Source organism: Python bivittatus, unplaced genomic scaffold (genome assembly GCF_059951505.1).
Source record: "Python bivittatus isolate LINGU-HERP-01145 unplaced genomic scaffold, Pbiv_v1 ctg000080_np1212, whole genome shotgun sequence".
In the NCBI taxonomy this organism is placed as follows: Eukaryota; Metazoa; Chordata; class Lepidosauria; order Squamata; family Pythonidae; genus Python; species Python bivittatus.
In genome coordinates, this window is record NW_028277035.1 from 21,770,793 (window position 1) to 21,897,176 (window position 126,384).

Below are 126,384 nucleotides of genomic sequence, written 5' to 3' on the forward strand. Positions count from 1 at the left end.
AAAGAAACAAAAATGACTGTGGATTACAGAGGAACCTAGACCAATTATGAATGGACCTATAATAATAAGGGAAGTTTCTGAAGCCATAAAAAAGATTAAACTAGGAAAGGTGCCTGGACCAGATGGATTATCAGGTTCTTATTATAAAAGTTTTGAGGATGAACTTTTACAACTTTTAAAAAACACAATGAACTCTATCCTACAGTGAGGAAAGATGCCAGAGACTTAGAAAGAGGCCAATATAGCATTAATACCCAAAGAGGGACAAGATTTGACTTTAACAAGAAACTATAGGCTGACATCATTATTGAATAATGACTACAAGTTGTTCACAACGATTCTAGCTGATAGACTGAAAATAATTTTGCAAAAATTTATTCATGAGGATCAATGTGGGATTTTACCTAAAAGACAGTTGAAGGACAATGTTAGAAATGTGTTGGACATTTTGGAATATTTGGAGCAGCATAGAGCCAGTTTGGAGTAGTGACTAAGGCACCAGGCTGGAAACCAAGAGACCGTGAGTTCTAGTCCTGCCTAGGCGCAAAGCCAGCTGGGTGATCTTGGGCCAGTCACTCTCTCTCAGCCCTTGGAAGGAGGCAATGGCAAACCACTTCTGAAAAACGTTGCCAAGAAAACTGCAGGGACTTGCCCAGGGCAGTCTCTGAGAATTGGACACGATTGAACAGATTAAAAAGAAAAAAGAAAAACAAGCTGCATTGATCTTAGGTGCAGAGAAGGCCTTTGACAACTTGAACTGGGCTTTCTTGTTCAAGGTTTTGGAAGAGATGAATTTTGGAGAGAACTTTATAAAATGGTTAAGACTGATCTACACTTCACAGAAAGTACAAATAACTGTTAAGGGAGATCTAACAAAACCCTGTGAGAGACAAAAAGGAACAAGACAGGGATGCCCACTGTCTCCTCTCTTGTTTATTTTGGTTCTTGACATGCTGAATATAAGATGAGATGATTGTGGGAGTAAAGATTAAAAAAGAAACTTTTGCAGATGACTTGGTGTTGGTTCTGGAAAATCCATTAAAGGAAATTGAAATATTAATTGGCAAATTAAAAGAATTTGGTGCATTACCAAGCTTCAAGATTAATAAATAAAAGATGGTGGGGTTTTTTTTCTTCCTAGTGTTTTCCCGCAGATAAGTAAGAATAGGGGGGAAAAGGGTCCACTTTTTTTTTCCAGATCAAATTGATGTTGATCCATTGGAATTTACTGACCAGCTTGTCACCCAATGGATCAACATCAATTTGATGTCATGGGCTGAGAGAGAGTGACTAGCCCAAAGTCACCCAGCTGGCTTTCATGCCTAAGGCAGAACTAGAACTCATGGTCTCCCAGTTTCTAGTCTGGTGCCTTGATCAGTAGACCAAACTGGCTCTCTAGCAGAAGACAAAGATGTTAATAAAAAATGTGAAAATAGAAGATCAAACAGAACTGATGAATAAAACAGTTTTAAGATTAAGAAGAAGGTAAAATATCTGGGTATCACAATGACAAATATGAATTGCATGTTATTTCAAAATAACTATGTCAAGACATGGGATGAAGTTAAAAAAGATATGTTAAGGTAGGAGAAGTTACAATTGTCATTGCTGGGAAGATTTCTGTGATAAAAATGAATGTCTTGCCTAGAATGATGTTTTTGTTTTAGACAATACCTGTTCTGACAACTGATGCACCATTTACACAGTGGCAGAAGGATATATCTAAATTTGTGTGGCAGGGGGGGAAAACCACATTAAATATAAGGTGTTACAAGATGCATAGAAAAGAGAAGGACTTGGTTTACCTGATTTGAAATTGTCTTTTCCAGCTTCCTGTTTGGTTTGGATGAAAGACTGGGTATTGCTTAGAAATAGAAGGCTTTTGGAGTTAGAAGGACATGACCTGAGATTTGGGTGGCATGGATATTTGTGGTATGATAAAGTCAAGGTTAATGTGGATTTTAAAAATCATTATGTTAGACATGTCATATTGAGAATATGGAATAGATACAAACCCAGGTTGTGCCCAAAAACACCTTTGTGGATTTCAACACAAGAAGCATTTTATAGATGAGAATTTTTTTTTTTTTTATCTGCGCTCAGTCGTTACCGACTCTGCAGTGACTGCTTGGACGAGTCCTTGCAGTTTTCAAGGCAATTGTTTCGGAAGTGGTTTGCCAGAGCCCCCTTCCTAGAGCAGAGCCCAGCTGGCGAGCGCAGGAGGCGGGGTTTCCGTTGCTTCGCGCCCTTTTCGGGCGCGCGCGGTTTTTCGTGCTTACCAGCAACTGCTCCCAACTCCTTTTTTTGCAAGGCGCCGCCAGCATTTTTCCTCCCACCGGAGTGAGAGTCCCCATTTATCTACTCACGTAAGTTTTCGAACTGTTGGGTTGACAGGAACTGGGGAGGAAACAGGAGCTCACTCTGCTACGCGAAGACTGGACTCGAACCGCTGAAGCGTCGACCATTTCTGGCCAGCAACTTCCAGCGTCATTAAGCCGCTGCGCCACCGCGTCCCCTTAGAGAAATAATAGGCAAACACAAATGGTTAACTTGTCACAAGATACTAGAATTTTGTCAAGGGGAATGTAAAATAAAATCAAGGGAAGAACTGGTGGCAGAGGGATATAGTTGTCAGTGGTTCTCTTATTTACAATTATTAGAAAGATTTAAAATAGATAAAAGAATTTATGGTTTTGAATATTGTAAGACTGAGTTTGAAATAGAATTGTGTACAAATGATGGACATGTAATTGCTAAAATGTATAAACTTTTATTGACATTGCAACTGAAGAACAAGTGAAAGAATATATGATAAAGTGGGCTAAAAATTTTGGTTATAGTATACAGATGGAACAAGGGGAAAATATGTGGTTGAAAGGACTGAAATCTACACTATGTTATAATCTTAAAGAGATTTTTTTAATAAATTGATGTACTGTTGGTATATGTCACCAGATAAATTGTCTAGAATATATAAAGGCACTTCAAATTTATGTTGGAAATGTGAACAACAAGAAGGGACATTTTACTATGTTTGGTGGACGTGTAAGAAAGCTAGAAAATTCTGGATTCAAATACATACACCAATTCAGAAGATTTTAAAGATTAATATGCAACTGAGACCAGAGGTTTTTCTTTTGGGATTGATGGACAAACAGTTGGAAAAAAGTTATGGAACTTTGTTTTTGTACATGATAATTGCAGCGAGATTATAGTATGCACAAAGGTGGAAAGATTTGGCATTACCTACAATGGAGGAGTGGTTGGTGAAGATGATGGAACTTGCTGAGAAGTTCAATGGTAGTTTGAAGATAAAGCAAAGCAGATAATCTCTTCAGTGCAACTACAAGTGGGCCAGAAGGGTTTTCTGCTTGCACAGCAAGATCTTTGAGCTGAAGTCTCCATTTTAATGTTACTCAAAGAAAAAAAAGTTACACAATGGGGTATATCCCTCAAAAATACAAAATGTTCTCCTGGCATGGGAACCCAAATAAAACAACACTGGATTGGTATCAGATTACCAGAATATGAAGGCAAAGGAAAATGTGAAAAAAAACCATCCATTTTCACCTTCCCAAATCAAATAATGTAAAAGGCCATGAAGATACAGAATCATCAATGTATGATGAGCAGAGCTCCTGGCGTGCTTCAGCCATTACCCATTTTCTATGTGGAATGTGACCTGTTCATCTACGATGACTCCTGGGTGATTTGTGGAATTATCACCTCTCAGTTTAACCAACTTCACTGGACTGTTAGGAGGTGAGTGAGTGTGCTAAAACTGGGGGAGACCTAAGTTCAAACCTCCAATTATTCAGGAAGTTTAGAATGTGGGGGCTATTACAAAGAAAGCCGAACCCTTAGCCCACATGTCCTGCGCAGCAGGGGGGACGGAATTCTCAGCAGCCTTTCTGTGAATGGGTTATATCCATTGGATGAGCAGGACCATACTTGGCAAAGTGGTTAATTAATGACAATGGAAATAGTAATAGAAAAAGGGATGAAAAGGAGTGGATGCACAACAGGGGACCATGTTTGGTTCCATTTTCACATCCTGGTTGCAGCTTCTAAATCCTTTTGATGAAATAGATGTATGCTTAGCTGTCTTGTCTGGCTGTCTACAAGCATTGGGCTCTTTCCTTTTCATATGTGGAAATGCTTTCTGTAATGAACAAGTTAGCATATCTGAAAATATCCAGAGAGAAAAGGTGCATTATTTTCTTTAATTACACAGAGATTTGTATTATGTTCAGCTGTTACTAAAAAAAAAAAAAGCTCATGTTCATGTTACTGATCATTTGAATAAATCCATATCAAATGAGCAATAAATAAATTATAAAGCAGAATTAGCTTTTCAAACATTTTTAGTGTAAATAAAGGAAGATGGTTTAATCAAACAATGATCTAAGATTTTAATACTCTATCTTTCCTTCACCAGCAGATGTAAGAACAGCAACAGAAATCCCAGAACTTAATTCAGTGGACAGTCCAGCTATTCATGCAGCTGCTTCAGGAGCATAAACAGTACCATTGTTAAAATTAGCAACTTAGTGTGCAGATAGTAAAATTGTGTAAACAGCAAGTTAATTAGGCAACAAGGAAGAAGGAAAAGAGTGTCTCTTATTTTCCACGCTTTAACTTCAAGTGGTATTTTCACATGTGACACTAAGCATGTATTCCATTCTTCTATATGTCAGTTGTAAATGTGATTGATGTAATATAGATGGTGGATTTTAAACAGATGCACATTCTAGCCAGAATGGGATTTTTATCCAGTTTAAGTCTTTGTCAATAAATAATAAGGAAATGAAGGAAATATTCTTCAAGCATATCCTCTGATGTTTCCATTGGATTTTAGTGCAATGCAACATCAGACAGAAAGGATGTGAGTCTGTGTGAGTCTGAGCATTCTGCTGGTTTGCGCATAGATGGGTCTATATATACAGTCGGTGAGCTGCCATTTCTGAATATATGGCTGTAGAGTTATGATCACAGGGAAGTTATTGACTTAAGAGGTGTAAACCCATTTCATAAATCATGTGATTGTGGTACATGACATGTGGCTACATGTGCTGACACTCAAACAGAGATAAGACAAGATAGCAAGTGATGTTCTCCTTTCCAGTGTTGTTTTATGGCTTTAAAACCTTTTCTCTATTGCAAAAGGCCCAAGTAAAATGTGGCTAATACAAAGAATACCATAGATTGTGTTAAATCTGCCACAAGGATGCACTGTCCTAAGTATATGTGTGCCACTGCAAATTTTGTTTGCAATTATGGCCCTCTCTGCATTTGATACAGATGGATGATTGGCACTCTCACTTATGCTTTTACTTGCTCTGTTTTATTAATTTAAACAATTTGTAACTTATTCAGTCTTAACGTTCTTCCATACAAGGGTTCCTTGCTTTCATTTATCTTTTACTACAGCCCAATACTGCCTCATTGATTCTGCATAAACTTGAACTCTGTTTTGCTCCAACCCTAACTGTGGGCTTATACTCACATCCTCCTCTTAACTGTGACATGAATACACCCCAGTAATTGGTTTTATACAACTTCGCTTCATCTCATCCTCAGTCCACAGTGGAGACAGCTTAAAGTTATCTTTAGCTGTTCTAATGTTAAAGTACAAGTATTTTCTCTCTTCTTCTCACACAGTTTTGACTGTGGACCTGATCCAGCATGCTTCCATTGACAATGTGATTGATAACACAGTAGGGGTTGGAATCTGCTCAGTCCCTTTGGCTGCTTGAGGCTATTGCAGGCAGGTTCCTTCTACTCCAGTAGTAGGTCACTGTCTTCTCTGGCCATTTTGGCTTCAGGTGCAGAAAAAACTCAACAACTAGCCTCCATTGAAGCCCCTGTCTGAGTAGTACCTGACCAGCACTTTCCAAAATACTAGTCAGGTCTTACTCAGTCCCCTTATATACATAAGTTTACTATCTTTTAGAAAGAGCACTAGGTCTGTTTTTTAAAGAAACTAGACCTGGGTTTAAACAACATATTTTGGCCATTTCTCCCTTTCTAGCTTCTCCTGAGATCTGGGCACACCACTTCAGGAGACAGAACAAACCTGGGAAAATCATGATGCAGCTCTGTGGGAGCTCTTTTGGGGACCATTTTTGTAGGGGAGGAGAAACCTTGTCCAGGTTAGTTGGAGAGAGGGGGATTAGAAGCAGTGCCCTGCTTGCCCTATTGTGTGTTGAACCCCGGTGTGGAAATCCAAGCAATCACCAACATACTGAGTCACTGAGAAGGAGGGAGGCATTGTCATGGGACTTTGTTTTTATATATACAACTGCAGTGAGACTATTATATGCTGAAAAGTGGAAAGGTTCAACACCACCTACAGCGGAGGATTGGTTGGTGAAGATGATGGAACTTGCGGAGATGGCTAGATGAACCTATTTGATCAGAGAAAAAACAATATTTACATTCATGGTTGACTGGAAACCTCTTATAGACTTTTAGCATGAAATGGGAAAAATGCATTTATGATTTGTGGTTTTGATGATTTGAAAAAAAATGCATATTAGAAAAAAGGGAGCTTTTCTTGTAATCACAGTGTAAGATAATTTTGCAAGTGTACTTATATTTGCTGCAAAGGCAATCAGAAGCTTCTTTCTATTTTATCTTTTTTACACTTTTTTTTCTGCACTTTTGCATTTTCTCTCTCTTTTTTCCTTTCTTCTTTACTGTTTCTACTTTTTATTAGTTTGTGTTAGTTTTTACGTGCTTTGTAAAACTTTTAGGAAAAAAAATATTTAAAAAAAGAGGCAGGGAAGCATTGCTTAGGATGTGCCGGCTTCTTTTTCTTGCAAGCCACTCCTCCACCTTGCCTTCCTCCTGTTTGAATTTTTGCAGAGTGCCTGATGCACAAAATCCCCTTGAAGCCCTTTCTGGAAGTGGCCCTTTGTTTGATGGGCTCATGCCAGAATGCCTCTCTGTTCCTGTGACTTTTTCTCATCATACCTGCTCTTTAGTTTTTGTGTTCTCCTCGTGAGTTTCTTGCACGCACAATCTTTCCAGCTAGCCTTCCCTGCTTCCACTGCTTGCAGTCCTTTCCTGAGCAGCATGCCCACCACAGTTTCCATAGATGACACCCCAATAAATGTTTCCATCTCTTCTTTCAAAACAGCACTAGACTTTTGTTCAGAAATAGCCTAACAGGTTGCCTGTGTGGGGCACCTCCGTGTCTGTAACTTCTTATGCAGGTAGCTTGCTAGGTGGGTAAGCACATGGTTCAAAGAGCCCACCCACACTCCCCCAGCCTATTAACCAGATATTGCTCTTTTTCTTGCCTTCTTTTAAAACAAAGAGGGAAATGTGTAACCCAAGCCTCTTTCATGTTGTCCTCCTCAAATTCTCCTGTTAAGATCGGGTGGGATATCCCTCAATTCTGGAGATGTGATTTTCCATCAGCGTTAGGCAGGGCAGGAAAGGATATGTATGTTAACAGTTAACTAACTTATCAATATTAAGAATAATTCCCCAAACTTTCCAAAACAAAGCTCCAACCCCACCCACTCCTAGAATGCAAACACGTCACTGCGCCACTGCTGTGCCCGTGCTTCGCTCCCTAAAATCGATTAATTGATTAAAACTTTCAGTTGCCAGCCACAAAAAGATAAACTGTCCCTGATTTAAAGTAGGGTGGTTTATTTATTTGTTTGTTGTTTTTACTGGTTTTAAAATAACAACAGAAAAAGAAAAGAAACAAAACACAAAGTTAATTATAATGCAAACACATTCTAAAAGAAAAGTAGGATGGTTTTAAAAAACTTCGGCTCTCAGCTGCTTCCACTAGACAATCAGCAGCTCTCCAGACTATTCTCTCTTCTTTCTTCAGGTGGAGGTGATCATACAGGAATACTTGCCCTTCTTAGGATAAATGGAATCTTAGGCCTGTAGGAAGAAATGCAAAAAAAGTGATTAAAGGCTCAGCTTGCACAAGGAAGGATGATCCCCTTTTCATTCCCATGAGGTTCATCTCTCCCTGGTGTCAATACAATCTCTGGCACCCTGAGGCAAAAGGTGCCTTATTGAATCAAGCCACCAAAAGTCTTTTTCTAATAGTGCATCAAGCTGTTTTTAAATCTTTTTTTATATATATATATATATCGCACTTCCCACATCAAGCTTTCAAGACTCCACAATAAGTCTATATCTGGGCAACAGCTAAAGGGAAGGGAACTAATGAATTGGCATCAATCAGAGCTTCCAGCTGCAGTATCTAAGTTGCCACAGAAATTATTCACTTCTTGTCAGAGGCTGAGAAATAATTTCCCATTAATAGCCAAACTTAGCTACCAAATCCAAATGACTTCTGTGAAATAAGGCCACGCAGCAGCTGATCAATTTTGGACTTAGGGCACAAAGAAATTACATATTCAAACCAAGCCCGCATAACCATTTGGTAGGTTTTTTCCCTCAGGGTAGCCTGGAAGCCACAATTCAAAACCAGTGGTGCAGCTGCCAGCCTTACGTGATGGTTGCAAGTAAGATTATGGCAGAGGACCTACTGTGCTGCTTCTCCGTCCCATGCATGCACCCAAGCATGTGCGCAGACAGAAAGTGAGACAAGCACTGACTGTCCTTCCAATGTGTAGAAGGGACAGGAGCTGGCTAGCGGAAGCCTCTGAATCCTAAGCCAAAGTCTCCCTGCAAGCAGGAAGTCCTGACTCGCTTTTAGGAAGCTTTTGCCGGACTACACATAAGGGAAAAAAATAATAAACTTCTATAATTAAACCTGACAAGGAGCTTGCTATAAGCTTGCTTAAATGAGCTCCTATGCCAGTCTCGGCCTTTAAACTGAGACTAGGATCTGAGGAGTGTTGTTATTCGGTATGGTGACATCGTGTATGCTCTTCACCCTGGCTCTTATGTCTGATCAAAGAAACTTAAACAACCAATACATTAGTTGTGGCAAGACAGTATCTCACATCTGCCTTCAGCAAATGAGTTGCATAGTTCACCATCCTCTGTTAGAGTCTGGCCTATTTTCATGCCTGCCATCCTGGCCCAACACTGAACTGTCAGCAGAGAAGCACAAGCCAGTTGGGCCACTGGCTTTCTGAGAAACTGGTCCAGGCCAAGTGCTCAAGGTCAGATCCTGATCTGCATTATGCCAATACAAATTTGCAGTCAGCAAATTTCCACTGCAGGGGTTGGGGCAAAAGAGGAGGGAATGCATGGAGAAACAAGCCTTTGGTCCTGTTTTGTCTGATGGAGGCAGATAAACAAGAAAAGTGAACACATAGGTCATTATCTGTTTGTACTTTTCTGTAAGGACTCTGGAAACACAAAAACGCTTTCAAGTTGGCAGGCAAAAGCATGCAGGAGAAGCGGAGGCAGCAGCAGCAGCGAGAGAACGGTCAGCATTTTCCAAGCAGGAACAGACAGCTGCTGCGAAGAGCCGAAGGATGAGCACTCTGTGAAGCCTTGTGACAGCAGAAATTGAGGTAAAAAATGAGCTTGCTAGCCTCAGTTTGATTCCCGTTTGCTACTAGAAGGAAGGAAGGAAGGAAGGAAGGAAGGAAGGAAGGAAGGAAGGAAGGAAGGAAGGAAGGAAGGAAGGAAGGAAGGTAGAAAGAAAGAACGAAAGAAAGAAAGAAAGAAAGAAAGAAAAAGAAAGAAAGAAAGAAAGAAAGAAAGAAAGAAAGAAAGAAAGAAAGAAAGAAAGAAAGAAAGAAAGAAAGAAAGAAACCACAGCACAGATTGTTACCATTTAGTCACAGGAAGCCAGGACAGTTGGGAGCAGATGATTAGGACATACATATGAGGAAATGTATTCACTGAGTGTCTTGGAGGGAAAAACACTGTAATTCATGGTGCAAACTGGGGGGACGTTTTATCGGAAGGTGAGCAAAGGGAATGTCCGTTTTAGTTTTTTTACTTTCTGACTTTAGTATGATGGGCTAGATTGTTTTTTTAATTGTCTTTTTTTTTAAGTTTCATCACAGGATCTGAATGTCAAAGGGTTAATTAATTGCTTACACAAATACTTATTAAAGATGAAAGATAAAGCCTCATCTGAAGCCATGGGCCTGATGTGGCCACTTTCATCAGATACACCTAAGTACGTCTACCAGATCTGGGTAGCAAAAATCTGGACGACCGCTAGATGGCAGCAAAGAGTTTCAGATCTGGTAGCCTTGCATCTAAGAAGAATTAAGACGGAGTGACCAACAACCCAGGTTCTCTCTAGAGATTTTGGATTGTTCACAGCCCATCACAAGTGAACCTCTTCTGTGTGACTTGATACTCTCCTCTCTGATTACTCAGGCATGGCAGAAGAGGGCAAAAAAGAACTAGAAAGCCTGCTTGTGGGAGGGAATGACATTCCAAGCTTCTCTCAGCTGTCAGCAACCAGATTTCAGAGCTGGTCTTAGATGGAAGAGCAGAAATGTTGATTGCCTGCTAAATATGTTTAGATTCTGTGTGGTATTGCTACTGCCAGGAGATATTCCTTGCATTTGCAGAAAGCCCCAACATCTTTTCTAGCTTCTGTCCACCCCATGTAACCATGTCAGCTATTTTTTCTGACCCCAGCTCCCATGTCTCTTGAAGGATCTTTTTGCCCAGAAGAGTTGATGCAACAGATACTTACTTTTGTTTTCTAGGTGCCATAGGAAAGCATCTGTATGTTGATATATGTACAACATATTTGTTTGCATCAGATGATGTAACCCCTTGACTTATCAGCATCAGATGTTGGAATGCAAAGATGGAAAGATGAAGCTTGCTTTGTGATGTCACCACACATACATCATTAAATTGATGGAATCGCAGTTTGCTGCAGATGCATGTGTGCCTAGGTAGTTCAAGTCTGGACTGACCTCACATACTCAAGTTGCCCGTTGGATCTGTCTGTCCCTGAAATGGATTCCCATTCCAATTACTTTTTTGGGATCAATAAGGTCTTCCTGGTTTCTAATGTATCCCTGCAATTTTTAGTGGTTCTTTGCACTTGTCTCCTGTTTGTCCTCTATTCTTTTTGCTTTTTGGTTCTGTAGTGGTAGAACACCTACTTTGCATGAAGTTGCAGAATGGCTGTAATTCTGATAAACAGAATAAATTGCCCTAGATGGCTTGATCTGGTTCCTTCATATCTTCACAGATAAGTGGAATGTAAGAAGAGAAACTTGATCCCACCCCACCTCCCATTCCAGGAATGCATGTAGCTTCTTTCAGTGATTTAGGGAGGTGGGTTTTGGACAATTCTTTCAGTAGACTGAAGCCATTTGGCTCCCATGCTGATACTGGCTAGAAATGAAGTTGGCTTAAGAAATTGCTATCCAGATTTCAAGCTTTAGCAATGACGCTGCTCAGGTGCTCTCACCTCAGCCTTTGCTGTCAATCCATAGAAATGTCTTTGGGAGCCTTGTTAGGAGAGCTACCACAAGCCAAGCTGATACTGGATTCTACTGGAAGGCACATTCATGCTGGGAGAAAAAAAGTGGAACTATTTTGTTCTGTCTCTTCTTTGTGATTGTGAGGAAGAGGTTGAGTTTTGCTTGCCTTCTTGCTGTACTCAACTGCATAAACACATTCTCACCCTCACACAAGCACACACCCCCACCCTTATGTACAGAGAGAATCCTTTCCACCCCTACCCTTTTTTCTTGCAGGCTTTCCTGCCCCTCCCCCCCCAAACTAGCCACCCATCCTCCTGTCTCTTTATTGTTTCCATGCTTTTAGGTTACTTCCAGGCAATCAATTTTAAAAGTAAAGAGAGGGGAGGAGAGGATAGGAAAGGAAAGGAAAGGAAAGGAAAGGAAAGGAAAGGAAAGGAAAGGAAAGGAAAGGAAAGGAAAGGAAAGGAAAGGAAAGATAAGATCTACTGTTTCACTGGCTCATCAGTTGGCTGGTTAAAAACAACAACAAAAATAAAAGTCCATTATTTCCTTGGTTGACCAGTTGCTTGGGGCAAGGTAGAGGATGACATTGTACAGTATGTTCCTGTCTTCAGAATTGCTAAGTAGAATGTCCTTATACTGGGGCAAGCATTTTGCCTCACCTTTAAAACCAACCAATGCATCCATGAAATGTTATGTACAGAAGTTATTTACTATTTTCTGTACTTGATTGCATGAAAACATCTGATTAAAAAAAGAAAAACAAATATCTGAGACAACCTAAGAAGTAAATGGTCAAGAGGAACTTGGAAGCTGATGAGAGCATGGGTACTCCTGCTGTTTTCTTATTTGGGGGAACCAATAAGAAGACTCCACAGACCCTCAGATTGGAAATAGCAGTTTGTGGGGGAAATAACAGGACACCAGAATCACTTTATTAGGGCCAGCTACCCTGTTACAAAGAAGTGAGTAAGCCTACAAGCTTGTCAATATTAAGCAAAGGAGGAAGTGGGAGGGATATGGAAAGAGAGAAATGGATGTTGCTAGACATGCCAGAAAACCCCACGTCTGCAATTAAAAATAGCTCTACAATGAAATGGAAGACTTCTGACACAGACTTACTTAGGATGATCATTCTTGATACCCAAAGACCTTAAGTTGTGAGTGGTTCTGCTAGGAACATAGACTTCCACATCCAAATACAGATTTGGGTGCCAAAAGCTTTTCCCCAGCATTCTTTCTATTCCAGTTGTCCCCCTTCCACCAACCCCACTTTATTTATTTATGTTGATTTATACAGCCACCCATCTCACATATGTGATTCTAGGTGGCTTACAATAAAATGGATAAAACAGATAGAATGCACAATATAAAAATAAAAACACACAGCAGCCGAGCATCATAAAAACAGCCATCAACGAAGCCGAGAGATGGGCTCCATCATGCACCTGGGGGCCCAGGCACAAAACCAAATTTTGAGAGCCTTACAAAAGGCCAACAGGATTAACCTAATCTCAGGTGGAATAATATTCCACAGGGCAGGCGCTATGGCAGAAAAGGCTCTCCTTAGCCAATGGGACCCAAAGCATGCCCCTCCTGCCAGATAGGATGGGTAGAAACAACTGGGGAGAGACTTTACCAGGCAGCAGCAAAAAACAAAGAGGAGTACACTCTTGCTATCAAATTTGTCCAATTTAGGAAAGAACGTAGGTATATTGAGGCGAGAAGCTATAGCTGCACCCAGCACCTTGATTGCTCAGTCAAGGAATCTTTCGGGTCCCATGTGAGGGTAGTGTGGAGAGTATCTTGCCCACAGGTGCCACCTACCATGGCAGCAGGACTGCAGCAAAGCTTCACATCCTAGCCCTACATCCAAGACAGGCTTGGATTTGTAAAATAATCTGCCCCCTCCTGTGTATGTATTTGCCTCTCTCTTCCCATGCACATGCACTTTGGAGCTTCTCCTTCGTTTCTGGCTTCTTGGTTCAGTCCCACCTCAGTTTTTGCATCCGTGCATAGGCAAACCTAGCAATGGTGTGCAGGAGAGAAGCAGCATGTGCAGAAACAGGGCAGCTCGTGGAGCAGCAGCCAGAAATGGGAGCTGGCAGGGGAGAAATATTTTTCTTCTCTAGAAGGAAGCTGGTCTAGTTGTGTGATTCAGAGCAGGGGTGATCAGTTAAAGCGAGTAGTGATTCATCAGAGGGAATACCAAAAGTCTGAGTTAATCAATCACAGAACTGTTCAATTCTTGATCTTACATACTGCCATCACAAAGAGCAAAATGATACTGTCAATGTGAATCATATGGATTGCAGAGAGGGCTTTTTTAAAAAAAAAAAAAATCTGAATGCCATGAGAAAAAGAAAGCTAGCTCTGACTTTTTCTTTCTAATCATCCCTTCATTCACACTCCTCCCAGATTGGCTTTGGATCTACCAGTCCCCTGACATCAACTCGTTTTGAGGGCTGAGTCAGTATTTTTCCGGCTTTGTGCCAGTTTATCTGAAACCAAAGCAAAGCTGGACTTTTTATTCCAGCAGGCTTGTTCTGTGGGATATATTCTTGCATCATCATGCCTCCTAACTTGGCACAAGGAAACTTTGCTCAGCTTCCATTATAACACAAGGCATTGCAGCCATCTGATCTTAATCCTTCTAATCAGTTGTTAGTCAGTTTCACAATACAGCTCAAGGAAAAGAAAAAAGAAAAAAGGACAGTCTGCCTTGATTTCCTCCACTTACACAAACAGCATGTATCCAGGTCTTACCTCGCCCTACCACCCAGCTTCTGGACTCAGGTAGCCATTACAGCTCCCTCCACCCCACGGCTCTATGCTGCAACCCAGAACCATGGTCAGAGCTGTTGTAAAAAGCATTTGTCTGCAAAAACACCACCATTCCTCCAGTATCACAGCTACAAAGATTTTTCAATTGAAATATGTAGGAACGACACCTTCAGAATCAAGAGACATAAGCTTGCTTGCTTGCCTGCCTGCCTGCCTGCCTTCCTTCTTTATCAGATTTATCTAGCTGCCCATCTCCATACAAGATTCTGGGCAGCTCACATACAATTAAAAAACAGTATAAAAACAGCAAACCAATACAATACATAAAAACGGTTAAAAAGGCAATATTAAATCCATATAAAATCATAAAACAATGATTAAAGATCAGCTTCAAATTGGTTTGTGAAGGATTGGGAGAAAAAAACAGAGTAAAAGCTATGCCATATGGAAGTGCCTTTATTCCACCTACAGAAGAATTCAGTGCACCTCAAAATATTACCGTTGAAGGACCATAAAAGGACTATTACCAGTGAGCAGCCAAATAATGACAAATAAACCTGGTTCTAAATACTGGGTGATTAAGTATAGCCGGATATTAATAGAGGCTTCCTGATTTTTCTGCCACTCAACCCTTCCATCAAATCTGGAACTTCTTGTGGTAAAGCACTGACTCAGAGGCACAAGGCCCCCAACAGCTGCAGAATGGTAGGCTCATGGTTAGAAGCAAATGACTTTGTATAAAGATTAGACACTTTTAGAGAAAGACACCAAAGTAACTTTTAAAATTTGAACTGTAGATTCATATATCTAGTTTTAGGTTCCTAGGAAAACACATTGATGCTTGAAGGGTTGCTGGGTATTTGCTGCTGCAATAGAACACATCTTTTGCTAAAAAGATCATGAAGTGGAACCACTCAAGGAACTTCCATGACTGATCCATCAATGTCTTCAAAGATATAGTCAAACACCCCTGCAATATCTGGATTTGAAGTCTATCACCATTCAATGATAGCAAAAGTGAAAAGGGACATTGAATTAATTCTGTAATAGCAATATCTCAAACAGCTTTCCCAACTTGACACCCTCCAACTGGGTTGGCTGCTGTAGTCCCTATACATAGAGACGGCACCAAGTTAATCCAGAAGTAGCTAACGCTAATCCAGAAGTTGCCAGGAATCCATTCTCTTAGGCTTCCAGGTGAGTTTATTTCTCCTGTAATAACATTTCTCCTGTAATAACACTAGGTACCTTTTTCAGTCCCAGGGGTCATATTTTATCTACATGGCTCCAACGCCTTAAACTTTTAAACAATGCTATCTTCTTGTATTTCTCCCCGCAGTGTACAGAAGAGAGGTGAAAGAAAGGTGAATAGAAGACCTCCTATGCTTTTAGTAGTTGCTTAGTTAGATACAATTAATCTGCTTGCTTCGAGATGTAGTTTGCTGGCACTAACTTGGAGTGAGGCAGGAACAGTGTCCTGGAGGGAGGGCGTAGAGGCCACAACTGAAAAATACCCTCAGGCTGACATGCCAGCAGGTTCAAACTGGATGGAAAGCTGGCTTATTCTACTTCTTCCCAATTACTGGGAATACCTTTCAGTTCACCTTCACCATTCCTCCTCTTGCTTTCATTTCAGGGGCGTTTGAAGATGGGCAGAGGCTGGGTGACCTGCAGATATGCAGCACATACAGATGTCCAAATGTCTAGTCAAGAAGTACTGTAATACCAACATTCTAGCCATTTAAAGAACATCTGCTTCTGTTGATAGTCTCCTCAAAAGGTTTATGGCAGAGAGAACTTGCAGCTGTCCAAATCTTGTGAATAACAGTCCTTGAAGTTTAGGTTGGGGGATGGCAACAGATTCAGAAAAAGGCATGACCATTTCTGTAACCAAGCTTTTTATTACAAACTTTTCACAAAATAAAAGTTTTAACCTAAACTTGAGGTTCCAGACTTATTTGTTCTTAGACATGTTTTCATACATATGTAATTTCCAGGACTCAGGTTGATTTTCCTTCTTTTTGCTTAACTTCTTAATGACATGTCTTATTTTCTATAGTTCTCTAGTTTCTATCTTAAGGCTCTATCTTATCACTTAAATTGTCTTATCCTAAATCTTATACTTTCAGCGATAGTCTTCCTTTACTCTACTGTTTATCCATCTACTGTTTTATTCTGCTTCATCCTTGCCCACCGAAGCCCCAATTCACTTGTGTGCACTGTCCACTGCAGGGGTCTACTGCTGGGTGGAGCCTTGAGAGAGTTGTGACAGTCCCCCTCCCCCTCTGCCTTGGGTTGCTACTCTCAGCTGTCTTGGAATGACTGCTTGTTAGCCCTTCAAGGCAGTTCAGAAAAGAAGCACAAACTATGAGTACTAACACCATCTTTATTATAAAGTTACATTAACAAAATCTTGCAAGTCTGAAAATATTTCTCCCCTCCTTTCCTTTGACTCTCCAGAAAACTAGGGAGAGTCCCTTCTGAAATGCTTCCCACACCCCTTCTGTTTTGGTGGACTAAGATAGCTTCTGTATGATGGTTGTCTAGTTTGCAGCTCTTCCTCCTGTCTCCCAAGGTCATTCCCATATTCCATTACACTGTCAGAACTCTTAGGCCTTTTGAGCATTGCCACCACTTAGTGTTTCACTGAAGCCTTCCTGGTCTGAGTAGGCTTCAAAGTAATTGCTAGTACTGTAGGCTTATGTCCCTGCCTGCTCTCTGGGTTTCACAGATTTGCCAGCACTCCAGGCCTTTCTAAGGTCTTGGCCTCCTTGACTGAATGGCAACACTCTGGGCCACAATTCTTGAGCATTAGCATTTTGGGCCATTCAGAAAATCTGGGCCAATGTCTTCCAAGGTATTTTGCTTCTGCAATAGTCCTCACCACTCACACTGACTCATTCTGGGCACTACAGTCTTCTACTGCATCCTTCTTCAGATCCCATACACCCATCTGCCTGCTATCTTCCTAGTGCCACTGCAGATTGTGCTGCAGTGAAGACCTCTTTTTAAAGGGAATCACTCATGTGATCTTGAAGGGTGGGGCCCTCAAAGGTAAAGGGGGAAGGAGGGATATGGCTATTTCTACTGCTCTTTCCTTCCACATATCCCTCTTGACATCCCTCACTATTGGCCACATTGGCTGGATCCATTTCTAACCTCTTTATACATTCAATGGCATCATCTGCATCAGAAACTCATGGGGAACAGCCAAACATTTAGATATTTAGATAATAGTGATAGATTTGATCCAGCTAATAGAATCCTGATCTTACCAACAAGATGCAGGAATAAGAGACAATTTGATCCTTGACTGCTGAATTTCATATTGGTAAAATTCCATGGGAGTTGAGCAAGCACGCTGTTTGCAGTCAAAGTGATACTGTTTTAGTCATTAAAAATAAATACGTCACTGCCCAATTTTTCTTATTCTCCTCCAATCCTAAGTACCAAAGAAGAGATACAGTAAGTAGAATCAACAAACAGATTTGGGTTATAAAATCTGTGCATCTGTTCCTCTATACACCACAGTGAGCTACAACATACCCGTCTTGTTGCCTTTTCTAGAGGAAGCAAAAAACACAGATTCCATCCACATTGTTAAAATTAACTCTCAAGGACCTTATTACAATGCTTCTCCTTTTACACAGTTTAAACAAGAGGTCGGTTTGCTTACAATGTAAACAAGCAGAAGAATCATGCTTTTCAGCCCTGTGAGCCTTATTCATAAGCTTTCGTTTACACCCTACTTTGTACACAGACTAGGAGCCAATTCTTCATGTGAATATGGGAAAGCTACAAAAATCACTTCAAAGGTAAACTGCCTTTTAAGAATCATTTCTTAGAATAGACATTAGGGCTGTGCACATTTTGAAAAGGCTTTGGAAGAAGTGCTTTATACCTCCAGTGAGCCCAATTTCTCTCTGCTATTCATTACAGCACACCTGTCTGTTTTCAGGCTTTCTCCTGAAAAGATGTTGCTGCTTTAATGAACCAAAACATTAAAGCAGCAAGTCTTTAATAAAACTTCTAAAGCAGAGATGCTTTTTTCCCAGGTTTCTGTGGAAGCTGGAAAAAAACTTTCAGTGAATAGCAGAGAGATGCTGTACTTGTGCATGATCCAAAACTTCTCCTCCAAATTATTTTTGAAATGGCCACAGCCCTAGTAGATCTTTCCAGAGAGCTAGAATCATGTGGGTATTTGTGTATGCGGTTTTGTGTCTACAGTCACAACAGCGCTAACCAAAATCCAGGGTCAGAATGATAGCTTGACCATAGCCTAGGAAGATCTAAGTTCAAATCCCAACTTGATCATTAAATGGGTATGGGCTACTCACTATTCTCAACTAAATCTACCCCAGAGGGTTGATTTTTTTCCTCTCTGAAGATAAAATGGTAGAAAACAGTGCATCCTATCTTTAACTCCTTAGAAGCAAAGTGAGATATAAAGAAAATTCAAATAGATTGAAGTATAACTCTACTTCAGAGTTTCTCAAGTTTTGGGGGGAGGGATGCTAGTAAACTGTTTAACTTAATGAGGGCTTGTGGCTGCTGGGGACAGTGGCTTTCTTGGCATTGATCCATTTTTGTTATTAATGCTGGTTTACTAAATGCAATGCTGCAGCCAAGGTGGGATCTCATGGCCAAAATCCAGACTCTCCTAGCACAGCCTCCCTACCACCACCACCATCACCAAGAATCACCTAGAAAATGGCTAGTAGGGCACCTCTGTCAACGTTTTACCCAGCATGGGCTTCTTTGGATCCAATGGCAATGGCTTGCTTTCCATATCTTCCTTATCATCATCTTTGGGTATTTTACAGTCAGGTCACTTGGTTGGCCATATGCCTGATCACAGGGACTTATTTGTTATAGGTACTTTTAAAATGATACAGATTTCAAAACAAATGTGCAACTTGATTCCTGTAATGATGATGGTGCCATAATTTCAGTAATTAAAATGCAACACCAAAAAAGACTCAACATATTTTTTTGGTCAGGGATTGGAAAATAGGTCTATGCAGGTGTGGGGGTATAAACATTGCTCTAACATATAAAAAAAAATATAAAGTGACACCATGGGAAAGGACATAAATAATGTTAGTTGCTTTACAATGGAAATAAAAGAGACCACCATAAGACCATGAAGTCTGGGACTTAAATTACCTGATTGTACCAATGCCAACATTATTATTGGTGGTGGTGGTGGTCTCACAGTCAGCCAGACTGGATTTGGCATTTTTATCCACCTATCGAGTCCTTCCCAAGACCTGGGATAGGCAGATGTTGTTTGATGATGTTAAAGGTATCATCGCAGGATGTAAGCTGTTCCAAGTAAAGCTGCCTTTTGCAGTTGACTGATGGTGATTTTGTCAATGCTGATGGTGTTCAAGTGGTGCTCCAGATGTTTTGGGATGGCACTCAAGATGCCTATTGGTTCTATCTTTGCTTTTTTTTTTTTTTTGCCACAGGCATTCTATTTTTATTTGCAGATCTTTGTATTTTGTGATTTTCTCCAGTTCTTTCTCTTCTATTCTGCTGTCCCCAGATATTGCAATGTCCACTATCCAGACTTTTTTGTCTTTCTTATCAACAATTGTTACATCTGGGATGTTGTGTGGCAGGTGCTTCTCTGTTTGAATTGTAAAGTTCCAGAGCACTTTAGCTTCTTCATTTTCTATTACTTTGTCTGTTTTGTGGTCCCACCAGTTCTTGTTTGCAGGCAAATAGTATTTCTTGCAGATATTCCAATGCACCAGTGTTGCTACTTTGTCATGCTGTTGTTTGTAGTCAATCTAAGTGATCTTCTTGCAGCAGCTGACTAGGTGGTCCACTGTTTCTTCAGCTTCTTTGCAGAGGCGGCATTTGCTATTTGTTGCTGTCTTCTCAATTCTGGCTTTGCGTGCATTTGTTCTTAAGACTTGATCTCATGCAGGCAGAAGTAGCCCCTCTGTCTCTTTCTTCAGCTTTCCTGCTCTTAGCCATTGCCAGCTCTTGTTATTATCTGCTTTGCCTGCTAGTTTGTGTGTGTGTGTGTACTGGCCATGTAATATTTTGCCTTGCCATGTCTCTTTTCTGTTCTTCATTTGGTCTTTCTTATAGGCCAGTTTGGTCTCTTCAGTATTCAGTAAGCCTTCATAGTGTACTAGCTTCAGTGGATCTTCTTCACTGTCCTTCAGATATTCTTCCAATGCCCCTTTTTCTTCTTCAACTGTCTGGTGTACTTGCAACATTCCATGCCCACCTACGCTCCTTGGTAAGTAGAGTCTGTCAATGTCACTGTGTGGATGAAGGGCATGATTCATTGTCATTATTTTTCTGGTCTTCCTATCCAGGATTTCTAGTTCAGCTTGAGTTAATATTAACTCAATTAATAATTAATAACTCAATTAAGATGATGATGATGATGATGATGATGATGATGATGATGATGATGATGATTTAAATTTATATGCTGCCCAGCTCCCAGTGACTCTTGGTGATTTACAAGTGACTTAAAACATGAAAGCAAGATATTAAGAATGACAAGAAACAAAATGGTAGGGGTGGCAGAATAACCAACCAAGTGGAAACAAAAGAAAGCAACCTGGGTTAAAAGGAGGCTTCACTCATTCCCACCAAAGGCTTGGGTGAAGAGCCAGGTCTTCAAGGCCCTTCGAAACACCAGCAGGGTTGGGGCTGTTTGGATCTCATAAAAAAATCACTAATCAGCTACCAAAATACATTGGTTCAGAAAGACAAGGGTATTTCTAAACCATTATAAGATCTTCCTCATTTCTCTATTACAAATTGTGGAATTCCCACTCCTCATTCACATATTCTCAAGTTCCCAATTTGCAGGTTTTACTTTAAAAGTTTATTTCCTCCCTAGATCAACTTCAAGTTACTTCCTGGAGCCCTTTGTTGCCAAATTTCAGCCTAGCTGCCCAAAGCATGTTTTTTCTCTATCCATCTGCCTCTTCAAGAAGAGAGAAAAGGGATGAATAATGTGACAGCTAAGAACAAAGTTTCCCAGGAAAAGAGAGAAACATGCAGATGTTTCAATGCCTGAAGGTGCAAAACAGAATTTAGTTAGCATCGATAGCCTTGAAATGGTTCTGAGGGTCCAGATGTAACCAATGCAAATCAGGAAGGAAAAAAAAAAGCCAAGAATTGTGGCAATGTAGTATATGCAAAAGGAAAGTTACAGATGCAGATCACTTTTGTTGTTTTTCAAATCTGGTTTGTTTGGTTTGTATAAAACCAGTGGCCTAGGTACATAATAAGATGGGAATGCAGTCATATATGCAAATCTATGAGACTCTCAAGATAAGAGGAAAGACTTCCTGAATTAAGCTTGGTTCTTGGTAACTACAAGCTGTCCTTGTCATTCTCTTGGCAACAATAGGAGAGTACTTTACCACTGTCTCTTTCCAGGATTTTTTTTTTTATTATTTAACTTCCTGGTGTAACCTACAGCTCTTGGTTTTCCTAGTGATCTCCTCTTCAAGTAATTATCAGCTCTGACCCTGCCTGATAGGAATGTGCAAACCTTTTTATGCATAACACTCTGCCCAGGACATGTGTTGGAGGGTGGGGTCTCCGAATAGAAACACACGTGTTTGGGATGTTTGGGTAGACTGAATAGAGTGGTGTTGTGTTCTGGACCCAAAGGTAGTGGTTCCAAACAGAGGTGTTTTAGGAAAAAGCTAAGGACATCAGTAGCGGTGTTTGAGTGGCTGTTACTCCTTGAAGTCATTCTGGAATGCCCTAGCAATCCCTCCAGATTTAGTTTCATCCAAAACCAAAATGTTCTGTTTTTGTTGTTTTTTTCCTGCCTACCTGCAGCCCATCTACCACAGTTCAGCGGAACATCCACATGTAATGGCTTGTTCTGGGTTCAAAAGTGAGCACGGTTTCCACTGTATGCACACCCCTTCTGCTTAGCTTCTAGGGACCAACCGAGCCACTTATGTGCTGCCCCCTGCTGTAGGCTGCAATTATACATTTGGAAGCAGCACAAAATAATGTGCAACCATATGGCATTCTTGGCATGTGGGCCATGTCTGTGTATGTGGGCTTTGGAGCCATTATGTTCTTTTGTGGTGGTATTTTTTCTTACATGAAGATGAAGCATGTACAAAAGAAAATGGCATGCATGTTCAGGAAGCAACTTCAACAGAAGGATTTGGGAGTTTTGAGTGGGCTATAACCAGCGAATTCACAATAAAATGCTGTTTTAGAGTATCTCATCTCCTGTGCAAAGCTCTAGCCAAGGCAACCATGCCCTCCTCCAGGATATTTCAATAGTACCATCCCAGGTTCCTGTTTTCTTTTCTAACATTAAATATTCCACTGCTAGCATAGAGTAATTCCTACTTTCCTTCTTGCATATCATGGAGTTTCTCCAACTAAAGGCGGTTCCTCATGTTAGTTGGGGAGTGACCTGCTTTAGTTCCATGTCTATTTGCATTCACTGATTGAATGTGCTGTTAAAGGAAGGATTGAAGCTAGAGCTTAGTATCTAACATAGTAGTCTAGCAAGATAATCAAAATGGTTTAACAGGACACACACACACACACACACACACACACTATATATATATATATATATATATATATATATATATATATATATATAATATCCATAAATGTATGACACTCACTTATACCAGATGTGGATTTGGATACTAGCACAAGCAGCTTTTTAAAGGTTTCAGCAAAAGTTTTTTATTTGTAAACCACCTAGAGTCATTTATATAAGGAGATGGGTGGCATATAAATTTGATTGATAGATAGATAGATAGATAGATAGATAGATAAAGTTGTTCCCTTTGCACAGGAAAGTGATATTGGTGTTCTCAAATCCATCTGAAAATAATTGAGCCAATCAAAAAGCCCCTGTGATATGTGTACACTCTCTGTAGTTGTTCATATTTGATCAAATTGAGTGACAGATAAATCGGTATATCTCTGAATGCCAGATGCGAGTGATAACCAAAGTCACTGGGGCTACCTCAAGGTCACAATGGAATGGAGTCAACGGTGGTCTTTGTGGCCATTTCAGCAACTACAGCAAAGGATGAGATGTAGCAATTCAATCCCATCTCTGCCCCTCCCCGATGGATAGGAGGCACCTTAACACAAGAGAAAGGTTATTGTTGCTTTCATACCAAGCATCTAACCATTGTTAAAATAATGCTGGATGAGATGGATCTTTGCCTAGATTCAGCAAGAATTTTCTTATGCTGTAATGCAACCAAAAAGAAAAGTAGCTCAGATTATTTCAAGTCTCCCATGTAGCCCATAAGAGATATGAGGTCAGCACAAAGCAAGAGCCCATCATACTTTTTTGCTGCAAGGGCTCAACTTGCTTCGCTGGAGCTTTTTGTAAGCACATAACTTGTCATCATAAAGCAAAATGTAAGTCCAGAACTCACCATTTTGTTAGGAAATGGCTTAGGAAGATAACTGTTAATAGAGCCGAGACGCTGTAATGTTCTTATGGAACCATCAGTGAAAGCAACAGCATTTCTATCGATTCTTTCAAGCATTAAATGGTTTTGAGTAAAATGCTGGCACTTTTCAAAAGCACATGTGAAATATAAGGAAAAGCTTTCTTGTAAATCAATGGATCAGCCTTCCCTGACATAGATATGTTGGCTTATGATTCCGTAATTCCTAAGCACTATTGGCCAGGTTGTACTCCAATATATTTGGAGGGCACCCCACTGAAGAAAGTGGATCAATAGTGTCTACTGCCCTTGTCAACTATATCCTTCTGCTGTTAGTTGCTCTCTTGATTTAATTTTATATTCCCCTTGGTAATTTTCCTATAATTCCTGATGAGAAGCTCTTCCTTATTTTTAAGGTTTTTAGGTTTTATTCTTCCAACAGTTTGCAGGTATATCAACCGTGGTGTGTTCTGGCCTTTGTCTAGTAATTCTAGCTGTGCTTTTTGTCTATTCATGGGATCTGAGTGGACCGTATCTGCATATGTAATTGTACTTTTCTTAGTATAGTTATCTCTGGCATAAAAAGCATTTAAAACAGAGGCTAGCGGTGAAATTGTTGGATTAATTATTTTTCTTGTAAGGTTCCATACTTTTATTAAGCTTTGTCTTATAAGACGTCCTTTTACATTGTTGTCCTCTGTCATGTCCCTGTACCATAAATATCTATGAAGCCCATTAGTTAGGCCAGCTCCTTCCAATGTTGACATTCTACTACTTAGGGATTTTATCCATTCTGTTAGCCATGACAGACAACTTCTTCTATAATATAGTTTGAAGTTTGGAAGAGCAAGACCATCTCTACTTTGTAAAATTCTTGTGAAATTTTGAATATGACTAGGTTTTTTTCCCACTCCATATAAATTTATCAACAGTTTTTTGGCATTCTTGTAGTTTTTTGGTGCCATTTGAAAGAAGTAGCTTATCCTGGGTAATATATTCATCATAGCCACAAATGTTCCTAACCAAGAAAGCTTTAAGTTTTTCTACCTTTCAAGATCTCTTTTAATTTCTTTTCATAGTTGGACATAATTGTTTTGATATGTTTCTTGATTGTTGCCTGTCAAGCGCAAACCAAGATATTTCACTGAGTGTGTTATCTGGCCGCTAAATTACTTCCACGGGAAATCTTCTTGCATTAAATGTCCTGTAATTATTTTTGTTTTTTGAACATTGATTTTGTATCCAGAGGATTCTCCAAAACCTTGGATTTCAATGATGGTCTTATTGCACATGATGGTTCTGTGATGGTTAATACTGTATCATCTCCATAACATTTAAGCTTGTAGTCCTCTCCATGGACTTTGAGGCCAGTTATTGTTGGTCACCTTGAACCTTTTCTGCCATTATTTCTGGTGATTATAATAGGGGTGAGAGTGGGCATCCTTGCCTAGTGCCTTTACTTATTTGAAAATCTGCAAAAAGTGCTCCATTGGCCATAATACTAGCCAGTTCATAACAGAAGCTTGACCAAATGTAAGCTTATTTGCAGAATTTTAAGTGAAGGGATATCCAAACAATTCTCTTCCTCCAGAAATCTTTTTTCTTCTGTCCCTTTTCTTTCCACAGAAACAAATCTTATGCAGAAGGCAAGAACAGAGTAGCTGCATAATGCTGTTTGTCTCAGTGTCTCCTCTGCTTGGAAGGCCCCTAGGAGAGAAGCAAGAAATGGGAGCAGAGCAGCCCAGAAACTTCAGGCTGGGTTACATGGTTGGATGTCGAGGAATTGGATTTCATTTTAGTGTAGACCGCAGGCTTTCTAGAGATCCAGCTGACAACTCCTAGTCCCATCTGCAGACTCCTAGGAAACATGTGGTACAACATTCCTCATGGATCTGTACTATTTCAGAATACAGATGGGGGAATTGTGTTCCCCAATACTTTTTAAAATTCCTTTAAAGAACTTTTCAACAGAAAGTTCAAGATGATTCTACCTAATCTTCTCACTGTGATGTACCTCAAACGACAAGCCACATGAATGGAGAAGTGGAAATCTGCACATATTGGGCATATTTAAGTGGAGTCACTGATGCTTGTACAAAGAACAGTAACACATGCAAGATCTTGAGCCCAGGAATTACCAGTGCTGAACACGTAGCTTTTCTAGATAACACAAAAATGCCTGGAACACTGCACAAGTAGTTTTTAAATATTTATTTAGAGCCAACATCTTCTTTAAACCAAACTCTGAGATGCTATTTTTTAATATGGGGGAGGGTATATTTTTAAAAAGGAGGAAATGTATAAATATTCAGACACACTCGGTCATTGGCATTAGGGACTGATATCGTTATAGGCAGACTCCGCTGGAAAAGACAACCAGATTATTAGCAAAAAGGCAAATGTTCCTTTAGAACAGTGTTTCTCAACCTTGGCCACTTTAAGATGTGTGGACTTCAACTCCCAGAATTCCCCAGCCATCTTTGCAATATTGCATTTATGAAGTCATTCTAGGCTCATGTATGAGAATCATAGAATTGGAAAGGATCTTTGCAATCACCTAGGCCAACCCCTGTTCAGTGCAGGATCTACTATAGGTTTTCTAACAAATTACCATTTAGCCTCTGTCTGAAGACCTCCAACAATGGAAAACTTGATATTTCATGTGGCAGGTTATTTTCTCAGTAGGAGTGGAAGGGGATGAAATAAGGACATGTTTTTGCAAAAACATGTTGTAATGAAAAGGAAGTGCTTAGATTTATCTCTGGTGAGCCAGCCCATCGAGATATTTTCCTATATAGTCCCCAAAGCAAAGGCAGTCCATGGCCAATGTGTTGCCATTTTTTATAGTGCAAGGATGTCCAGATAATTTCAAATAAAATATATAAAATAAAACAAGGTTTTTTTGTTTATGTATTAAACTTATTTTATTACTGAAAATTGTAAAGTTTTGACTTATAGTCAGAAGTACTATAGGCATCTATAATACTCTCCCTCTCTCTTCCCCTCTCTTATTTATATCTTTCTTTGCTTATCTGAAGCAAGGAAGTATACAGCTGCGATTTCCTTCTAACAGGGACACTGTGTTCTTCTCAAGAGTGACACTCTGAAGGACTTCTTGCAGAGAAATGTTTAAGTGGGGAACTTTGCCTCTGCAGAACGAGCCCTGAGCTGGAGTTCATGGTATCCTCATAGATCCTTCCTTAAGAAACCACATTATTTTTTCATTCAGGTGGAGGTACCCGCCCACCAAAAAAAGGCTTGGAGAACCACAAGTGGACTGTCTACCCATTCTATAGCGGGTAGTGGTGGTGGATTTCAAGACAGAGAGCACCAGCATTCAGGAAGAAAAGGAAAAGGGATGAGAAAAGAAGCTTGCACAGATGAGTTTTGAAAATGTGAACTGCTCCATTGCAGATAGATAGACAGACAGCTGCAATAGGTTGAAATAGTGCATGCCCCGCTTTCCCCAACGCTTTGGACAAAAGCCGTTAAGATCCTGGAAGATATCCATTCTTCTTTGTACAAAAAATTCACAACTGCTCTAGAAGAAACAAGAATTTCTCTTCTCCACCTACTTGCCACCTCTTCACTGATAAATAGAGCACTGACAGAGGCCAGATCAGGCAAGATTGCTGATGGCCAGATAGCTGAATGGCTGATGGTGCTGGAGTCTATAGTGTGCTGGAGAAAGAGCTGGCATATCTGAGCCTAGACCTTAATTAGTTTTCTAAAGAACACAAAAGACATAAATCTGGGAATAGAACAATGTGAGACAGCTAGGAGGAGAGCTGAATTGTGGAACTGACAGAAAGAAGCAGAGTTAGCTGAGAGATAAGAGGTGAAGTTTACTTTCAGTGACTCACCATCAAGAGACAACACAAGGGATCTTCAACAGGGTGATCAAGACCACTAAGGAAAGACTGTATCAAGAGACCATGAAAGTGAAAGCAGTTTAGAGAGAAGGGAAAAAAAATCTAGAGCATTAATGGAGCAGAAGCAGAAAAGACTGCATGTTATTTGGACTCTTTCCACCAAGCTAAGAGAAGACCTGAAAACTCTATAAATAAATACAGGCGTATAGGAAACTGTCTGGCGGGTAGTTTGTTAAGTATAAGGGTAGGATTAAGACTTAAACACTACTTATGTATCTGTGAAGCAACCATTATAACTCTTCAAGAGTGAAACCTATTCCTACTTGTCTGCCTAGTCCCTGGCTGAACCCAGAAGAATCCTGCCCTCTGTACTGCATAGAGGAAGCGAATACACCCAGAAGGAAAATGGGTTCTAACCCAGCCTTCTCCCTAATATAATAGCTTCTGTGTGTGGTGAATCCCCCACTACTTCAGTGCTGCTACTACCAGGCATGATCCATGCCAGCATCTGTCATGGGAAATGTCACAATCAAGAAACAGGCTTATAAGACTTTGTCTCTTGGTTGTGGGAACTAACAGAAGGAATACGTTTTATCACAAAAATCAGCTGTGGGTGTCTTCAGGATGAAAGGTGGGGGGAAGTTTGTGAAATTATTTAACTCATTATTGCCCAGTTTTTTGTCTACTGATCATCAGCTTCTCCCACTACAGTGAAAAGAAACTGGTCTGCTTTTATCTCTCTCACAGAAAAGCAGTTGTGTCTGATTGGAAGCACAATATAATAGCTGAGAAGACAGCAATGAACAGGTTCTCACCCACCATTCAGTTTTTTCTTTAATGTGAAGCAATTTGCTTTGTTGTGGAAAAAATGGTTTAAGGGAAAAGATTCACAGAACAATCTGAAAAATATTGTTTTATCCTAAGCCAAGGATGGGCAATCTTTTGTAGGCTGGGCTGAGAGGATGGCCAAGGCAATAACATCACCAAAGTGGGCAAGGCCTGGAAAGTAACTTATGATTTTAGGGTTTGGGGGATTGCCTGATTCAATCTGAAATACACATTTTCAGTCACTATCCCTTGATCAACTGCAGGAAATCCCACCTGTTTCTCAGCACTTTGGCACCACAATTCCACAGTGTGATTTGTGCAGACTCTGCAGTCCACAACAAGGGAGAGGAGGCCTGCAAGTTGCTCAGCCCTGGCCTGAGCTTTGAGTCTTCATGCTCCAGAAAGTTGGTGGAGATGAGAAAGAAAAGTTGCTTGTGTTCCCTGAAGTGCAGAGAAGTTGCTCAGTCACCAGAATGCTAACTAGGGCCAGGCCTCCCATTAGGCTGAGTGCTGGGGGAGAGTCCAAATGGGATAGATGCTCAGGGTAGCAGGGAGGGTTGTGGCAAGAGCTCTGTCTTTCCATAGCCAATCTCTCACATTGCGTGAGCAGATGCTTTATGCTTATTTCCAACCTTGTCATTCTGATACTGCTTGCCTTTTCATCCAGCCTCAGATCTGTCCCTGGAGAAGAACTGGCAATTCCCACAAGGAATTTCTGTGTGGAGCCTATTGGATCTGATGCAAATGGAGGCTTCCCATCCTCTGTGTCTTCCTGGAGACAGCCTGATCAAGAGGTAGTATTAGCCAGCAGCTTCTGCCTACGCAAATGTGCTCAATTATGCAGCACTAACAGCTTTGTCATTCTAGCCCCTCCAAAAGCTTGGTGGACTTTTTTCTTTTAATATTAGCTGTGTATTGGTGTACAGCATGACACACAATCTCTGTAGCCTCTCAGAGCATAATGAGAATAAGGAAAGGGGAGCTCTTCCTTCCTAAGCATTTGTACAAATGGGAGCGGATTTAATGGTCGATTTTTAGCCTTTAACCAGATCAAAGGTTTAATGTTCTGAAGAGCTGGAAAAACACAAAGCCACTCCCTGAGAGCAAAGGGTATTTAATAAGCCATTTCAGTTCTTCCAATGCCTGTCTTTATATAGCCAAATTCAGCACCAGCCTTGCAACAGAGGGGGCCACCAAGTTGCAAAAGCACAACAATCCTTTCCGGAAAAAAAAAATATGGGGAAGGAATGGAGTGCATTAAATAGGAATTCAGTATTTTGTTGCATGCCAATTTGTATATTCGATATGCCATCTTCCAAGGTTCCCTGTCTAACTTCCCCCATCCATCCCATGAATATCTGAAATAGCATATTTTTGGCAAAGGTGTTTTCCCCTTTAAGGACTTCCAAGCTCAACATTTAATACTAAGTCATCCCAAGGAAGAAGCCTCTTAAAACTCTCTGGGATAAGATAGTCAAGAATATATGTTTCAATATATATCTGTTGGAGTGGCAAGGCCCTCTGGGAGGGTTCAGGATCAATAAAATAAGCACTGCAGATGGATTGCTGGGACCAACCTGGTTGAAGCTTGACTGTCCTATGGTTCAAAATCCAGGATGCCCAGCCAGCGTTCTGCTACCCAAAATACCTGCCATCAGACCTACAGTATATTCCAAAAGATCACGGAACTGAATCCATGAAAGCAATTGGAAAACACTCACTTTCCCCAGTCTGGTACCCTTGAGAAATATTGGGCCACCAGGTCAGTTCATACATGAGCTGAGGATTATGGAGTGGTAGATCAGCATTTCATTGTGCAGAGCCAGCCCATACTCTTTGTAGGAAAGAGCCCATTCCAGAAGCTTTATACGAATGAGCCTGAGTCAGTAGGAAAATTGGGTCAATTACTGGACAGCTGCATCAGCCTTACAGGAGATGCTTAGCAGCTAGCTTGCCTGTATCACTGCATGCTTCAGTTTTAACTTCTCATCACCTGCCATAGCTGTAGATCTCAGAGCCAGCTAATCGCCTTCCCTTTTTTCCTGGGTATTACTGAAGTTGCTTTGGAATGATCCCGTTGCCTGATCTTTGCCCAAGATGGAGCAGCAAAGCCAGGAGAGGGACAGAAGATCTTCAGATGGCCTGACTGCCTGAAGTTACTTTTGGCTACCTGTCAACACTGTGCTTTGGCTTCAGAGAAATGTTGTTATCATGCAGTCCATTGCACTATGCTATATGCTGAAAATCAACACAACCAAATTGATTCAGGAGCATTTGTTTCAGATCCAAAGTTCAAGTGCATGATTTGAACTAAAATAAAAACAACCAGCCAATGGTGGATTCTAGTAGAATTCAAATTGCTGATTGATGCCAATCTGCCTCTGACTATTAAGTCTGCATATGACGGCATAAAATTGGTCACCTAAGGAGTTCAAGTAGTTTAAAGGATAAAGTGGCAGGCTAAGAGCCAAGCTAAGAGGGTGATACTTCCTGCTTTGTTGCTGTCTCTGTGTAAGGCTTGGGATGAGTTGTGTCCTCTTACTATGGTCCCTGATTTCCTGGCATGATTTAAGACTTTTTCCAAACATAGGGCTTGGGGATGGGGGTTTTCAGAGCACTGATTCTGTGTAATGGTGCTCCAGAAGCCAGGAACTGGAAGAAGTATTATTTCTATATGCCCTGAGGTCATCCGTGCCAGCTCTAAGTATTGTGGGGTCCTGGGACAAGATAAGTATTGTGGAGTCATAGGCCTCCTTCTCTGAGCCTGTCTTCCCCCTGTCTTCTCCCTTTGGATCCAATCTGCCTCACGATCTAGAAGGAAAGGACAAGCAAATGCAGGATCCCCTCTTTTTTCCTCTACAATATTCCTCTACAGGTGCTTAGAGAGGACAGATGAACAAAAAAGGGAGGGAGGAAGAGGGTTGGCCATGAGCTTCCCAATGGGATATGGATCTCAGCAAGTACTCTGTTCTGACAAATTCTGATCCTGTTCCTTGAGATTATCTTTGGAAGATCATTTGCAGGGCCTGCTGTGATAGGCTGAGGACTGAACTTCCTTCCCTCCTGACAAGACTCCTACCTTTTTAGTAGCAGGTGAAATGGTTTTACTCGCTCAGGCTGTTGTATCATTGTTTTAACATAATGATTTTTATATTGTATCTTGAGTTTTGTATTTTACCTTTGCTCATCCCTGAAACATTCTAACAAACAAAATGAAGGTATGCAACATCAATTGAGCTGTCACAAACTAAAAACCACCTGACTGGTGCCTCTTCCCTTGAGAACTTCACCTCCAGTCTCTGGTTTTGTAGTCTAATACTAAGCCAACTATGGAAGAAGTTGCCACATGAATATGATCTAGAGGACCGCTGCTAACCACCCTCTTCTGGGGAACTGTTGAAGTCCTTTGAAAGCCAAAGATCATTGAACTGTACTATTGCTGCTAATCACTATTGTGTTAACTATCATGTTAAAATAGCCACCACATTTTTTAGGATTTTTTTCTGATTTAGTTGTTACCACTTGGAATTTTTTAAAATTGATTTTTATTTATTTATATATCAAATGTGTCACCACCCTTCTCATTAAAAAATGACTCTGGGCGGTTTACAAAGAATCCTACACATGGAGCCTAATCTCTTGATGTTCAAGAAGGCTCTTAAAATGCTCCTTTTTGCAGGATTGTTATGAAGCCAGAAGCTCTATCTTTGTCATTATTTGATATAGATATACATTATGGTTCACTGATATTAGGAAATGTCTTATAATGGTTGTTATATGGTTTTATTGCCAGTATTAGTTTACAATGTGTTCTTTTTTTATTGCTTTGCCTGTACTCCACTTAGCTATCAGCGGACACTAAATAAAAATTACTATTATTACTATAGCTACCAATAAATAGCTTAGGAGCATGGGGAGCCTCTCAGACCAACCTCTGATTAAATTGGGTTCTCCTAAGATTGAAGAAGGAAGTGATAAGAATAAAAAATAATTTTGATCATGAATTCTATTAGAAGGCCATGATAATTTCCTGGCCAAAGTGCTGCTGCGGCCCACCCACAGCTCCATGCAGCCTGATAACTGGCTAATCTCTCTTTTTTTTCCTTCCTAGCGTTTTTCCCTGCAGGTGCAGGGTCTGTTTTTTTCGGATCAACCAAATGTTGCTATGAAGGAGTCTGCATGTGATATATGCTAGTATATACCCATCACAGACATGTGCAGAGCTCCCATCTACCTCCTCAAAAGAAATGGAGCCTCTGGGGCTGAAAATCCATCTCCTGTACAAGGTCTTTTTCCACCTGTCCATGCTTGTAAATAGAAGCTCTGAGGTTCAAGGCATTGCCCTCCTGCATACCATAACCTCTACATGGAATTCTAAGCCAAACAGGGGTGTTAGATGTGCAGGAAATTGGTAGTGCATTCTAGATGGTTGAATGGCTGGGTGTGTCTGCCTGTCTTCTTCTCTCACACACGTGCAGACAAACACCTGTATTCTGCCATTGCCAATATGATTTTCTGGACCACTGGAACGAGGGATGAGCAGGACCTATAGACACAATACATGGACAGTGCTGCTAAATGTAGCGAACATGTAGTTTTTCTCTCAAAACCCTTTTCCACTCTGAAGTCTGATATGCATTTCTCTTTGGCAATGCAACCAGGTAGTTTTAGACCATTTATTTATTTATTTATTTATTTATTTATTTATTTAATTCATTCATTCATTCATTCATTCATTCATTCATTCATTCGATGTGTATAGCCACCCATAATATAGGAAACTGTTCTGAGCATGTGCAGTGTTGCCTTTTAAACTCCTAAATCACGGAATCATCTAGATTGTAGGAATAAAAAGAGTTTGCTTCCACTGCCTTGAGGCTAAACATGCTTACTTTTGTTGTAGAAAAAGATCTCCTATTTTGAAAGTAAAACTAATAACGTGATCAAGCTGGGACTGTGGGAACTGAAGCCAATCCATCTGAAAGGCACCAATTGGGGAAGGCTGATTTGTCAAATATGCCTGGGAACTCCAGCCTGCATCAGACAAGGAACAGTAATGATGTGTAATTTTGTTGGGGAAGCTGTTTAGAAGATGAAGCTATAAATCCCTTTTAAAAAAAAAAGACAAAACACTAAATATGCATATGTCGGATCATGGCCAGACAAAAAGGTACACGTAAAAATGCAACAATATGAGGAAAAAATAAACCCATGAACTTGAAACAGAACTGTAATCCTAAATAGCAACTTCCCTTGCACTTTGTGGACTGGATATGCTGCCTGCATCCAGCATAATGAGTGTAAGTCATACTTCCTTTAAGAAGCAGGGTACTGGGTCTTTCCAAAGGGGAGTTCTAGGCATTCTGCTGGCCCTTTTAACCTAATTACAAGAAACTTCTAATTTTGAGTTAAATTGCTGGAAGAAGAACTCACTTTGCCAGCTCACATGTTTCCTGATCCTTCTTGAAAAGTTCAGGAGGATTCTGAGTCCAAGAGACAAATTGTACCACGGGGAATTAGCCTCTATTAAAAGCAAAGGACTTAAGAAAGACTCACATGCAGCTTGTATGTCTAAAAAATCAGTCTAAAAATTGAACGTTTCTTGCTTCAACCATATTTTAAGAATATCAGTGTTGTTGTTTTAATTAGCTTCGCAGTATAATTCTGACATTATCCCCACTTGTATTTCATCCATTCGCCCAGGAAATCAATGTTCTTCGCAGATGCAATATAGGGAAATACACTGTTTAAAGAAAGACTCTGTCACACAGTTGTATCATGATGCATTACTTGACTCCTTGAGCTCACAAATAGAGGTTTTGCTAGGCATTGCAAGGGAGGAATGCCAGCTGTTGACCTACCTATCCCTATGTATCTCTCTGCCAACATCTGCTGAAAGAACGCTGCTACGTGACATCACTAGGTCAAGATTTCTCCTCTTGCTCCAGCAGCAACTAGTGAAGTTGGGGTGGCAAGATTCAATGCAGTGATGTCAGATGAAGGGTTTATTTTATTCATTATTATGTAGTGTTATGGGGAGACATAGGCTTATAGGACCAGACACTTATATAAAACAGACAACTAGACTGGCCTCCCCTGCGTCATTGATCTTAGGCATCTGTTCTAACTGTGATGATGGCAAAATGATGGAATGTGCAACATGACACAACCTCCCCTCTTTCATGCTTATGCTGCAACATTGCACCCAAACACATAAGGGGCAGAGTTTGCATAGCAACCCTGCAACACACATATGGTCACTTGCCCTCCACCCCCCTGGTGATATCTTAGATAGCAATGATATCTGATAGTTTCACACAACCTACTAACCCATAAGATAATGTGGTTCATTTGGATTTGGCCTAGCAAAATATATGAACCAAGACATGATGGTTTCTACAGCATGGTTTAGGATTTGACATAATCTATGAGCTCAGCTATTTGCTAATCATTCAGTCAACTATGGCTTATTTAACTATGATGGGTGAATTCAGTCAGGATAACTTTTGATTTACTCCCAGACTGGCCTCCTTTACTTATTGTTGTTTTCTGAATTAATTAAATTAAAGCAATAACATTGGTATGAGCAACAACTGGCATATGTTGGGAAGGAGATGGGAGGATCCCTACAAGTAAGTGTTGGTTATCTTTTGCCTAACCAGCTGCCTCATTCAGTATGAGGTGTAGCCATCCGTACAGTTTTCAGGGAGAGTTTAAGATATGCAAAGTCTTGTTCAAATGACTAATGTCCTGCTCTAGCAATTGGAGTCTGTGAAGACACTGAAGGTCGTTGCAATACCTTATTAGAACTACCTGTCTTTTCATGTATTTTGGCTCTGACTCAGACACCATCTGCTGCTCTCTTTCAGGGCACAAAATGTCTTGGGCCAGTTGTGCCTACCAAAACAAGTGGAGAAGGTATCCTCTTGGTCCAGTAAAAATAGGGGTGAACTTTACAATTATTGCAAAAATCCCTTCCTTTATGAGAGAATAATTAGGACGGAGTATAAGCAAGAACATGCTGAGCACTGCAATGTCTACCTCATTTCTTTCTTCTTCTTCTTCTTTTTTTTAAAAAAACTGGTTATTTTTTGAAATGGCTGAAAAGTAACAAAGTCACTTCACATTCTAATGTCTTTGCTTCCTGGGTCAGATGCCACTCTTTTTCTGGTAAATTAACCCTTTGAACATACTTTTAATAAGTTGTTTATATTTCTTTAGCATCAACACAGCAATTAAAAAGAAAAAGAAAAGAAAAATGGGATAGTCGTGTCCCGTTTGCTCTGTTGTCTGAGTCTTACAGTCCAAAATACTGATGGGCTCCAATTTGCCAGCCTTTGCCCTCATTCTTCAGAAGCTAATCCTGTATATTTCTGTAGAGATATCAGCATTAACACTTCCTGATAATAATAATCCACAATCATTATCACCTTAAGCTCAACATTTGCTTGAAGAGAGAGTCCCCCTGCTGCTAATAGCTAATATGAGGGGATGCTACACAGCCTGCAAGGGCTCTGCTTCCACCACATGGTCTGACCCCATCTTATTCTGTTGGATCCAACTTATTAGAAAAGGAAGAGAAGGGGAGCAGGAGTGGCAGTACTGTTCCTGCTGCGGCTGCAGCTGCTGAAATAACACTGACTGGAGGTGGCTATAGAGGAAAAAGAGGAGGTAATGGAATAGCAGCAGAAATGTCAGCTCCTGCCTAACTAGATCCTTCAGTCTTTTCATGCTGCTCCTTCACTATGACCCAAATGTGGCCCAATGCCATCAGGTTTGCAAAGAGTGGGTTAAGGGAAGCTATTGGAAGCTATTTATTATTAGGTCTGTTTTGTATTGTACAGTATTTTAATGAATTATATTTTTGCTGTAAACTGCCCAGAGATGTTTGAATGAGATGGGTGGTGACAAATTTGGTAAATAAATAAATTATATGGGTAGAAATGAATAAAAAACAGGAAGAGTCCATTCCACAATTATATGTGACATACCTTCACATTCCTGCCTTGCTTGCAGTTAAAACTTTCATTGGACTGGACACAGTGTTGTGTTATCTTGCCAAAAAAGCTCCTCCAGCTTCGGGAACTCCAGATGGGTGGACTTCTACACCAGGAATTCTTAGCAGTGGTCATGCTGTGGAACCCTGAGAGTTGAAGCCCACCCATCTGGACAACACAGCTTAGGGAAAACTGTTGTAAATATATTGTTCTAAATATATAAATGCATGTTGTGGGGTAGGCCAACATTTCCTCTAGAATCCATGTCTCTGAATTGTTTTCCTTTGCTATTATTGACATAGGAGCATCATATTTGACAATGCTTATATTAACAACAGTTGAACACTTTATGTTGGCTGGAGCGTTCTCCTTTTTGGGATCTGTGTAGAAACCTCAGCAATCGCATGAGCTCTTGAAAATGCCACAGCAAGGTGACCTCCAATGCCCAGAATTCTTGCTCTTATCTATCCTGTAATAAGGCCAACTTGATAAATGAGGATAAAAAAAACTGCTCTGCTTTTCCCTCAGCCTGGACATTGCAATTCTTTAATATTTTTTTTTAATGCTTGGTTGATTGTTGTCTTCAAAATAATCCTTTTTGTACAAAAAGTTTTTGCAATCGTTTTTTTCTGTGTTTCCTGGACAATCAAGCATATCTATTTGGAAATGAATGACTGCTGGGATAGGTCCTACTCACCTCCTGGCATGTTTTTAAAGTAGCCCAGAAGACAGAAGGGACTGACCTGTTCATCTGGCAAGACCTAATAGTAGAAAAGATCTTGGAAGCAGCTGGATCACCCCAGGAGAGATGGGGGAGCATTATTATGACAGCCTGTCTCCAGGAGAGTAGCTGAGCATGAAACCAATTTCACACTTTATTAACCAATTCAGGTGCCAATTGCTCAAATCCTGAAAACAGTAATATCTTCCTTCCATCCCACATCTTTCCTCATTCTGGTCAGCTTTTTAAAAAGCTTTTTTTTCTCTCTCTCTGAGCAGCATCACTATGCAAGAGTTCTCAAATCATCACCCAAACTTTGAATACAGTAAGTGAGCCAGCACATGGTCACGAGGATCCCCCAACTGGCAGCCCATTATGGCCCTATTATCTCCTCTAGCTTTTAAGAGATAAGGCTGACAGAGGAGGGAAAGAAGGATTACCTTGACTTTTTTTTTTTTTTAACAGTAGCTTAGGTGATCAAAATATTGTCTTGACTCCCATTCCCATTTTTAAAGAAACTGCCCAGGATTCAGATTTTAGTGGATGAAATGCTGAGATTCTTGTATCTTCCAGTACAAAAGTAAAAAAGTATTCTTAGGAGAATTTGGAGGCTACAGAATTTGTTTTCTGAAAAAATGTCTTACCACTGATGAAATTGCCATCTTCAGATCTGCTTTAAATCCATTCTCACTGGTATAGTCTCTCATTTAAATGAAGACATTCTTAGCTTTTGGAAACAATCAGCTGTTCCAACGCTATTCCAATCCAATGCCAATCGACAGTGTCTATTAACAACAACAACCTCTCACTATACACCTCAACGTGATTGTAGTGTTCCAAGGAAACAATCCTGCAGATTTCTTGAATAGAAACTAGGAAGGGCCATATCAAAGAAAATGCCTTGGGGCCTTATTATTTGCTACAGCTTACCCATAGGTTAATGAGGCATCATGGAGCCAACATTATTTACACCAGGAGTCTGGAGTCAGAGCCACTTAAGCTTTATTCTGTGGTCCTTTGAGACAAAGCAGTCTCCTGTCACCCAAAATGAACTGGAGGATCACAAAATTTGGAGTGCAATTTGGAGTGCTGCATAAAGGCTCAAAGTGTTACTTTGCTTTGATCAAAGCCTCACACGAAGCATCCCTCTGGGATTGCTTTCCAAAGTGAAATGGCACCTGGTACTTTAAAAAGGCTCATTGTAGTTCAGAAACTGCTCCTAGGGACTTTGACAATCTTCCACGGGTATTTCTGGAGAAACAAAGCCTGCAGCTGGAGCAGCTAAGCGACATCACTTGATGCTTCACGTGAAGTCACTGAGACAACACTCTTCATTTGGTTGGCATGAAGGTGCTCCTTTGAATCAAATCACTCCTTTGACCTGGCTCAAAGTAGCTCTCTGAAACTAAGAGGTGCTGCTTTGCACGGGGCTACAATTTTCATGTGTTGCACAAAGGTGGCTTATATATGTTAAAAGCCACCATTTTGTTTCTCCATAAAATGTCAGGGCAAGAAGTAGAGTAAGAGAGTTACAGTGAGTTTGAGGCAAGGGGTTCCCTAGCCACAGAAGGCTTTGTGGGAAGAGATGTCACATTAACTCTATCTTTATCCTTTCGCAAGGCCTCAAAAACATGATTTTGTCAATGGGCATGCGGACCTGGCAATGTGGTGGAGCCAGTACAGTGGCTGTACTGAGCGTTTTGATGAATTACCTTGGCTGGGAGTTTTTTATGTGTTTTATGATGGTTTTTATATTGGTTTTTTCTTGTTTTTAAATTGTTGTACTGTTTTTTTTTCTTGTTTTTATATTTGTTTTAACTGTTTGTAAACCACCCAGAGTCATATTTGAATAATAAATAAATAAATACATCTGAAAAAGTAATCTTACTTTGTCCAAAACAACAACTACTACTACTACAGTGGTACCTCGGGTTATGAACTTAATTCGTTCCATGACTCTGGTCGCAGCCTGAATTGGTTGCAACCCGAAGCAAATTTCCCCATAAGGTTCAATGTAATTACCGTTAATCCGTTCTGGCGTGGAGGACAGGGAGGCGGCTATTGCTTGGAGGGAGAGTCCCCCTCTCTACAACCATGTGTCAGGGGCAGAAAAATGGCCACGGACCACGTGTCGGGGCGGAAAAATGGCCGCGGACTGTGTCACGGGAGGGAAAATGGCCGCGTATCCTGTTTGTACCCCGAGGCGGAGTTCGCAAACCGAGGCAAAATTTTGTGGCCAGAGCTGGTTGTAACCCGAAAAGTTTGTTAATAGAAGCATTCGTAACCCGAGGTTCCACTGTACTACTACTACTAATTATTGTTGATTGCACAGTCAGCTAGATTTTAGACTGGATTTGGCATTTTTATCCACCTACTGATTCCTTCCCAAGGACCTGGGATACACAGATGTTGTTCTTTGATGGTGTTAAAATATTATTATTACTATTACTATTACTATTAAATAGGTACTTCCCCTTTAAAAATATCAGTAAGAGCTTATCTGCAACCTCTTGGAACTTTATGCTGAGACTGGACAGGCTGCTTACCAAGCAGTAGTTCTACAGTGTCCATCGTTTTCATAGACACCGTCTGCTTCCCGCAGGCACTGGGCCAGGATGTTTAGTGAGCCTGTTTTTCACTAAAACAGATGGGTGTAGATATGTGTATTGCCCCTCATTTGATGTGTTTTTTGGGGGGGAGTTGTTGATGTTTTTATTGTTAATTTGTAATTGTTTATCACATCGAGAGTCGTAGGTCAGATGGATGGCCATATCATTCAAAATAAATGAATAAACTACCATAGAACAGAGGAAATTAATGTACAACTTTTTACCACCCCCAAATCTGTAAAGGCTTCCTATACCCCCCAAATCTCTCAAACATACCATTTTCAGAAACAAAACAACCTTCACTTTGTTCTATTCCTTCCTGCACAATGGAATATCGGAAAGAAATTGTAATGGCTGTCCATCAGCAGGATAACTGGCAACAGAACAAAACGGGGCCAAGATCGCTGTGGTTCGGAAGTCAGCAAGCAAAAGATAGAGTTAGAAAATGGGCTGGATCTGGCCAGGAACTAAGGAGCAAAAAATGCCCCCACCATCTCTAAGGGAGAGACAGTGGGGCAGCCGACTCCCTCGGTCTAAGCCTTCCTCTTGCCTCCTTCCTGGTCATGTGACCCAGAAAGGTGTATACGCAGCCTGCCTGTGCTTCCCAGTATTCCAGTGTTTCTCAACCTTGGCAACTTTAAGATGTATGAACTTCAACTCCCAGAATTCCCCAGCCAGCCATGTTCCCCATGGCTGGAGAATCCTGGGAGTTGAAGTTCACACATCTTAAAGTTGCCAAGGTTGAGAAACACTGCAGTACACAGATGTGCAGAACTGTAGATAGATGCAATGGGAGGGCCATCAGAAACACGAACACAGATAGCACACATATGCACCCACTCTCTTAGATCCCCCCTCCCACCTCACTCTCACACACGCAGACATAAAGGCAACATACAGTCTATAGCACAGGTATGCGTATATCCGGATTAGTCTCTGAGGAGAAACAGGTCATACCCAAAGAGTCACAACACATTACTTTGCTACACAGAAGAAAATAGGTATACTTGCTATGACCATGGCTGGAAAAGAAGTTGGGAAGCCATGCCCTGCATGCTTTTTCTACTTCGTTTTAAAACCAGAATTCAAGATTCTCTCACACTGGGCAGGCTTCATCTACTCAGACTGCTTTACTATGGCCCAAAATTGTGTCATTTTGTTTCTTTGCTTTTAAGTTAGAACTAAATTTAGATTTTCTGTTTTGGTAAACAGGAGGCATAACATTTTGGCTTCCCCAGTCTGACTTTGTTTCTGGACCTCTAATTTGGCTTATCTTGAATCAAGTCACTGTCCCATTTGCCAGATCTGGTCTAAACTGAAATGGGATCTTCCCATCAGTGCATATCCATATTGTATATACTGCAAACAGCCAGATTGCCTCCCAGCTATTAGCTGTGCTATTCTGATTACCTCAGCTCTGTTTCCCAATGCTATAAATCATTAAAAACAGATGTGAAAACCTAGTATATACACCAGGAATACCTAGAAATAGTCAGAGTCTAGAGAGTAGACCACTTTCTATTCAAAAAATAAGGAGGAGTCTGGTGGCATCTTTTCTGACTAACAAATTTTATTAAAAGGCATACGCTTTTGTGACCTGCAGTGACCAGACTCCTTCTGATGTTTTGCCACCTTAGACTAACATGGCTGTCCTCCTACCATGTCAATTCGAAAGATCACTTGACTTAGATCAAAGCTTCAGTGATGTTTCCCTTTAACTGGTTCTACAAAATAGCTCACTGCGTCTAGGGACTTTGGTACAGAAGACATAGATGCAGAAGTCATTTCCACAAAGCGGCTGGCCAAAGACAGTGGCCTACCTTGGCACTGAGGCCAAATGCCTTGCTTTTCCATATCAGGACATTACCTTGAAGCAAAGGCTGCTCCAGTGATCAGAGATCAGGCACCTCGATGAGGCTATACACAGTTGTATTAGGCAGCTTTAAAGCAGAGGACAGAAACCTTTCCTGTGAGATGGCCTGCTTTCTCTTCTCCACTCACCCCAGATCACTCAAAATCTCATTAAATTAACAAGACGTGCAGGATTTTTATGCTTTCATTCCTAAATTATCTGAGTTTTGAATACCCCCGCCTCCGGTATGTTATTTTACTAATTTGGAGGCAGAGGACAAGCATGGGATTGTCCCTTCATGGTCTAGAGAGTCAGAAAATCCATAGATCAACCTTCTTCCTACTGTTTGGATACATTAAAAAAATATTCAGAAGAACAGTGATAACGTGGGCAATTTATGGTAGCCCTGATGATACATTGTAAAAGAGTATTTTGGACTGGGTAGCCCTATCTGAGACCATCCTTACGCTTAACATGAAAATTAAGGAGCTTTCCTTCAGGCTGAGAAAATGAAACAGTACATATCACCTTGGAAAATATATGGTCCAATGGGTGCTAGCAATGGGTTTTTGCTTCCTTGGATGTACTTGAGACTTTTATTTGTCAACTGAATTACATAGGACAATTCATGTAATGTTCTTTCTCCTTCCCCCAATGATTCTGCAAGCTGAGCCTTCTTCCAATCTAGCCGCTGTGCAAATGGGTACAAACAATTCAGTGAAATAAAGAAAAGTTTGCTCAGCGTGGTGATATTTAATTTTTAAAGTCACATCTGTGTACACATGTTTACAGAAGAATTCATGTTCCCTGTGGCTCTTGAAAGAGTCCAAGTTTTACAGCTCCCACTTTCTAACTCCCTTTCTGTCTCTGATCACTTCCTTACCTTTTGCCAGTATGGAAATGTGTCCTCACCACGTATTCCATTGATGGATGCTCTGTCAACCAACTAAGCCAGATCTGATTATTTATTCATCAGATGCCTTACAGTCCACTTGAGAACCTGTTTGTTCACTTTCCCAATGATCACCTATAGTTAGGTGGTTAATTCCAAGTGATGTTTATTGGCTTTTTCTTATTTCTCCTCTATAGGTTTCATTTATCTAAAGTTGTTTCTATATTTACAAGCTCTCTATGTAATTTGGAAAAAGTTCCTCATTTTGCTTGGATCACACATCCACCTTATTTGAATATCCCCTGCAGTGCTTTTCTATTCACCATCAAGAGGGTTCAATTAATTTTACGCACCCTAGTCCTTTTCTTAGTCTATAATAGCATGAACCTGGAGGAAAATTCACCTGTATGGATGAAAATGTGTGATCATTTTCTGGACCAATGCAAAGAAGCCCCTGATGAGTTGCAGAACAAGAAAGCTAGTGCAGGTATGTGAATGTGTCCAGCTTCAGTATATCATTGGCACAAAGTCCTGCTGCTGTTAAAATTCTGCATTAAATGGTACTTGAGAATTCATCTTTAGGGATTAACTCCCAAATGGGATACAAAGATAAATTGGCTATAGCATATAAAATGATTGGAAGCAGGGGAGAAAAGTCATTCTTTCTGGAGGTAAAAAAGCTCCTGGTAAATGTATTGGCCCACATAGAAGGTTCATCAAAAATAAATTGGACTACATTCCTTCTAAAGGGCACTCTTCAGTGCCAAATTAGACCTCCTTACTTCTGTTGATTTCAAAAGCCTTAAACCCACTTCCCTCTCTGATGCCTCTGCATCTGTGTGTTACATGAGTTGATGGGTCTCAGAAGGTTAGTGTGAAAGGGGAAATCCAGGTGTACCTCCCACTACAGGGGAGAACTTTTTAAATGTCTGTGAGTGTGGCAAGAAAATTTTAGTGCATTATTTATTCATGCATTCGAATTTATTACTTGAGGACAGTATCCTTTATATCACATAGCATTTCACCCAGAAATACATATATCCATGGATATACACATTCTCACATTTTGTGACATTGATTTTTTTCCCCCTCCCCAAGGACTTGGAACAACTTGGAAGGGGCATTCTCAATTTTTAATTTATAATAAACCTACAGAACTGGTTATAGGAACAGACAACCTGTATTTTCCTGGTACTGCTGGACTACAAGTCCTGTTAACTCCATCTAGCATGGCAATAATCAGAAGTAATAATAGCTAGAGTCCAACAACATAGAGGGCTGCAGGAAATAATTGATCCAAAGCCACCTAGAAAGGTGCATGCTGAGCAAGGATCATTCTGGGATGGATGTGTAGGAAATATAAGGTTGATTTGTTCAGGAAGATGACAATACGCTTGGTTTGGCCCATCTGCCAAGACGGTTTACTGGGCTGTGGCTGCTGTGCATGTTACAGCTACTTGGAGCCACAGGTGGGAGCTGAGTGCCAGGTAGAGACCAAAGGTGAATGAGCAGCCCTAGAAAGGGCATGGCAGGCCCCTCCACCAGAGGTGCTACCCCTCCGTGGACACTCCGTATGCCCCTGAGAATAGAACACCTGCTTCCATGAAACTTGTATGTAGCGAACTGCCCAGTCAAGACACGAACCCAGTTTCCACTCTCAGTTCTGCAATCTAAACGCTGTACCACACTGACTCTGCTACTTGCTGTTCTGAAGCTCAGGAAAGCTGTGCAAGCACATACACCCAACCACAGGCAGAGAAAGGAGAAGGAAGAGGAAAAGGGAAGTGGTTTACAAATCAGTGAGCAATGCTGAGTTAATGTGTTGTCTGACCAAGGGCCAAGACATCAGTATTTGTTGTCTGTACTCAGTGTGCAGTGCTTCTCTTGCATTCTAAATGCCATCCTGAGGGCAGCCTGCATGAAGCAGAAAGCACTCTTGGAGTACTTTCTGTGACCTGGCCTAGCGTGGGAACGGGTTGCCAGATCTTCATTCAATCTAACTATACTCACGTTAAAATGCCCCAGCCACCCTAAGAAAGCCCATTTGCCTCCAGCCTTTCCTGCTGGGCAAACGTGACATCTTGCTTGCCAGAGAGAAGGGGGTAAAGGGGTTGATGGATTAACTGAGAGGGGAGAGGAAAAGGAATAAAGGCCTTGTGATGAAATAATAGATCCTAGACAATTCTCCCTTTATGGACAATCTGAAGGAATGACCCTGGGTCTCCAGGATAAGTCCTTGCTTGGTACATAATTATCATGATTACCTTAATTTTCAGTTACGTTTCCTGATTATTGGTCATTTATCCCATCCACCCCAAATGTTTGTGTCTGTCTTGGGTACAGAATAAGTTTTTAAACAATGCTTTTGTCTCTGATCATACAACCCTTCTCTGTTTTAAGATGACTTGGAGATCATTGATGTGGGATCATTTTGCAAAGGCAGCAGCAATGTCCTTTATTTTCTGTTTTAAATGCAGCTTCCTGGGATTTTCCAGGCCTCTACCATCAGGTAGAGCACCTCAGGGGCAGGCAGCAGTGACATTTCTCCAGCCAGTCTTCCTAAGTCTCTTAACTTTTCTTTGCTCTTGAAGGACAACCTTGTGTGTGCTCCTTAGCTTACCCCATGCCCTCCAACCTAGTCTACTCTTTACAGATGATATGAACTTCCACACTGCCTCCAGAGTTATTCAACTACCCCTATAAAACAGTCTGAAGCCCAGCAGCTATCATCTTTGGGTTTGTTAGCCTTGAAACTCTGTGAAGCTCTGAGAACATCAAACCATTACCTCAAAATGACCCGTAAGTGAGTGTTTTTAAAAGGGCAGTCAATTTCTGTTCTGCCTTGAACTACCATCATCTCCCCACTTGGTTCTCCTCATGAAACAGGACAGTTGCTGCAAGAAGGACCGTCAATGTTGCCAAGGCACTATCCCCCTTTTGCACTTAAAAGAAATCATTTTCAGCATGATGCTTCAGCAGCTGAACCTGTCTAGAAATGGGGGAGAGGCTGGCTTGAGAGCAGGAATAGGGAGAGAGAGTTAATCAAGGGTGCCCACCAAAAGGAAAATGGACCTCCCACAAGCTATGATGAGCCACAGCATTGCAAAGAAAACACCAGGTTTGCTTCTGTTTCAAATAAACTGCAGCAAAACTAGAAGGAGGAAATAATCCTCAACCTCAAAACCAGCCAACATCTTGAGACCGTGCTGCCTTCAGTGCTGATGTAAATTCAGTCCCCAGTTTCCATCAGTAGAATGGAAAAAAATGCTGCTTTATCTTTTCCACCAGATAGCAAAATCTTTTGGTCAGTTCTAAGGTTTTAGTTCATCTTCCTACTTTATAGGGCCAATCAGGCTCGGTTCACTTTTCCTTCTCTGTGCAATTTCTTCCAGACATCAGTACAAGTCAAGATGTATATAGACGTAAGAGTCACTGGTGACAGTAAGTTCCTGGATTACAACAGCCCTTCTCCCTGCTTCAGCAGGCGTTGGGTTTAGTGCTGCCCTCTGCTGGTGGACTCTGGGTATAGCACACTTTCTAATGGGGAGGAAAGCGGAAGAAATGACTGCAACGTGTAACTTGATAAGGAAAACAGTCTCCGGAGCTTATACAGCTGGGTTTACTCCTGTTTCTGTTTCTTGGGAAGGACTTTGATTGTAGATGGTCAGAAGGAGTCTGATAGCACCTTTTCCAACTAACACGTTTCATTAAAAAGCATAAGCTTTTGTAAGTTGCAGCTCACTTCATCGGATGCATCTACTAACATAGACTAACATGGCTGTCCTGCTACAATGATTTATAGATGGTGTAAAATGTGGCATGTGATTCTTTGGTGTGAAATGGACTTGCAGTGGCTCAGCATGAGAAATACATGCAGTGGGACACAGCTTGTGATTGATAGCAAAACTAAGTAGACATTTAACAGCTCTTTGTTTATAATTAACATTGCCTGCTGGCAGAGGTGAACTTTCCCAATGGTTGCTTAAACTAAAAAATAGCTTAGAGCCCATCACATTAATTATAGAATTATAATTCTTAAACTGATGCCTAAAATACAGTATAATAAAACAGACCCAAAAAAGCCATCTTTGTAAAAGCTGCAGAAGGTTTCAAAGATTTCAATAGGCGTCATAGCCAAAACCTTTGAACCTCTTATAACTTTGGGCGGAGGACTCAAACCGCCGAACATGCAAAGGGCCAAATGTCTCATCTCCGTAAGCATCTCAGACTTACTCCTAGCAGATTTAGCTCAAGTGTAAAGAGAGAGAGAGAGAGAGAGAGAGAGAGAAAGAAGAAAGAAAGAAAAAGAAAGAAAGAAAGAAAGAAAGAAAGAAAGAAAGAAAGAAAGAAAGAAAGAAAGAAAGAAAGAAAGAAAGATGCGACGTGATATGGCATGGATGCAGGTTGAACAGCCCCCAAATGGTGGAAAGAATAGCATAAGAACAAAACATTGAAAATTCAGAAAGGAGGAAAGAAGAACTGGTTTTATTCTGATTCTGATTATGCCTTTTCAGTTTCCAATGAGAAAGTGCTGCATTAACAATCAGGATGGGCAGGGTCAGTTTGCCTAGCCTGGAGAAGCAATGGAATTAACGTCTGAATTAACCTCTCTTTTGTCTCATTAACTTCAACTAAACATGGCCATCCCAGTTCAGTAAAGGAAATCCACCAGGGAAAGCAGGCATCTGCTGAGACTAGTGTGTTTGGCAGGATGTAAACATGCAGGTTCTCTGTCTGGAAGATGCCCACATTTTGAATTCTGAATACACACAGTGTTCTGATTGTGGACTACAAGATAATATGCACACCAGTCCTATTCAGCCCAACCAGCCACCTGCCTCTGTAGTATTGCTGTTTCAGGCATGCGTTGAGCTCAAATGTGTGTAGGAGAAAAGCATTTGCACTGTATGCATGCTTGCTTTTGTGTGAGCTAGGGCCCTAATAATGCAGGAGAAAGACATCATTGAACAATGTAGGAAGAAGTGGGGCATATCCAAAGATGCTGTGGGGTTATTATAATGCCAGAATAGGGCATAATGAGCATCAGTAGGATGCAAAGGTGAATCCCCAGCCAGAGCAAATGATTCCTTTCAGGATTGTAGTGTCTGGATATATTTGGCAGCATCCATCTGAGTCCATTGTACCTGAGGTTATTACCTAGTTTGTTAATTGGTTAAGTGACATCTAGTTAGGCTTGACTCCTGGTGACTGGGTGGACAAACATTCACCATCTCAGCCTATCTCCAACAGCAACTGATAGCTCTATCAACAGCAGGTCTGTAATTGCTTTGATCTTGTCTACCCATCCTCTCATCTGCTTGCATCACCTACTGAAAATATGTAGATTTCTACTTGTTGATCCTTCCCTGAAGTCATTATTTTTTTGGCCCAGGATTAATTGGTTGATTCTTGCAGTCCATAATACCCTTAGTAACTATCTCCAGATCCACAGTACAAAGTTATCTGTTTTCTTTCCTCGTTCTTTTTCAACTGTTAGCTTTCGCAACCATTGAAAGACTATGACTACTAGCCCTTCAAGGAAGGAAAGGTCAAGAAACAGGAACAGTGGGTATTTCAGAACTGCTCCTTATTTAAGGTATAACAGAATCTTGAAAGCCTGTCCAAGTTTCTGTTTACCACACTTATACCAAATAAAATCAGAGTGGGCGGTATTTTGAATTTCTTTCTAATGCTTTCTTCTTTCCTAGGACTGAGTAACCTTTTCTGAAAGTCCTCCCTGAACAGTTCATTCATCCCTTCCCCCTCCCAGGGCCAGGACTACATTCCATCACTGTGGCTTTAACTACTGTGATGTTGTTGTTGCTTTTGAAATATCATATCCTTCATGATTTTGTATACATTTGGTTTAAAATTGTCATGGCCTCCCTCCCTAGAGTTAATTAATTGATCTTATGAACTATTTATTATCAGATTTATACCCTGCCTTTCTATCCATCAAGCAATCAAGGTGGCTTTCCACTTCTTTAGCATATTTCCCATCTTTATCTAGTCTATTGTGGTTAGTTTTTCACTGTCAGCTGTAAGCTCAATGAGGATGGTTGGTTGACATTACCTTTGACTTCATAATACATAATATTAACCCAGGGCTTGCCCTTTCCATTTTTATTTTCATAATAAGTTTTCTTAAGTTTTTCTTACTTTTGGCTAGTGAAATGGTATTGTCTGCATATCTCAAACTGTTAATATTTTAGCCTTCTATTTTGATTCCAGCTGTAGCTATCATTCTGATAATATATTCATAGTATAAATTAACAATATGACAGTATGCATCTTTGTTTCACCCTTTCCTATTCTGAACCAATCTGTTTCTCCAAATCCAGTTCTTACAATAGCTTCTTGTTCATTGTAAAGGATCCTCAGAAAAATAATCAGGTGTTTTGGCACACCCATTAGCCTCAACACATTCCACATTCTGGCCTTGCTATAGTCCATAAATTACATTCCCTTGCTCTATCCATCTTAAGTTAGCTATCTGATCTTATGTTCCTTTGCCTCTTTTCTGAAAGTGTCTGTTCGTTTGGCATTCCTTTCTCCAGGCATAGCTCAATTTTTGTTTGTAAGATCTGAAGCCAAATTTTGCTTGTATGAAGAATTAGTGGTATGGTCCTGCAATGTTCACATTCTTTCTTCTTCAGTAGAGTGTACTGTATATCCTATACTGATCTTTTTCTAAGCTAGTCTTGTTTCCTATTAGTCCAATTAGAACTGTTAGCACTTTGGCTGCTTCTTTTCTGGCAATTTTTAATAGTTCAATGAATATTTCATCTATACATGGTACTTCGTTTTTTGAAAGCTGATATGTTGCCTTTCATATTTCACTTTCTAGTGGAATCATTTCCTGAACATATTCTGTCTCAGCAAATGCTTCTGCATTCTAAAATTTTGGCTGCAAAGGGTTTCAGTATAGCAGCTGAATCTTCCTTTAACCTCATTTGCCTTATTAGACTGTTCCTGTGATTACTCTTAAGTGCCTCTACCTTAGCTGCAAATTTTCCTATGATTTCTCTGATCTTTTAGAAATATCTTTCATCCCTCTTTTCCCTCTATTTGCAGATATTCTTTCCTCATCTGATATCAGAAGTCTGCATTTAGTCCTCTGAATGCCCAAGGATTTCAACTTCTGTCGGTCAGAATTTGTGACCTATTGCATGAGCTTGAAAAAAATGTGTTACTGATTTAAGAGTCAAATTACACACTCGCTACTTTAATCATTCAATACGTTAAAGCAACAGTATCCTTTTTTCAGGACAAAAGACAGAAGCCTGAAAAAAAGGCACATGTGCTATGAAGAACAAAAAGGAGTTGTGCTCATTCAAGGTCTTAAGAACTTAAATCATTTTCATTGTATTCACAGTTCTAATAATTGGTCCTGACCTCTGGGTTTTTTTTTTTTCAAGTGCTTTTCCTTTCTATGTTTTCCAATTCTCATTGATTCCATCCCTGACCTGAAACAGAATGCATTTAGAGGCAGTGCACTGAGAAGGGCATCTAAGCACACTCCCCAAAATAGATAAAAGCAAAGATGAACTGAAGGCCAGAACATATATTGTTATTTGCTATAGGACAGGTGCAGAAAATGGCTTCCTCATCATTCCCCTTCATTCTGTAGCCCAGGTTGAACTAAACTAAGAACCATTTCTCAGCAATTTGCCCACTGTGAAGGTTGGCTTTGCTGTTGAAAATTTGCTGGGGTGCGGCAACATATTATTGGTGGGAACAGAATTGGAACAGCCATCATAGTTCTCTACCCAAAAAGTCCTATTCCAAAATTCTTGAATATAGGAAAATTCAGAATGGTTGCCACCGTTGCAGTTCCTGTTATGAGGAACAGAAATGGAATCACCACTGGAAATGTCTTCTGACAGAGCAAGCAAGGCGTTCCTTCAGAAGCTCATTTTCAGAGAGAGCTGGAGGAGAGATTCAAAAAGCATCTTCTACTGTCTTACTTGGGGAGGAATCAGGCTTTACACTACAACCCTATACGTGTCTAATCATGTGAATTGTGGGTGATTGAGCAATGGGAATTACTTCCAAAGAACCAAGCTGAAGAAATAACAACATGAGTCAGAGCAGCAACACAGAAGGAAGGAGGAGCACAGCCATTTTATGAGACTGTTTCTATTCAAACTACATGCACTTTCCCAGCTGTTCAGAGTTACAACCCTCTGTCTTGCATATCTGCTGCCCTTCTCCCCACCCAGCCACAGTGCATGAGTTCAGACAATCAGAGAACAGCAATATGTGGGCAAGTGTTTTTGTCATGTGCAGCAGCATTTTCCTTGCCCATCACTTGCCATGCAATGAAGGATCAGGTGCTGAAGGGCCCACTCAACCATGAAATGCTGCTTGCCTTCTCATAAGACGCTGCAGAGGCCTGTGGGAAGAGGACATGTTGCTTTCACCCCTCAGCCTTTTCCCCTACAAAATGAACAGGTTCACCCCTGGTTTCATGTTCCTGAAAAATCTTCCACCATAAAGCACCTCCACTGGCTTATATGTGAAAGCTTTTACAAAAATCACTCTGCATTTGGCTCAGGGCTATTTTATGCTCATATGCCTGATCAAGAGAGCAATTGTATTTGTTTTTAGTGCAACACACACTCCATCTTCTAGCATCTCAGCAGTCTACTTTCCCAGCTTAAATTTAGGTAGTCCACCTGAAAGCCCAGTTTGGTGGAACTTAGTGGTAGAACCAGCAAAGCAACTCTCTGGTTATTTATTTCAGATTGTTCAAACCAGCAGATATTAGAAACAACTAATCCCTTCCCGCTTCCTTGTCTATAATGAACCTTGTGGCCTATTGTTGTGCGTTGCTCTGAGCAACAGTTCACCTCATCAGGAAGCCTCTTCCCTCCTCTGCCTGCTAGAGCTGTCTTTGATCACTAGTCCTCTGCCTGATTTTTCCTTACTGAACTCACACGTGCCCCTAAACATGTGCAGGAAGAGTCAAGAAATAAAACAGGCACCTTGAGAGCACATATATATGTTTGGGAATAACATGCATAGCCAGCATCCCAATGAAGGCTGTGAGAACCAACTAAATTGGAAGTTCTTGCATTTGTCAGCTTCCATAATGCACAAACCACCCCTCCATTGGTATTGCTGCAATTAACTGATTAATTTCAAAGGTGCCAGGGTACTCTCTATCCTCTTAATGCATACACTCAAAGTGAATTCTTGACAACTAAATCTTGGTCTTTGGGTCTTCTTTTGTCCCCCTCCCCCCCGCCCTTGATTTCCCTCTCTCTTGTGCTTGATTTCTGAATGACAGATTTTGGCAGTAGATTCCTGCAGAAGCCAGAGTGTAAGGCTGACAAAGCTTCAAGAGAAGCGTCCCCTTGAAGCTGCTTTTCAAAGCAGCTTTGAAAAGCAAAGCAGCTCTGATGAACAAAGCAAAGGTGCTTCATGAGTTCACTTCTGGGGCCTCTCTTGGCATGTCTAACAGCAGGAAGGGCCTTGGGACTATGCAGAAGTGCATTTCCTAGACTCAAATCACTGAAAACACCAGGAAAGTGTTTTCTGGCTCCCAGGCTTACCAGAGAAGGCCCCAGAAGCAATACAAGGCAGTTTGAGAGGTGAATCACCTCATCACAGAGGCCTACAAGAGAATGTGGGACGGCTCTACTTTTTACCATAGGCCATGGCTGCATTCTGAGGTACCCCAGCTCTGAGATACTTACAAGGGATTCCTGCACCAAAAGGAAAGATTGGGAAGCTGTAGAAGCTGGTGTCTTTTTTGTGTTGTGGATTCTTCCAGTTAAGAAAGGGATGCTGGTAGCTTCCTTACAGAGGAAGAGACATTATATGGGATGCAAAAGACAAATGCTGAGGGACATGGTATAGAAAGTCAGCATCCCATTTCTAACCACCCTCCAGGTTTTTTAAAAAATTATCCTCAACCATCCTTTTGTCATGATCTAATTTTAGGATGTCTATATCTACAGGGATATACTTCTTCTTCTTGCTGTCCACTAATTGGTTCACTTGCCCAGGATGAGCAGGTGGATATTATGCCACACGAAGGAGGAACAACCAGGCCTCTGGTTGGTACTAGAAACTCTGCCGTGGTGTGAGCCGTAGCAGTTGGTCACAATACTGTTTGTGGGCATGGGCCTCCCCATTGGATTTTTTTTTTTTTGTCTTTTTTTTAAAAGTATGGTATTGGATCTTTATTTTGTTTTCTTTCCCATAAAACTCACATTTTAAAAAACAGTTTGCCATGAAATATATATTTTTGTATAGAATTCTTCCTAAAATGTGAGGCTTTGTACATGTTTTTTTTAGGTGAGAATAGTATCACAAACATTTGCAGATATACACATGGGAAGAATAGCTTGGTCTGATCGGTATTTTAGTTCAGAAAAGATGAATTTGATCAATCTGCTTAACAACAATGATTGAACAAAAATCTTCCCTATACTTTGCATCTTTTTAACTAACTGGATCTCTTGTTTTTCATTAGACCTATGGAAACATCCCTCAATTAGCATCAAGTTCAAGTAAATTCCCTGGCTGTTTCTTTGGAGGAAATAGAGTTCCCAGCTGACTAACAGAGAGTATTGCTTATGACTGGGAATATCTGTGGAGCATTTCTAGCCTGAAATAAGTCTAGAGTGCTGCAAACAGAGAGCATTCAGAGTTTACGACCCAGGTTCTGATACTGTGCCCTAATAGGTGGGAGTGGGATACAGGGAAGGTTCCCAGTAATGAAAGCCTCATCAGATGCTAAGTGTGAAGCAAGAGATTTTCATCCGTGTGCTAACATCCATGAGTTACATGAACCAGCTGGGTCAGGCTCTGTCCCAGCGCTATCCACTGGCTCCAAAATACAAACACGACACGTTCCAGTAAGACCGCCAGAGCATTCCTGACTGAAGGGTATGTCCTTGCCATGCTATTTAAAGGCATGCATGCTACCCTTTATTTGTCCATATATGTTGGCTGGAAGAGGCTTGAGCCTTGCACTTAGCTCAGAGAACACAAGAATTGGCCACCCATTAGGGAAATTTCTATTCTTGATCTTATCCTTCTCTTCCTTTCTACTGCTGTTTCCAAACTGCAGAGAAATATACAGTATTGCATAGCTGAATTAACATAACATTCACTACATAGATGAAGTCACCAAAAGGTATGTACTGCCACACTTAGAGTCCTAGTGTCATGTCACTTAAAATACTGTGGATTGTACTGATGCTCTCCCAAATTATGTTCAATCCATCCCCAGCTCCTGTGATGACTTTTCTAGGATTCCCAGGTTGGAATCAAGATAGCTGTTAACAGATGAAGTAGCTTGAACTTTTCCAGATGGTCTTTTCCTTCTTTCAGCAACCTTCTTCCAGTTGGTGTAGCATCTGCTGCTCAATACCAAAGAAGGGAAGTCAAACCCAACCTGGCTGAAGGGTGACATCGTTCAAAGTAAAGATTAGCCGTTCCTGGCCTGAGAAAATAGTTCTCAAAGTGTGGATTGGACCAGATGGTTGCTAGTTTGTTCCCTGGTTTCTCATTAAAAGATTCTGGTCAGTCCAGCTATCAGTGTGACTTGTTCTTTTAAAGGCCTCCTTCTTTTCCCTAGCATGTGGCCCCTGATTGTTTTGGCTTCCCATAACTGTCTTGAGACTTCATGGCTAGTGAGGTAATAAACTTATGCTTGGTCTACACCACTTCAGTCCAGAGGAAGGTATTTATATGATTGTATGGTTCTTCACACAAAAATGAATACATGAATAATCTTGTCATAGAAAAATGTATCCAGCAGGAAGAAAACCAGGCTGTGCAACCACTCTCTTCCTAACATGCTGGCTTCCTGGGCTGACTATTTTGCTTTTAAAAGTGGAATACTCTGCCACCGGCCTCCCCACTTCCAACCTGAAGTGGTATAGCCTGGGCAAAAGTTGGCTACTCCCCAGTGTGAGCAAATGCATGGTTTACACAAATGCAACTCGTGGATATTTATAATTTCAATAATCCTATTTATTTTTTTAAATGTTTAATCTTGAAACTCAAAAATATTAAATCTCCAAAGTATTGGATAGAAATTCTTGAACCTGTGGTTCTGGAGGGCACCAGCTTGGGGAAGATTGCTTATATAGCCCATGGTATAGTCCAAGCCATCTTCAACTGAAACACACGATGTGACAGTGGAAGCAGCAGCTGTGGGGGGGGGGGTGCAGGTGCATGCAAGAGATCTGGATGCAGATGCTCCATAATAACAAATGGACACAATAACTTAAATCCTTTACTTGCTATGCTGCCCCTATAGGGAAACAAATATGAAACTCTGGTGTCACTTACACTTTGGCAGTCCTACTGTTGCCTGTTGCAGACCTCAAAGTTGCACATGCCTATCAAGTCCAAGTATCTTTTTGACATTGGGAGCAATAGACTTATCCTTGAAACTGGCATATCATATCAAGTATGTCACAAATGACAACTCATCATTCAGGTTGGCAGTTGAAATGGCCAGACTGTCCTGATCTGAATCTTGCTGTGGTATAGAGCCTCATAGACTGACATTTTGCATCCCAAAAGGGAACTCTGAGCCTTCCTTATTCTGAAACTTGTATGCAGATTCAGTATGGTCTATACACAACTTTGGCAAATTCTGGATATGTGGACTTCAATGATGAGAATTCCCTGTTCAGTATGGGCATTGCTGAGAATTCTGGGAGATGACTTCTGATTGATGGATTGACTTCTACACATCTGTACATTACTATGGTTGGAATTCACTGGTCTAGGATTATATGAGAATAACTTGGTAACATGCCTAGCCTACTTCAGCTATACAGGGATACATGGAAGAGAACAGGTGTGCAAAGTCTATGTTCACTCCAACCTGATGATATTTACTTGAAAATATCTACCCTGTAGCTGCATATATGCACTTTGTGTGTTCCCCAACACTCCCACCCCACCCGTGTACTAGTTTCTTTGCTGCTATCCTGAAATTTGGGACTGCAACTCCCAGAGAGTTGAGATGATGGGAAATGTAGTCCAACCCATGTAGAGGGTGTGAAATTGAGAAACATACAATTGTATCCTTGGTGTCCTCCATGGTAAACAAACATGATGTCATTGCCAACTGTTCAAAGTATTCTGAAAAGCAATGCACTAGAACAACTAGTCAAGAAGGCCAGCATTTGGGAAACAAGACAGTAAATATTAAATGTTGCTTTTAATGTCTACATTCTATTCATTTCTATCCAAAATATAAGGGGATATTCAAGTTCTAGTACTGCCTGGTATTCTTAAGAGACAAATGGGGTAAGTAAGCCATCTGGTGGTAAAACAGGGGCTCTCCAGCCATGTAACATTGTAAAGTAAGATGTTATTGCCAGGCACATATTCAGCACAAGAAACATGAGATCACACCTGAGCAGTCTGAAAACCATCTTTAAGCAGAGAATCAATACTGTTTATTTCTTTCACAGTTAATGTAATGCACATACACCGTTATTATAAATATAGAGCCTGAAATAGAAATTTCTGGTCTCATTATTTTTGGTGTTCAATTTTTGGACGTTAAGACAAAGTTCAAAGCAGGTCAGTCAGTTGGTTTTGGTAGTGAATGAATCTAACAATGTCATAGGAAATTTCCACAGATTGCAGTATGTGTGCAATGCCATTTCTCAGACACAGGTAAGCGCCCAATATATAATGTTCAAGTTATATCGTCACGATAGTTCAAGTTATTAACTCTAAAGATGAGAGCTGACCCAAACAACCTTACTCTTGCAAAGTTCACACAAACAAAGCAGCAGCTATTTTGAAGTTTTAAATGCTACAGTATTGTTTTTTTAAAAAGGAAAGGGAATTTGGGGGTATAAGATCTCCTCTTAGCCTTCATCCTTCTAACCTCTCATACTACAAAGAGTCTACTGCACCTGCATCAGGATGTACAATGAGAATCCAGACACAAATGTGTTCTGTTAAGAGTCAGTTACAACATAATGTTACCCATTCATTTTATTCTCCATCTCACCATAAAATGCTGAATGTCAAAGAGCAAACCCACGGATTTTTCAGGAGCTACACTTGAAAACATCTAGTTACATTTTTAAACGGTATAAGTTGTCTTATCAGTCACACACAGAAGCATTTATAATCTAAATGTTTCATATCACCCTGAGCCTTCAGATGAGTTTATGCATTCATCTTCTATGCTGATGCCAAAAGTATTTTGATGTGATTATAGGTACATGGATGTGGGAAGATAAGCAGAGTCTCTGATGGAGGGCACTGAAAAATTGCATTATGCCTCATGTTAATCTCACAGACACAACTACCCCTCATTGTAAAGTCTGTTTTCACTGGAAATCAATCTTTGGAGCTGCAGTTCTTCTCATTATTTTTAGTCTATAGTTTTTTAAGGGGGAGGAAATATTTTTAATAAGAAAGTATTAGTTGACAATAAGTTTCGGTATACCATCTTTTTCATTGTCTTGAGAAGGACCTCACACTGTTTTTCATATGCACATTTTCTTGTTCTTTTTTGAGAAAAGTAAAAACAAATCATGTTCTAATAGTTTATGCATACAAATTTAGTCTTCAGTGTACCTGTCAGTTTACTTCTACAACTCTAGTAATATTTTGTCATCCCACATTTTCACCTGAAAGTTGGCAACATCCACTTCATGCCAAAAAATAAAGCTTTCACATTTTCTTTGCTCTTCAATATTCTTTTAGCTGAATATGCTTCCAATATTTCACAATGCAATTGTGCTAGAGCAATGCTGCGTATTCCATATGGTGGGATCTTCTAGCATCTTCTAGAGTTTTCTAACCATCCTTGTGCCAATACAACAACAATAAGAATATCACCTCAATGAAGGCAAGGTGATAGTCACTAGTGGGGTGATTCTACTTAAAGCAATTATTTATTTGTTAGATTTATGTACTACCTTTTTCTAGGAACTAAAAGCCTTTTCTAGGCTTACATAACACTTATTTTTTTCTTTTTCCCATTAGCAAAAACCCTGTGAAGTAGGTTGGGATACAAGAGAGTAACTGGCTGAAAATCAGCCACTGAGTTTCCATGGCTGAGGATGGACTCAACCCTGTCTCTCTCTGGTCCTAGTCCAACACTTTATCCACTATACCATACCGCAGCCATTTTGTCTAGTTTACTGAGATTGATATATTACTGAAGGGAACAACTGGGTTTAGTAATCTGGGAGTTGGACCATGCATCATTAGAAAATGCTGAGTTGGTTTCTTTAGCTATTTCTTCACTATCATAAAACCAAAAGGAGAACATTATGTCAGTGAAAGAAGAATGGGGCTTCAACTGGCCTATTGCTCAGAGCTTCTTTGTTGTGGTGAGCTGCTAAACTGATTGAGATGGATATTCTGGAATGAATTAGGAAGAGACCCATTCCCCTTCTAAGCCCTTATTGCACTAAGCACTATTACACTTTGGTGGTCCTACGGAAACCTTTGGTTTGAGACCATGCATTGATCTAATACAGGTAGTCCTCATTTAGTGACTGCCTCATTTAGCAATTGTTCACAGTTACACTGTGGTGAAAAAGTAACTTTATGACCAATCCTCACATTTACGACCTTCGCAGATCTGTAAAGCAAAGGAAAGCTGAAGTAAGACCGTAAGCAGAGTTATGGTTTCACTTAGCAACTGCATAACTTAACAACCGAGTTGCCAGTCCCAATTGTGGTTGCTAAATGAGGACTATCTGTAACACTAATGGTGTAGAGATCTTCCTAGATTATTACCTTTTTTCCCAATATTTGGAAAATCCCTTGTCAGCCTTAGATCAAGAAATAGCATTACAATTATAAGTAGCTTATTATATACCTATACTCCTTCATATTTTTTCAATAAATACATGGCACGAATTCATTCCTGAAACATGAACATTCATTCATTCCACAGGCCTCCTGGCCTCATCATCTGCCTCTTTGTCCACTGAATGTCACGGAAGAAAGGGAAAGAGACAGGCAATGAAGACATAGCTGCCTTCTAAACCAAGCATCACTTAACAGGTGCATTTACTGAGCTGGAAATGGATAAACAGGTGAAACCCATCCAGGTGGTTGTGGGGCTGACACCATCATCAGGTAGCTAGAAGGCACATAGCCCCTCTGTCCATTCACTTCCACTAAGTACCATTCTTTGCTTCCCTTCTTATCATGAGGTTCCAACACAGTCACTGATTGGCCTGCTTGCAGACTGACTTCCTGATTGCTCCTAGCTGTGAATGCATAAGCAGCTATCACCTAAGAAAAACAGAGATGCAGTTATAATACTGGATATGATACAGACAAAGAAAATAAAGATGGCAAAACATCTTGAAGAAGTAGAGGTTTATTCTGAAAGTGATGGCACAGTGGCAATACACAGAGACAGAACCAGTGCCTGTATTTGTCGAGTTGTAGAAGACACAAACGAGTTACCTCTTTTCTAGTCCAAAGAAACAAGAACTTTTGATTGTCAATTGCCAGCCTGCAGAAAGTGGAAAGCTTGAAGCTGGTGAGGCAGAAATCTCTCATTCCCACACCAGAGAAAGACATTTTACAAATAACAGACAGGAGGCAGAATCTTTCAAATCCAGGAGACAAGTAGTGAAACAAAAAGGGGAGAGGAAGAACCCAGAATTCAAACCTTAAGACTAACATATATAAAGAGCCTGGTTTCTCCTGGGTATTGTTAGATGAATTTCTTGCCTGTATGGCTTCCTAATTCTCTGCAGTACATCTACTTATGTAACCTTGTTGAGTCTGTGTGATGAATGCTGAGCAGTAAGAGGCATGAATGAAAAGAAAAGAAATGGAAGAAGTGACAGGCATAAAGAATTATAAATTATTCAGCTCAGTTCTTGATTGTATGTAAGCTAACAGAAAACCTAAAGTAAATGTCAAGAGTACTTGAGCCTTGAAATGCTGTTTTCAGTGGTCTCCTAGCACCATCCTAGAAGTACAGGAAGGGAAACATAATTCCCCTCTCCCCACTAAAGAAGTCTTTGCAGATCCATACAGTACAAAGACAGATCTTCAGTATGCTGAGAATCTAGCTTGGCTCTGTCCATGTCCCCTCTGAGATTGAGCATTGCCCACATTGGAAAGTGCTAGCCTGGGAGGTTGGTGGGGATGAAACCTTATGAAAAAGGGCTCTCAGTTTCTCTCATCTTTATTTCCTTACATTTGGAAGCCAAAGGGATGACAAGGAAACTGATGTTCATGAACCTTCACACATTTCCCTCATTCCTGTTATGTTGAAAGACATTAGGCAGACATCCTGTCTCCTTAAGTGTCGAGGCCATAAAGATATGGGAGGAAGTGACCCCAATCTGCTAGCCTTCAGAACAACCTCTAGCTGCTCTGCCGATATCTCTGCATTCTGTGAAACAATAACTTTCAGAAGATCAAACGGGGTGCCCGGAACTCTGACTAGCAACCAATAGGTCATCAGGAAGATAAACTTCCCCCAATAATAAGGAGGATCCCAAATTTATGCCAATTTTAGCCAATCATTTGTTAATTGCTGTATCTCTGTGTAAGAAACATGTATAAAATCTTCTTTGGGTGTGACCGGGGTTCTTCTCTGCCTTAAGGGTAGATCCCAGCTGGTTCTATTGGCCTGCTTTCAATAAAACTTTAAAATCTCAGCTGGTGTTTTCGTGTCCAATCTTCTGCCGGAATGAATCCTAATTGAGGAGAGTCAGAAACTCTCAAATTTTGCTAATACGGAAACATGAGAGGGAATCTGGGGTTGGATTACTCCCTCTGAGAGTTTCCTTACAGGTTTTCTGATGCTTTTACCAGCAAAGGGTTTCATGTCGCTGCACCTTTTACTATTATTACTTTGGGGAGTGGGTGACAAAAACATTTTGCTTACTCCATTTTGGATTCAGCAGCATTCAGTAAGGTGTTGTTATGCACAGACCAATCTCATTTGTATGCTCCTGGCTGCGTATTGGCTATTTCTCAGAGCTGCCAACCACGAGGCCAGAACTGGATTTCTCGGTCACACGTTGCCTTCATTACTGCTCCTTCGTCTGCTTTGCCCTGTGCTCCTCCTCTGGGCTTGTTACCTGTGGTACCATGGTTATTTTTAACCATGGACTTAGTGCTTTCTCAGAAGACCCCTGGACTGAAATTCAGAAGCAGCTCAACTGACAGATCCAGAGGAGGGGCATGCATAAAGTGGGAGTGAGCTTCTCCCAATACAATGGGTTTAACTTTTAGGAAAAGAACCTTATTCCATTCTGGCTTGGAGGCACTCGGTGATGACTTGTTATTGCTACAAAATTCGTAGTCACCCTGGCTGGTCAATGTTCCCAGAACCAGTGTCCTAAAGACGCAGTTCTTACAGCTGTTTCTGTAATGCACTGTCTTTATTTATGATGACCAGGGGAGTGCCAATTTGCCTACTCCACTCTAGCTTTGGTAGTACTAGGTGCCAATTACAGCTGCATGATTCCAGAAGTCCACTGTAGCATGTGTATTCTCCATGGCTGTTGCTGGTGTACTGGTTGCCTAGCTGTTCTGCAGTGGGCTTCACAAGCTCTAGGATCTCATCTTGGCTTTTTGCAGCTGGTGCTGGAGTTCCCAAGGTTTTTAGTCTTGGATGTCTTCAACCTTCATGGCTTGGGAAAGGGGTCTGGTGTAGTTTTTGTGCTCATGACCTCCATGGCAAACATGAACTTGTCACATGTAATTGCAACCCTAACTTTTGTGAGGACACAAACTAGATCTTGTCTTTATTTTGAAGCAGATGAGATGTGATCTGAAGATGGAAAGCATTAACAGTCCTTTGGGATACAGTCTGTCCTTTGGGACCCTTTGGACCTCCACAAGGGTGGGGGATTAGTTAGAGTCATCCATCCCATGCACCTGTTGGATACAGAAGGCATCCAGAGGGCACTTAGGGATGTGGCACACAGTTGCATCTCAACCTAGCCAATCTGTGGAACGCAGAGATGGCCAGAGACCTTAATGAGATTATCCCAATGAGGCTTTTCCCCAATCATTGATTCAAGTAGTTCTTTAGTATACTGGAGAGCTGAGATAAATGAAGTGACTGAAAAGAGATCTAAAACAGTGATGGTGGAAAACCAGAAGCAGATAAGACCAAACACTAATAAAAGTTCATGTTTGAGCCTACACAGTGGTGATAAGAATTGCAATGTGGCAGTTCTTCTCTGCACTTATTTCATCTGCAGTTTTCTGCTTGGTGGGCCTGTACTGAGTTATACATAACCTTTTAGGGAAAGATGGACAGGAGAAGGAAACTGCAGGCATGCTGGATGAATTTGCAGGTTTCTTGGCAAATAATTTCACTTGATAGGGATTTCTTTAATTTGAATTTTGCCAATTGTGAGTTGGGTCCGTGCCCCTCCTTGCTCCTTCAAATAGCTAGGTAGGACATGGATGGTTGCATCCAGGAAATATTCAATGCTTCTCTAAGGGAGGGAGTAATGCCACCTTACTCTGAAAAAAGCAATAGTCATCCCTGGATTTGGCTATGTTAACAAACTTTTCCTAGGGTCCAACCTCCCTATTTTAGGGAAAGTAGTTGAAAAGGTGGTGGGGAATCAGCTACAAAAGACCCTAGAGGAAAGGGAGTTCCTAGATCCTTTTCAGTTAGGATTCTAGTCATGGGACAGAAATGATATTAGTCATGGTGGTGGATAGTCTTCATTGGGACCTAAATGGGGGACTGTACTTCTCAGGGTCCTATTAGACCTTTTACTCTTGGCTCCTACTTGAGAAGCAGGTGAATGCCCAGCTCTAGCTGGGGTGCCCCTTGTGACCTTATTTGGACCAAGATGCTCTAATGTAGGTAATTAATATCCTGAACTATCCTCTTGGAATATTTCAACTGCTCTACACAGGGAGGTCTTTGGAGATGACTCAGAAGCTGCAGCTGGTATAGAATCCAACAACTAAATTCCTGGTGGGATAACCCTGACAGTTTAGAGTAACAACAATTTTAAAGACACTGCATTGATTGGCAGTAGTCTTCCAGATCCAGTTGAAAGTGCCATCAAGTCCTTTATGATGTTACTAAAATTGAACCTGCCTATCATGTCTGATCATCTAGAAGAGAACCTGTTGAGAAGTACAGTATATGACAGGTATATGGCAAGATAACAGGATTTTTCTGTGGTATCCCCACTCTTTGGAAGAACCTCCCTCCAGAGGTATGTGTGACTCTATCCTGTTAGTATTTTGTAAACAAATAAAGCTGTATTATTTTAATGATCCTTTGGCCCTAGTTGCTTTGACCTGAAAATGTCTTTCATAGGTATTTGGATTACAGGATTTTTACTATCATATTGGCTTTGTATTTTGTTACTGTGTTACAGAATGCTACTCAGGGTCCTTTTGGATTTGGGATGGGTTGTAAATACTGCTAATAAAGAAGCAAATAAATAAATATATCTCTGCAGTCTCAAGGTTGTAAAGAGGGGAAAAACCCCAGAAAGCTCTAGACTGTCATGATGCTAGTTTAGAAACCAAAATGGAGATTGAAGATTTCAGTGCAACAGCCAATTAATTTAAGAGGTACAACTGAGTCAAAATAGTTGTAAATATATGCAGAAATGTAAACTAATTTATACATGATGTCGAATTTAGGATTTTTTTGGCACAGAATCTTCATGGTTGTTTGAAGCAAAGAAAGAAGGCTTTCATGCTGTGCCTTGTTTCCATTGTATCTACAGATTACATAAATGTACAGATGGGCGTACAATAGTTATGTATTGTTAGATATAAAGGTTTTATCATATGAACTAGTCCTTCGTGTGATTGTTACTTCATTTCAGTCTTTGTTTTGGCTTTCATTGCTAATTACATGTATATTTTTTATTTGACCAACACCTTGCCAGTTCCCAAATCTGACCCACGGTTTCTTATTTCACTGTATAAATGTTTCAAGGGTCAACATACCTGGGCTAATCCATATTTAAATCCCATTTGAGAAGATCATATTTCTAACAAACTACCTGAAAAAATCCCTTGAGAGGTATGCCTGAGTTTGCATCCTGAAATGCCCCTGTTAAAACATAAATCAGCACAACAGGACAGGAAATGCCATCATCTGCCAGTCTCCAGCCATACATTCACACAACCCATACTATTTCCTTAGAAATCGAAGCAAAGAGAAAGACAAGGACAAGAATGGCTAAATTGCCCTTTACTCACCTGTAAAACTGGTGTGCTGAAATGCACTGGGGGATTGGGAGTTTGATAGAAGTTGTAAGCAGGATGCATTTTCCCAGCAGTATCACCCTGGGGCAATGTTGGTGTTCTGGGCTTTTGGTTTGGGATGTAATGACACCGTTGGAGCTTTCCAGGTGAAACGTAGCCTCTTGGACCTGCATGATACATAAGACAGGTAAGGTCACGTTGAACGCTAGATTGCTGACAAGAAGTAGAGTTCTCCCTTGTTGTTTATCAGCTAGCAGATGGCTAAAACGCAACTCCAATGAAAGCAGCATGAACTTGACATAACTGGAAAATAATGGTGTAGAAAAAGTGATTGATATTGAAAGGGATGGACAAGAAAGCAGCATTTAGTGGAGGAAAGAAGAGAGGATGTGTGGGATGTACTAGTGAAAGGATGTGATTTTTGCAAGAGTTTTTGGCAGGATGTAATCTGTCCTATTTTAAAATCAAGGCCAGGAAGAGATATTTTTGAATACATTAAAATTTTACATTCAGATAAAAATCCTAAGTTACAGTGGCAATAGCCAAATTTTAACTATGGCTATAAAAACAAGATTTTTACTAATACATTGTTTGCATTTTTAGATGTTTAATATAATATATATCAACTTATTTTATCTCAAATTGTTTTATTTTATACTAAATGTTTTGATTATATCTGAACTTTCTTATTTGGGTCTTTGGACATAATAAACATCATACCATACTGCACTGCACTGCACCGCACCGCACCGCACCGCACCGCACCGCACCGCACCGCACCGCACCGCACCATACCATACCATACCATACCATACCATACCATACCACTAGTGAAAGGAAAGAAGAGGAGTGGGAGAGATGACAAAAATTAGCATAAGATATGATGAATGCAAACAAGGAGGGGAGATATGGAGCTGTAGAATGTAGAACAAGGTCTGGAATGTGGAAAAAAATATAGGGAAAATATAGGAAAAGAGAAGTTTAACTTGGAAAGGACAAGAAAAAAGAGAGGAATGGAACTGGTTGGAATATGAGGGCACAGAGAGATAGAAAAGTCAGTGTAAAAGAATGGGAGAGAGGGAAAAAAAGGACAAGTTGGTCTTCTGCTCCTGCTTTAGACAAAGTTCAATCAAGGGACAGGAAACTTGTAGTTCATTACTGATCTTCTTGGTCGCTGAAAAGAATGTTAGCGTCACCTCTCTGTAGCTACCCCACTGGCAGTTTGGACAAATGGCCATCTCATTTTCTGGCTAACAGGACTATGGTACAATTGTAATGAGGCATCTCTGTGTTTGCTTTTTCTCCCATCTTTTGCAATAGCTTAGGCCAGTGTTGTCCAAACTCGGCCACTTTAAGATGAGTGGACTTCAACTCCCAGAATTCCCCAGCCAGCCATGCTGGCTGGGGAATTCTGGGAGTTGAAGTCCACTCATCTTAAAGTGGCCAAGTTTGGACAACACTGGGTTAGGCATTATATAATGCATGCAAAATCTGGTAGGGGAACCTACAACACTCGGGATGCTTCTGTCCAGCTATCCTATCACTGCTCTGGTTTTCTTCCTGACATTTGATTTTCTCTGTTCAGAGATGAACTAAGCAAGTCCCTGTTTCACTAAAACCATTTAGCAAGTATACAAAGAGGTCTTTTATTCTGTCACCCAGTTGCTCAGAGAATTCAAGGAAAACTATCACAAGGAAAAAAATCCACTTCTCATTTATAAGATGCAACTGGCTAGGAATTATATTCTCATTAGGAACTAATAAAATGTGACTGGCTAGGAGAATCTAGCTAAATCATGTCCATTTAATCCAACACCCTGTTTCCCATAGTAGTCGACCCTTGATCTCTGAGAAGCTCAGTGACTAATATTTAAATTCACTCAAATACTGAAAGGCATATAAAGCCAACTGTGCAGTGGTAAATACTCTCAGTTAAGGTAGAAGAATGACAAAATACTGGCTGTGTCTAAATCTATTTTTAAAAAGATGTTAATGGAATTACAACACATACAAAAAATAATACTGAAAAGTTAAAAAAAAAAACGCCAAAGGAAGAACCACAACTTTCTCTTTTCCTTGTATATTAGCTAATCAGACTATCAGATCACATTTTGTATGAGCGACAGCACTCTATAATAATCTTCCTCAAATTGCTGACCTCCAGATCTGCTGGACTATAATTCCCCTGATAACCAGCCAGAGATTTGGGAGTTGTAATCCAACACATCTGGAGCCTACCAGATTAGGCTCAGTGAAATCTTCTATGGTTATGATTTAAGCTTCTTATCTGATGGCAGTAGGGATGTAAAAGATATCAGACACAGATTTCTTTTACATCAAAAGGCTGCACTTCATCAAAGACTGTATTGCAACCTGCTGGTATGGAGACCTTTTTTACCCTTTTTTTCTGCTAAAAAAGTTCCTAAAAGTCAGAATGTACAGGTAATCCCTGGGTTAAGAATGCCCAGTTTATGGACAACCCATAGTTAAGAATGGAGCCTATTATAGCAAAATTTGAGTTAAATACACAGTGGTTCGAGTTAATTATACAATACTACTTGTACAGTATTATACAATAATACTGTTCCAGATTACGTACAAATTCAATTTAAGGACAGACCTTGGGAACAGAACTCATTCTTAAACTGGGGACTACCTGTATTTTGGAAAATAATCTTTTTGGATGATATGTAGATGCCTCTTCCCTCAATACCCCCCCTGTCACTTCATATATTAAGGTTTTGTTGCAATTAAAGCATACATCATTCAGAAAATATAAACATGAGGTAGACCAGGTTGTATAGGAAACAGCATATATTACAATACAGCTATATAAATAAGCTTCGATGGGATTTAGATGCGTAAACTGAATACAAAAATATTGTGACTACAGATAAACAACTTCCTTGAGTTGAGTTTGACTCTTACTAATTTCAGGGCATACCCATGTAGCTTTTTTGAAAATGATTTGGAAGTGGCTTGCCATTCTCTTCTTCCAGAATGTTATTTTGACTTTCTAATCTACCCTACAGCTATGAGGATTCCTGGTAGTCTGCCATCCAAGTATTACACAGATCTGATCCTACTTAGGTTTTTGAGATAGATATTCTCAAAATCTATACAGTCATGGATTTTTTAAGGCAAGTCGAAAGAAAAAAAAATCATTACTTTTCAAATTTCACAGAACAGAATAATATGTGACATTCACACAGACCGGGTTTAGACTGATCAGACCATCCTAACATACCACTCTTGGTAACAAAGAAAAGGGTTCTGGGTAGTTGCAGTGTTGACAGTACCTCCTGTATCTACCAGCCATCGGTTTGTGTTGCCCTTGGTGTCCATGCCATGCAAAAAAGCTACTATCTGCCCCCTCTGCAGAGTCAAGTCCATCTCTTTGCAGCCACTGGTGTCACTTGTCACTTGGTACAACTTATCTGGGCCATGTCTATTCAAAAGCAAAAGGGCCTTCTTCTCCTCAGCAGAGCTAAGTGGCTATTGAAAAGATAGAGGGAGAAATGAGTCAAAAACATATCCCCTGTGGAAAGAATATGCTGTGTTTTATGCACTTATGGATGAATCATAATGAAACAAGGTGCTAATGCATCTAACCAAAAATATCCTAGAACAAGGTGTGCCAAATCCTGAAAGTCAAACATATTTTGCACACTAAGTTTCAGAGAACAAGTGAGGCAAAGTAAGACTGCAAGAAATTGGGCACTGGGAAAAGGAGAAGGAAAATTAGTCTCATCTGCTTCTGATGCTTACCAGTTCTATTTCTTCCACAGTGTCAACATCAGCAATACATTTGCTTGTGACAGCTGCTGCTGAATTTTAGTGCTGTGGCCTTTCAAACAATCACACTGATCTAAAGTCAGCTACTCTGAAATTTAGGCTAAATATAACATGCTTCAAATTAAATAAATAAATGCAAAACATAATAAATGCCTAGCTGTTACTCATCCATTGCTGGGGATACAAATATCTAGAATCAGTCCAGATGTTTTATGTGTACAGTGCTCAAATTATAAAGTTAGGCAATATGGCCAGTAATTCCTTTAATGGTAAGTCCTTTAATGGTACCCCAAAATCAACTGCTTAAGATTATCTGCTTTATCCTTCCTAATGCTTCTACTGGCCCTGAGTTTGCTTTGGGATTATTAGTAACCAAATTTGTTTAGTTAGAAGTCATTATAAAAACTATCCATTGGCCTACAATTTGTACTAAAACCACCATCAGCTGCAGAAATAACATCTATATACAGCATGTATGGGTCAATGACTCAGGAAAAAATATAGTTCTCAGAAGGGTTCATACATTTCCCCCCAAAATGCACACAATGCAGAAATAGGCTGCTTAGCAAAGATATCTGAATGCCTTCATGAAAAATGTGACATAATCTGAGTCTCATCTTGGGTACTTCACGAAAAACAAACTCTCCAAAGACAAGCATGCAAGCCTTTGAATTATTCCACTTCCCTAGCACTCAGATTCCAAGTTTATACATGGGAAAATCCAAGTGTCCACAATCACAGAACATCACTGGATAAGATCCAGAATTCACTGGGAAAGAGCATTTGCTTCTTCCATGCTGATGTCAAATGAGTATGGGTTAACTAGCCATCAGTCAACTGGGGAAATTGTGCACCCTGTAGCATCATACCTGCACAACTGGGTTTGGCAAAACAGTGTCAAACTTCTTCTGGAGAGAGTACAGCTGATCTTCAGCCTGTTGTAAAGTATTCATCACCATTTTCCAAAATTCAGTTGCAGAGAGATGTCCATGTGGCAGCTGTAAGAGCAAGCCTAGAATCAAATGACTGAAAAAGAGTCTGTGTAAAACAATTATTCTTCTAAGACAGGGATTCTTAAACTTGTAGTGGGTCTACTGCCATCTATTCATAATAGGCTTATAAAGTATTTTATGCTATGGACAGGGATTTCTATGTTCTCAAGGAAATCTTCAACAAGAAAAGTACTTTTTCACAGTTCCCAAAATCCACAGGGGCAAACACCGCTGCTCAGATAACTTTAAAAGGAAATGTACTCACATTCTAGAAACTGGCTTATCAAAGGCTATTAGCTATAACAGCAATATACGCTTCCATGTTCAGAGGCAGTGATAGGCTTCTGAATACCTATTGCGTGGGTGGGGATAGGGTGGGGACATAGGGGAACTGTTGCCTTAATGATTTCTTTGTGAACCATTCTTTCTAGGAACCATCTAGTTAGTCAGTATAAGTAGGGTACTGAAGCAGATGGGTCTTTGGTCTGATTCTCTGCAGATCTTCTTAGGGTTTTATCCATTAAAGCAGTAAGTCTTTATAGTGCAAAGAACAGGGCATTCCCAGTGGTAGGACTAATGCAATAAAAAAGATAATCTCTCTTAAGAAAACTGTTCAGCTTCCTTGTTGTATTTTTTAAAATCATGCTTTAAAGTTCCTGCACTGTGTTTTGCCTACTGATTAGAGCAAATTCAAAATGAAAAAGTTTGCAAGTGGGATAAGGTTTAAAGTTAGCTTTATAGCTAATCCATTATAATGCTTCACCTGAAGTTCACAGTAGAACGGCAAGTAAATGATTTTTTAAGTAAACAAAATATTGTGCAATTCTAAGCCTGTGGGCCAAATTTAGAAAAGCCTAACAGATTTCAGTAAAAAGGAAACACAAAACAAGCAAATACCCTGGAATGGTTGTGGAGGAGTATTTAAAAGAGTAATGCCCAGAAGGAAGGATCAGATGAGGGTCTAAAACTCTATAGGAGAACTATAGAAATGCAGCTGTCCCAAATGAGGGATGGTTCAAACAGATTTTGAAAAGCACTGAATTGTGTTTCTGGTCAGGCAACTGGAAGAGAACCACCTTGCTAAAGGAAACAAACAAACAAAGTTGGTTTTACCGACAGAAATGGGATGGCAATTGTGCCCTTTCTTTTGGATAAGAGGAGTGCTCACTATTATACAAGGCAGAAGATAGGAGGGTTTTCTTTCCCGTTACATTAGAGGAGTAAAGAACTGTACACAGTGCTGAACTACACTCTCCAGCCCCAGTCACTATTGGCCATTGCTTCTGGTACTGCTAAGATCTGCAGCTTGACAATATCTGAAACGACCAGAGGTTCTCTACCCATAAGGTTTAGGGATATGAGCTGGGACTTCTGGACCATCCAGTGTAAGGAGCATCAGACAAGTTTTGATTTCCACAAGGGCATACTTCTTTGAAGAGCATAGGGAAACTACATCTTGCTCTTTTCTTGCAGATAATGAGATTGGCTCCGTATATTAGTTTGAAACCTAAATGCTGAATCCATGACCCATCTTCAGGAGTTATCATGACCTCCTCAGGCATCCCATATTTTCTCTTAATTGTGATTTCCTCAGTTTGGGTAGGACTGTGGAGGTCAAAGTTAACACTAATAACAATTTTAAGTTTCTTCTTCATACAGTTTGCTTAATTGCCTTTTAGAAATCTGAGCCAAAGTGAAGCCATATTCAGTAACCTACTTAGATAACCTGACTAGGTAGTAATTCTTACTAACTTATCTCTCCTGTGAAGCACTGGTAACCACAAAAGTGCCTCAAACCATTTCGAGACACATTCTGAGCTAATACACGTGCTCAAAACATTCCAAATGTACATTCTGTACAACATATACAGTGGGGCAAAAAAGTATTTAGTCAGCCACCAATTGTGCAAGTTCTTCCACTTAAAAAGATGAGAGAGGCCTGTAATTTTCATCATAGGTATACCTCATCTATGAGAGACAAAATGGGGAAAAAAATCCAGAAAATCACATTGTCTGATTTTTAAAGAATTTATTTGCAAATCATGGTGGAAAATAAGTATTTGGTCAATATCAAAAGTTCATCTCAATACTTTGTTATATATCCTTTATTGGCAATGACAGAGGTCAAACGTTTTCTGTAAGTCTTCACAAGGTTTTCACACACTGTTGCTGGTATTTTGGCCCTTTCCTCCATGCAGATCTCCTCTAGAGCAGTGATGTTTTGGGGCTGTCGCTGGGCAACACGGACTTTCAACTCCCTCCAAAGGTTTTCCATGGGGTTGAGATCTGGAGACTGACTAGGCCACTCCAGGACCTTGAAATGCTTCTTACGAAGCCACTCCTTCATTGCCTGGGCGGTGTGTTTGGGATCATTGTCATGCTGAAAGACCCAGCCACGTTTCATCTTCAATGCCCTTGCTGATGGAAGGAGGTGTTCACTCAAAATCTCACGATACATGGCCCCATTCATTCTTTCCTTTACACGGATCAGTTGTCCTGGTCCCTTTGCAGAAAAACAGCCCCAAAGCATGATGTTTCCACCCCCATGCTTCACAGTAGGTATGGTGTTCTTTGGATGTAACTCAGCATTCTCTCTCCTCCAAACACGACGAGTTGAGTTTAGACCAAAACGTTCTACTTTGGTTTCATCTGACCATATGACATTCTCCCAATCCTCTTCTGGATCATCCAAATGCTCTCTAGCAAACTTCAGACGGGCCCGGACATGTACTGGCTTAAGCAGGGGGACACATCTGGCACTGCAGGGTTTGAGTCCCTGGCGGCATAGTGTGTTACTGATGGTAGCCTTTGTTACTTTGGTCCCAGCTCTCTGCAGGTCATTCACTAGGTCCCCCTGTGTGGTTCTGGGATTTTTGCTCACCGTTCTTGTGATCATTTTGACCCCACGGGGTGAGATCTTGCATGGAGTCCCAGATCAAGGGAGATTATCAGTGGTCTTGTATATCTTCCATTTTCTAATTATTGCTCCCACAGTTGATTTCTTCACACCAAGCTGCTTGTCTATTGCAGATTCAGTCTTCCCAGCCTGGTGCAGGTCTACAATTTTGTTTCTGGTGTCCTTCAACAGCTCTTTGGTCTTGACCATAGTGGAGTTTGGAGTGTGACTGTTTGAGGTTGTGGACAGGTGTCTTTTATACTGATAACAAGGTCAAACAGGTGCCATTACTACAGGTAACGAGTGGAGGACAGAGGAGCCTCTTAAAGAAGTAGTTACAGGTCTGTGAGAGCCAGACATCTTGCTTGTTTGTAGGTGACCAAATACTTATTTTCCACCATGATTTGCAAATAAATTCTTTAAAAATCAGACAATGTGATTTTCTGGATTTTTCCCCCCATTTTGTCTCTCATAGTTGAGGTATACCTATGATGAAAATTACAGGCCTCTCTCATCTTTTTAAGTGGGAGAACTTGCACAATTGGTGGCTGACTAAATACTTTTTTGCCCCACTGTAATCCTATGCATGTCCGTGATTGAATTGCATACAAATACAGTATACTTAAAGAATAGTATAATGAAGCTAATGAATGATGCATAAAGCTATCTATAAACTGGGGGGTTGATTTGCTTGTGCTTTACTACTGAAATGCTGTAACTAGGTACTGCTCCTTTCATGCAAAGTAAAAGAACTAAAGCTTCAACAACTCTTTCTAGTTGCCTCATATACCATTGTGGAAAAGTCCATTATAGGATTCTAGAGGAATATGGCAATAACCTCGAATAAAGAATGCAAGAGCAGTTAAAGAAACATCAGCTTGGCCCCGAAAGGAAAGAGGGTGAGAAAGAAACTCAAGATTGTCCTACCTTGGTTCTCTTTGGTATAAGAGGGGGAGAAGAGAAAAAGAACTGTCAGGCTTTCAGGATTAATGTCAGCTATTCTAGGTAGACTGAGCCAGGAAACAGACTCCAGAATACCTACTAGAACTCTATATTGCAGGATATAACAACAGAATCACCCTCTCCTCTCTTTCAGGGCTAAGCTGATGTTTATGTCCTTGCATTCTTTCTTCAAGATTGTATTTTTCTACAAGGATATGCCTATTGGTTGCATGCAGGGGAACACAAGCAAATAGAAACCACGTCATCCATCCTTACCTGGGCAATCTCCCCTTCTGCCTCTTGGAGGACTTGTTTGGCCAGATCCCTCTGTAGAGTCACAAAAGAACATAATATGCAGGTCAGCCACTTCAGGGCCACATGGTTGAATGTAGGAAGCTCAGATACTAGCAAGGAGTTAATGGTAAGATAGGCCTTCATATTAGCCTCCTCCTCATAGGTCACACTGCCCGTCTCATTCCTCTTCTCCTCATATTCCTCATAGTCAAGCAGCTTGTCCGAGCGCTTCTTAATCAGTTTGTGGGGTCCTTTCAGAGTCTCTGACAAGTTGCACAGTGGCTTATATACAAGGTGCTCAAGCCTTCGCTTCTGTAAAGGAAGAGATGCAGACTTTTCTCAAATCTTGAACTCCTTTGCTCTATTCTGAAGTGGAAAATCAGAAACCTTTGGGCTGAGGCTTTCTGGTTCCTTCTCCTTGCTGTGTGCCTGATATTTACAGAAACTTTAGATAACCTATAAAAAGCTCAAAGAACTTGCTTTGAAACTTTGGAGTATACATCTGACATTATGCTCCACTGGTCAGAAATCTGTTCATTAGGTAAAATGAAGACTCCACCTTGAAGAAACCCTCTATCTCACAATGGTGTATTATCATTATGGTCTTCAGATATGCTGAGACTACAACTCCCAAATCCCCAGTTTGCCTGCAGATGGGGGGAGTGTGAGAGGGCAAGGCCAAAATGAATCAACCTGATCCTCCCCCCCTCCCCAATTTTGGCAAACTAGAAATGAAATGATACTTACATAGACAGGAAAGATGGTGCTGTGAAGCTTTCTTGCAAGGGAACAATATGGTTGGGTAGCGGTTGTTTCTGCATCCAACTCATCCTCATGTGGTTGAAAACTAAAGAACACCTAAAAGAAAGAAATGAATCTGGTAACCTAAAAAACATGATTTTATTGGGAAGATATCCAGTGAAACATGCCAAATCAGTCTCTCCTGGGCACTCAGAAAAGCCAGTTACAAAGACTTGTGGTTTTTCAGAAATGCACTATTATTTATTGAAAAGCAGTGCTTTTCAGGAGTTGTTAAAAATGCATGAGTTATAGCATTCTATCTAAAGTAGGCAAAGGAAAAAGGGGGCGAGGGAGAGAGATTGGGAGGAAGGGGAAAGGAAAACATTTGCTAGGCTCCATAAGGGTTGGAAAGTGGTGAATTGTGATCACAGATTAACATTTTGCCATTGTCCAGCTTTTATAGAGTCAAAACAACTCTCTGTTCTGATTTCTACTTCAAAATTGCAGCTTACATAAAGAATCAGTGAAAATGCTTTATACATTACAGGTGTTATTAGTACTTGGTACCAGTTATGTTATAGATATCGCTGTGAAGTCTCATTCTGGGAGAGTCCTGGTATGTGTGTGCTGAGGTTGGAGCAAAAGGTTGATTTGACCAAAACTTAATGCAAAAGTTTCATGAATCTCCTCCCAACTTTGCTTTATTAAATCATTTCACAAATTTATCCGCATACTTATATAGGTGTTTCCATTGTTCAGAGTCTACTTCTAATTAAATATGCATAGATATCAACATAAACATGGTAATCTGTAGAGCAATTTAGTTCTGGCCTTGGCCTTGAGAAGGAGGTGGGAACCGGTTACTCAGCCCTGGGAAAGTAAAAAGCATGAGAAACAGAAAACTCCTCCCTTGACCTTGTCCTTAAAAAGGGTGAAGGTTTTGTACAGGCTTTCAAGATTCTGTTAATATTCCCCCAACAGTAATGAAGCATTCCTAGAATTCCTGCAGTGTCTCTTTTCTTGGCCTGGCCTACCTTGAACAGCTGACATCTCCCCTTCATCTCAAAAAGGTCACTTCAGATATCTTTTAAACTCTATTTAAATTGTGAGTGGTTTTTTTTTTTTTGCAAGATGTGCATAACTAAAACAAAATCGAAGTGTTTAAAATGTGCCTCCTAGTTACATATGTCAAAGCAGGGTTGCCTAAGAGGAGTCTGCAGTATTGTTGCAATCAATCTGAAATCTCTTGCATAATCCTGATGAGGAAACACTCTGTGGGATACTTTCTTACCAATTGTGTCTGATGTCCTTCTCTGTGGAGCATCTGTGGCTGCTAAGCATATATTTTCTTTACTTGGCTGGGTTGCTTGATTCTAGAGAAGAGCTCATGCTGCTGCCGCTGCCGCCAACTCTGCCCTTTCCTCTTCCTCCTCCCCCTCCTCACATTTTTAATATTCCCCCCCCCCAATTTCCCCACCCTTAATGGCCTATGATAGAGCTTGGTGGCCATCCAATCATTCCTTCCAGTTCAGAGGTATGGGTATATTTATACTGTACTTCCAGTATCCTACCTGCCATGTGGTATGTCAGAAGGTTGGGAATTTTTCTTCCTCATGACTTCTCACATAATTCCATTGCTATTGGCTATTCTTTTCTGTTGATTGGTTGATTGTTCCTGGAACGTTCATTTAAATGTCCCCAAAATATCTAGCTGACGCATGTTCAACATACTTAATCTCAAGAGTAGGAGAATTCAGTATCTGCCAATGCTGTTAACAATTTTGAAGACGGTGCTTCCTGTTTTGGTTCCTGAGAGCCAGACAACAAAGTATATTCTTCTGATGCTGCTTAGTTGGTTTCCATAGTTTTGGACATAAAAAGGAAGCAATAGGCAGTCCAATGCTCAGGAGTACTTGAATGTATGCTAATATGTTCCTTTTCTAAGATTTGCTCCCACATTAAAAACTGTAATGGCTGGGCCTATCTTAATTCCTACAAAAAAGCATCATTTCTCTCTCACAAGAATATTTCTTCATCCTAATGCCTTTCCAATTTGGATGAGCAGCCCATGAACATATGTAAACTTTAAATTTGGAAATAGCAAGCAAGATTAAAAGCTCAGCTAGAGATCTGCCAGGCTCTCATTTCAAAACCGTTGTGCTGCAAAGATCTGCCTCTGTTGCCATTTTCTGCTGCCATTTTACTATATGCCCTTATAACAGCAAGCACCAGATAGGAACCGATGCTAAAATTGATTCGCACATGTGCTACTACTAAAATCCATTGTTTGTGTACATGGCATAGATTGCCATTCATTAAGTTCACCCCAGTCCATTTCATACTTTTCAAGAATTATTTGAGTTTACTGCCCGTAGTATTAGAGGCACAGCAATTATGTCCAGGAGTTAACTTTCCCTGAACTGATTAAACCCTCTTATATTTTATAATCAGATAATTTCCTGATTATTCAGAACCAATCCTTATCATATTTTAGGGAAGCATTTAAAGTCTCACCAACCACCACTCTTCCTCTAAATTCACTATAGTTTTTCTTTTCCCCCCCAAAAAAATCTTCTTAGCATGCAATGAAATGTTTTGGCAGGGGATTTGCACTGACTGAAGAAAGTATTTATTCAGCAAATGGCTTCTCATGGGCACTGCGGTTGACTACAGGTTCCCCTGCTTTAAAAGGGAAATCCTCAAATTCAGGATAGTGGAGAGGTGTATTGGTGGTTCTTAAAGTGTCCAGAATAAGAGAAAGTATCTCTCTGAACTACTGTGGAGAAATTGCAGGAGAAGGCTATTGTTTTCATGTCTTACTTATGGGGTCTACTGAGAAAGCTGATTGGCCCCTTTGGGAATCAAATCCTGAACTAGACAGGAATTGGACGTTTTATAATTATCCTGTAGAGCAGAGGTGAGTGACCTGAAGCACCAAGACTGCATGTGCTGCTGAAAACCTTATGTGTGGCCTCAGAGACTTCTAAATGTTGGTATCAAATTGCAATTCTAAACAGGTTTCTAGACAGTGAGAACTTATTTTAATGGACTATGTGGGGAGAGGGGGTCTCTATTATTCACAAACATCCAGTGATGTACCCATCAGAGGGTACATCATCAGAATGACTAATATAATTTGTGTGGTGACATCATCACAGAAACAGCATAAAAAAGTCCTATTTTTGTCAATTTATTCTATGATAACATCATTATGCAAATGATTTAAATTGCAGCAGAATTTGGTCCCTTGCATGTAAAGTCCCTTGCATTTAGGTTTGGTAAGCTGAGGTTTCACAGTAATGCCAGGCCAGTCAGAACCCTGGCATTTGTGGAAGTCATTATTTCTTGTGAAAGAAGAAGGTGAATAGGGAGTCACATTAACATGGTTTATAAATGGCCAATGCTCTCTTTTTCTTACTTTAAAATGCTCACACAGATACTTTAGAGTAGTGTAAGGGTTCTTCTTCTATCTTCTTCTTACGATGGTCACCTGACCATCACCTTGTAAGAAGAAAGAATACTGAAGCACACAAGGAAGGGTTATTAACATTCTTAAAAGAAAGAAAAAAAGGGGGAAAATTGTCACCAACAAGGTTAAGCAACATCTCCCCCTACCCAAGCTCTATTTGCTCTGCTTCAAAGTTGCTCTATTCTCTTCACAAACAGGGTAACTTTAAAGCAGGGGGAATATTTGGCATAACGCTAACTTTTAATGTGACAGATGGGAGCAATAATTAAATACATGATTGGAGAGTAATCATATTACTTATATTTAATTAAATGTAAATGACATCAAATTTAGCTTTTGCTCTGGCACCACTCAGTACTTTTTGGAATGCAGCCCCTGGCTAACCATGGCTATCAGCCCAGAAAATGTTGTGCATCCCTTCTGTAGGGATCTGTTGGGTTCCCCCCATCTCCCACTTGCTTATTCTTATTATGCTTCATAAATGGGGAGGTATTTTTTTTTAGTTCAGGGCCATGTGTCACTCTTAGCAAACTTCTGATATTATGGCACAAACTTAATCTCACATTTCTAGACATTGTTCAAGCTCTCTATTTTTTACAAAAGTATTTTTTTCAAACTTCCTACCTGCATCAACATATACTGACATGCTTCCAGGGTTCTGTTCAAACATTTAAAAACCCCTAGTATTTTCCTTCCAAATGTTCACTGGAATCCTTAGGAGCCCAGCTTAGCTACTGTTCCTTCTTTTTTGTCCCCTGCCCTCTTTTCAAGTTCTCCAAGGTCAATTCCCCAAAGAAAGGGGAATGATAGGAACAGGTGGCAGAGGGTCATGGTTACTTGGTTTTCTGAGCTTCATATTATTTCCAGCTGGGAATCATGGAAGCTTGGTTGTGAGCCCAGTAAAATTCCATTAACGATGAAGAAAGTTTTGCTAGGTTCAAACTAAGGTTCTCTCATTCAAGATGGGGGAAGCTTGCATTTTGAGCTGCTCCTTTGTGAATACGTGTCCCACCCACACATTCAGAATGTATTAATGGGGAAAGAATACATACATACAAATGGAAAATTGTACAGATTACTTCCAAGACAAGAGTTAAATGAAATACAGGTAGTCCTCAGTTTAAGAATGAATTCTGTTCCCAAGGTCTGCGTTAAGTCGAATTTGTATGTAAGCTGGAACAGTATTATTGTATTGTATTGTGTAATTAACTCAAATCATTGTGTATTTAACTTGAATCATTGTGTATTTAACTCAAATTTTGCTACAATAGGCTCCGTTCTTAACTATGGGTTTTCTGTAATCCGGGTGTTCTTAACCCAGAGACTGTATAGCAAATATATTGGTGCAGTTGCTGCCTGAAGTTCAGGACAGGAGGAGAAACTAGAGGTTACATACTGGTTGTGCATATACTTGTTTTACCGTATCTTCTCCACAGACTTTCTTAAATAGACTCAGCTGCTCCCCATCTTGCAAAAACAGACTTAATGGATCAGGGTAACTATATTCTTACTAACAGCCTTCAAATTTAATACTGTGGACTTCTCTTCAGTCCTGATTCGAAGCAATTTCTGATCAATTCCAGAAACATTGGTAGAGACAATGATGGATTATCAACTACAAAAAGAAATCTCTAGTTTCTACACTGTGCACCAATTCCATGAGCTAGGTTCAACATTAGATACAAAAATGTTACCTCTGTATTGTCCAGAAAACATGCCACATTCTCTTTCAGATCAATTATAGCTGATGCCAATAAGTGAAACTTTTCTTCCAGTTTATCAAACTCTTTGTCCTCTGTCTAAAGATCATAGAAAAGAAACTGTTATATTTTGTCAGAAGACAGCCTACAGGTAGTAAAAGATCAGTACTAAGCAATAGGATGATAGGAAAGAAAATAGGATGCCACTAATGGATACTGACTTTTTCTGACAATCATGAAATGACAATCATATTTATAAATTTATGTTGCAAATGATCAGGAGTATGCTATGCAAAGCAAGTATCTGCCATCTTTGGAGTTCCAGGAAATTAAATATTATTTCTGATAAATGCATGCCATGGATCAACAGAAAATTCTCATGCACAGCATACATTCTTCTCCTGGATCTTGGAAGAGACAAGATGTCAAACTGCTGGACGCTTACTATACGAAGAGAGGATAGATGATTGAAGGAAATTTATTTCAGTTGGAAAAGCTGATTTCCCTAAATTTGCTTTAGTTCTTAAATTTTCTTTTCAGGTTCATTTCATTGCCCTAAGGTGGCTAGGTTGAGAGTTAGGGAATATGACTCCAATACAAATCTTCACACAGGCTTCCCACTGCAGTCAGACAGAGATAAGCTAATTTTAAGGAGGGTCATAATAGTTTGTCTTCTACAGACAGGAACAGTGCTAAACCCAATACCTCAATTAGGGATGTAATGAGGAGTGGAAAATGCTCAGCATACTTGCACCACTACATAAATTACTACTGCTGTCGTTACATGTAAAAGAATCATCCTCAGCCAGGTCACAAGCAGAAGTTGTTATGTGAGGTCCTCCCAAAATGTGTCATGATCCCAAAATGAGGTACATGAACTTTGAAAGACTACAATGTGATAACATACTGCTATCTATGAAGCAACCTGAGGACATCAGGGTGAATTCAGTTGAGTGGAATGGAAACTATGGGTGAGATTGAGGGGCCTGGAGTCTAAATTTCCTCGAGTACTCAATCTCTATAACTGTATATATCCTCTCTTCATTCTTCTTTACCATTCCAGGTCACTGCTGGGCATTCAATACCAGGACATAGGGCAAAATGACATATACTTACCTTGGTCACAATTCCAGTTTCATGCATGAAGAGGCGGCTCAGCCGTGCAGTCTTCTTGGCAATGGAGTGTGTATTGATGCGGGCCAGACGTTCTCGCAGAGTCAGGTACCCAGCCTTCTTGTATTTGTCTGCTGTTCTCAGTCCAAGGGAGGAGAAGTTGAGAAACGTAACAGAACAAGAACAAGTTATATGAGGTGGTAAGAAAATGTTCTGGGTATTTGATGATTCTTCAGTAGAAATAAGAAAAAGAAGACCATGGGAAAACTTATTTTGATACCTTTGGATACACCAATTAACAATAAGCTAAAAATGGACTATAAAATTGCCATGAGAAAATAGTTTTTCTGCCTTCAAAAAAGTAATCAGATATAGTCTCAAGAGGTTACTTCATATCCATTGTCTCTTCAGCTGCAGGAGAATATATATCAGCTTTTCCTTCCCTGGCAAACCCCAGATGTAGTGGACTGTAACTCCTATCACTCCTAGGAAAGCACCCTGGTTGAGAATGATGGGAGCTGTAGTCCAACACATCCACTGGGGGAGGCAGATGAATGCTCTGCTGTGGTTAGACAAACAATATTGACAAGACAAACCTACAGATTGCTACATTAACAGCTTATATCATATTGAAAGCTGATTTTTTTTCTATTCCTTTTGTTTTAGTTCAACTTCGAAGCTAACTTCATTAATGGCTGGTTCCAATCCAGTATTGTGTATTCCTCAGGCCCACTTGGTCAACTCTCCCAAAGCAGAACTGTGCCTTCAAATGTATCTTTCTTTTCAAAATGACCTCCTCTGCTGTTTGCATGTTTGGAAATGCAGCAGAAATTTCCTGTTTATGAATAATGCTGCCCATCGTGCTTTAGACCCAGACCTATAAGTGAGTTATAGCTGATTAATTTCCTACATTGCAAATGCTGACGCAGGAAACCACTTGCAGTTCAGAGGCAGAATTGATGCTAGAATCACATTTTTAAAAAGTGCTTTCCTTTTGTTTTTGTTTGCCATTATTAAACTTCCAATATCCCTAGGTCAACTCAAAGAAATTAGATCACAACGTCTTGCAAAAATACAGCAAGAATTCCATACAGTCTGTCCCATTTGACCCACTCCAGATATACTGGATTACAATTCTCAGACAAATCCTTGTAGGGATTGAGGGTTGTTGGAAGTTGCTGGCATTTTGCAATAGACATAGCCCAGAGAAGATCACCTTCCCTTACCTACTTCCTTCTGCCCTTTGTACTCATTGATATTGGTATTGACATCTATCATAGCTTTGGTGGCAGCCTGAAGGGCTCCATAGGCACTGTCAGTGTCTGAAGTGTTTTCCAAAATCTTCTGCAGCAGCAGTGGGTACTTTGTGATCCGTTGCACTGGCATTACCAGGAAGAAGCTCAGGTCCGAAGCACCAGTGTGAGGCCTGATCAAGAAATGCATAAGAATGTCAGTCAGTGCATTTTGGCTCCCTTCAATCAAGCAATGCTATCTCTTGGGCCCAGGAAGCATACTTTGGTGCCTGCTCTCTGGAACAAGATCCCCCCAGAGATCCATGTCACCCCCCCTCCCATCCTGATGATATTTCAGAAGTATTTGTGGAACTCTGTAGGTGATGTTTTTGTTTAAAGGCAATGGGTTTGTCTGGATGCAGGGATTTTCTTGCTGATTTTTCTTGTTTTCTTTCTTGTTCTCATTTTATGTAAGCCACCCAGAGTAATTTTGCAATGAGTGTCCTCTAAATCTCATAAATAAATTAACAAATAACAGGATGTAAAGAGGCTTTAGAATGTTCCAGCTCTCCCCAACTGGGGAGCTGAACATTTAATGTGTATTTAACAGACAGGCAGGATCTGTATTTTACATCTGCATTTGTTTGTTTGTTTGTTTTACATCCATCTTTATTTTGTACAGCTCAAGACAGTGTACATAATACTCCTTCCCCCCAACCTGGTGAGGTGGGTTGGGCTGAGAGAGAGTGACCAGCGCAGTCATCCAATCGCCTTCCTTGCCTAAAGGAGGACTGGAGATCCCAGCCTCCCAGTTTCTAGTCGAGCATCTTACCCACTACACCAAAATGACTGTTTTTTGTTTGAGCCTGCAAAAAAAACAAAACAAAATCCTTGAACAAAATACAATAGCCTCCCTCACTTCATAATATTCCAAGTATCTCAGATATCCATCTGAGAATCAACCTCAGATTATTTTGCTTGATTTCAAATAAAGCTAGGGCATTCAATCTTTAAAGCCCAATGGTGCACGGTGACCATATCATTGCCTGGAACATGGGCAATCCACCATCATGTTTGAGGTATACACATTAACCATGATTAACAGTGCAGGCCTGACAGGAGGATTCCTGCTGCTGCTATTTCTGCTGCTCTGTTAAGTTTGAATGAGGTTTTGTATTGTCGAAGGCTTTCACGGCCGGCATACGATGGCTGGTGTGGGTCTTCCGGGCTGTGTGGCCGTGTTCTTGAAGTTTTGTTTCCTAACGTTTCGCCAGCATCTGTGACCAGCACCTTCAGAGAGCAGGAGCACAGACAGGAGCAGTTCTCTCTGTGCCCAGGGTGATGTGGCCCTTTTGTGGGTATTTATAGAGATCTGAGGGGGGCGGGACCACAAAACGCAGCATCCATACCAGGATAAAAGAACACGAAAGATACTGCAGACTACAGCAACCAGAAAAATCTGCAGTAGCTGAACATGCTCTCAAGCACACTGGACACAAAATCCTATTTGAAAACACAGAGATACTGGACAACACCAACAGCCACTATACTAGGCTATACCAGGAAGCCATTGAGATTCACAAACATCAGCACAGTTTCAATAAAAAAGAGGAGAGTCTAAAAATCAACAAAACCTGGCTACCAATCCTGAAAAATACAGCCTGCAAAAGGTCAACAAACTCAGCTCAACCACCAGTACATGTGAACAGTTCACACAATGAACTTGCTAATCAGCCCCAGCAGCCCCAGCAGCCCCAGCAGCCCCTCGTTAACAAGAAGAAAAAACCCTGCCTAATCCCCAGGAAGATACACATAGATTCTGACACCAAAACAAGCAGCCACTCAGTAACCCAACCCCCCATCTCCCCAATCCCCCTTCCCCCCCTCCCCCCAGATCTCTATAAATACCCACAGAAGGGTCACATCATCCTGGGCACAGAGAGAACTGCTCCTGTCTGTGCTCCTGCATTCTGAAGATGCCGGTCACAGATGCTGGCAAAACGTTAGGAAACAAAACTTCCAGAACATGGCCACACAGCCCGGAAGACCCACACCAGCCATTGAATGAGGTTCTCTGCGCCACTGGGCTCTAGGTGGTAGGCGTAGGGAAAAGAAATGTGTAAGCTGAGCCCCTCTATATCAGCATCCTGTTTCAAAAATGGCTGACAAGGCCTCTAGAAAGCTTATCAACAGGTGAGTCCTCAGCAGCTGGTACTCTGTGATACGCTGCCTCTGAATGTAATGATTCAATGTAATGTAATGATTCACCACAAAACTGTCTCCAAACATGGCTTTTAATATTCATTAACTTTGTTTTGCTCACAGAATTTTACCAGATACCATTTTTTCATGGCATCTTCCCTGGGAAAAAACCCACTAAAGAAAGAAAGGTGGTGTAGTTTGCACAATGCCTTTTTATTAGTAGCCCAACAAGCTGTCCACCAAGAAGCATACCAAACAGCTTTATTTAATCCCTTTAAAAACCCATTTGGCCTAATGACCATCCTATCTGATGGCACTGAATTCTGTGAAGGACAAGGGCATGGGTTAAAGCTTTGAATCTTGCCATGAATTCATGGAGCATCCCAGTTGCTGGAAATCAATTCAATCCAATAAAAATCCAGTGGAAAGATGAAGCATAGCTCATATTTGCAGATCCAGTTGGCCCTCTGCATATATCCATGACTTATTTTTAGCAAAAGGCCTCTGTGTTCAAAACTAGACACAACTGGCTTTAGCTGATTTGCTCCATATACTACTGATCTGTGTGAACATTGGCAGATTTACACCCTCTGGCTTGGATGTGGATTGAGAGTCATTTGGAAAGAGAGCTGTCACTTCTCACAGCTATGCTCACCTACTCAGGTAACTGTCTCAGCAAACTGAAGGGATGGAGTGACCCAAAGGGCACAAATGCTGCCTACCACTGACAGATGTGGTTCCCTCATTAAACCCAGGGCTATGTTTGTTTAGCTAATAAATTCACTCTGAGACTGAGTCTTCTCTCACATGTGGAAAAAGGAAATAGGAGAGACTGAGAACCAGTGCCTGTAATGGAATCAGCGAGCCAATACTGTCCTTTTTCAACCACATCAAAGTAGTGGATAGTCTTCCTTCCTTCCTTCCTTCCTTCCTTCCTTCCTTCCTTCCTTCCTTCCTTCCTTCCTTCCTTCCTTCCTTCCTTCCTTCCTTCCTTCCTTTCCTTCCTTCCTTCCTTCCTTCCTTCCTTCCTTCCTTCCTTCCTTCCTTCCTTCCTTCCTTCCTTCCTTCCTTCCTTCCTTCCTTCCTTCCTTCCTTCCTTCCCTCCTCCCTCCCTCCCTCCCTCCCTCATCCTAAAGAATAATCCAAAGAGAAGAAATTCATTCTGGCTCAATTCTTCTCACATTTGGATGAACCATCATCTCTGTCCCAGTTAACAGTAACAGAGATTTTTTTAAAAATGAATATGCATTGCTAAGGGCAAGTAATCAGTTACTCATTTACTTCTATCCCTGCATTTTTACAATGCATATACATTTATATATGTCTATTAGCAGTTTAAACTGCCCAATCTAGAGTGCTTTAGAAAAACATACCTTTAAAAACCAGTTACCAGTAAAACTGTTAATTTAACTATTAAATTAGTCTTCCCCATTTGGTTCCCCATTCTAGCCAAGTTGGGACTGACTAGCAAACACAGCCACAGGCCATGTTGGCCAGGAAATTCTACTTCCAATAAATCGGGGAAGCATCAGGACAGGGAAATGTGGTATTAAACAGCAGAAGGTACATCTACTATCTATGTGCAACTAAGGACAAATATCTCTCTGGATAAAACCTAGAGTTATCTAAGAATATTTATTAAGCAAATTTATACATAAGTCAAGAACAAGATTAAGCTGTATAATGTGTATTAGGTACCAAACTGTTCATATTTTGTAATCAACAACTCACTGCATGTATTCAGTCTATAGTGCAAAATGCGCAATTCAGTGCATTCACCCAAACAGTTCACTATATTGAACAGTTATGTATTTACACCTCTTGTTTAATTTAAAAATAAAATTAAATTGAGGCAATCATATTAATGTTAAAATTGTTTTTAAAATAGCTTCTAGCTTCTTGAAAAGTAAAAAGGTTAACATGCTAGAAATCTGGGTTGTATGGTTGCCACCATCAAAAAGTATACTTACACAGTGGTAGTCAAGGTGTCTATAATTTCTTTTTGTAATCTTGGCTCCTTATTATAAATATCCAACAGTAGAAGAGCTTGGTCATAGTCTCCACAATAAATCTTATAGACATTCTCCATTTCTGCTTTGAGCTCTTGGAATAAGGTGCCTACCATAACAAAATTATAGAACAGTTAGAATGGAGATTCCCAAGACATATATCTTGAAAAGTCTCAATGCATCAAATTGCTCTCATCAGTTAGTCTCAATTGTATGTAGGTATGAGTATATGCATGCACATATGTGTAAGTATATATATACAGGAATAACTTTTCAGGCTGATAACAAGACTATACATCTAAAGTATAGCTGGCTAATTATGAAATTATGAATCTTTTCACCATCAACCCCAGGTCCTTGAACTTGCCATACCTCTCAAGGATATCAATTCACACTTCAAAAGTGACAATTGAACACAGCAGGCAGAGTCCTCAAAAGCTGGGATAACAACTCTACTCTCCCTTGGATTCCTTCTTTGCCTGCTCCTTACTTTCCTGTCAACAGTGCAAAGCTCTTCTCATCACTAGGCCTCATATGAAAGACTACATCAGTCTTACTTTACACTGCCTCCTTCTTTATCTACTTTCTCTTACCACCCATTGTTTCCTTGGACCCTTGTTTTTCTTAAGATCCTCTGCTTATATTACCCCACCCCCTTTCCTTAGCCACCCTATCTTTTCATCAGCTTCTCTAGCATTCTTCCCTTTCTTTCTCCACAGTATTCTCTGCAGTGCTTGAAGATTATTCACAGATGACTTCCTAGATATCCTCTTGTATGACTCACACTGTGCAATCCCCAAACCTGGACTCAAAAATTAAAGATATATCTAGGAAAAAACCATATTGGATTCCATTTATGTAGCATACACAACAGCATTTTACTGTTTTGGAGATTAATCTTCTTATCATCTCTCTTTAATCTATAATTTGGTGTATGACCTTTAAATAACTTTGCTGTTGGACAATGTTCAAAATAACTATTTTCTTCTGCTACAAATAGTAAAAGCAATTCTGGAATCACAGGAATAGCTGATTAACATCAAGCTAAATGACACTTCCCCTTCATGGATCACTGCCTTGTCGTGGCGAAGGGGCTTGCGTAACTCAGTGAAGCCATGAGCTATACCGTGCAGGGCCACCCAAGACGGACAGGTCATGACAGAGAGTTCTGACAAAATGTGGTCCACTGGAGAAGGAAATGGCAACCCACTCCAGTATCCTTGCCAAGAAAACCCCATGGACAATGTTAAAAGGCTAAAAGATATGATGCCGGAAGATGAGCCCCTCAGGTCGGAAGGTGTCCAATATGCTACTGGGGAAGAGCGGAGGGCATTTCCAAGTAGCTCCAGAAAGAGTGAAGCGGCTGGGCCAAAGCCGAAAGGACGTTCAGCTGTGGATGTATCTGGAAGCGAAAAGAAGGTCCGATGCTGTAAAGAACAATATTGTATAGGTACCTGGAATGTAAGATCTATGAACCAAGGCAAGCTGGATGTGGTCAAACATGAGATGACAAGATTGAACGTCGACATCTTGGGAATCAGCGAACTGAAATGGACGGGAATGGGTGAATTTAATTCGGGTGACCATTATATCTACTACTGTGGGCAAGAAACCCTTAGAAGAAATGGAGTTGCACTCATAGTCAATAAGAGAGTGGGAAAGGCAGTAATGGGGTACAACCTCAAAAACGACAGAATGATCTCAGTGCGTATCCAAGGCAAACCATTCAATATCACAGTCATCCAAGTCTATGCCCCAACCACTGATGCTGAAGAAGCTGAAGTTGACCGCTTCTATGAAGACCTACAACACCTTCTAGAACTAGCACCAAAAAGATGTCCTTTTCATCATAGGGGATTGGAATGCTAAAGTAGGAAGTCAAGGAGTAATCGGAATAACAGGCAAATTTGGCCTTGGAGTACAAAATGAAGCAGGGCAAAGGCTAATAGAGTTCTGTCAAGAGAACAAGCTAGTCATAGCAAACACTCTTTTCCAACAACACAAGAGACGACTCTACACATGGACATCACCAGATGGTCAATACCGAAACCAGATTGATTATATACTTTGCAGCCAAAGATGGAGAAGCTCTATACAGACAGCAAAAACAAGACCAGGAGCTGACTGTGGCTCAGATCATGAGCTTCTTACTGCAAAATTTAGGCTTAAATTGAAGAATGTAGGGAAAACCACTAGACCACTCAGGTATGACTTAGATCATATTCCTTGTGAGTACACAGTGAAGGTGATGAATAGATTTAGAGGATTAGATTTGGTAGACAGAGTGCCTGAAGAACTATGGACGGAGGTCCGTAACATTGTACAGGAGGCAGCAACTAAAACCATCCCAAAGAAAAAGAAATGCAAGAAAGCAAAATGGCTGTCTGATGAGGCTTTACAAATAGCTGTGGAAAGAAGGAATGCGAAAAGCAAGGGTGAAAGGGAAAGATATAAGCAACTGAATGCAGATTTCCAGAGAATAGCCAGGAGAGATAAGAAGGCCTTCTTAAATGAACAATGCAAAGAAATTGAGGAAAACAATAGAATGGGGAAGACTAGAGATCTCTTCAAGAAAATTGGAGATATGAAAGGAACGTTTAGTGCAAAGATGGGCATGATAAAGGACAAAAAAGGCAGGGACCTAACAGAAGCAGAAGAGATTAAGAAGAGGTGGCAAGAATACACAGAAGAACTATACAAGAAAGATCTTAATGTCCCTGATGTCCACGCTGGTGTGATCACTGACCTTGAGCCAGACATCCTAGAGAGTGAAGTCAAGTGGGCCTTAGGAAGCATTGCTAACAACAAAGCTAGTGGAGATGACAGTATTCCAGCTGAGTTATTTAAAATACTAAAAGATGATGGTGTTAAAGTGCTGCACTCAATATGCCAGCAAGTTTGGAAAACGCAACAGTGGCCACGGGATTGGAAAAGGTCAGTTTACGTTCCAATTCCAAAGAAGGGCAACGCCAAAGAATGCTCAAACTATTGCACAATTGCACTCATTTCACATGCTAGCAAGGTTATGCTCAAAATCCTACAAGCTAGGCTTCAGCAATATATGAACCGAGAACTACCGGATGTACAAGCTGGGTTTCGAAGAGGCAGAGGAACTAGAGATCAAATCGCCAACATTCGCTGGATCATGGAGAAAGCACGAGAGTTCCAGAAAAAATCTACTTCTGCTTCATTGACTATGCAAAAGCCTTTGATTGTGTGGATCACAACAAACTGTGGCAAATTCTTAAAGAGATGGGAATACCAGACCACCTTACCTGTCTCCTGAGAAATCTGTATGCGGGCCAAGAAGCAACAGTTAGAACCGGTCATGGAACAACCGATTGGTTCAAAATAGGGAAAGGTGTACGACAAGGCTGTATACTGTCACCCTGCTTATTTAACCTATATGCAGAGTACATCATGAGAAATGCCAGGCTGGAAGAATCACAAGCCGGAATTAAGATTGCAGGGAGAATCATCAACAACCTCAGATATGCGGACGATACCACCCTAATGGCAGAAAGTGAAGAAGAACTAAAGAGCCTCTTGATGAGGGTGAAAGAGGAGAGTGCAAAAGCTGGCTTGAAACTCAACATTAAAAAAACTAAGATCATGGCATCTGGACCCATCAATTCCTGGCAAATAGAAGGGGTAGAAATGGAAGCAGTAACAGACTTCATTTATTTGGGCTCCAAGATCACCGCAGATGGAGACTGCAGCCATGAAATTAAAAGACGCTTGCTCCTTGGGAGGAAAGCTATGGCAAGCCTAGATAGCATATTAAAAAGCAGAGACGTCACCTTGCCGACAAAGATCCGCATAGTCAAAGCTATGGTTTTTCCAGTAGTAATGTATGGCTGTGAGAGCTGGACCATAAAAAAGGCCGAGCGCCGAAGAATTGATGCCTTTGAACTGTGGTGCTGGAGAAGACTCTTAAGAGTTCCCTGGACTGCTAGGAGGTCAAACCAGTCAATCTTAAAGGAAATCAACCCTGATTGCTCATTGGAAGGATCGATAATGAAGCTCAAGCTCAGATATTTTGGCCACCTAATGCGAAGAGAGATCTCTTTGGAGAAGACCCTGATGCTGGGAAAGATTGAAGGCAAAAGGAGAAGAGGACGGCAGAGGATGAGATGGTTAGATAGTATCACTGAAGCAATGAGCATGAAACTGACCAAACTCAGGGAGGCAGTGAAGGACAGGAAGGCCTGGCGCAATATGGTTCATGGGGTCACGAAGAGTCGGACACGACTTAACGACTAAACAACAACAACAAAATGACACTTAGATCTTTCAGCTCTTGAAAAGGTAATCTTGAATGCAGTTCCCAGATTTTAAGACATTAGGCAATCTGACACTGCCTCATAGCACTTGTATCATTGTTATCAAAGAACTCCTGTTATTATAATAGAATGTATACTGTTGCTTTAATAACAACAATATTTAAAAGTTATGTACTAGATATATCATCATGGATCCTACTTACTGATATGAAAAAGTTGCTCATGTTCCTGGTTCACAGAATCTTCAAGTCCTTTCAACAAACATTTGGAAACGTGCAGGACATCATCTATATTAGAGAACAATCCTTCCAGGTCAATTTCAGGCAGCTGAAATAGAATAGTACAATACTTCAGTTTCTTCTCACAATTAGCATATGCTCCTATTCTACAAGATAAAAAAGTTATCTTTTAAAAATATTTCTATCCCAATATTGCTTCTGAAACTGTATCCATCAAACATCTATAGGTTCTGCCTTCTGATAAATCCCTTTGTATTTTGTAAGCAACTCTATTATGCTGCTTTACTGGTCTATGGATTCTGCAGGTGCAGAAGTTGAGAGTACATTGTTGAAGAATGAATGTACAGAATGCAACTGCTGTATAGCTAGAAGAAACTTTTCACAATAGGATCCAGTGGTCACTTCAAGCCATACTTCTGAACAGCCAAGGGTTGACCAATTTTACTTGGTAAAGAGTACAGTAACAGCTAATATATTCTGTTTCCCCTACCTTAAACATACAGTAATTTCCATAGTACCTCCTATTGCAAGAATTCTCTCTCTATACACATATTTCTTACCACTTATTTAATGGCTCAGTCTACCTTAAGGTCTCAATTTTGGGACAAGCCATTAATGCTTATTTGCATAGCTTTCTTAATTCCTTAAAGGTATTGCTATTTATACAAAACAGGATTCCTTGTTGCAGATTTTAAACAATTCGATCATAATTCAAGTGCTGAGGATTACAGTTCATCTCTCTTATTCTCACCTGCTTTTTCTGGAGATGATCATGGATATCAAAAATGCAGAGCTGCAGGTTATGTACATAGTTAGCCTCTGTAGTGATGAGCTCATCCACAGCCATTTGGTGGTTTGGCTCTGCTTTGTCAAGACATAACACAGTCTCATAGATATGTTCCTCATCCTCTGATGTCTCCTTGGATGGCAGTTCTTCAGTGCTGTCATTTGCCATATTAGGAGCTGCAAAGGCAGAATGAGGAGTTTCAATCGTTGCTCATGTGAGCAATGCTCAGGTCAATTCTTAGTCTATATTTTAATGGGAATATTTCCTTTTGTTTATTATCACATTTTTAAAATATAAGGAGATAGCTAACATATAAAGCTTATCAATTGTAAATATTATTAAATATCATTGTGTTGTCCAACCACACCCAATCAGAACACACAGGACATAGATATCTTTTCAAAGTTTATTCCATACGGAAGAAAGACGCTTGGGAATAGTTTCGCAAAGTAAGCACATGTGCTTGTCTTCAGCAGCATAATTTATAGATTAGCACACAGGGAAATGGTAAAATCTCATTGGTACACATCATCAGTCCTGCCCACTCTAGGCGGGCACAGGAAATTCCTTATTTGGTCTTCTGATCATTAATCCCATCTACTCTAGGTGGGCACAGAAAATCCCTTATTTGGCCTTCTGGGAATGCGTCACAGTGGGAGTGTTTCTTATTAGAAACAAAAAGTAGTGGAACAAAACAAGTGGTATTTTTTATTATACTGCAAAATGAGATGGGTAAGATTTTCCATCAATAAAACAATCAGGATCTGCAAAGTAAATCAGCAAAACCAGGCAGGACTGAAAATGGCCACTGTTTGCAAAACAATCAAGTCTATGGTAAACAGGAGGCAAATGAGCGCTTGCACCCTGTCAAAGTGGGGTCGCTCATTCAGATGCGGATGCTAGGGCAATGTAACAATTGTTTCCTCCCAGTAAACAAGGCAAGACCAGCAGTGCTGGTCATCAGCAAAATGGTCAGGTCTTTGTGAAATCTTTGTAGGCATCAGGAAGCAATACTTGTAAATGTCATTTCTAGTCTACCAACTCAGCTGGGTGGACGACCTGCAAGTGACCTGTGCTTTCTCTCAAAAGATAGGGAGGTTATACAAAGTATTAAGATGGATAGAAATTATTAAAAATGTACAAAATATAAAATACAACATGGCTGAACACTGGCTCATCAATTGGTAAAGGGATTTTCAAATAGCAAGTTAAATCCTGATCACACAGAATTCTGTTGGTCAGCGTTTACACTGTGTTGATAGAAAGCCAATTTGTAGGAAGGAGTGAACACATATATTCAGACCTGATGAATCATTACATCAAAATAATAACCTGATTAATTATTACATCAAAATAATTCAAGATTTTAGCTACCTCAGTTCCCACTGAAACCAGAATTCTTTACTGATTTATAGATTCTAAATTTTTGTTATATACTTCAATTTCCCACTAACATCATTAAACCTTATTTTTATTTTGAACACTACATTAACATACTGAAGAATATTAGAAGAAAATGGAATTACTGTATAGTCCATTTTGTGCACATCAACACACACTCATTAGCATTAAATTTCCAAGATGCTGAAGTTGATATCCAATTCTTGCTAAACATCTTTTGGAATGTTCCAATAAGCATGAAAAATGCTGAAGTATTCTCATCTTAAGATCAAAAGATGCATATTTTACATTATTTAAAACACTAACATTTTGACTTGTTAAAAATAGGAAGTTCCATCCCTTTATTTCATATTTCTTGCAAAATTTTACTACCTAACTTAATGATGCTGTTTAATTTATTGAATTTGTTATACCTACCCACTCTAATAGACTCTGGGTGGTGACCCATCGTTTGAAAAACCCTAATTGTTCTTAATCAGTTGCTAGGAAATGGAAGCTTGAATTCAGTTCTAAATAGCTGCTTGGGACTCTCAGAAAATGCCCCTATTTATTATTAGTGGGGGTGGGAGGTAGGGAGATGTTATAGAGATGTGAAAATATCTCTTCCTTCAACATATGTTTCTTGACTACAGAATGAAGTAACTCTCCACCAGATGTACAGGACACAGAGGTCCTTGCCATTAGTAGAGCTGTTCTCATGCCCTGCCTGACACTTTCACTCACATTCAATTTCTCTTTGCCCTAAAATTAGAAGGGATCTCGTAGAACAGATAAAACAAACACCCAAGATTTTTAGTTTATAAATGTTTGTTCTATTCAGTTATATCATTCTACACTCTATACATTGTTAATTTGTAATCTACATATGTATGGTTATTGTGCATTATTTAAATTTTCTCTATATATTTTAGGTTATCTTGTATATGAACAACACTATAGAGGCTATGTTCTCATTTACATCTCATTTGGGGATTTACTCATTCACTTGCTTCCCCCTTTTCTACTACACAGTTCCAGAACTGCCCTTCTTAAAAGGCCAGAAGTTATGATAAATAAATGATAGTTCTCAGAGCCATGAAATAGGATAGTGAGGCTTACTGAGGAGCAAATGAAGTGATGCATACATTTGTAACTTGCTACTTTTAAAAAAAATGAAATAAATCATAGGAGGCTGAATTTCAAGCCAGGAGGAAACGGATGCATCTAAACACCTTCCCTTTGGACTATTTTCCTGTTCAGAATCACTCCAGTTTTCCTTGGTGCAAAGCACAGCAAAAGAAAACCTGAGATCTTGCAGTCAAGAAGGAAGAAGATACTTTTGAGCAAAAATATGTTTTGAAGAAAAAAAGATCAAGAATCTCCTTCACCCCCAGTGACTTTTCTTCATGACCCCAGCTTCCTTTCATTCAAAGAGAAGTCCTTTCACATACTGATGTGAAAGAGGCTTTTACATTTTATTTATTTATTTATCAAATTTATATGACCACTCATCTCACAAGAAGTGACTCTGGGTGGCACAAAAACAATAAACATGTCAAGCACAATCATATTTTAAAAAGTAAAAAAAAAACCCCTACATTCATACACACACACACACACACACGAGATTCAATCAGCAATGAAGCCACCTTAAGATCTCACAGGTCTTGATTTTAATTTTAAGGAGAGTTCATTGCTTGTTCCAGCCATGACATCATTCACAGCTCTACATAGTGATTATCATCCTCATCATCAACATAAAGGTTAAGCCTAGAATTAAAAGTGATAAAACTGCCATTAAAATATGGGAAAGCTGACCATGGTTGAGGGCACATAACACTTCTCAGTGACGTTTCTAAAGCACTTTGAGACATCTTGCTCTAAATGACAGCTCTATGACCTTGGATGAAAACATCATTTTAAAATCAATAAAGAGGAAAAGATATTGTTGTTTGCCTGGAATGGTGAGATAACCTTTCAAACTATTTTAACTGATGGATTTTTTTTTAATCTCAGCAATATTCAGTTGAACTGTAAAATGTTTTATTTTGGGGGCATAATTCTATATAGTACTCACCATTTATAGAGCATTATCAAACTAACATTAATATTTTTTTTAATGTAGCTCTTAATTTACTTAGGTACACTTAAATCAAAAAGTTGAGGTAAACTTTCCAATAATTTACACACAGACTGACCAAACAGAAGTTGCCACTTGCTTGACATAATTTTATATTTTTATAAATGATAATGTTGTAAAACCTGACAAATTCAGGTTCTTTGTACTTTCATAAGCTCAGGTTATATTCTAACCCTTAAGGATATGCTTCTATTATATACTATAGAATCCATGTTTATACTTCTTTCAGAAATCAAAGAGTAGCTTATATGCTTATTATCCCCATCAATTTTGTCCCAGAATGATCTAATGAAATGCGTTAGTCTGAGAGACAGCGATTGGCTGAAATAAATCTAGTAAACTATTTAATCGAGCAGAGATTTGGGCTCAGTTTTTTCTAGTTCACAAAACCCATTATAGAGTTACACTGTAAAGTAAAATAAAATGCTGACAATATGCAAAATTGCACACAGGAAATGTGAAGGGACCATATCTGAAAATACTAAAACTTGTGAAATGTAAGCAGTCTTGTGCAATTTTGACTTCTGCTGGTGGTAGTTTGAGCTGTTGCATAACAGAGTACAATGGTATTTGGGATTGAAAAAGGTTGCACCATCCTGATTTGTTTCATATGTCCAAATTATTACATGTAAATATAACATGCACTATGAACATACAGAACTTAGGGCCACTATAAATATTGTAATTTTATAAGCAGGTTTTTAGTATAAATAAATAGAAGGAATTGTACCTCCTTAAAATTGCATTGTTTTAATAAAATCTTTCTAGACTGTGTTGGAGAAACTATAATGAACTTGATACATATTACAACTTCTGGCAGCAGAAATGCCCATTTAGTTACTCATTTGTTTAGACGTTTTTGAGAAAATTAGTAAAATACACAACCGTTTTGAATAATTAATTCTAAAAGAGCATTATTTTCCATTTTTCCCAGGTCACCAACACATCAATTTTGTTAGTACTATTATATAACATTGGAAAACTAAAATACACTCTTTTTTGAACCAGTAATACTCAGAAATGTGGAGGCAGCAGTGATTTGAAAAATTAAGGGAGCAACAAAGTCTATCAAAGAAACCTTTAAGTTAAAGATTGTTTTATTCAATCGCTGACAGATTACATCTATTTATACAAATGCTTTTTGGACAGAAACATTCTTAAGGTTTCAAACGTATATAGATAAACTGCAAAACTGTTTTTCTTCTGTATAGTTTCAGTTTTGGGGGTTCTTAATATTTTCTGAGCTTGCTTGTTTTTCTGCAGATGTTTTGTTACCATGCCAAGTGACATCATCACTGTATGTCCACTGTCCCAGGCACTGATGATGTTTCCTAGCCTGGTAACGAAACATCTGCAGGGAAACCACCAAACTCAGAGAACATTAAGAAACCAACAGTTCAGTCCTAAACTATATATATTCTCTACGAATGGAGTTTCAATTTTAGATGTTTTAACTGCTCTTATTCTTTTTTTACATTTTTCATGTTCTGTTCCTCATACAGGTAGTCCTGGGGTTACGACCATTCATTCAGCAACCATTCAAAGTTACAGTGGCGCTGGACGAGGGGGACTTACGGCTGGTCCTTGAAGTTGGGGCTTTTGCAGCGTCTGCATGTCATGTGATCGCAATTCAGGCGATTGGCAAGCAGCTTGCAATTATGATAGTTGCAACATCACGTGATCCTCATTTGTGACCTTCCCTGCCAGCTTCCCACAAATTTAAGAGGGAAGCCAGCAGGTGGTTACAAGTTGCTCCTACTCCCGTCACTTTTTCACCTGCCCACATTCCGTAGCCCCGGCCTGCAAGACCCGCCCACCTGTACTCCGTAGCACTGGGTGGCAGTACCTGTCCACCAACGCTGTGTAGCACCTGCACATGACACCCACCTGCCCCCGCTTTGTAGTCCCTGCCCGTGGCACCTGCACGCCCTTAGCTCTCACTTTGTAGCTCCAAACTGCTGGCCTGCTTGCCTGGGACTCCCATCTCTTCCCACACTGCGGTCACGTGAGATCCTTGCTTAACAGCCCACACAGTCCTGGGGTTACAATGGCAAATGGGAACACCAGGATTGCTGTTGCTATGCGATGTGGTCATGTGATATCACGTTTTATGACTGCATCGCTGAGCGACAGAAATTCTGGTCCCAATTGCCATTGTAACCTGAGGACTTCCTGTAGTATATTTACATTTTAAAAGAATTGAAAGATGGCTAATGAAAAAGATTAAAATACAAAACAAATCAGTAATTAAAAACAAACATACCCCAGCAATCAGAAATTATTTTTCTGAAATGCTAATTATGTGATATTTGTTTTAAACACCATCAATTCAAGAGGCTAAATAATAGAAAATCTTGGCATCTTGCCTGAAATTGATTAAAAAGTTGTAGATTTACTAAAAAGTACTTCCTCAGAGACTATGGGTCTCTATTAAAAGGAAGAGAGGACTCTTTTGCAAATACTTATATTGTCTTTTGGGTCAAACTAAGCTAACTTTACTAAGCCCCTCTGAAGTCCTTGGAACAGAATAAATGATGTCCGAACTCATTTGTGACACAAGGTATGCGGCCCTGAGGAAAAATATCTCTAGAATTTGTTATGGGGCCAAAGACCTCATTTCAATTGTTTACATAAACATACCTAACTATACAGACCTTCATTGCATAAGAAACAAAAAAAATTAAAAAAAAAAAAGCCACAGATCAGCCTCTTTCCATGAGTAGGAAATACAGAAAAGTTTTGGGTCACTTTCAGGAGTGATTTATGATGGCATTTATTTTCCTGGACCCGAATCTACTTTATCAAATAAATACATGACCTGTTATTGTCAGATGACAAGCATAGAAGGAGGAAGAAGTGATATATGCTCACTTATATGGGGGGCGGGCGGGGGGAGACATCTTTGCAGCAAGGTTGGATACAGAGTTTTTTTTTTTTACATTAATATCATCAGGAAGTAGAATGCAAGATGTCTCCGTGCCCCTCTCTGCTGCCCCCCAGATTGCTTTCTTCCACTTCAGTTACAAGGAAAGTTGGGATCCTTCCAAACAAAGCATTGAGCTGTGGTTATCCACCATTTTATTTAATTTTTTTTATAGAATACCTCAAGGCTTTATCTCTGATTTCCCAAAGGGTGGTCTGCAGCCCAGTAGTTGTTCTTGTAAAATTTCTTGGGGGGGAAAAAATCAAATAATTATTCTCTTTCCCCTCCAATCATAGTACTATTCAAGTAATCCACATACTTTTTTCTTAGTAAGAAATTTTCTTATTTTCTGCTAAGAAAAAAAAGAAAAGAAAAGTCCATTTGTATTGGCTTCATCTGAAATTTCTAAACTAATACTTGAGATAGGATATCCACATGCTATTGGCAAAAACTTGATACCGATTGCAATGAACATTACAGGTAGTCCTCAATTAGCTACTACAATTGGGACTGGCAACTCTGTCACTAAGAAACATGGTTGTTAAGCGAGACATCACATGACTATGACTTGCAATTTTACTGCTGGCTTCTCCATTAACCCTGCTTGCTGGAAGCCAGCTGTGAAGCGTGCAAATGAGGATCACGTGACCACGGGACACTCCAATGGTCATAAACACCCATTTGTTGTAAAGCACCCAAATCTCAGTCACATGACCATGGGGACGCTGCAACTGTCATAAGTGCAAGGATTGTTCATAAGTTACTTTTTCAACACCATCATAACTCAAATGGTTGCTAAACAGGGCAATCATTAAGCGAGGATCACCTATATTACATCCTCAGTTTATGGAAGAAAATAAACAATCAGTTGGGTTCACTGTCTTTATCCAACAACTAAATGAATGTAAGATAGGATTAAAAAAAAAAAAAGAACTAAATTCAGATGGTTAGGAAACTTGGCAGGTGCCAAAGGTGTTGCTAATCATGACAACCAGATTACTTTCCTTCACATGCTCATCTTATCCTACAACAATCTGGTGCTCGTCAGACTGACTTAGTTTTGATTGACTCAAGCAGATTACCTAGACCCTTTTCAGTCTAAGTTCAGCCCTGGCTACAATATGGAGACAGCATTGATTATGCTTGTTGCTGACTTCTGGAGGAGCCAGGATGGGGGTTGTGCATCTTCTTGATCTCTCAGTGGCCTTAAATACTATCAGTCATGGTATCCCTCTGAACCATATATGGGATTTGGGAGTGGAAGGCATGGTATTGGAGTGGTTTCTTCTTTTCTTTGTGTCTGGTTGCACTGGGGACAGATTATGTCCAAGGCCAGGTTGTGTAGTTTCTCAAGGCTCAACATTTTCTCCTTTCCAATTTTATATTGATGTGACACTCCTGGGCAAAGTCGTCCAACTTCACAGGGCTGGATATCATCAATATGCTGATGGTACCCATCTGTAAATCTTGACCCCAGGCCAACAAAGCGATACTATCCAAGTGCTATCACAGTGCCCAGAGGGTGCTGGGATATGGATGGGGAAAAACAATCTGAAGCTTAACCCAGGCAAGACAGAGTGGCTGTGCAAGGACCATCCAAGTCTGAATATTTCTCTACCTTGACTCTGGATGGGGTTGCATTTCCTCAGAACCAGTGCGCAATGTGAGGGTCTTTCTGGACTCACAGCTCCTACTTGAAGAAGAGGTAGCAGTAGTGGTCAGAAAGGCCTTTCCACAGATTCTTCTGGTATGCAACTGAACCCTTCCTGGATTGGGAGGCACTATTCATGGTCATTCACGCCTTAGTCACATTGTGTGTTGATTATGGCAATGTGCTCTACACAGGGCTGTCCTTGAAAACTATTCAGAAGCTACATTATGCCTCGCTATGCCGTCTAACACTGCTACTATCTGTGCTGCACTGGTCACCAGTAGGCTTCTGGGTATAATTCAAGATGCTAGTTGTCATCCATAAAGCCCTAAATGGCATAGGATCTGGATATTTGTGGGACTACCTATTGCCCAGTTGTCAGGAAAATCTTACAGAGCCAGGAAAATCCTACAGAGCTGGCATGCGTCAGGTCCCATCTATAAAGCAATGTCATGTCATGGGATCTGGGAGGCATGCCTTCTCTGTCATACCACCCGCCCTCTGGAACAACATTACTTCCAAGAGCCACACAGTCCCAATCTTGGTTGCCTTTAAGAAAGTGCTGAAGAGCTGACTCTTGCTGCACATAACAAATGCCTAACAGATCATGGGAACACAAAGGAGCAAGGCAGGTAAAGGATGAAACAGCACCATTACGGAAGAGATTCTTGAGTCCAAGTGAGGGGTATGAGAAAGAGACGCATGTCTTAATTACGCTGGGTACAACTTGTACCAGAAAATTATTTTGATAAGCTTTCAAAATTCTGTGACATTATCTTACTAGCAAGAAAGAAATATCTCCAGAAACCCAAGTGTTTCTTGCCAGCCTCGCAGGGCTTGACAACTGGTTCTGAAAAGGGCTGTACCATCCCAGAGGGAACTGATGCACAACTTGGGGGTCCTCCTAGAGTCTTGGCTCATGCTTGAAGGGCAAACATGGCTAGAAGAGCCTTTGCACAATTACATTTTGTATACCAATTGCACACATTCCTGGATCAAGCAGCTCGGCTTCCAGTTACCTCCCTTCTGAATTATTACTATGCATTCTACACCACTCAGAAACTGCAGCTAATCCAGCTAGTCCAAAATATAGTGGCATGTGTAGTTATGGGTATGTCTTGGTTCATGCAATAACACTACCTCATGAACTACACTGGCTCCCAGTAGGTTTCCGGGTATACAGTAATTCAAGATGCTGGTTGTCACCTGTAATGCCCTTCATGGCACAGGATTGGGTTATCCATCTGTCTCCTTTTATTTTTGCCTGTCCCATGAGATCTGATAGGGTTGGCACACTTCTGGTCCCCTCAATTAAGCAATGTTACCTGATGGAGCCAAAGAAATATGCCTTTTCTGTTGTCATGCCTGCCCTGTGGATTTTGATGGCCCTGACTCTGATGACTCTCCATAAGGCATTAAAAACTTGATTGTTTCCATGGGCATTAGGCCAAGATGTTTACGAGTCCATTTTTCAGGGGGTTATGGATATGTGCATTTCCTCTGGCATGATGTGTTTTGGGTTTTTTGTTGCTGTTTTTATTCTTATTTTAACTGTTGTTCGCTGCCCAAGTAATATTTCAAGTGGGAGGCCATAAAAATCAAATTAAATAAATCAATAAAATCATTAAAATGACTCTTTAAAAATAAAATAAAATCACAACCAAGGGAGCAATGCTCATATAGAGGTTTTCCATGACTAAAATGTCCACCTATTTGCTTCTATATTTCATGCTGGGTCTCCAGCAAAAGCTACTGCTGAGGACTTCTCTTGCAAATAGCGCTACATTCCGCCTACATACTGTCAGCCCGTTTGTACCTGAAGAGAGAAGGAAGGCCTGAACAGCTAAGGCAGGATGTGGACAATGCAAGCATCAGCTGCCTAATTAGGTTATTTTGGGAGGAAGGGTTGGTATTTCAATTATCCTGTGCCTTTGAAACTCCTAGGGCTCCATCTGTGGTCCTTCCCCTTTTTTCATGTCCTTTACCTGAATACCCAACTCGATATATATGCAAAAGCACTACTGAGAGCAAAGGCACAATGTACTGTATACAATGCCTCATATTTGAAGGCTCCCTGTAGAGTCAGCAGAGCATCCTGGCAAAACACCCCTGCATTTCCTCCTTTCCTAGGCACTCAGTGAGGAATGCAGGAAGGGCAGTCCCCATTTCTGGAGTAGCTGCTGGCTGGAGAGTTAATCTGCATTGGGACTGAGCTTCAGCAGCACTACTACGCTTGCACCAATAACAGATGTGAAAAAAACTCCCTAGTTAAACAGCAGGAAATGAAATTAATGTTAAAAATAAGGCAAGAATAATAATTAACATAGCTCTGCCCAAACCACTTCCCAATGTAATCAGCGGACTTTTTATTTTCCTATCTTCTTAGCAAACACTCTCTCAGCTTCCTCTCAGCTTCCTTATTTAAGGCTGCCCCAGGGGCTCCTTCAATAATAAATTCAATTTATCTGTTACAACCCAATGCTGAAATTCCTCAAACAAATTTAAATATCCAGCCTGAATGGGGAACAACCCTCCCCACATTAGAAAACAGTGTCAGGAAGACAGGTTTGTGTATCGTGTGCTACCAGAGAGAGAATGAGAGACTAAATAAAATGAAAACAGAAAAAAAATTGTTTGAAGTTCAGTCACAAACACTTCCGACAATAAAGTTTAAGGAGCTCCAATCTATGCAGCAGCCACAGAGGAATCCTTTAAGAGCTCTGAGGAAGATAAAGGCTTCACAAACACAGATTCTCCTCTTCCACAATTTCTCAGTAGTAATGCAATACCAGCAAACAGTATCAGTCACAAACTTCTCTGACTCAAGGCTAGTAAACAGTCAAGAACTCTATACCTGTTAAAAGATGGAAATCTTTTAATTTTCTTTTTCAAAATGAATCTGTCCTCTTTGGAGTTTGTTTGCAGGAGACTTACCGGAAGATCATCCTGAAGCACGTAATGATGTGCTGTTTCTTAGAGAAAGTAGTGGACAATGCTTATTGCAAAGGACATACCATTCCTCTTCCTACTGTTCTATTTCCTTCCAACTGGCAGAAAATTGGAGGAACTTAAGCCAGACAGAGAAAAATTTTCCTGATTTCTGTTTAATTGTTTCAAATGAAAACAAAAGATTTTGCCTAAATGTTCCAACCAGAATCATACCATCAGGATAAGGCTCTTGAAACAAGATAATCAAGAGTTCTCAGTCTGGGATAAAACAGATCAAACAGTTGTTTATTTAAGTGTTAAATATGTGACAAATAATATTACTGATCATCAAAGATGTAGATGTTTGAAGTTGTAGAGCATATTATAAGCTTCTTTTCTTTAAATGTTAATGAGTTGAGATGTGTGGCTAGAGATCAAAAGAAAACTAATGTTGAGCAGTTTCTCCAACAAAGGTTCAAAATGATTCATGACACACGTATTTGGGCTATCATCAGACTTCTTCTCCTCAGTCCCAAATGTGCCATGATTGTTCTGAACCAGTGTTTTGCTACAGATAAACTAACAGGCTCGTGCAAAAGCGTTTTATTGTTTAAAGAAAGTATGTGGAAAGAAGCTCACCCTGAAGACTTTGGAAAATGCAAACTTTTCCTTCACATGTAAAGCACAGTTTTAACAGATTGAAAAAGGGGAGTTTTTTTGGACAGAAGTCAAGCTTCTGGAACATACAAGTTCTTCCCTGTACAGTAGGAAAGTATTCTAGAGGAAACAGGAATCTTCACCTACTGGCCAGCTGCTAACTAAAACGGTCAGGATGGCTGCACTGCTGTGTTTGGGGTGGAGCTGGCATATTTGAGCCTAGAACATATCAATTCATCAAAAGACAGAAGACATCACTCCAGGAAGAGAACAAGGTGTAACAGCCAGGAGAAGAGATGAATATTTGTGGGACCAAAAAAAAGAAGCAGCGTCAGCTCAGAGCTATGTGCAAGCAAAGGAAAAATAGTCTACAGTCTGAGATAAAGGGTGAAATTTAATTCCAAGTGATTCACCAATCTGGAATTTCCAAGAGAGAGAGAGAGTGGGAAAAAAAACCAAAAACAAAACAGATCTACAACATGACCCAGTAAGCTAAGAAAATACTCTGTCCACAGATGGGGAAAAGAGAATTTGAAAGTAAAAGCCATTTAGGGAAAAGGAAAAATATATCTACCACACTTAAAACAGCAATGTCAGAAATAAAAGTAGAGATTCAAATTTATTTATTTAAAAAACTAATACGGCTACCCATCTTACGTATCATGGCTCTGGGTGGCTCACAATGACAATTAAAAATGTAAAAGCAGCAATAAAAAAACCAGCATCCACCCCCTTCAAAAAGCAACAATATAACAAGGTTTTGTGACCTCAGGCCACAAACCTAAGATGAATTATTGAAAAACTCTACCCATAAGTAAACAGGCTTATACGAAACTATCTGGATTGCAGGAAGTTAGTATAAGAGTAGGATTAAGGCTTTATGCTAATAAAACTTACATATTACCTGTGATCTTTGAAATAACACACAGAACCCTTCAAGGGTGAAATTTGTACCAACTTGTCTATCCTGCCTTTCCTTGAACCACAGGGTTACCAGATATCTGAACGAGACACACTAACTTTTAAATATTTGTATTTACATTCATTGGAGAGGAAAGGATTACAAATAGGTAAACAAGCACACAATGGGGAATACACATTGAGAGGAATGTGCTAGCACCAGCTGTTTGCCTAGCATGAGGTGTTACACACGCTGCTCCCAGGTTCGGCTTATGGTCACACACTCACAGCCTGTTGAGGCACACAGATCTTGTCAGCCTCCCTTGCTTTCTACCTGGGTTTTCCAGATAGGTGCGGCTGGAGCAGATAGACACACAGCCCTGGTCAACAGCGGGGAAAATAATTAGGGATACACACAAATCACTTCCAACCAAACACTGAGGCACAAGAGGTTCCTTGTTATACATGGAGACCCAGTGAATTTAAAGTAACAGCAAAACTTTACTGGTTGCAAGGTACATTTGCTCTTTCTCATACATGCACACGCACGCACTCATCCACACTTACCCACAGTTCCCAACTAGGCTGCCAGGCACTAGCTAGAGGGATGGAAGCCACCAAGTCTGGATCCAAAGGCAACTCAGATGACTCAGAGTGGGCGGGCTTTGGGACCTCTTTTATCCCCAAAAGTCCTTGCTTTGTTGATTCACAAGTCTGGCAGTTGTTGATGGGACTGAGGTTTCCATGTGCTCAGGCCCAACTTCTTTTGTCTGGTTCAGGTCACACTTTTCCTTTGTTTCCTTAAGGACTTCCTTCCTTCTTATCTACCTCCCTGAAGGGATTTCATAGACAAGATTCCTGGTTTTTGTCCTCTCTGCTTACATGCCTGCTTCATCTTTAGGTTATGGCAGCTTCAGCCTAGTCTCACAGAGGCAAAAGGTTTCAGCATGTAACTGATTAAGTTCTTGTCAGTTTCAGGCAGAGCTTGCAAACTTCCCAAGCTCTGGCTGGGGAATTTCAGGAGCTGAAGTCCACACATCTTAAAGTTGCTGAGGTTGATAAATACTGTATTAGGGAAGCACTGCGGTGCAGGAAAAAACTGCTCAGTTAGATACTCAAAAAGTCAGACAATATTTGATTTTAAGGCTATGCCTGCTGGATGGAGAACAGGGCAAAAAGGAAGACATGTCCATTTGCCGGATGTCTAGTAATGATATTGAACCATCCCAAATGAGCCCATGATAAAGCAATTATTAGAGCTCTTGTGAAGTAACTAGAGAGTGGTAATTTTAAGCTGGTCCCTAACTGGCCATGCTTTGTTAAAGTGAGATAAAGAAGGTGATAGCTTCTCAGCTGCAGGCAGTTCTGTAGAAAGCAGATTACCTTGACCAATTTCAAACTGGCTTCAGAGTAGGCTAGGGGGTTGAGACATACTAATGGATAATCTTTGGGACCTGACAAAGAACTCTGCTGGTTCTTCTTAACTCCTCAACAATATTCAATATCAGTGACCATACTACTCCTCTGAATCACCTGAGAGACTTGGGAATAGAAGCATTGTTACAATGGTTCTGCTCCTATCTTTCAGGTAGTCTTCATACGGAGTCTTTTGGAAACAGTTGGTCTATGAAATGGTAATTAGTACTGTATATCCCTCAAGGCTCCATTTTGTCTCCAATACTTTTCAGTATCTACAACAGTCCATGGCTGGCATGTAGCACTTCATTTGCATCTTCTCCTTCTAAGATCACACAATTCCACAAAAATTTCACAGGAAAACTGTCAATTTTCAGCAACGATTTTCTTCAGCAGTCACTTTTCTTTTTCTTTTTTCCAAATTAAAAGTGAGAGTAGGAGGCCTTTGGGAATCAAACTGCTTCCATTTTCACTTTAACCTTCCCACCAAAAATCCCCCCAAAGGACATGGAAACAGTTTCCTTTCCAGAAGCCTCCATTTTAATTCTTCTCCCTTAACCTCCATTCAGGAATGCCAAAAAGAGAGATAAATATTGTCCTCCCCACCCACACACACACACATTCCAGTGATGCTATCATGGCTTCTAGTGGCATTCCTGAAAGTTGGGAGGCAGAGTTTCAGACTTTGATTTATCTGGGGAAGCTTATCAGGAGACGTTGAGTGCAAGGATATAATGCTGTAATGACATCCAGATTTCTGTAACATCTTCAGTTAATGGATTAACTCTCCTGAATGCTTCCCTGCATTCAGCAATGGGCTGAAAGAAAGATAATAAATGGAAGCTGAATCCAGGCAAGATGGGCTCATTAGAATGTCAAAGATGCAGAAAAGTAATTCTGAATGGGATTACACTGTCCCACAAGAAGCTGAAACGCAACCTGAGGATGCATCTGGATCTGGATCTCTTTTTCAAACTGAAGCAATGTCCAGGAGCATTTTTTATCAGCTGTGGCTGATATGCCAACTTCATCCTTAAAACAATTCTGAAACTATAGCACACTGGTGAACTATGTAACCTCCAAAACTGACTATTGTGACATGTTCTGCTTGGGGTTGCCCTTGTGTTTTATCTGGAAATTTCAGATGTTATAGAACTCAGCAAAGTGGTTTCTGGAAGAACTCAAAGACACATTACAGTTATTCTACAAGCAGGGGCTACCACTTTGTTTCCAAACAAATACAAAATGCTACAGCTTAAGTCCAGGCAACTAGAGAGAATTCTTCTTGCCCTATCATCCCTTTCCTTCTGTTCTTTGAGATTATCTGAGGTGGTTTGCATACTGCTGCTGTGGACAAATTTTACAGCAACTCATAATTAAGTCACCTTTGGAGCCACACCAGTTCTTTGGAATGCAGTTCTTCTTAGTTGAGAGGCCGAACTTTTCTGAGTTTAGTCGAGGCACCTAAGAGGTTCTAAAAACAGAGTTTTTAAACACATGTATAATTCAGTCTCTCAGTTTAACTTCGGTTTTATAATAACTTGCCAAGAAACAAGTAAAATACATAAAATAAGTAGACTAATTTGGGTCATTAATAATAATCATAATATAAAGTAAGTCTAAGATGAAATTTGACATTCGATGTAGACACACAACAGAAAGGATGTGGACTCTTTCTTTAAGTGTGGCCTGAGGTTCAGGAAAACAAGATACCATAGAGCTATTAAGTCTGGATTAGAAATCAGAGTGATGGTTTTGCTATAACTTTCCTACATCAGAGGAATTCTGCCAGTTGTACTTTCTAGTCTTAATACATCAGTGTGACCCTGGAAAGCAAGGAGTATGAAGGTTCTTTCCGTGAATACTAGGTGGACTTGAAAGGACTTAACCTTGGAAGAATTGTGTCCTTGGAGTTGAATCAGAAAAGTTGACAAGTGGATGTCATATTGCTCAGCAATACACATATAATTTACACACATACACACACATACACGTACCTGCCCCAAACTCAGTTCTTCCCCCTTTCTTTCCCCACAGACATATACATGTGTGTATGAATGTGTAAATACATATTTGTGTATGTGTGTGTATAAATACATGTAAAACTATGTGCATATTTATATATACCTGAAGAGTTAATTCTGGGCAAGTCACTGGCCGTGTAGCTGCAAACCAACTTTCTACAGTATATCTGGCAACCAGATTTTTAAAAAACTAAGTTCCATCGCAAACACTTTTCAGCAGTAAATATTTTTGGTATTTTGGGTATTTTGCCAGGAGTCGTATGAACGTACAGTACAGATCAGCATATTTAATGACATTGACAATAACAACAAGGCCAAAACCTCTGACTGCAAATATTTTTGCCCTGTAGGAATAATGAAAACCTCCTCACACACAACCTGTTTCTTTTTTTAAAGATTCTGACAGTTCTTAATAAAGGGGAGCATCAAAATAGGCCATTGCTCATGAACACGTACAATTCCAGCACTGTAACATATGCTCCTTCTAAACATGTAAACACCACAGGCACGCTGCCCAGGGAAAAGTTTGCGTCCAGGCAGGTTGGATTTCCTTAATTTTCCCCCCACCACCTCGATTATCCTTGTGCCTTATGTTACTAAAATTGGTGGGAAAACAAACAAACTTTAACCAGTGTCAGTTGGCATAACATCCAGAATCACATCTCAACTTGTACCTGCTTAATTTCTGCCTGTCAGGTCTGTCCAGTACACCAAAGCTCTGTCAGAAAGCTAATGGTGGCAAACTTAATAGATTCATGAAAATCGTGCAAAGACTAGCTTTCCCCCTCAATTCTTCCCGACTCTGCCCTCTCCCGAAGGTGGTAGAATGAGCAGAATCTGGAATGTGCTTCTGTAACCTTTCCATTCACCCAGGCAGGAATAGAAACCTGCCTGGTTTTGATTAATGGCTGTCCTGTAGATTTTGCTAAGTATACATTTGACTGACCTGCTGTGTTGGAAAATAATTTCACTGCTGGCAAAACAATAACTCTCAGATTTTTCTCTTCTGGCTTATTAATTCTTACCTGCTAATTAGCCCAGAGCTTCAAGCTTGTTCGAGCTGCTGTGCTGCTCTTTAAAAGAGTTAATGATAAACCCCCGCGCTCCAGTTGTTACGTAGGCTGAAGGCCCAGCCCCCTCGGCTAAGTGCATGTGTGCTGTTTACTGCAGAAGTAGGCTGTGTCAGCTGAGAGTTTCTGTTCTGCGCTCCCTATGCAGCTGAACGCAGCCAAGGCAACCGATGCTGTGGCAGCTGGCCAGCTCTGGAGCTTGCTGGATGAAAATGGAAGGCGGCCTGCCAGGGAACTAAGAGCCAGACACAACTGGAGATGGGGGAAACAGGGTGGAGTGGGTCACCGACCCCATCTCTGCTGACCCAATGCTGGTGCTCTGTCACTTCGAAGCCCAACGAACTTTCACTGCTTCTTTGCTAACAAGCAGCCCTCAACCTGCACCAGGGACAACATCCCCAAACAGCTTCGTTTGCTTTTAATTGACAAAGGGGGTTTCTAACAGCTGTGAGCAAACAGATTGTGTGGCATTAATGTCCTGACCAATATAAATGAGCTGTATTCTTGCTTCCATGCCTGACAGGTGGGGACATAATCTCTCTCCTAGGACTGATTTCTAAGCATTTAGTAATTACCCTTTTTTCCCCACCATAATAGCCCGAAATCAAAACAGATTTGATTGGGAAGGCGCACAAATTATTCCAGTAGATGAGGTAAGGTTTATGTTTATTACATTTTCATCTCTTTGTAATCATGTTGCAAGGGAGAGGAGTTGAAAAAAGTAGCACCCAGACAGGTTTCTCAGCTTGATGACAGAGTTTTCTCATGACCAAATCTTTCTTTCTCTCTTTTGGTGCAGAAAGCCTGGCAATTCCTATAATGTAATATCCTCAAGATGACCCTGAATGGTTGAGAAACTTCCAGAGGACTATCAACAGTAACCTATTGTATGTGCCAAGATCTTAGTTATTTCAGTTTAAATGGATCTCAAGACACTTGCTCCACTTCTATAGCTGATGAATAGTTCCCTACCCCACCCCCTTTGATGTCATCACTTGACCATACATATCCCAGTTGAATCCTTTTAGATTGCTTGGGACTTCACCTCCAGGAATTCCTAGTCGGGTGGGACTACAACCCTAAAATTCCTTACTCACCTAAATCAGGCTTTCCAGTCTGGTACGGCTGAGTTTTATTGAAATAAATGGTGAGGTGGGAATGGCAGAAGCTGCAACCTAATACTTTGGAGGGCCAGCATATTTGGGGACCTGATTGTTATTAATCTCTAAATATACCAACTGCCAGCTAAAGAATTTGCAGCTAATTAAGCCTTAAATTAAATCATTGATTTTAAAATGTTTAAATTTTTAAAATTCAAACTAAGCACAATTGCCTAAATTAATTAGCATTAATCTATACAATAGCTTTTTTTTACCGCAGTTCAGTAAAATAGTTACCTAGGTAACATTCTATAGTTTTAATGAGTTGCTTTTCCTCACTCCATCTAGGAAAATCCTCTAACTCATACTGCTGTTCCAACTCCCTTGTTGTATGGCCATTTTCATGGTGAGAAAGAAAAAGAAGTCAATAAATATTAGGGCAAGAGAACTGCGGTAGGTGTAATATATTAAATATCAATGTTTTAATTCCAAGATATCTATTTACAGTTGGCAAAGGAGTGCAGGTAGTCCTCGCTTAACAACCATAATTGGGACTGGAATTTAGGTCAGTAAGCAATATGGTCATTAAGCGAATCATCACATGACCGAACCTGATTTTATTATTGCTTTTGCAGCAATCGTTAAGTGAATCACATGGTCGTTAAGTGAATCACATGGTTCCTCATTGATTTTGCTTGCTGGAAGCTGGCTGGGAAGGTCACAAATGGTGATCACGTGACCCCGGGATGCTGCAACTGTCATAAGTGTAAGCTGGTTGCCAAGTGCCTGGATTGCGATCACTTGACTGTGGGGGTGCTGCAATGATTGTAAGTGTGAGGACTGGTCGTAAGTCACTTTTAGCGCTGTTGTAACTTTAAACAGTCACTAAATGAATGGTCATTAAGCGAGGACTACATGTAATAAGTTCTATTCTTCTGATGGCTGCACTTTTCAGAGCTGATAAAGATCTTCTTAATTATCTGACCTGCATTCAGCAGAACATTATCTTTCAGGATTTAAATCTAATTTTACCACCAACCAGGATGATTTTTATTTTTTATTTATTTAGTGGATTTCTCCCCCGCCCATCTCCCCCACAATAGGGGACTCTGGGCGACTTACAGAAAACATTAAAACTATAAATGTATCTAAAACACATAATACATCCAAAATTTAAAACAATACTAAAAAAGGAAGATCCAAGAAGATGGAAAATCAGGCTGTGGAGAGCTGGCCACTATGGGGCTAGCCATTCCCCTGTTTGAAGTATTCCCTCCCCACCCTAGGCCAAGTGGCAGAACCAGGTCTTCAAGGCCCTTCGGAAGGCCAGGAGTGAGGGGGCCAATCGCACCTCCGGGGGCAGAATGTTCCAAAGAGCAGGGGCTACTGCAGAGAAGGCCCACCTTCTGGACCCCGCTAGATGGAGTTCTTTTACTGAGGGGGTCCGAAGCATGCCCTCTCTATGCGATCGGGTGGGATGGGTTGAAGACATAGGGGAGAGGTGGTCTCATCTAAATGTAGATCTCATCTAAATGTTCTCTTCCCCTCACCATTTCCCCATTTGAATTTGGTACAGGAAGACAAAATTTCATATTGAAAACCTAATCATTTCCTTTCAGGGGAGAAATGGCTGCTGTTAACTTTCTTCTTTCTATTCTTCCAAGATTCTCAGTTTGGCTGTTTAAATGAAACTAATCAGGATGATAGAAAACCGTATTTTCACATTGTCAGTAATTGCTGAGGGTTGTTGCTTTCAGAGCACTTTTTTCTCTGCTTTTTCATTTCCTCTGCCAGTCCAATGTCTTCCTTTTACTTTATTCTGTCATTTTTCTCTGCCACTGGCTTCAGCCTGCAATTTCTTCAAGTTCATTTTAGGAAGTGGCACAACTAGAAGGATGGGAGAAGATACAGGGCTCAGGGTAGTGCTGCTATGCTGGCCACTGTAGCTGGGAATGCCAGCATTACAGCATCAGGACAGTAAAGTGTCATTCTAATGCTAGCAGCAAAGTAGGAGAATATCAGTGTAAAAATAAGAGACTGTAGCAACACTGTTCGCCCCTTAACAGATCAAATATTCCCTGTTATGACAATGCAAAGAAGACAGGATCAATGTACAGGGTCTGTATGGAAAGGAAGGTAGAACCAACACAACCGTATGTTTCTATGGAGGACTGCAATTGAAATCCATTCTACAAACAAATATGTTGGAATAGAACCAAAGAAAGAAGAAAGTGATAGCTAACTGATAAGAAACCCAATCTATAAATCAGTAGTTAAATTTGAATGTGGAATCCAGTTAATCTGTATCACAAAGAATGGTCGTTGTCACTGAAATACCAAAGAGTCCCACAGCGATCAAAACAATAAATGCAATGCACTGTTGTCTCTGTGACAGAATAAGAATTTTGCAAGGGGGAGGCAACTATTTAGGAAAATCCATGTTAAGGGATCCTATCCTTAATGCATTCCTGAGATGATGATGGTGGTGTTGTTGTTGATGTGACGATGATAATTATAATATAGGGAAAACAGCAGAAACTGAAGGAATCAAGATGCCCAATGGAAATAACATCAAGAGTCTGGATAACGAAAATCACTACAAATACCTAGGCATCCTTCAAGCTGACAACATCAAACACACCGAAGTCAAGAAGAAGGTTAGGAGTGAATACATCATGAGAGTAAAGAAGACCTTAAAGTCCAAACTGAGTGGAGGAAATACCATCAAGGTAATTAACACCTGGGCAATTCCAGTCATTAGGTACACAGCTGGAATAGTGGACTGGACTCAAGCAGAACTAGAAGCCCTGGATAGGAAAACTAGAAAAATAATGACAGTGAATCATGCCCTTCATCCATGCAGTGACGCTGACAGACTCTACTTACCAAGGAGTGTAGGTGGGTGTGGAATGTTGCAAATACATCAAACAATTGAAGAAGAAAAAAGGGCACTAGAAGAATATCTGAAGGACAGTGAAGAAGATGCACTGAAGCTAGTACACTATGAAGGCTTACTGAATACTGAAGAGACCAAATTGGCCTACAAGAAAGACCAAATGAAGAATAGAAAAGAGACATGGCAAGGCAAAGTATTACATGGCCAGTACACAAAAAAACTAGCAGGCAAAGCAGATAACAAGAGCTGGCAATGGCTAAGAGTAGAAAAGCTGAAGAAAGAGACAGAGGGGCTAATTCTGGCTGCACAAAACCAAGCCTTAAGAACAAATACACACAAAGCCAGAATTGAGAAGACAGCAACAGACAGGAAATGTCACCTCTGCAAAGAAGGTGAAAAAAACAGTGGACCACCTAGTTAGCGGCTGCAAGATTGCACAGACTGACTACAAACAACAGCATGACAAAGTAGCAACAATGGTGCACTGGAATATCTGCAAGAAATACCATTTGCCTGCAAGTAAGAACTGGTAGGACCACAAAACAGACAAAGTAATCGAAAATGAAGAAGCTAAAGTGCTCTGGAACTTTACAGTTCAAACAGACAAGCACCTGCCACACAACAGCTCAGGCTTAACAGTTGTTGATAAGAAAGACAAAAAAGTCTGGATAGTGGACATTGCAATACCTGGAGACAGCAGAATAGAAGAGAAAGAACTAGAGAAAATCACAAAATATAAAGACCTGCAAATAGAAGTAGAACAACTATGGCAAAGGAAAACAAAGATAGTACCAATAGTAATAGGCTCCTTAGGTGCAATCCCAAAACATCTGGAACACCACTTGAAGACCATCAGCATTGACAAAATCACCATCAGTCAATTGCAAAAGGGCAGCTTTATTTGGAACAGCTTTCATCCTGCAATGATACCTTTAACACCTGCCTATCCCAGGTCCTTGGGAAGGACTCGATAGGTGAATAAAAATGCCAAATCCAGTCTAAACATCTGGCTGACTGTGTGACCAACAATAATATGCCACCTGATTCCCAGCGACTCTGGGAGGTTATAAGCTGTAAGATTTATAAACTTTAAGATTTATTTAAATCAAATTCTTTTTTAAATATTTTTTTATTAAAAGTTTTACAAAGCACATAAAAACTAACACAAACTAATAAAAAATAGAAGCAAGAAAGAAGAAAGGAAAGAAGAGAGAGAAAAAGCAAAAGTGCAGAAAAAAAAAGAAAAAAGAAAAAATAGAAAGAAGCTTCCAATTTCCTTTGCAGCAAATATAAGTACAACTGCAAAATTATCTCTTACTCTATGATTACTCTTATGAAAAAGCTCATTTTTTTCTATTATCCATTTTTTTTCTAATCATCAAAACCATAAATCATAACTGCATTTTTTTGTTTCATGCAAAAGTCTCTAAGAGCTTTCCAGTCAACCATAAATGTAGATATTGTTTTTTATCTGATCAAAGACGTCAGTTTAGCCATCTCTGCAAGTTCCATCATCCTCACCAATCATTCCTCCATTGTGGGTAGTGTTGAACCTTTCCACTTTTGAGCATATAATAGTCTCTCTGCAGTTGTCATATATAAAAACAAAGTTCCATGTCTTTTTTCTAGTTGCTTGTCCATTAGTCCCAAAAGAAAAGTCTCTGGTTTCAGTTATACTTTAACCTTAAAAATCTCCTGAATTAATGCATGTATTTGCATCCACATTTTTTTGGCTTTTTTACATGTCCACCAAACATGATTAAATGTCCTTCATGTTGTTCACATTTCCAGCAAAGATTTGAAGTACCTTTATACATTCTAAACAATTTCTCTGGTGACAAATACCAATGATACATCATTTTATAAAAATTCTCTTTAAGGCTAGAACATAATGTAAATTTCAATCCTTTCAACCACATATTTTCCCATTGGTCCATTTGTTTATTATAGCCAAATTTTTAGCCCATTTTATCATACATTCTTTCATTTGTTCTTCTTCTGTCTCATATTTCAGTTAAAGTTTATACATTTTAGCAATAACATGTTCATCATTAGTACATAACTCTATTTCAAACTCAGTCTTACTTGATTCAAAACTACAAAATCTTTTATTCACTTTAAACTTTTCTGTTAATTGTACATAAGAAAACCATTGACAAGAATATCCTTCTGTTATCAAATCTTCTTTTGATTTCATTTTATAATCCCCTTGAGAAAATTCTAGTACATCTTTGTAGGTTAACCTTTTGTGTTTACTTATAATTTCTCATCTATAAAATGCTTCTTGCACTGAAAGCCATAAAGATGTTTTCGGCAAAACTTGATTTTATATTTATTCCATACTCTAAGAATAGCCCATCTAACACAATGATTTTTAAAGTCTACATTCGCCTTAGCTTTATCATTCTATAGATATCCATACCACTCAAATCTCAGACCATGACCTTCTAAATCCAAAAGCCTTCTATTTCTCAGCAACACCCACTCTTTCATCCAAACTAAACAGCAAGCAGCAAAATACAGTTTCAAATCTGGTAAGCCCAATCCTCCTCTTTCCTTTGCATATTGTACTACCTTATATTTAACTCATTTTTCCCCCTTGCCATACAAATTTAGATATATCCTTCTGCCATTGTTTAAATGGTACATCAGTTGTCAAAATAGGTATTGTCTGAAACAAAAATAACATTCTGGGTAAAACGTTTTTTTATCATCTGGGGATTCATACTAGTTCCTGTATCATTTTAGAAGATCTCAGTACCACATAGTTTGAGAACCTTTACCTAGCCAGTATAAAATCTAATTTTTGCCACAATTTCAAGGACACAATTCTGCCAGAGTTAAACCATTTCAGTTCCCCAGCACTAAGCCACAGAATCAGTCTCTGCCTCATTTCTTTTTGCCCCTTCCTAGCTTCCAGGTCACAAAAATGTAACAGCTTTAGAAGGTTTTTCAGTGCAAGAAAGTTGCAGAAATGTCATCACTCTGAGTCCTAATCTAGACATAACGACTACAGGACCTCTCATTTTTCTGGTACTTCTTTTTATTTTGCTGTTAGGCATCACTTGATACCACAGACAATATTCAAAAGACAGCATCAGTACAACATTTGGCACAGTGACAATTGTTAGATCTACTAGCTGGTTTTAAAACTAGAGTTACAGTTTTAAAACTGGCAAGAAATTTCAATATAAGGTTGGAAAATGCAATTTTCCACATAATCCAGATGCTAGTGAGAAATTTACAAGTGCACTAAACTTCCACCCAGTAAAATGCAGATTTTTCCATTATCTAACAACCACTACCGCCACCTAAGGAACATAGTTACACTCTTGCATTTAATCAGCAATAAGACAGCGTGGCCAAGTAAATTAAAATCAAGCTGAGTTTAATGAAGAAAAAAAACAAAGAAGTATAGGTGGATCCAGCTATACAAAGCAAATGGATGTTTTCCCACTTCTTCCCTGAGTTGATGGCACTGTTTTCTGGTTCATTCCACTGTTTTTAAGAAGAATTCTAATTATTAGGCACTTCTACTAAGCTTTCAGCATCTGCTCGGTCATGTTTTTAGGAACTGCTAAAAAATACAAGTTTTTATTTTACCAGTCCTTCTTCCTCTTCTTGATGCAAAAAATGCAGGTGTCTGCTTTGGTTGAAGGGGATCCTTCTAATTAGTGCTTTCAAATCTTGATATTATTATAAATAGCAGACACACGGCAAAAATGCCTAGTTTGGGTCTGCTGTTTGAAGCAGTGGTAACTTGATATGGAAACGTTCTTCACAACACTATTTTAAATTCAAAACATGCTCAATAGAAGATGCTGCTTTTGAAGAACTCCCTATTCTATGCAAAATGGAAGGATGGATATCTCAGGGGTTAATCAACTTATCTTTGCCTTCAAAGATTTATACACTTTGTGGACAAGTTATTTATCCATAAGCTTCTCTAAATCATCTTTTTTTTTCCTGTAAACAGAAAAAAATCACACGTATGTGTGTATACTGTTCTATGTAACAGGCCAACCTCTACCCATCCCATTTTTACATGTTTTGGTAGCATGGCAGAATTAACCCAGACCTGCTATCTTCGTTCTCTTCTCTGCCATACTCTTCTATTTTTCCATGTTTTTCTTTCCTACTCTCTGTTTCTTTACAAATACTATAGACATGGATTTTTCATCTAAGTTACATTCGCTGTTAGTTCAAAAGAGTGTTAATAGGAGACAGCTTAGGTATCTGCTACTAACCACAGTGATGGGGGAAAAAATGGTTTGAAGTGCTTTGTGATTTATGACACAAATTCTGCTTGTTTGTGCTTGTGGCCCAACACTGGATGCCAGTACCTAAATTACAGGACTTGCATTGTGATGTCACAATATACATCTCATCACTTGGCTTCTCCCTCTGATACCTATGGATGACAGAATACCTATATTCAACACCATTCATACTGTACTGTACCTGCATCTGAGAGCAAAAATTGTTAGCACTGTTGAAGTCTACAACGTGAATTTGCAAAATAGCAGCAGTAAGGCATTATTCTGCTTTATTTCGTCTATTAGGGTCAGAAAAATATAACTGTTAACTATCTTCTACTAATAGAATAACAGTAGTAGTAAGAAATGAAAACATTGAGGATTTGGAACAGGATCTGCAATATTTCAGTACACTTTCTATGGCATTTCCATAAAATTCATTTATGGCATAATTTCAAAATAGATACTTTTTACCTAGTTCAATGTTCTGCAAAAAAAAACCCCAGGAATTTATCCCTGAAGTTTTTGCCTCTGAAAACTTGAAAGTTTACATTCTTTGATTCCATAGATATGGGCGGAACAACAGGTATACTATACATAATAGTATGTTGTCCTTGCACTGATGTTGTTTGGTCATGTAAACTCTCTAACCTGTAAAATAACTACTGTTGGGCATATGGAACAAGCTTAAATTTTCCTCTAAACAACTCTACTTGTGTCATCATTCTGTGACCACTTAACAAAATGCACAACCAGATAAGAATTATGAATAAATTAAACACTCTGACTCCAAACCTGTATTAATTTGCTCCAAAGGCCTTTCAAAAAATAATGTAATTATTATTAATTTAAAAGCCTTTAATGACTTGGTTCCTTCTCCTCCAAAGTGGTTCTGCCCATCCAATGCAGAGAAGATATGCTTAGGGTCCCACCCAGGAGAAAAATTGGAAGAAATGGACCCAGACACCGTCCTTCTGAGTGACAGTCCCAAAGTTTTTGAATACCTTTTATCCAGAGGTTTGGCCAAAATGTTCTCTATTAGCTTTTTGGAAGATTGTCAGAATGGTTTTGTTTGAATGAGCTTTGGGAACTAATTTTAGATCTGGGGGTAGCTTATATTTTGTTTTGGTTTCATGGAGAAGCTGGGCTATCAGCTTTATCTTTTTCTTTTTGGTATATTTATAGGCTCTTGGGTACCATGTTGCTGCTTGTCAATGGACTTTGCTTTATTGGGGTTGTGATTATTTCAAGATGTTGTAATTTACCTAGAGTCTTGAGAGCTGGGCAGTATAGAAATACATGTAATAAACACACACACAGTGTGAAAAGGGAGATTTTACTTAATTGAGTGTACAAGATGTTCCGGTCTATTACTGTAACTTCCCACTTTTTGCTTATTCATGCTAATGTGTTGATTCACGTACCAACATTTCTTCTTTTCCAATGTATTTTGTACTTATTTTTATGAAGAATGTGTAAACAACACTACTGAAATGAAGCTGAAACAGATAAACCCAAGTACCTATGGGCATGATTTAATATTAAGCTACCCACATACAAATCAACCACACCTATGTATTATTACATATTTCTTGGTTAGTGGAAAAACTGACGTGTGATGGCAATGGTGCAATCGTCAGACTTACTCGTCATTCATGTTTGTGGGTGGATGGGTGTAAATGAAACTATGGTTTACCTAAGCCATGAAACGATTTACCTGGGTTATATTTACCTGGGTTATAAAAACTATTTACCTGGGTTATAAAAAATTAGGATCAAAATGTGCATGTTCTCTAGAAGGTAAAAACATAGCTTTCCCATAAGGTGAATTATTAAAATATTTGTTATTCAAACAATGAAAATAGAGACAGAAAATAATACTGTACATTCACTGTTCTGTGTCTCACAAATATTACAGGCTTGTTTAGCAATTTACCATAAAAAACCTAGCATATCCAAGCTGCTCTATTTATTTACAGTGTATTGGTTTGCATATAAATAAAAATAGCTTGTGTAAATTGTTCTGGCCTTCTATTGCTATACAGGTAATCCTTGGTTAATGACCATTCATTCAGTGACTGTTCAAAGTTATGACAGTGCTGAATGAATGGTACCTACGCCCAGTCGCCAAAATTATGGCCATTGCAGTGCCCCCATGGTCACATGATCAAAATTTGTATGCTTGGCAGCCCACCCACACTTATAACTGCAAGGGCACTTCAACTCCCCCCACCTGCCTACCCCGCGGGTGGGGGGAGTTCAAGAGGAGGCAGTCTTACTGAGGCTTACCAAAGTTTAGAGCTGGGAGGTATCAAGCTGGGAATGACTTGGATCGGGGTGGGGCCTCACCTAACGACCAAGTGGGATTTGCTTAATGACAGTAACAGGGACTGTTGGGAATGCAGTTGCTAAGCGATGCTGTCACATGACATTGCACTTTATGACCACATCGCTTAGTGATGGAAATTCCAGTCCCAGTTACCATTGTTAAGCAAGGACTACCTTATAAGAAAGTTTGACATATGTGGACAAAAGTGTTTGAGCTGTGGGAACATAAATATTCAGGTAAAACAACACATTCCTGATATCTGCCTGATGCTTCTTCCTTCTACAAACTGATTTTCATTCATTTTTCAACTCTTCATTTTTTCATCATACTTCACCTACGTTTTGTTCTTTTCAAGATTGTTAATAATTAATCATCAACTATTATGCTTGATATATATTTGAAATTTGATAAATTGCTTCCACAGTCTATGAATTATCCTAAGTTCAATTCCTCATTAGTATTCCTTCTCCATTAATTTTCTCACAGTGTTCTTATGGTTGGTCAGCACTAACATATAAGAATATGATACTTCTCCATTATAAGAGCATTTGTTTCTTTACTTTATTCAACTTGTAATTTACTGTTATCCAAAGTGTACAATGTTTTAATACTTCTTTATGTCATAGGTTCACACTATTACTCCATAGTGTTCAAAGTCACAAACGTGAGTGAGTGTCTATACATTTCATTCTCTCTCTCTCTCCATCCATCAAAACAGGCTCTCATTCAAACACATTAAAGTTCTAATCTCACCTAACTTCAGTAGCAGAATCACATCATGCATCATGTGCCATCACACCATTCCTAAGGCCAGAAGTTCTAAAACTGCAAATCTGAGGGTTCAGAAGCAACATTGAAGAAGGGAGCACTCATCCCTGCTCAGTGTGGACATGGGCAGCCTTTGCTGGCTGCTGGCACTAGACCAGACTGTGCACAGGATCCACCCACAACAGTTCTTTTTCAACAACCTTTACACTCTTCACAATGGCTCCTGGAAAAATCCCAACTTGTCCAAGGTGATCCAGCAAGGATCAGGGTGCTCTTGTGTAAACTCACCTTCTCCCTTTTCCAATCGTGACTCTTCCTGGACTCTTCTCTGGGGAGTGTTTTGCTGGACTCTGGTGCTGAGCTGCATTCCCAGTCCAGGGAGATGCAACATCTCTTCTCTTGCATCTCTTGCAAGAGAAGGATACCTTGTGACTGTCAGACTTCATCTAGCAGGCAGGACTATTTGCAATTAGAAAAGCTCACAAGAATCCAAGAACTCCTGGTATGTAATTCCGTACTGAAGAAAGGTTAGGAAGTCATAATAAAAGTATTCTAGTCATTGCTGTGTTTCAAAAGCAAGCCCTTTATACAGAAACAATATTCAAACACGTTTGTGCTTCTTTGTCATTCCTGCTCTATGAAAAGATTACTCACCCCCTCTTTTGTGCAGAAGGGCCAGTCTGCATCTGTCCCTTATTTAGCAATGGGCGGGGGGGGGGGGTTCACTGACCGCCTTACAGATAGGAGCCAACACACTTGGGCTTCCTGGAGCAGGTGTGCATGCTCAATGTCAGGACCCAGCATGACCTTCCCCACTGGAAGAAGCCTTGTCAGGCAGGGAGAGTTAAACAGACAAGTGTGCCTTGGCCCTGCTTGGCAGCTCTGGGGCGTGTCACGTGTGGGCTGGGGCTGCTGTAGGAGCTGTTGCTGTGAGCACAAAGGTCGCTGAAGGAGAGTCCAGGTGCCAGGTGTGACTTCTGGAAATGTTCCAGCTATGCCTATGCAAAATAGGCTTTGAGGAAAGTACGATAAGGCTTTTGTGGGGGGGGGGGGGGCGGGATCACATACATTCATTATTTTTTTTGAGGGATCACCATACCACACAGATTGAGAAACCCTGCTCTAGACTACTTCTGATTTAACGTTCACCTTGCAGAAGAAAACATTGCTTTGTTTCACAGATTCTTCGTTTGCATAATCCAATGCAGTATTCAGTCATGGCCTCCTTTCTTTGCTCACCTCCATCAGCACTGAAAGGGATGTAATTGGTTTTGAGCATATTACCCCTTTTCTTTTTACAAAGACAGAAAGCAATGCAGCATACTCCCCTGACTCAGACATAACAACAATAACCTCCGCAAGCAATACTTACAAATGGTAGGCTGTAAATGCAGGAGTGAAAAGGACTCTCCTGTAATCACAGTGCAAGGCACAAGAAGCTCATACATAAACTAAAGCATTAAGGTTATTTACCCAAAAGCAAGAGACAGCAAAAACAGGCAGGGGATTGTTTTCAGAGATACCGGCAGACCATTTCAGGCCAGCTGAATATGGTCCAGTCCAATGAATATGGAATCCTTAGTCATCTGATGTAGAAATCTTGTTATCTGAAACACTAACATTAGATATTTCTTGAAGTTGGTGTTTCTACTGCAGATATATTTAGATTTTCCTGTATTAAAATCTCATAACTAGTAAATTGTTTTCTCTTTTTATAACTGGTAGATTTTTTTCTCTTCCTACCCAGTCAGCACATAAGTTGTATTTGAAACAGAAAATGGGTTGAATTAATGCACTGAACATAATATGATAATAATTGTGACAACAGTAGAAGCAAGCAACATAACTATCCTCCTATGCCTGTTAATTTCTCACCATTTTAAGCTTTAATATCAGAGTATGAAGGAATGTAGACCTGACCTTGGGAATGGGAATGGAATGAAGAAACTGTTAAGGAGGAGACTTTCTCAGGCCTAAGAAAGAGAAAAATGATTGATTTTGTTTGATACAAGATGAGGCAGAGAGAAACTCTGACAGGCTTTCTAGATTCTGTTATTTTGTTCTTCATCAGTAAAAAACATTCCCAGAATTACTTCCATGCCTGACTCTTGACCTTGCCTACCTTGAAGGGCTGACATCAATCTTGAAAGCCTCACTACTCTCTCATTAGAGAGTCATTGAACCTTGCCTTCTAGACCTAGAATATGGTGACAGATCCTTGTTGTTTGCAGAACAATTTGCAAAGCATTATTATAGCATCAGCTGCAGATGAATAAACGTAACAAACCTGCACAATGCCATGATACACTTAGCATAGCAGCTGGGACAAGGCTTTGCTCCTCAGCATTGTCTTATTCTCCTAGAAGTCTACTGGAGAAGTTGGGTGTGGTGGGGTCTCAAGACCAATCCATGACATTCACAATAGTGTGAATTGTTTATAGTAGGCCGACCAGTAGAATTTCCTACAGATCACAAGAGGGGCTGAAAGAATGGGCAGCCAGATGAGCAGTGTCCCTCACAGAGGGCAATGATCCATTGTTGGATAATTACTAGAACTTAATGCAAAGTTTTAGAGCTGCTTTTGACATCTGTCCAGGAGATGTCAAATCTGGGAGATCTGCAAGCTAAACCAAGGAAATTGCCAGATTCATGAGTACACATTCATGAGTGCTGATTTTCAGTGGTATGCCAGAGACATGCATTGGAATGATGTTGCCCTGATTGATCAGTATCAGAAAGGAATACTTCCTGATGAATTGAAGGATGAATTAGTAAGACAAAGCATACCAGAGGATTTGGAAAAAACTGAGGTATTGAAGAAATAACAGGAGAGGAGGTTTTACATTTACCACTTTTGTGGTAGTAGATTTGTTTACTAACATGACTCATTTTATCCCTTGCAAGGGACTACCATCAGCTCAGGAGACTGCACAAGTCTTTCTAGATCATGTTTTTCAGTACAGGAGATTCGTCAATTGTGTGATTTCAGATTGTGGCTCTCAATTTACATCCAAGTTTTGAAAGCCCTTTTCCAATTACTGGACATTTGCAATCATTTGTCATCCTCTCATCAAATCTAATGGACAATTGGAGAAGATGAATGCATTACTCGAACAGTATTTACATGGCTCTGTCCCTTATCAGCAGGACATTTGGATGGATTTATTGCCACTTGCAGAACTTGCCAGTAACAATTTGCCACATTCTTCCATTGACATGTCTCTCCTTCAAGCAGTCTATGGCTACCACCCCCCACATCGTGCCCTCCAGAGCTCATTCCTCTACTGTTCCTTAACCCTTTGACTTTCTGCAGGAGAGACAGGATGTCCAGTTCCTCTCAAATTAACAGTTAGATTTAGCCAACCCTGTATGCAAACATGCAGCATAGGCAAGTCATCACCAAGATTGTGGTGGGAGATTTGGTGTGTCACTCCCCTAAGTTTTTGCTTTTCTCCTGGCCATCTAAGAAACTAGTTTCAGTTTATTGGCTTTTCCCCTGTTACACAATAAATTAGCTCAATGGTCTTCCATCTGCAATTGTCTACTTCAATGAAGATTCATCCATTATTTCACCAGTCGTTCCTTTTTCAAGAGGAGCCACTCTGTCCCTTGCATTCTGCACCTGTTCATCCCCAGTTCTTGTGGATGGGGAAGAAGAATAAGAGGCGGAATGTAATCTGGGTCTTCAATGCAAGATGGAACATTTAGAATATCTTATTCACTGAAAGGGCTATCCTGAGGTGTACGCCACATCTGAAGTTCCACACAAGCCCCATCCCCTTGAACTGCTACCAGTACTGACAGATGAGTCCCAGGACAAAGGAGACTCTTTGCTTCTTTCCATGTTGGACCCTCCAATGGCAGTTGCCATGCAACAGGAAGGGGGGAGGCACTTTCCAACTCCATCTAGCTGTTCTCTTTCACACTTGTCCACTGACCTTGGTGAGATGCTGGGCCATCTGCAAATGAAGGAGGGGGGTGATTCTGAGGGAAGAGGTGGTGTGAAGGAATGTAGATCTGGCCTTGGGAAAGGGGAAGGAATGAGTGGACCATTAAGGGGGGAGGTTCAGAAAAGATTACTCAGTCCTGAGAAAAAGGAAAGCACAAGAAAGAAACATAAAATAACCCCACCTTGATTTTGCTTGGTGTAAAGTGGGGCAGACAGAAATTCTGACAGGTTTTCAAGATTCTATTATTCGATCTTACAATAGTAAAGAACATTCTAAGAAACCCAACCATGCCTGTTTCTTGATCTTGCTTTCTTCAAAGAGCTGATACAGGTTTTTGAAAGAGATGTTTAAACAGTTTTTGAGGGCAATAAACTTCCTCAGTTTTGTCATCTAAGAGTGTGAATGCTCATGTCACCTATTAAAAAAATTAAACACACATATGCATATATATTATTTATGGGGTTGCCAGTGGCAGAAAAGCTACATTCTTCTCCTTCAATTATGTCTGTTTGTAAACATTCATGTTTAGGCAATATGTGAGAAGCTCCACAAGTGTTTCATGTTACCAACAAGTGTTTCATGGTACAAACAGATAAATGTCCCACCGTTGTTCTAAACTCTTAGTTCCAACACTGGAAAACATATCTGCACTTGTAAAAATACAGAAAGCAGTACGCTTCTCCCTTTGTCCCAAGGAAATCTCTCCCCAGCCATGACATCTGGATGGTAAACTTCATATACATAGAATGAACTCTTCCAGAATAATTCCACAGTGTAAATTATGGCTGGGGCAAGTATCAACTATGGCACAGATGATTTTCTAAAATTCAGATCCTGCCATTAGCTGTCCCCATTCTCAGTTTATACCAATGGTTCCATACAGCCTTTGTTTGTCACTAATACATGAATTATTAATGGCCAAAGCTTTGAAAACACAAGTACAAGCAGATGCTTATCCTAGTGTGTGCCTTCTTTTTGGTATCTTCTCGGAAATCCAACTATATCCTTACAGTATGTTTGCTTGCTAACCATCTGGATTTTGTACCAGATTTGCTAAAGAGGCCAGCCTCCTGAGCTGCTCTCAATATGTAATGTCTCATCTCTGCTTTTCTTGATTGGTTAAAAAGTCTGCAACGGAAAGTTTGCAAAGGAAACATTATGAAGAAGGAAACAAATGTTGCTGAGCCTGCTAGATTACAAGATCTACAGCAACATTTCCATTAGCACACTGCATAGAAATTATTGGTTCTTATTAAGAAATGTGTTAATTATGTCTCTTGTATGAACTAGTTTACTTTGGCTGCAAAGCTATACATATTTACCTTGAAGTATCACTTCTGGCACTTGGAAGATTGTACCACATAACTCTGAAAGCATCCCAGCAACAAACTACAATACAAATAATTAGACTACTTACCTTGGGAGGGAATATTACAGAATATTTAGGTATAGCCAAAATATGAGAGTCATTCCCACAAACATTTAAAGACTGTGCAAAGTCACCGATGTAGAAATTAACCAAATCCTTATTATTTCCTTTTATGAATTATGTTATGTAAAAAATTATCAAATGGCATCTCTAAATCCCAATTCATTAGTGCATATCTGCAGCTTGCCTTTTTATTTTAATAAGACATGTAAATAACAAGAACAATTGAAAAAGAGTTTATAACCCAACTGCACAGATTAACAGCTTCTAAGACAGCAAATCATAACTAGCTCAAACAGCCAAGCCCTGGCTGAGCTGCCATTACATTGCCTGAATCTGTCCTGAATCCAGCCCAAAAGACAACGGTGGGCATTTTGGAACTTCCACTGGATTCAGCGCATTGCAAATGATCATCACTCTCAGCCTTGACTAATTTTGTGCCAACATTTTGAGTTATTTCCCTAGTCTGGAATACCACAGAATTGTACATCCTCTTTGCTGTACTCATTATCTGCCTTTTTCTGCCTCTGCAGGCACCTCAGAATGATTTCAACTGATAGATTGTAAATGTACTTAGTTTACGTTGGAGGATTAAATAATGGAAAGGATGGACAATGTGGCTCACTGCTTGCATTAGCTGCTTAGAATATACATTTTACAAAAGAGTTAAACAGCCACAATGGGCTTACTAGAGGAGGAAGGAAAGGCCCAGACAGATGGATAAACAGTTAGATAAAGGCTGGATCAATTGGTCCATCTGTCCATCCATCCAAAGCATCAGTACTTTTAGATTTCACATATAAGACATGTGTTAACATCTATAAAAGCTCTGCTGGTCAGCAATATTGCCAGATCATTACCATAGGATGGGGCAGGCTTCCCAAGCTGGCACTTTCAGATACATTGCACCTGCAGTTTCAAGAATTTCTTACCATCATGGGCAATCGGCAGCCTATGTGTCTCATTATTATTGAGAAATCACCTTTCCCCCCCTTTAATAGAGACACCTGAACCTCAAAGACAAAACTCTCCAGCTACTTATAGTAGAATAATATTCTTTGACTCAGAGAAGCTCCCATGATGTCCTTTTGCCCTGCCAAGCTTTTTCTGGCAGAGTAGAAGGAGATATGTTCACATTCTTCTTGCCACTCCCAGATTTTCAAGGATTTTCTCTATGCCAGTTTTGCTAGAACTTCTATGCAAATCAAGGGATGTTTGAGTCTGCGCTTGCCAGAACTATGTTAGATTTAGTGCATCCCTGGATCCTTTCCCAGAATGTTTTTTTTAATCCTTCCCATTGTTAGAATGTTGGCCTCAGATGCTTCAAGAGGATCTGAGGAATTTGTTTTCTATGTTGGGTTCCCATTCTTTAAAACTGGAGCACTTTTCCCAACTTTGGAGGAGAAATCTGAACCCCTTGGATACCATCAGAGGATTGCAGCCTCAGTTTTCCAATATTTCTTTCTGAAACAAATATGAATGTTTGCTAAATGTAAAGCAAGCCACCAAATATTATTGCTAATCATTTTAAAGGAATTGAGAGTAAAAATACTTTATTCATTTATTATATTTGTATGCCACCATAATAAAAAATTGCCTTCTAGCAGTTTACAATATAAAATAAAACTATAAAAGCGTATAATAAGTATTAAAAAAAATAAGCAATCATTTGTGACTAACCACAATCTCAAGAGCAGCAATTAAGTAATTCTCAGAAGCCTATAGAAAAGCTCCATTTTCACAGTTTTATGAAAGGCATCATGGGAGATGCCTGGAAGGGGGCTGTTCCATAAGGAGGGGGAGTGGAGGTGCTACAGAAAAATTTAGTCTCCAGGCTCCCATCCCCTCACCAAACAAATGTGGGGGGCCTTGAGCTTCCCCATCTGAGATGAGAATTGTTCCAGATAGAGGAGGCAGTCCTAAAGATACCTTGGAGCCCAGCCATGGATGATGATGATGATGATGATGATGATGATGATGATGATGATGATGATTGCCACACATTCAAGCAGACTCTGGGCAGCTTACAAAATCCCAAAGCAGTAAAAACAGTTAAAAATTAAAACAAGGCAGACAACCCAGACTAAAACAAGTAATAAATTCACATAAAGTGAGGGAGGAGGGAAGCACATTCAGACTTGCAAGATTCTGTTACCTTAATCGTTCTAATAAAACTAGTTTTAGACCAATATGGCACTGTTTTCTTAGTCTGGTCTACGCTATTGGGCTGACAGATATAAAGCTGGGCAGGTGTGATCTCCCCCCCACATCAACACCAACTGAGTCTGACCACTTAGGGAGGAGGTAAGCCACTGTAACACAGTACCTCTCACTC

At 40.1% G+C, this 126,384-nt stretch overlaps 1 protein-coding gene across 6 annotated transcripts; it reads right to left on the reverse strand.

The window, feature by feature from the left end:
* Positions 1 to 7,676: 7,676 nt before the first annotated feature.
* On the reverse strand, positions 7,677 to 119,331 carry ARHGEF37 (Rho guanine nucleotide exchange factor 37). Of its 6 annotated transcripts, XM_088133649.1 has the most exons (14): positions 107,277 to 107,314; positions 105,613 to 105,701; positions 90,197 to 90,408; positions 89,410 to 89,533; positions 84,885 to 85,032; positions 80,707 to 80,906; positions 79,484 to 79,614; positions 78,362 to 78,466; positions 73,205 to 73,315; positions 72,440 to 72,769; positions 68,203 to 68,331; positions 66,838 to 67,033; positions 63,533 to 63,705; positions 55,526 to 58,603 (listed from the first exon to the last, which is right to left on the reverse strand). In XM_088133649.1, the coding sequence occupies exons 3-14, from the start codon at positions 90,398 to 90,400 to the stop codon at positions 58,376 to 58,378; spliced, it is 2,079 nt and encodes a 692-aa protein (XP_087989775.1). In that variant the 5' UTR covers positions 90,401 to 90,408; positions 105,613 to 105,701; positions 107,277 to 107,314; the 3' UTR covers positions 55,526 to 58,375. The 6 variants fall into 6 exon arrangements, with proteins under 6 accessions (XP_087989777.1, XP_087989775.1, XP_087989778.1 ...); XM_088133651.1 differs by lacking the exons at positions 55,526 to 58,603; positions 105,613 to 105,701; positions 107,277 to 107,314 and adding exons at positions 7,677 to 7,908; positions 118,959 to 119,331; XM_088133652.1 differs by lacking the exons at positions 105,613 to 105,701; positions 107,277 to 107,314 and adding an exon at positions 118,959 to 119,322 and having other exon boundaries at positions 72,440 to 72,490.
* Positions 119,332 to 126,384: the final 7,053 nt, after the last annotated feature.

Bases quoted from the DNA above. Each gene is read 5' to 3' on its own strand.
- ARHGEF37 (XM_088133647.1), bottom strand. From the start codon at position 119,061: ATGTTGCATCTCCCTGGACTGGGAATGCAGCTCAGCACCAGAGTCCAG. The intron at 90,409-118,958 runs GTGAGTTTACAC...CTGCCTTTGCAG, and splicing joins ACGATTGGAAAAGGGAGAAG to CTCCTAATATGGCAAATGAC. The intron at 58,604-63,532 runs GTGAGTAAAGGG...TGTTTTTCTTAG, and splicing joins TCAGCACACCAGTTTTACAG to GTGATAGCTGCTTATGCATT.